Below are 104,710 nucleotides of genomic sequence, written 5' to 3'. Positions count from 1 at the left end.
TCTCGGGCGGGCCGCTGCCGCTGGCGCCCTCCCGCCACGCGTGTTGCCCAGGGCCGACTAGGAAATTCGGACGGGCTCTTTCCCTGGCTGTGGCGACCAGCAACCCTCCCTGCGTTCGGACCCCGGGCCGGCTCAAGCCGCTTCGGCTAGCGAACCCCCAGGACGGCGAGAGTTTTCCAAAGTTTAAGGTCCCACAGCACCTTTTACTGGTGGGACCCGCAGACAAACGTGTGCCACGAGCGCCACCTACTGGGCAGGATAAGAAAAACAGAACCCAGAGATTTCACAGAAAAATATTACAACCTTGCTGGGTCCAACACCAAGAGAAATCTGAATAAATGCCCAGACGCCAGCAGCAGAAGATAACTGTCCACGCTCAAAAGATTGAGAATATGGCTCAGTCAAAGGAACAAACCAATAGCTCAAATGAGACACAAGAGCTGAGACAACTAATCCTGAATATACGAACAGAAATGGAAAACCTCTTCAAAAATGAAATCGATAAATTGAGGGAGGACATGAAGAGGACATGGGCTGAACATAAAGAAGAAATAGAAAAACTGAAAAAACAAATCGCAGAACTTATGGAAGTGAAGGATAAAGTAGCAAACATAGAAAAAATAATGGATAGCTACAATGATAGATTTAAAGAGACAGAAGATAGAATTAGTGATTTGGAGGATGGAACATCTGAATTCCAAAAAGAAACAGAAACTATAGGGAAAAGAATGAAAAATTTTGAACAGGGTATCAGGGAACTCAAGGACAATATGAACCGCACAAATATACGTGTTGTGGGTGTCCCAGAAGGAGAAGAGAAGGGAAAAGGAGGAGAAAAACTAATGGAAGAAATTATCACTGAAAATTTCCCAACTCTTATGAAAGACCTAAAATTACAGATCCAAGAAGTGCAGCGCACCCCAAAGAGATTAGACCCAAATAGGCGTTCTCCAAGACACTTACTAGTTAGAATGTCAGAGGTCAAAGAGAAAGAGAAGATCTTGAAAGCAGCAAGAGAAAAACAATCCATTACATACAAGGGAAACCCAATAAGACTTTGTGTAGATTTCTCAGCAGAAACCATGGAAGCTAGAAGACAGTGGGATGATATATTTAAAATACTAAAAGAGAAAAACTGCCAACCAAGACTCCTATATCCAGCAAAATTATCCTTCAAAAATGAGGGAGAAATTAAAACATTCTCAGACAAAAAGTCACTGAAAGAATTTGTGACCAAGAGACCAGCTCTGCAAGAAATACTAAAGGGAGCACTAGAGTCAGATACAAAAAGACAGAAGAGAGAGATATGGAAAAGAGTGTAGAAAGAAGGAAAATCAGATATGATATATATAATACAAAAGGCAAAATGGTAGAGGAAAATATTATCCAAACAGTAATAACACTAAATGTCAATGGACTGAATTCCCCAATCAAAAGACATAGATTGGCAGAATGGATTAAAAAACAGGATCCTTCTATATGCTGTCTACAGGAAACACATCTTAGACCCAAAGATAAACATAGGTTGAAAGTGAAAGGTTGGGAAAAGATATTTCATGCAAATAACAACCAGAAAAGAGCAGGAGTGGCTATACTAATATCCAACAAATTAGACTTCAAATGTAAAATAGTTAAAAGAGACAAAGAAGGACACTATATACTAATAAAAGGAACAATTAAACAAGAAGACATAACAATCATAAATATTTACGCACCGAATCAGAATGCCCCAAAATACGTGAGGAATATACTGCAAGCACTGAAAAGGGAAATAGACTCATATACCATAATAGTTGGAGACTTCAACTCACCACTCTCATCAAGGGACAGAACATCTAGACAGAGGATCAACAAAGAAATAGAGAATCTGAATATTACTATAAATGAACTAGACTTAATAGACATTTATAGGACATTACATCCCACAACAGCAGGATACACCTTTTTCTCAAGTGCTCATGGATCATTCTCAAAGATAGACCATATGCTGGGTCACAAAGCAAGTCTCAACAAATTTAAAAAGATTGAAATCTTACACAACACTTTCTCGGACCATAAAGGAATGATGTTGGAAATCAATAATAGGCAGAGTGCCAGAAAATTCACAAATACGTGGAGGCTCAACAACACACTCCTAAACAACGACTGGGTCAAAGAAGAAATTGCAAGAGAAATTAGCAAATACCTCGAGGCGAATGAAAATGAAAACACAACATATCAAAACTTATGGGACGCAGCAAAGGCAGTGCTAAGAGGGAAATTTATTGCTCTAAATGCCTATATCAGAAAAGAAGAAAAGGCAAAAATTCAGGAATTAACTATCCATTTGGAAGAACTGGAGAAAGAACAGCAAGCTAACCCCAAAGCAAGCAAAAGGAAAGAAATAACAAAGATTAGAGCACAAATAAATGAAATTGAAAACATGAAAACAATAGAGAAAATCAATAAGGCCAGAAGTTGGTTCTATGAGAAAATCAATAAGATTGATGGGCCCTTAGCAAGATTGACAAAAAGAAGAAGAGAGAGGATGCAAATAAATAAGATCAGAAATGGAAGAGGAGACATAACTACTGACCTCACAGAAATAAAGGAGGTAATAACAGGATACTATGAACAACTTTACGCTAATAAATACAACAATTTAGATGAAATGGACGGGTTCCTGGAAAGACATGAACAACCAACTTTGACTCAAGAAGACATAGATGACCTCAACAAACCAATCACAAGTAAAGAAATTGAATTAGTCATGCAAAAGCTTCCTAAAAAGAAAAGTCCAGGACCAGATGGCTTCACATGTGAATTCTACCAAACGTTCCAGAAAGAATTAGTACCAATTCTCTTCAAACTCTTCAAAAAAATCGAAGTGGAGGGAAAACTACCTAATTCATTCTATGAAGCCAACATCACCCTCATACCAAAACCAGGCAAAGATATTACAAAAAAAAGAAAACTACAGACCAATCTCTCTAATGAATACAGATGCAAAAATCCTCAATAAAATTCTAGCAAATCGTATCCAACAACACATTAAAAGAATTATACATCATGACCAAGTAGGATTCATCCCAGGTATGCAAGGATGGTTCAACATAAGAAAATCAATTAATGTAATACACCATATCAACAAATCAAAGCAGAAAAATCACATGATCATCTCAATTGATGCAGAGAAGGCATTCGACAAGATTCAACATCCTTTCCTGTTGAAAACACTTCAAAAGATAGGAATACAAGGGAACTTCCTTAAAATGATAGAGGGAATATATGAAAAACCCACAGCTAATATCATCCTCAATGGGGAAAAATTGAAAACTTTCCCCCTAAGATCAGGAACAAGACAAGGATGTCCACTATCACCACTATTATTCAACATTGTGTTGGAGGTTCTAGCCAGAGCAATTAGACAAGAAAAAGAAATACAAGGCATCAAAATTGGAAAGGAAGAAGTAAAACTATCACTGTTTGCAGACGATATGATACTATACGTCGAAAACCCGGAAAAATCCACAACAAAACTACTAGAGCTAATAAATGAGTACAGCAAAGTAGCAGGTTACAAGATCAACATTCAAAAATCTGTAGCATTTCTATACACTAGTAATGAACAAGCTGAGGGGGAAATCAAGAAACGAATCCCATTTACAATTGCAACTAAAAGAATAAAATACCTAGGAATAAATTTAACTAAAGAGACAAAAAACCTATATAAAGAAAACTACAAAAAACTGCTAAAAGAAATCACAGAAGACCTAAATAGATGGAAGGGCATACCGTGTTCATGGATTGGAAGACTAAATATAGTTAAGATGTCAATCCTACCTAAATTGATTTACAGATTCAATGCAATACAAATCAAAATCCCAACAACTTATTTTTCAGAAATAGAAAAACCAATAAGCAAATTTATCTGGAAGGGCAGGGTGCCCCGAATTGCTAAAAACATCTTGAGGAAAAAAAACGAAGCTGGAGGTCTCGCGCTGCCTGACTTTAAGGCATATTATGGAGCCACAGTGGTCAAAACAGCATGGTATTGGCATAAAGATAGATATATCGACCAATGGAATCGAATAGAGTGCTCAGATATAGACCCTCTCATCTATGGACATTTGATCTTTGATAAGGCAGTCAAGCCAACTCACCTGGGACAGAGCAGTCTCTTCAATAAATGGTGCCTAGAGAACTGGATATCCATATGCAAAAGAATGAAAGAAGACCCATCTCTCACACCCTATACAAAAGTTAACTCAAAATGGATCAAAGATCTAAACATTAGGTCTAAGACCATAAAAGAGTTAGAGGAAAATGTTGGGAGATATCTTATGGATCTTACAACTGGAGGCGGTTTTATGGACCTTAAACCTAAAGCAAGAGCACTGAAGAAGGAAATAAATAAATGGGAACTCCTCAAAATTAAACACTTTTGTGCATCAAAGAACTTCATCAAGAAAGTAGAAAGACAGCCTTCACAATGGGAGACAATATTTGGAAATGATATATCAGATAAAGGTCTAGTATCCAGAATTTATAAAGAGATTGTTCATCTCAACAACAAAAAGACAGCCAACCCAATTACAAAATGGGAAAAAGACTTGAACAGACACCTCTCAGAAGAGGAAATACGGATGGCCAAGAGGCACATGAAGAGATGCTCAATGTCCCTGGCCATTAGAGAAATGCAAATTAAAACCACAATGAGATATCATCTCACACCCACCAGAATGGCCATTATCAACAAAACAGAAAATGACAAGTGCTGGAGAGGATGCGGAGAAAGAGGCACACTTATCCACTGTTGGTGGGAATGTCAAAGGGTGCAACCACTGTGGAAGGCAGTTTGGCGGTTCCTCAAAAAGCTGAATATAGAATTGCCATACGACCCAGCAATACCATTGCTAGGTATCTACTCAAAGGACTTAAGGGCAAAGACACAAATGGACATTTGCACACCAATGTTTATAGCAGCATTATTTACAATTGCAAAGAGATGGAAACAGCCAAAATCTCCATCAACAGAAGAGTGGCTAAACAAACTGTGGTATATACATACGATGGAATATTATGCAGCTTTAAGACAAGATAAACTTATGAACCATGTAATAACATGGATGGACCTAGAGAATATTATGCTGAGTGAATCCAGCCAAAAACTAAAGGACAAATACTGTATGGTCCCACTGATGTGAACGGACATTCGAGAATAAACTTGAAATATGTCATTGGTAACAGAGTTCAGCAGGAGTTAGAAACAGGGTAAGACAATGGGTAATTGAAGCTGAAGGGATACAGACTGTGCAACAGGACTAGATACAAAAACTCAAAAATGGACAGCACAATAATACCTAATTGTAAAGTAATCATGTTAAAACACTGAATGAAGCTGCATCTGAGCTATAGGTTTTTGTTTTGTTTTGTTTTGTTTTGTTTTGATTTTACTATTATTACTTTTATTTTTTTTTCTATATTAACATTCTATATCTTTTTCGGTTATGTTGCTAGTTCTTCTAAACCAATGCAAATGTACTAAGAAATGATGATCATGCATCTATGTGATGATGTTAAGAATTAATGATTGCATGTGTAGAATGGTATGATCTCTAAATGTTGGGTTAATTTCTTTTATTCCGTTAATTAAAAAAAAAAAAAGAGAGAAGGGATAATTGGAGATGAAGGGATACAGACTGTACAACGGGACTGGATATAAAAACTCAGAAATGGACAGCACAATACTACCCAATTGTAATGCAATTATGTTAAAACACTGAATGAAGCTGCATGTGAGGTATAGGTTTTTTGTTTTTGTTTTTTTTGTTTTTTTTTCTTTCTATTATTGTTTTAATTCTTATTCTGTTGTCTTTTTATTTCTTTTTCTAAATTGATGCAAATGTACTAAGAAATGATGAATATGCAACTATGTGATGTTATTAAGAATTACTGATTGTACATGTAGATTGGAATGATTTCTAATTGTTTTGTTAATTCTTTTTTCAATTAATAAAAAAAAAAAAAAGAAGGTGGTGGACACAACCCATGCATTTATCTTTCTTCTTTAACATATTTCTATTGTACACACAAACAAGCATACGAACATTCTTGACATACAAACATTCTGTACATGGTGTACAATCAGTAGCTTACAATATCATCACAGTTGTATATTCATCACCATAATCATTATTTTGAATGTTAGCATCTCTCCAGCAAAAGAAAGAAAAAAGAAAAAGCTCATACCAACCATATCCCTTACTCCTCACTCTCATTAACCACTGGTATTTCGATCTACTTAATTTATTTTAACCTTTGTTCTCCCTATTATTTATTTTTTATCCATTTTTTTTACTCATCTGTCCATGCTGTAGATAAAAGGTTTTTTAAATCAGACGTAAGGTTTTCACAATCACACAGTCACACTGCGAAAGCTATATCATTATACAATCATCTTCAAGAAACATGGCTGCTGGAACACAGCTCTACAGTTTCAGGTACTTCCCTCTAGCCACTCTAATACACCATAAACTAAAAGGAATATCTATATAATGCGTAAGAACAACCTCCAGGATAACCTCTCGACTCTGTTTGAAATCTCTCAGCCACTGACACTTTGTCTCATTTCTCTCTTCTGCTTTTTGGTCGAGAAGTTTCTCTCAATCCCTTGATGCCGAGTCCCAGCTCATCTCAGTATTTATCTTTCTAAACCCTGAAATCCACAGCAGCACTGGAATTAGGAAAGTAAGCTATTAATGGTCCAGAAACTGAGGAATGTTTCAGTCAGAAAATTCAGACCTAAGACACTGACAATTCAACATAGGTTAAAAAGAGGCTCACTGAAAGGCAAGCAGATATTTTCCCAGCAGAGTCCAGGAAAGGTCAAGCCCAGTCAGAGTGGACAGGAGCCAAACAGCCACAGAGTGCAGCAGGGACCCAGAACTCTATACTGTAAGTGAATTTGCATCTGGGTGGCAATTGGTAGAACAGATCTTTGGGGACACGGACTCTAGGATTGAAGGGAGAAGCAGAGCAGTGGCCAGGAAAATTCAGGTCTCCACGGTGAACATAAAGCGGAAAAAGAAAGGAGAAGCAGCTGGCACCATGATAACCCTATAGACTAATTCCTATCTTTCTCCAATTGAAATAGGTCATCATGATGGTTAAATATTTTTAAAACACCAATTAGAAGTTTCTTTATTTGTAAATTACATTAAAATTACATAAGAAACAAAAGATAGCCTTTCAAAAATTACGGAGATTGACACATTCACTATATATATATCACCAAACATTTTTAAAACTTTTTTTTGAGATGATTGAATGTCCACATGCAATTATAACAGATAATACAGAGAGACCTCATGTTCCCTTTACCCAGTTTCCCGCATCTTGTGAAACTATATCAAAATAAATTGAAACCCTCATATGTCACTGATAGGAATGCAAAATGGCACAGCCACTCCGGAAAACAGCCTGGAATTCTTCAAAATGTTAAATGTAACTACCACACAATCCAACAATTCCACTCCTAGGCATATGATGGTTAATTTTATGTGTCAGTTTGGCTAGATTATGGTGCCCAGTTTTGTCACATTTTGGCCTAGTTGTTACTGTGGAATTAAATTTGTAGAAGGGATTAGCATCTGCAATCAGTTGACCTTAAGTAAAGGAGATTAGCCTCCATAATGTGGCTGGGACTCATCTAATTGGTTGGAGGTCTTAATAGCATGAACTGAAAATTCCAGAGATCAGAAGGAACTCCAGCCACCCACCAGAAGCCAGGAGGGATACATGGAATGGATTCTCCCCTTTAAGAGGAAGCATGGCCCTCTCAACACCTTGATTTTGGTCTTCAAGCCTCCAGAACCATGAGACAATAAATTTCTTCTGTGTAAACCAGCTAGCCTGAAGTGCTTTCTACTAGCAGCTCTGGCAAACTAAGAAAGTTACCCACCTGCTAGCTGGGGCACAGTGAAGGAGAGCTCTGCCCTCAGAACATCCTGGTAAAATCACATTATCCAACCTGCAGGACCCAGTAGCCTCCACTGAGTTTGGACTGCCAGGGAAAACAGAAGAATGAATTACACAATTCTTGAGGAAGCCCACACATACTACCACCACTCGTTAATCTAGGATTTTTTTTAATTTAAACTTATTTTGAAATAATAATAGATTGGCAGGAAGCTGGAGGGTACAGAGAGGCCCTGTGGACCCTTCACCCACTTTCCCTCAACATTTACCTTTTATGTAACTACAGTTCAACATAGAAACCAGGAAACTGACATTGGTGCAATATGCATATACAGTTTTCCATTCTATCATGTGTGTAGATTCCTGTAAACACCACCACAATCAAGACATAAAATCATTTAATCACCACAAAGATCTCCTTCATGCTACCTGTGGTGGTTTGAGATTTTAAACTTATTCCATTCTTGTAAGCATGAACCCATTGTTAGTAGGACATTTTGATGATGTTACCTCAGTTAAGGTGTGACCCACCTCAATTAGAATGGGTCTTAATCCTATTATTGGCATCTTTTATAAGGATGAACTATGAGAATAATTTATAAGAATGACATTCTGACAGAGAAAGCCATAGGAAGCAAGAAGCTACATCAACAGAACCTGGAAGACAAGGGAGAGGCCAGAAAATGCCACTATATGTCTCGCCATGTAACAACCTAAGGACCAAAGATTGCCAGCAGCCAGCACCAAAAAGCACCAAGGCTTTCATGGAGAAAGCATCACCTTGATGATGCCTTGATTTGAACATTTTTCCAGCTTCAAACTATGAGCATATAAATTCCCATTGTTTAACCTGAATCATTTCATGCTATTTGCTTGAGTAGCCCAGGACACTAAAACACTGCCCCTTTAGAGTCACATTCATCCCCTTTCTTCTACTACTCCTGTTCTCTGGCAACCACTAATCTGTACTACAACTCTATAATTTTTTCATTTTGAGAATGTTATATAGATACAATCATGAAGCAAGACCTTTTAAGATTGGCTTTCTTCAGTTCAACGAATAGCCTTGAGATCCACCCAACTTGTTATGTGTAGCGATAGTCTGTTCCTTTTTGTTGCTGAGTAGTATTCCATGGCAAGAATGCACCATAGTTTGTTTAACCATTCACCTATTGTAGCACAATTTGGTTGTTTCCAGTTTTTTTTTTTTTTTTTTTTTTTTTTTTAAGGGAAGGAAAGAAAGACAGAGAAGGAAGGAAGGATGGAAGGAAGGAAGGGAGGAAGAAAGGGAAACATCTTTAAACATTTTCTTGTTTTATTATATTTTGTTTGTTTGTTTGTTTTTTACATGGGCTGGGGCCGGGAATCGAACCGGGGTCCTCCGGCATGGCAGGCAAGCACTCTTGCCCGCTGAGCCACCGCGGCCCGCCCTGTTTCCAGTTTTTGATAATTTCAAATGAAGTTGCTATGACTACTTGTGTACAGATTTTTGCGTGGACATCAATTTTAATTTTCTGGAATAAATGTCCAAGAACTAGATTGCTGGGTCATTGTATTTGTTTAGTTTAGTTTTTTTTTTTTTATTGCCAAAGTATTTTCCAGAGTGACTGTGCTAGTTTACATGCCCACAAATGATTTATGAGTTCCAGCTTTTCTGCATCCTCACCAGCATTTGGAGTTGCCACTATTTTTAAATTTCATTTTAGATATTCTAGTTAGTGTGTAGTGGTATCTCATCATGGTCTTAACTTGCATTTTCCTAGTGGCTAGTTGAACATCTTTTTATTTGCTTATTTGCTATCTATATATCCTCTTTGGTGAAATGTCTATTCATGTCTTTTTTCCATATAGTATTTGGAATAGCTATATATTTTTACTGTTGAGTTTTGAGAATTCGTTATATATTACTGTTGAGTTTTGAGAATTCGTTATATATTCTAAATGAGTCCTTTGTCAGATATGTGATTTACAAATATTTCCCTCAGTCTGTAGCTTGTCCTTTAATCCCCTTAGCAGGATTACTTCTTAAAAGAGTAAAAATTTTCAATTTTGATTAAGTCTGAAGTTTTTTTATGTGCCAGACTCTTTTTTGTTTACATTTTTGCAAATCTCTAATGTCTGGCTTAATAGACAGCTAGATGATTTATGCACTTCTTCATTTAATTTAATCTGTTTTAATATGTTGTTTTGGTTGAAGTATATATCTAGCCTGACACGGATTAATAGTTGGAAAAGGGAGTTGATTTTAATAGCCTTTGCAAATGATTGTGATATTATTCTTTGACCCACAAAACCTCTGACAAGGATGGTTTCTTCAAGGTTAATTACAACGAGGTATTTGAAATCAGTGATCAGTAATCTTTTCATATTGTTACATTCAAATCAATTGGTCAGTCTTGCACTTTGAATGGCTCTAATACCCAGGCATGATCCTGTAACATGGTGCATTGGCCATTTAGAAGATATTGGCTCATTGACATATGTAGACCTTCCAAATGAAGACCTTGCTTCACTTCATTATTCAATACTAGTGTTTGTTAACGTCATCATGTACTTCATCAGAAGAGTCTTCAAATATTGGGAAGCTGTCAGGTTCACAGTGATGGATATCAAATATTCAAAATTCTAATTCTTGCTTAAAATTTCAAATTTTATCATTGGAAAACTATATTGTCACTTGTTTTTCTTGAAGTAATAGGCTGACTTTGCTGACTTTTTAAAAAATTTTGAGATATATTCACACACCATACAAACCATCCAAAGTATACAATCAGTGGCTTAGAATATCATCACATAGTTGTGCAAACATTCCTATGATCAGTTTTAGAACATTTTCGTTGCTCCAGAAAACAAGAACAAAAAATAAAATACAGGCCTTGCACTTGATGTCATGTTTAAGAACCCTTCCATCAGGCCACGGTGTCAAAGACTTTCTGCTTTGTTATCTTCTAAAAAGTCTTATAGTTTTACATTTTGTATTTAAATCTATGATGCATTTTGAGTTAATTTTTGTACGATGTGTGGAGTTTAGATTGAGGTTCACTTTTTTGTCTATCAATATTCAACTGCCCAGCACATTTGTTGGAAAACCTACCCTTCCTCCATCAAGTTGCTTTTGCACTTTTGACAAATGTTAGTTGGCCGTACACGTGTGGGGCTATTTTTGGGTTCTCTATTCTGTTCCATTGATTTATGTGTCTCCAGCAAAACCACACAGTCTTGACCATTGTAGCCATATATATCTTGAAATTAAGTAGGGTGTGTCCTCCAACTTTATTCTTTTTCAAAATTGTTTTAGCTGTGCTAGTTCCTGTGCCTTTTCACACACATTTTAGAATAATGTTATCTTGTGGGAATTTTGATAAGAATAGTATTTAACCTGCATATCAATTTGAGGATGATTAAGATCTTTACTATATCGAGTTTTCCAATCCATGAACACAGTATGGGTTTTGTTTATTTGGCTGGGCGGGCACCAGGAATCGAACCCGGGTCTTGGGAATGGGAGGCGACCACTCTGCCTGCTGAGCCACCATGGCCCGTCCTTAACATGGTATGTTTTTAAACAATGTATGTTTCATTTTTTCACATATTTAGCACTTTGTTCATATTCTTTCTTTCATTTCTACCTTCCATCTGGAATCATTTCTTCCTGTCTGAAGTTAGACCTTACAATTTTCTTTAGTGAATGTCTGTTGGTTTCAAGCTCTCAGCTTTTGTTTTGTTTTGTTTTTTTAAAAAACTTCGTTTTTTATTTTCCTCAATATTGTTAGCTGTTTTTGTTGGGAATGGATTTCTCTGCACATTAAAGATATTAGTCCACAAATTCTGGCTTCCATTTTTACTGGTAAGAAGTTCTTAATTGAATTTCAATTCCATTTATAATAATCTGAATTACCTTGTCTTGGCTGCTTTTAAGACGTCTTCTCTTCACTGCAGTTTTTCTATGACATGTCTAGGTGCACACTTATTTTTATTTTATTGACTGTCTTGAATCTGTCAATTGGTGTCTTTCCTCAATTCTGGAATATTCTTTTTAAATATTTCCTCTGCCCCTTTCTCTCTCTTTCCTATAACTCAAGTGAATATGTGTACATTTTTAAAAACTCTATCCTCCAAGTCCTTAGACTTTCCTTTTTCTTCCTAGTTTTTACCTATTGGTGCCTGTGAAAGCTGGTCTATTTCTTATTTATCCTTAAGCCTGGGATATAGCCCTTTGGAGTCTTACCCAAAGTTTGGAGGGCTAATCAGGGTTTCCATGAACTCAATTTTTTAAAATTAATTTTTTAAAAAAATAAAACACCAAACAAACGCAAACATTCTTAACTTTTGATCATTCCATTCTACATATATAATCAGTAATTCACAATATCATCACATAGTTGTGTATTCATCATCATGATCATTTCTTGGAACATTTAAGTCTATTCAGAAGAAGAAATAAAAAGAAAACTGAAAAAAATTCATACATACCATCCCCCTTACCCCCCCTTCATTGCTCACTGGCATTTCAATCTAAATTTATTTTAACATTTGTTCCCCCTATTATTTATTTTTATTCCATATGTTTTACTCGTCTGTTGATAAGGTAGATAAAACGAGCATCAGACACAAGATTTTCACAATCACAGTCACATTGTGAAAGCTATATCATTATACAATCATCTTCAAGAGACATGGCTACTGGAACACAGCTGTACATTTTCAGGCAGTTCGCTCCAGTCTGTCCATTACATCTTGACTAGCAAGGTGACATCTATTTAATGCATAAGAATAACCACCAGGATAACCTCTCGACTCTGTTTGGAATCTCTCCACCATTGACACTTTATTTTGTCTCATTTCACTCTTCCCCCTTTTGGTCGAGAAGGTTTTCTCAATCCCTCGATGCTGAGCCTCAGTTCATTCTAGGATTTCTGTCCCACGTTGCCAGGAAGGTCCACACCCCTGGGAATCATGTCCCATGTGGACAGGGGAGAGTGGTGAGTTTGCCTGTTGTGTTGGTTGGAGAGAGAGGCCACATCTGAGCAACAAAAGATGTTCTCTTGGGGGTGACTCTTAGCCCTAATTTTAAGTAGTCTTGACCTATCCTTTGTGGGGTTAAGTTTCATACGAACAAACCCCAAGATTGGGGACTCAGCCTATAGCTTTGGTTGTCTGCACTGCTTGTGAGAATATCAAGAATTCAACTTGGGGAAGTTGAATTTTCCCCCTTTCTCACCATTCTCCGAAGGGACCTTTGCAAATACTTTTTTATTCACTGTTCAAATCACTCTGGGATTTATCAGGGCATCGCTCTGGACAAACCAACAAAATCTCATGCCCTACTCAAGGTTCCATGTACTTATGGTGTTCATTGAGCTGTCTACATAAGTTATATTAGGAAATGCAGTAGTCAAAATATAAATTTTGTACCAAATAAGCATTTTTTGCTTTAGTCTCACACATAAGTTAAAATGTTAAAATATTAATTACCATTTATTTTCAGCACCCTGCAGTAATGACATTCCTTTGTCCTTCTTCATGCAAAAACATTAAAAAAATTTGTACATTTAGTCACTATCGTTAAACACTCTAGGCATTCCTAGATTATACCATTTCAGTCTTTATCTTCTATCTTTCTTTCTGATTTCATTTGTGCCCCCAGCCCTCCTCCCTCTATCATTCTCACATTCAGCTTCATTCAGTGTTTTAACATAATTGTATTACAGTTAGGTAGCATTGTGTTATCCATTCCTGAGTTTTTACATTCAGTCCTGTTGCACAATCTGTATCCCTTCAGCTCCATGAACTCAATTTTTGTTCCCCTATTCCCATGCATCAGTGAAAATCTGTTCTACTTCTTAGCCATCTCTTATGGTGTCAACAGATGCCTCTAGATGAAAAACAGTGACACATCATTACCAGAAGGGAAACTCTCTTATCTAGTGATTTCAAAGATGAGTTTCTATTTCTTGGAAATTAAATCCATGAGAAACTGAGACCTGGATAAAGGGTTCCTAAAGCGAGGAATGTGCATTTGCTTCTGCATATTAGCAACTTGGACTACTTTATGCTTTTCTTGAAGTTTCTGGATCATCCAGGATAGAGTTAATTAAACCTGCAAATCCAAGTTAGGGATGGCTTGCAGTCATGAATTTTCAAGGGAGATTTCCTGCTTCCATCCAATGCCAGCAATTTTTCTTGCTAGAACCTTTCATTGAGGTTCTAGCTCTTGGGCTTCGAACTTTTGTTGTGTGTGTTATACGGAGAACCTCTATTAGATTATCACCCATGTTTCCTATACATATTCAGTTAAACTATGAAATTGGAAGCTCAAGTTCACCAAGTTTGGCTCTGGAGAAAACCTGACTTCTGGTGCTCCTCTTACATCTCTGGAATCCCAATTTCACTTAAGTTTTGGTCTCAGCATATTCCTTCTTTCTTGCCAACTCACTAATCCAGGATTTTTGGTTTTTCAATGAGAGGGCTAGTCAACATATTTAATCTCCCAATGGGTCAAAAATACAACTTTGCCTCCACACAAACTTTAATGATCTCTTCTTAGCTTTAGCCTTGGAAGCAAATGCTGACATAACTGAGTATCTTTCCTGGTATTTAATTTCCTGTGTTCATCCCAGACCTCTCATATGGAGTTCCTCCAGGAAGCCATGGACATTAGAATTCTCACAGCAGCAGTTCTTTCATTTGCCATTTTCAAATTACCTTCTCACCTCCCCACCCTCGAACAGTGCTTTATTTCAAGGGGTATGTGTGTGATGATACATTTCCCACTTTATACTTTATCACAGTCTATAACTTTACCCCTAATTGCAGCAGTTGTTTGCAGGTTCTGCCTGGACGGAGAAGGATGGGTTAAGGGCGGGACTGCCCACATCATGGAGTAACACGCAAGATTTAGAAAATAATTACCCTATTGTTAGGAGACTGCACACCTACATTCACTTAATACTGCAGCACTTGAAATGTGCCTAGTTCAAAGTGAGCTATATTATGAGTGTATATTACACAGTGAACTTTTGAGAATTAGCATAAAAAATAAAAAATACCTCACTAATTTTTGAATATTGATTACATTTTGAAATATTTTGGATAGATTGGGGTAAGTAAATATATTATTAAAATTAATTTCACCTGTTCCTTTTATTTTCAAATGTGGCTACTACAAAATTTAAAATTACATGATATTTGCATTATATTTCTATTGGTTAGCAATGTTATAGATTTGAAGAAATATGATGAGTGTTTCAGTTTGCAGGACTGCCATAAAAAATACCACAGACTGGCTGGATTACATAACAGGAATTTTTTTCTCATGATTTTGGAGGCTAGAAGTCCAAAGTCAAGGGGCTGGCAGGCCACACTTTTTCTGAAATCTGTGGCATTCTGTTGATAGCTTGCTGGCAACTCATAATTCAATCTGCCTGTCACATGGCTGTCTCCTTCTGTCTCCTCCTACCCTGTCCAAATTTCCTCTGCTTATAAGGACCCCAGTCATACTGGATTAGGGACCACACTGATTCAGTTGGGCCTCACCTTAACAAGTAAGATCTTCAAAAATCCTCTTTATGAATGGATTCACACCAACACCCTTAAATGTGAACTGCAGCATGATTTGCAAATGTTTGTGTGGAAGACATGGTCCAATCATAATAGTGAGGAAGTTATGCTACTGGTTTTATACTTGGGTAATGTATATTCTGAATCCAAGTATACCCACAAATGCCCACAAGTGCCTTTTTCCTACCTTTATCCAGGACAATTATATATATAGAACACTTGAGTATAATCTTTTCCCCTTTGAATATAGATATTACCCCTCCAACCATCATCCACTAAATGTTGCAAAAATGAAATATAAAGCAGGCAATCATTCCTGCCCACGCCAATGTCCTTAAAAATGTTTATATATGAAAGTTGAAAACACATTTGATTGTTTAGGTATGGTTCTTGTTCATTCAATTTTTCCATTACATCATGTGTATAGTGGGAATAATACATTATCCTTTCCTCAGTTTGAAGAAAATCTAAATGTCTTATTTCATTAATTTTATTTTCTTCAATGATCCACCTATACGTTCCCACTGGGGTTTTAAATTTGAATAACACGTTCGTATTTCTTCCCTCAGTTTATATTTGTTCCTTTTCGTGCTTGCTTATTTTGGTTCTATAAATACAGCATCCTCTTGAAATTAGAGAACCCAAGTAAAACTTTTAGAAATTTTCATTAGGTAAAACTCTGTGGGAGGCAGTTTCTTTGATATCAGGGTTGGTGATGCTATATTAGGGTAAATAATACTAGTTTGTAACAAGTCAACTCCACCCCGCAATCCAGGCTAACACTAACAGTACTTTATTTCTTGTTCACTTCAATTGGGAGTTGTGCTGGTTTGAAACTATTATGTACCCCAGAAAAGCCATGTTTTGATCCTGATCCAATCTTGTGGGGACAGATGTTTCTTTTAATCCTGACTCAATATTGTGGTGTGGAAACTTCTGATTAGATTATCCCCACAGAGATGTGATGTGCTCAATTATGGGTGTAGCCTTCTGATGTGACACCACCCATTCAATCCTGAAATCAATCTTGAATGGGTGGCGTCACAACAAAAATTGGCCTTGATTAGGTTACAAGAGTCCATTAAAAGGGGAAATATTTTGGAGAAACCTCAGATGCAGACGTGTGGAGAACAGTTACTTCAGAACTGACAGAGACACAGATGTTTGCAGATACTTGCAGTGCCGATAGAGAAGATACCTAGACACAGGCAGAGCCCAGCAGACATTGCCATGTGCCTTCCCATGAGATGCTAAGCAAGCCAGAACCCAGAGTTATGTCCCAGAGGAGCTAAGTGAAGCCCCACAGATGCTTAGAGAGGAAACTACTGGCATCAGAAGATGGAAGCAACGGAACCAGGAATAAGGAGCAGCAGACACCAGTCACGTGCCTCCCCAGCTGACAGAGGTGTTCTGGACAGCATTAGCCTTTCTTGAGTGAAGGTAACCTCTTGGTCGTGCTTTAATTTGGTCATTTTCATAGCCTTAGAATTGTAACCTGCAGCGTATTAAATTTCCATTTGAAAAGCCATTCCATTTGGTATATTGCATTCCAGCAGCTTTAGCAAACCAAAACAGGAGTTCATTGTGTAACCTTCCATTTGGTGATTCAGGGACCCAGACTCTTTTCATCTAGTGATTCTTTTATCTTCTAGGGTAGCTTTTCTCATTTGGGATTCCTCCTCTCAACCAGAAAACATGGAAAATTATTTGAGTGTCTATTTTCTCAATTCTCCCATAGTATACAACTAACATCATTTTGGATGTGTGGGAGAAGTTAATGCTATTATATACATGGATGCCTTAGGGCAGGAGTTGTCAAATATTTTATGCAAAGGGTCAAAATAGTATATATTTTAGGCTATACAGAATCTGACTCTGCTACTCAACTCTGCAGTTGTAGAAGGAAAGCAGCCATAGACAACATACTAAAAATGTCTGTGTCTGTACTCAAAGATATTATTTACAAAAATACAAGGGCATGTCAGATTTGGCCCATAGGCAGTAAGTAATTTGCTAAAATTCCTGCTATAGGGCATTAGGGCTCAATTTTCTCCTGGGAGATTATTATGTGCCATGCTTGCAAAGAGATTTTTATGTGCCATGCTTTCCCACGTTCCAATGGCTAGAACAAATTCACATGGCTACATATAATTGCAAGAGACATTGGGAAAGTAATCTGTGTTCAGGAAGTGAGACTGAGTTTGGTGAACGTCTGGCCATTCTCTGCCACAGTAACATTTTTTGGGGGGGGGGGGGAGGTGCATGGTTCAGGAATCAAACCCAGGTCTCCTGCATGGAAGGCAAGAATTCTACCACTGAACTACCCATGCACCCAACATTTTGAATTCTAGAATCTTCTCCATGGACCTTTTAATTTTTCTTTTTGTTCATCCATATAGAACAGAGAACTAAGGTTACCCACACTGATTTATAACAAATAGGAGTTGAATTCTATAGATATTGGTTTGAATCCTTGTTCAAGTATTTCAAAGGAGTGAGCTAAAAGCAGCTACTGAAATCACAGTTCAGAGATCCAGCAGCCAGGAAAAAAATGAGAAAGGGGTACACTGTCTTGGTGCCTCAGATCTGGTTAAGAAAACTCTGGAGTTTGACTTGGGAGTTTAAATCTTAGCTCCAGGGCTTAATAGCTGTGCAACCTTGGACAGTGTTCTCAATATATCCCCTCTTTAAAATGTGGATAAGATTTAGTACTAAGATTGGTGTGAGGAATAAATAGCATATAGCAAAGCACTCAATAAATGTTACTTATTAATCATACTAAACTTTATTGCACACTTGTGTAGCAGAGGACTTAAAAAGGCACAAGTCTGCTTTTAAGTAGCTTTCAGTCCAGGCAGGGATACAAACAAGTAAGCAATTGGATAGGGCAATGTTAGGGAATGAGCAGGATATTATGGGAGCACATAAGAGGAGTACCTGATCGATTTTGGAGGGGAGGCTTGTCCAGAAATGTTTCCAAGAGGAAGTGATGTCTAAACAAGACCATAAGGATGAATGGAAATTAGGCAGGTGAAATGGGGCAACTGCAAAAGGGAGATGTGGAAGAGAGATGATTGAATGTGCAAAGGGAAAGAGGCAAGAGAGATGACAGGCTATTTAAAGAACTAAATAAGAGTAGTATGGTAGCCACCTAGGGAGCAAGGCATGGAGATATGAAGACAAAGTTAGAATAGACTCATAAGCTACATCAAAAAGTCATCCCAAGGGGTATGGGGAAACTTTTAGGATGAGAGGTAATCCGATTTGAGTTTATACAGAGATCACTTTGGGTAATGTGGAGACTTGAATAGAGGGGAAAACACATAGGAGGTTGACACAATAATCCAGGTTGGAAGTTATGGTGGCCTGTACTACCTGCAGGAGGCAAGGTGGGACATGCCTGAATTTGAGAAATAGTTGGTAAAATTGGAAGAACACGGTGATTTCTCTGGATGCAGAGAATGAGAGAGTGAGAAGATTCAAGAATGACATTCAGATTTCTGGCTTGAGCATCTGAGTATTTGGTAGTGTCAATTTGCTACCCAAACAAATTCTAGGGAAAGAGGTTATGTTCAGGTCCTGATGATGTGAGATGCCATTTTGAACACCTAAGAGGAGATGCCAGTTAGATGTGTATCTGAAGCTCAGAAGGCAGAGAGATCTAGGCTGGAACTAAGGAAAAAGAAATCATCAGAATACAGAAGTAAATTTGAAGCCCTGAGAGAATATGTCCTCCAGTGCAGGTTCAGGTGAGAAGGGAGCCTGGAGACAGCCAGAAAAAGAACCATATAAAGGAGATTAAGAAGTGGCTTGAGAAATAGAAGGAAAATGGGGTCTGATACCAGAGAAGTATAAGAGAAGATTGCTTATAAGGAGAAGAAAGTGGTCAATTTTAAATGCTAAAAGGAATGAAAACCACATCTAACCTATAGGATTTAGCAATGAGGTTTTCGTTGACCCAGGAAGTTTGGGTGGCATTTGAAGAGTAAATGGCTTTTGAAGTGGAGATAGAATTGGGAAAACTTTTTGAGAAGTTTGGCTGACGCAGAGCAAGACATGGCAGTGGATGGAGGAAAATGTGTGACTGAAGGTTCTCTAAAGATTGGATAAACAAGTATACTTAAATATTGGTAGGAATGAATCAGTATAGAGAAAAAAGTACAGATACAGAAGAGAAATGGGCAGTATAGAGAAAAAAAAGTACAGATACAGAAGAGAAATGGGAAAACAAAGGAATAAATTCTTTAGAGGGACGGTCAGCCTTGGTTGGGAAGAGGGCTGCTATTTGCATCTTTTTTTTCTTTCTTCTTTTTTTGCATGGGCAGGCACTTGGGAATCAAGCCCGGTCCCCGGGTCTCCAGCATGGCAGGCGAGAGCTCTAGCCTGCTCAGCCACCACAGCCTGCCCCGCTATTTGCATCTTAACTGAAGAGAAATGGTAAACGCTATGAGCCTACAAAACCTATGGTTTTGTAGGAGGAAATTTAGATCACCTGCTTATGATGGCTATTTTGTCTTGTAAAGTAGAAGGTATGGTAATCACTAAGAATCAGGGAGAAGTGGTGGGGTTAGAAGTTTGGGTGTTTCAGAAATGTTTGATAAAGCATTTATGAAGAATGTGATAGAGTGGACGAGGGAAACCTAAGCCTACTGAGAAGTGTCAACCTAGTTGTGGCTGCATTCCATGAATTTTCTGGGCACCAGTTTGCATAGCTGAGACATTTTCCCTGCAGAGCTGAGACAGCAGGGTGTGGGCATGGCGAAGGTAGACCATTGGATGGATTTAGTATTAGGATTTTGCCAGGTTGGTGGAACAGATGGGAGAACAGGGCAAGGGAAGTGAAAATAATAGCAAAAAGATTATTGCTCTGGACAGGAGGAACTGGGGAAGGGGCCACAGAAAAGGGGAAGGCAGAACAATCAAGAGATTATAAAAGAACAGGTGTAATGACAGTGGTCAGAGCGTGAAGAGTTTGAATTTAAGGTGTCAGAACAATTCCAGATGTCGGCAAGATCCTGAGACCCTTTGAGAACAAGATGAAGCAGAACAGAAGTGAAGGTAACTGAAGTGAAGGAGGTTGGTGAGTTAGAAAGGTCGTCCAGGTGCTGGACATCACTGGATGCTATTGATGTCAAAAATGAGAACGCCAGAAGAGAAAGGTGTCCCATAATGTCCTTATTTCTGCTTTATATGGTTGCTAAAACCATCAACAAACCTTGGTGCCTCTATACAACTAAGCCTAACCTCTGTGGCAATTGCCATTTTTAGAAGCAAAACTTGAGCCTTCTAATGATTCTGACAGTGGTGCCAGCTTGCAGAGAGAAATACTGTGAGTTTTGGAGAGAAAGTGGCTCTCCATCACTTTAAGATGTGGGCTAGCAATTGGGTTCAGCCAGCCCTCCTCCCACCGTACTGGGTACGGTGCTCTCAGGATGTAGATAACCCAGTATCTTCAGCACCGTACCTAGAAGAAAATCCTGTTTTCAATACATGGTTTGAGGTTCCCTCAATCTAAAGGCCATTATAGGGCAATTTGGGTGAGCCAGGATGAAGTTAAAACTTGTGTTCATATTTGCTTGTAAGTTATCTCCCAGACAGTAATCTTTCGATAAAGGCACACAGTATCTAAAGTAGGTATCTTATATATAAGAAGCTACATTAAGCTACATTGCTATATGTGATTCTCCATAGGGAAGCATACCATCTCTCACCTTGGTTAAATTTAGTATTACCTTTGCTAGTCCTACTTCATATAAAATCACCAGCCTTTGATTTAAAAAGGTATCTTACTTCATCATTCACATGGATACATGCTGTTGAGTCAGTAATTTCTCCTTTATTAGCTGTAGTCTGACACTAGTGATTGCTGCTGTTTGAAGGTTTTTGCTCCTTGCATCTCCGTACTGTGGGCCTTGAGAATAATAAAACACCCTCTGGGTGGGGGGGGGGGGGAATTGTATTATGCTTAAAAAGAAAAAGATTATGCTTCTTTTTAAGTAGCAAGTGACGTGGTCCACGTTGCTTGAGATTATAACATATTTCAGGTTGCTTGACTTGCGCCAATGTACCCGTCTTTCTATTCTTTACATGAGTTGATATTTAAAGGAATAAAATTTTTGACATAGTTTCAATGCTAATAGATCAATATTCTAGACCAACAGTGATAGAACTTTCTGCGACGATGGAAATATCCATCATCTGCACTGTCCACACAATAGTTACTAGCAACATGTGGCTACTAAATGTGAGCATTTAAAATATGTCTAGTGTGAATGAAGAAGTGAATTGTCTCTTTCTATTCCTATCTTTTGAAGTGTTTTCATCAAGAAAGTGTGAAATGCCTTTTCTACATCAATCGAGATAATCTCGTGGTTTTCCTGCCTTGATTTATTGATGTGGTATATTACATTAATTGGTTTTCTTGTGTTGGACTAGCCTTTCATACCTGGAATAAATTGCACTTGATTATGGTTTATAATTCTTTTAATGTGTTAGTGGATTTGATTTGCAGGTATTTTAACTTTTTTATTAATTAAAAAAATTAACAAACAAAACATTTAAATATCATTCCATTCTACATATACAATCAGTAATTCTTACCATCACATAGTTGCATATTCATCATTTCTTAGTACATTTGCATCGATTTAGAAAAAGAAATAAAAAGACAACAGAAAAAGAAATAAAATGATAATAGAGAAAAAAAAAACTATACGTACCATACCCCTTACCCCTCGCTTTCATTTACCACTATTTCAAACTGAATTTGTTTTAACATTTGTTCCCCCTATTATTTATTTTTATTCCATATGTTCTACTCTTCTGTTGATATAGTAGCTAAAAGGAGCATCAGACATAAGGTTTTCATATTCACAGAGTCTCATTGTGAAAGCTATATCATTGTTCAGTCATCATCAAGAAACATGGCTACTGGAACACAGCTCCACATTTTCAGGCAATTCCCTCCAGCCTCTCCACTACATCTTGAACAACAAGGTGATAGCTACTTAATGTGTTAGAATAACCTCCAGGATAACCTATCGACTCTGTTTGGAATCTCTCAGTAATTGACACTTTGTCTCATTTTACTCTTCCCCCTTTTGGTTGAGAAGTTAATCTCAATCCCTTGATGTTAATTCTCAGCTCATTCTAGGGTTTTTCTCAGTCCCTTGATCCTGAGTCTCAGTTCATTCCAGGATCTTTGTCCCATGTTGCCAGGAAGGTCCACACCCCTGGGGGTCATGCCCCACGCAGAGAGGGGGAGGGTGGTGAGACTGCTCATCATATTGGCTGGAGAGAGAGGCCACATCTGAGCAACAAAAGAGGCTCTCTTGGGGGTGACTCTTAGGCCTAAATTTTAAGTAGACTTGACCTATCCTTTGTGGGGTTAAGTTTCATGTGAACAAACCCCAAGACTGGGGGCTCAGCCTATAGCTTTGGTTGTCCACACTGCTTGTGAGAATATCAAGAATTCAACTTGGGGAAGTTGAATTTCTCCCCATTCTCACCATTCCCCGAAGGGGGCTTGCAAATACTTTTCCAGTCACTGATCAAATCATTCTGGGATTCATCGGGGGATCACTCTGGACAAACCAATAAAATCTCATGTGCTACCTGAGATTCCAAGTACTTATGACATTCAATCAAACTATCTACATGAGTTATATTGGGAAATGCTCTAGTCAAAATCTAAATTTTGTAACAAATAAACATTTTTTGCTTTAGTCTCACACATAAGGTGACATTTTAAAGTATTAATTATCATCTATTTTCAGCACCCGATTTGCAGGTATTTTGTTGAGAATTTTTGCATCTATATTCATTGAAGACATTGTAATTTTCTTCTCTTGTAATATCTTTGTGTGGCTTTGCTACTAGGGTGATGTTGACTTCATAGAATGATTTAAGTAGCTTTCCTCCTCTTAATTTTTTTGAAGAGTCTGAGCAGGATTGGAACTAAGTTATTCTTGAATACTTGGTGAATTCATATGTGAAGCCATCTGGTTCTGAATTTTTCTTTTTTTGGGAGCTTCTTGATGACTGATTCAATCTCTTTACTTGCAATTGGTTTGCTAAAGCTGCTGGAATGCAATACACTGGAAATGGATTGGCTTTTATAAAGGGGATTTATTTAGTTACAAATTTACAATTCTTCAGGGGGAAGGCAGCTTTCATCTGGGTTCCTTTGTCACATGGAAAGGCACAGGGCAATATCTGCTGGCCTTCTCTTCCGGCTTCCTGTTTCAAACGGCTTTCCCCAGGGCATTTATCTTCTGCATCTCCAAATGTCTGGGTCTCTGTCAGCTCTGAGCTCTGAGCTGTGCTGAGCTGCTTTTCTCTCTTCTGGCTTTTCCTTTTAAGCCTCCAGGTAATTAAATTAAATGCCACTCATTGCAGAAGGCACGCTCCTTAACCAACCACAGATGTAATCAACTATAGATGAAATTCATGTGCTAATGATTTAAGACCATAGCAACAGAACAGCTAGGCACTATTACCTCACCAAGTTGACACCTGTACCTAAATATTATAATGCTTTCCTAGGAAGTTATTCATGTAGGCTGCATTGTCTAGTTTATTAGCATATAGTGCTCACAGTATCCTCTCATTATCTCCTTTATTTCTGTGGAGTCAGTGATTTCCTCTCTCCCATTTTCAATTTTGTTTATTTGCATCCTCTCTCTCTCTTCTTTCTTTTGTCAGCCTGGGGGGGGGGGGCATTGATTTTATTTTTTTCAAAGAACCAGTTTCTGGTTTTGTTAATTCTATTGGTTTCATATTTTCGATTTCATTGACTTCTGCTTTAATCTTTCTCATTTCTTTTCTTCTGTTTGCTTTGGGGTTAGTTTGCTGTTCTTTCTCCAGTTCCTCCAGGTAAGCAGTTAATTCCTCAGCTCTTCTTTTTTAATATAGGCATTTAGGGCAATAAATTTCCCTCAGCACTGCTCTTATTGCATCAGTTAAGTTTTTGTATGTTGTGTTTTCATATTCATTTGACTCAAGATAGTGTTTACTGATTTCTCTCGTAATTTCTTCCTTGACCCATTTGTTATTTAAGAATGTGTTGTTTAGCCTCCATTTATTTGTGTATTTTCTGGCCTTCTTCCTGCTGTTTATTTCCAACTTCATTCCATTATGATCTGAGAAAGAGTTTTGTATAATCTCAATCTTTTTAAATTTGAGAATTGCTTTGTGACCCAACATGTCTATCCTGGACAATGATCCATGAGCACTTGAGAAAAATGTGTATCTTGCTGTTGTGGGATGTAATGTTCTGTGAATGTCTGTTAAGTCTAGTTCATTTATCATACCATTCAAAATCTATGTTGCCTTATTGATCCTCTGTCTAGATGGTCTATCCATTAATGAGAGTGGTGTATTGAAGTTTCCAACTCTTATCGTAGAGGTGTCTACTTCTTCCTTCAGTGTTGTGTTTATCTCCTGTATTTTGGGGCACCCTGGCTCGGTACATAATTGTGATTGTTGTCTTCCTTTTTTATTACATAGTGTCCTTCTTTGTCTCTTTTAACTGTTTTGCATTTGAAGTCTAACTTGTTGGATATTAGTATAGCTACTCCTGCTCTTTTCTGATTGCTGTTTGCATGAAGTATCTTTTCCCAACCTTTCACTTTCAACCTTTTTTTTGTCCTTGGGTCTAAAATGAATCTTTTGTAGATAGCATATCTAAGTCCTGTTTTTTAATCCATTCTGCTGGTCTGTTATCTTTTGATTGGGGAGTTTAATCCATTAACATTTAATGTTATTACTGTAAAGGCAGTACTTTCTTCTACCATTTCGTCTTCTGGATTTTACATGTCTTCCCCCCCCCCCTCTTTTTTACCCTTACTGATAGTCCTCATTTCTACTCTTCTCTAGGCCTCTCTCTCTCTCTCTCATCTTTTCCCATCTGCCTCCCTTTAATAGTTCTTGTAGAGCAGATCTCTTATTCACAAACTCTATGACTATTTGTTTGAAAATATTTTAAATTCTGATTTTTGAAAGACAGTTTTGCCAGTATAGAATTCTTGGTTGGCAGTTTTTTTTTCTTCCAGTATCTTAAATATATCTTCTTGCCTCCATGGTTTCTGCTGAGAAATCCACATATAGTCTTATCAAGCTTTCCTTGTATGTGATGGATCACTTTTCTCTTACTGCTTTCAGAATTCTGTCTTTGACATTTGACAATCTGATTATGTGGTCTGTATTGATCTATTGTTTGGGGTACACTCTGCTTTTTGGATCTGTAATTTTATGTATTTCATAAGAGACAGCAAATTTTCAGTGATTATTTCCTCCATTATCCTTTCTGCCCTTTTCTCTTCTCTTCTTCTGGGACACCCACAACACTTTTATTTGTGCACTTCATTTTGTCATTTAATTTCCTGAGATCCTGCTCATATTTTTCCAGTCTTTCCCTATCTGTTCTTTTGTGTGAAGGATTCCAGATGTTCTGTCCTCTAGCTTACTAATTCTTTTCTTCTGACTCTTCAAATCTGCGATTGTAAGTCTCCATTGTGTTTTTCATCTCTTCTATTGTGCCTTCCATTCCCATAAGTTAAGCCATTTATTTTTTTCAAGCTTTTGAGTTCTTCTTTATGGTTGCCCTATGTCTTTATATCCTTCATATCTTGTGCCATAGCTTCACTCAACTCATTGATTTTTGACTTGATTTAGTATGTTTGAACATTAATTAGTTCTTTCAACTCTTGTATTTCATTCTGAAGTTAGTTTTTTTCATTGACTGGGCCATATCTTTGCTTTTCCTAGTGTGACTTGTAACTTTTTGTTGGTGTCTCAGCATCTGATTTCCTTGATTAGCTTATTCTGGAGGTTGTTTTCACTCTTTTACCTAGGGTTTTCTTGTTGGTTGGCTTTGGTTCCTCTCTGTTCTTTGGCATTCAGTTCAACTTATTCTAGACCTCTAGAATAGCTTCTATTTACCTCTTCAGAATTTTTCAGCTCTTGTTTTTCTGGTTCTTGCCTTGCCTAAATGGGACCTTTTTTTTTTTTCAGGAGGGTCTCCCTAGATATGATGAGGCCCAGGTCTCAGAAGAAGGGTGTAATCAGTATCTAGTTTCCTTGAGAATGAGACCCAGCAGGTTGTCAGAGATTTTCTATGAGGCCTCCAGGCTCTGTCCTTTTCCTAACCTTCTTAGCAGGTGGTGCTTGTCAGCCCACAGTTCCCTACTGGCGTAAGTGGTGTGGTGCCTTTAATTCTAAGTAGACCCTGTACCTGCCAGGGGCATGGTTGAGACAGAGGCTGTGGTAGAAAGTGGGCTTAGGACTTAGCCCCTGGTCTGAATTCTCTGATTGAGACCACCACTTTCATCCCCCTTTTCTTGGGGAAGGTAAGCCCTTTAGGGAACCTTCACTTGACTGGTTATTTTGTCTCTCAGCCCTATCTTAACTCCACCCTTGCCTGGTCAGGGTTGATAACTGAAAATGCCTGTGGCTTTCTCTAATGAGTTACGTAGAAGAATTTTTAAAAAGCAAGGAAAAAAAAAGATGAAGGAAAAAAAATCTGCTTTCAGAGCCAGCTCCCAGCCCTCAAGGTTTGCCTGTCAAAAGCCGGCGTGCTAGCTGGCTCTTTGTGCTCTTTTCCAGTATTCTGAACTTGGCCAACTCCAAAAGTCTCAGTAGCCCACCCCCACCCCCACTGCAACCCCGTCAGCCCCACCTCTTCTCTGCTGGGAGAGACCTCAGGACTCTGTTTCTGCTTGCTCTCGGTTTATCTGTGCTTGAAGAATGTATTCAGCAGTCCAAATTTGTTAATTAAAACTCGAACTGGAGCATGGCTGAGTTGCCCTCCCTTGGTCCCAGCAGAGACCACTTCTTTTTTCCCACAGGGGAGTGTCTCCAACTGAGTCTGCCATGCTAGTAGGGAAGGGGTGCCAGCCTCTGGAGTTTGAGGGCTTTTATTACAGTTCTTTACTGTGATCTCAGCCCTTCTACCTTCTACCTGTTCCAGACTGGTGTACGATGTGTGTCTGGTGAAGGATGGCCCCCAACCGGTTCTATATAGTTCCTGGCTGTTTACTAGCAGCTTTAGAAGAGTAACAAAATTCCACACCTCCCTAAACCACCATCCGACCTCACCGCCCTAAAACCCTTATCAATGAATTGTAAATTTTATTTTAAACAGCCACACTGATTCCTTGTAGCCCTATTTTTGCATTTGATATTGAATATTTGTTTATATATGATAGTTAACTCTACTGAAAGACTTGAAATGTGATAAAATGTAAGCTGCTAAACATTTGGTATAAAAGCAAGTGACTATCACTATTCTTTATTTAATTTGTCCACTTTGCTAAATTTGAAATCAAATCCATTAAAAAAAAAAGGTACATTCATATCCCTCTATAATATTTAGCATGAGTCTACAACATTTTCTGTTAAGAACCTCTTCTTTTTACTGATAGTAAAGCAAAAATAATCATGAATGGAAAAATGTTTTCTAGTCCTCGCAGTAAAAAGAAAAAAAAATTGGCAGAGGCTATAAGGTACAAGCTGGCAAATACAAGAACTTTCATATATGATAATTTATATGATACTTTATCTGACAGTATTTTATACTTTATTGAAAATATTCCTACAGGAAAGAACAAAAAGTATACAAACATATAAAAGGATCTGGTAAGAAAACAAAGATGGGTCCCTGGTCCAGAAAAGTCCTGAAACCTAGAGGTCCTAGCCTCTCCAGAACATCAGATAGTTCCATCTCCCTACCCCTTATTAGTGATTGACCCTCCCGATATGAAAAATTTGGAATGGCCATAGCCCAAACACCCCTAGAGAGAAGGGTAGAAAGATCAAAGGTGATGGTGGAGTTGCACAGTGAAGACAGGATTTAATAAATGAATATGAATGCTGAATATTAAATTGATATCTTTTAGTCTCTAGTATCTTAGAGCAGCTAGAAGTAAAAACCTAAAATTGTGGAACTGTAACCCATGTCAAACTCTGAAATATGTTCTACAACTAATGGTGGTGCTGTACTTTGAAATTTATTGTTTTGTATATATGTTATTTTTCACAAAAAAAGGAAAGAAAAGCCGATTGTGATGATAAAAAAAAAATATTTAAGCCTTCTAGCCTCCTATATTCTGGAGCAGCTAGAAGGAAAAAAAATCAGAGGATTGTATGGTAGCCCATGACAAACTCTGGGATCTGTCCTGTAACTACTTGTTGAAGAGTGCTTTGAAAATTATTGCTTTTTTATTTCTTTGCTTTGTATATATGTTATACTATAAAATAAAAAAGTTTGAAATGTATTTGGTAAGAAAACAAAAGCAGATCATTACTACCAGTAAAGTAGTAATTACTACCATTACTACCTGTAAAGTACTAGCTGACAATTGCCAATTTCTCAAATGAGAACATCTCCTATTTGTGGTTAAAGGAATAATTGTCCTGTCTGTGGATAGGATAAGCAACTTAGCCAGTAAAGAACCAATGGATAGGAATCACAAAAATTCCAATTTGTCTAGTTAATCTACAAAAGTGAAATGAACTAGTTAATTTTACTCTTTAATATATTTAGACTTTGTCTTTACTCCCAAGATTTGTAAACATTTAATTATTCAAGTAATTCAATTAAGTTGGTTTATGTACATTTAATATATAAATAAGGAGTCTCTGATGCTGTGATAAGATAGAAAGAAAATGACAGCACTTCTTGAAAGAGATAGAATTATTGTCAAATATAAAAATAAGAAATGTAGCCTCTTGATACAGCCAAATCATTGTATTAGAAACATATGAACTGTTTTGAACATTTCAACAGTTTCACGCCAAGGAATGGAGGAAGGGGAGGCATTTAAAGGCTCCTTTAAATTAAACCAAGAGAATGAATTTTGAAAGGTAAAAGTAATTTATGAACCCTATGGACATATTAATAGGGGAAAAAAACTATTTCTACATCCCAAGAGTTAAATTTAATTGGGAAAAAAATCTAACTAGAAAGAAGAAAACTCTGGTTTCAATTAAGTGAAACATTTAATGTATTTAGGCCTCTGAGACTTTTTTCTCCATTTTATCTAAGAGCTTATTTATTCTTTTTCCACATGGGTATTTATTTTTTGTACACATACATAAAAATGATTCCCTTTTTTGCCCAACATACTAAAAATATACATTAACCATAAAAAGCATTTAGTCTGATTGGAATGAAAATTAGTATGGCATTTTGAAAATAGCAGTAAACATGACAAATGTACATCTCACTTTTGACAAAAATAAGTTGTTTTTACATTAATGCTTTATTATCAGCTTCTATATTAGATCCTCTGACCTTATTTACATTTACTATGAAATTTCTTATTAGCCTGTGAACTCAAAGGCACTCAATTCAGAGGTTATAAAGACCTGAGCTGAAGTAGGAAATAGGATTCCCAACTAAAATTTGAACATAAATAGAATATGAAAATGTTTAAAGTATAATATCTGGTATGTAAATAATTCACGACCTAATAATGTTGTATAGAATGTCAAAGAAAAGATCATGTAAGGCAGAAGTAGTGCCCCATAAAATCAAACTGATTTTTCCCCATTCAAGTTCATTTGAAGGCCTGAAGCTGATTTTTTTTGTTGTTAAAATCCTAGGAAAGGTAAAGAAAAAGCAAAATAAAATAGTACGAAAATGTTTAAGGTAAAACAAAAGGTCCTCAAATTTAGTTTCCAACACCATGAGAAAGTATTTAACCACTGAAAACAAGTATCAATTGGGAAGATGATGTAAGAATGGGAGGAATCATAATGAGCAACTGAAAGAATTAAAGGACGGTTTTTAAATGCTCCAACTCAAAGAACATTTAGAGGTGGCCGTTCAAATTATTCCATTAGCATTCTTCTTCTCAAATAGTAAGTTTACAAAAGGATAACTGAGGTTCTAACTAACTTTAGATATGGTAAAGGTTTAGGTCAAAAATTAAATTAGTATTTATGTGGTTGCAGAGAAATGTGGAATTTACCTAGAGCAATGTCCTATTGATGCTAAATCAAAAGCATGAGTCAACATCTTTATAACATAAGTGGTTTTACAGATATTTTCTTGGCTTTAAACTTTTTTTCACATATGCATAGAAATATAATGAGGATAATAATAGTCTTCTGCATTAGCTGCTATAGTTCATAAGGCCTTTGTCATTGTTAGTCACCTTAGATGTGGTTATCAGTAGGGCCATTCAGCTGAGGCCCTAAAAGTTTTCAAAGTGCTGTTTCCACCTGATGAGATCCTCAGTGTTCTGGATTTTCTGGGTGATGATTTTCAGTTCTCTTTTCTGATGATATATACAGGAAGTTGCAACAGATATATAAAGGGAAGATTAGAAGCCTGCTGTCCAAGTTCATCACCACTTGCTCCTAAGAAGTAAATTTGTAGCTTTAATACCAAGACAGTGAGACTGTATTATTTTAAAAATAAAACAAAAAGCAAATTGTTGAGTGAACTGAAGGTTATGGTGGTTAAGAGCTTGTATTCTGGAGTCTGAGAGCCAGAGCTAAAATCTCAAAACTCCCACCCACTAGATGTATGGCCTCGGACAAGTCACTGACCTTATAAAATGCAGCTTCCTGACTTTAAAATGGGGATAAAAGAATACCATGTCACAGGATTACATTGAAGATTAAATGAGACAATGTACATAAAAGGGCTTAGCAGGTCCCAGCCATATACTAAGTACTCAATGTTAGGTAATTTCATTATTACAACATTTCTGTCAATCCACACATTTTATGAACAGATAGTTTCATCTGTTCTTTTCACTTGGTTTCAATTTCTGATGGCTTTTAGAGAAATCGTTGGGATTAGGGATTAAAGTGGGGGAATCATTATTATCACCAACAAACGTGGTTCCTACTTATCTAAGATTTCCCACTGTCCCTATGAAACTCTTATTTGTCTCTTGGATTGTAAAACACAATACCATGTAAAAGCAATTTCAGTTTCAGTAATGTCAGTGTACGTGCGAATGCCCGGAACTCACAAGGAGACAGGACTTGACACTCTACCTGAGAGCCACAAATGTCCCCATCACTCCTGCTACCAATCTCTGTTAGGTAACCTCATATATCCTCTACTAGCATTTGGTTTGGATAGAAGAAAGCCTCAGAGTAATAAAAGGACCATTGAAATGAGAATTCCTACTTTTTGAATACTTGGATACATTTTCTGTAAGAATATGCATTAGTTTCATTTTATTTTATGTATTTTGGAGAATATACTATTAATATCTACTAAATCTGGAGTTGAAAAATTTTTTTAACTGAGGTATGAATAAATGTAGTGGGACTAAAACTAGAATATCTGAGTGACTAAGGAAGGCTCAACTAGACACAGCTTCTGTGTTGGGAGTGTAGCAAGATAAATTTGGATAAAGAAGGTAGGGAATACAAATGTGACCTGAACACACATATACATACATACATGAAATCTCTGTACACCCCCAATTAGGGAAAGTAGTGGTTTGTTTTTGATGTCAGTGAATAAGATGGGTAAGATAACTGGCCAGGCCAGGTGATCACCTAGGCTGAGGGTGCTAACAATGTTACCAGAGAGGGAAGATTACACATATAGTGCTCTCTCTCTCTCTGTTTTTATATGCTGTATGTCGGGGTCACATCTCATTCTTTTTTCCATGGAGTATCCTTTACTTCAGCACCATTTGTTGAAATTTTTTTTGTTAGTTTTTGGGAAGTGCATGGGTTGGGAAATGAAGCCAGGTCTCCCGCCTGGCAGGCGAGAATTCTACCACTGGACTACACTTGCACTCCCAGTGCTCTGTCTCTTCAGCTGTGGAATAGTTTTTGTTTTGTTTGTTTTTTAAATTAAGTCTCTGTCGAACCCTTGTGATGACTATATTAAAGACATCTTGTTTATTATAAAAGTGTTATTCTCATAAGAAATAAATCAATAAAACATAACAGAAAGCTCAGAAATGAAACAAAGCATATATATTTATTTAGTATATGGTAAAAATTACATTTCAAAAATAAGTGATAAATTTCAGATTATATTATCAAATCATCAAATGCAAAAACGAAACAAAAATAATAGGAAAAAATACAGAAGAATATATTCTCCTGGTGAGAAGGTGTTTCCAAGCACCACATGAACTATGTTTCATAACTTTTATTTTTTTGATTCATAACTTTTTGAAAATGATATTCAGGATAAATAATGATTTCCCTATTTATCAGCCTTTACTTGCCACTCAAATCAAATAGTGTTTTCTTTGTTCTCCTTTTGTCCTAGTTAGTTTCTAATAGGAAGGTGTAATTTATGCAGAACTGAATTATGGTACTTTAATCTTTACCTTCAATAAGCTTTCAAACCAATCTTTAAATTAAATTAAAATATCATTAATTTTAATTCTAGTTAAGGATTTTAAAGAGGATTCAAAAGATAAACACTATAGTGGAACAATTAACAGAAAAGTAAGCAAACATACCTGATCCTTCTCAAGAGTAAGTATTTGATATCCAGTTGTCCTACTACATATTAGTTTCCCACTACTATCAAAAGAAGCCAAACGCAATCTAGGATTAAAAAAAAAAAAGTCACCCAAATAAAAAAATAAACACGTGATTTTTTAAAACTATACATTTTTTTAAAATAAGCCATCTCTTGCTTTAATATTTACTTTTACTTTCTCTTCCAAATTATCTCTAAGTGTTTTTTGGAAAAAAGACCTTAAAAAGTTTTTTCAAAGTATAAATTTATTCCATTCAAATTTACAAGCCTGAGACATAAAAATTATTTATAAATATATGACTTCTAATTTGTTCATTAAGCTATTCTCCATTTTATCACCTTGTAACGAATTCTCTCCAGAAAAAGACTGCCATCTCAACTATCAGGCAAAATTGGACACATCAAATCCTGTAGAGCTAGGGACATGTTTCCTAGAAAAAAAACTTGGGTTTTTTGACCTTTTATTTGCTAAGAATAGCAGAGAGGTGAAAATGATATTCAGGATAAATAGGTGAAAGCTTTAAGCCCAGTATTAATCCTATAGCATTCATATCCCAGTCTATTCTTTCTGACATACTAGATTTTATGACTTTGATTATTAATAGATTTCATAGAGTAGAATCTATTTCAGAATACTTTCACATATTTTGTTTCTTACCAAAATTTTACAAGTGCTGATGTAAATTGTTAAGTTTTTATTTTACATTTAAAGTTTTTCCTATGCAATGAGAAGGAGAGGAGTAGGGAAATCTCATCCTACCTAAAAGCTATGCTCCTTCGAGGTTGTAAACTGACAGATCCGCTACATGGCTGATTCAGTGTATTGCGTTTGAAAATGATGTATCGATTGGTGTAAGTTACAAGGAGGTCAAAGCCGAAGTTAAAACCTGTCCATCGCCAGCAGTACTGATAAATACAAAAGAGAAAGACTCATTTTCAGTTTACCATATCATATTAGCAAGCTAAAAATAAAAAGTTTGAAATGTCTGCTTTTTCTCTAACTCGTAAGTACTTCTCTGTCATAGGTCCTTACTTTTTGTCAATGCATTTTCCTTTAGGCTTACTACACAGAATTATGTATCAAAGCCAGAAATGCAGACTTTATGATCATTATTTTTTAAGCTACTTTCCCAGTATCATCTCCTCATGATCTATTTCACTGTCTCCCTACACTGTAATTCTATCGTAAATAATATGGCTTTTCACTACAACTCAACATAGGTATAGCTTACAGGACTTAGACATTAGATGGGAGTTAATAAGAATCCATTAAAATCCACCGTGCTTTAAAAATAATCTAAAATATCCAAATAACTAACCAACAGGACACACAACTTGGCCATTTTAATTTTTTTTTTTCATGGGCAGGCACTGGGAAGTGAATCCGGGTCTCCAGCATGGCAGGCAAGAAGAGCTCTCTGCCTTCTGAGCCACCATGGCCCACCCCATTTTAAATTTTCATCAAAAGATTCACAAGATTCTTTATTCTATCACCTAATATTAGGCAAGTTGGTGTAATGAAGTCATGTTAGGGCTTCAAGTGTTTGGTTGATGTTCAAATTACAGTATTAATTCAATATTTAATTGATATTTATTGAATACACCCTGTATACCAGCAGGCCCTAGGCATTAGAGACATCAACAGAAAACAAAAATAAAGTTTCTGCCTTCATAGAGATTATATTCTAGCATGTATATCTGTTCGTGTGATAACAGGAGATGAACAATACACATGGTATGGAACAGAACAGGAAAAAAATACAATGTCAAGAGAGAGTGACAGGACAGAGGTAGGGGCTTACAGTTGGGGAGCCTACTGGTTTAGAGGTGGTCTGGGAAGGGCTCACTAAGGAAACACTGTATGAGAAAAAGTGTCTTAGATTAAACAGGAAATGCAACGATCCCAAAGTAAAAACATGCTTGGAACATATTTAAGGAACAGCAAGAATAGCCACGTGACTGGGGCAGTGACCGAGAGGGATAAACGCTGGAGATGAGTTCTCTCAACTCATTGGCAGTTAGGGGCCACATAATGTAGGTCCTAGAAGTCCATGGTAAGGAAGAGTCTGGATTCCATTCTAACTGTGATGGGAAGCAAAGAGAGGGCTTTAAGGAAGGAAGTGATATGATCTAACTTGTATTTTAAAAAGATCACTTTGGCTGTTGTGTGGGAAACAGAATACAGAGGGGCAAGAATAAAAAATAGGGAGAACGGTCAGGGGGCTACTGTAACAGCCCAGGCAAGAGATAATGGTGGTCTGGACCTGGGTGGTACTGATAGACATGCTAAGAATATATTTCAATAGATTAATAAAGGTAGAGTGTCAAAGAATTCCTTATATTAGGATTGGTATGAAGAAAGAAGAGTCCAAAATGAATCCAAAGTTGGAAGCCTATGCAATGAGTGAACAGAGGGGTCATTTATGGGTTGGTGAATATTTGAGAAGTAGAGGTTTGGGGATAATCATGAAGAGTTCAGTTTGGAATTTTTCTCCTTTTGTGACTCAGAGAGAATGAACTGTGTAGCCTCGTTATCTCACCTCTTTCTCTCTCTTTTTTTTTTCTTGACATTAAAAATATATATATTTTTATTGAGAAGTCTTCACACACATATAGTCCATACATGGTGTACAATCAATGGCTCACAGTATCATCACATAGTTGTGTATTCATTACCATGATCATTTTTATAACATTTGCATCACTCCAGAAAAAGAAATAAAAAGAAAAAAAAACTCATACATCCCACCCCCCTTACCCCTCTCTTTCATGACATTTGTTTTTTGTTCTTAAGCTGGGTTGGCAGAGCCAACTGAGGCTTAATTTTGGAAAAGACAAAATTGGCTTCTACGTGGGGACATGAGCAAGAAGGGTTTCCCTATTCCTCATGCCCCCTGCACACTCATTGTCCCCAGGCTCTACAGCAGCCATAGCAGGGGGATGGCTTGAGAGGGGTGGCAGTGGCAGTTCACTTCAGCAGGACATCACACAACTTGGTCACTAGCTTCCCATTGTGGGTCTCAATCTTCTTCACAACCATGGCCTTGGTGGAGCTGCTGCAGTTCAAGGAGCAGAAGCCCCTACTGGAGCTGAAGCTGGAGTGGAAGGAGCTCAGGCCGTAGTTGTTGTCAAAGCCTGTGAGGCCCCCGAAGGTGAAGCTCGGTGGACCCGAGTAGCCACTGGAGGTCTTTTATGAATACTCAGGATCTGCATCCCAGACTCCAACCAGCTCTCCTTACCCTCTAGCAGCTTGTGGTAGGTGGCGATCTCAATGTTCAGGGCCAGCTTGACAGTCCATCAGCTCCTGGTACTCATGCAGCTGCTGCCGTGCCATGTCCTGCTTGGCCTGGTGTAGTGTGCCCTCCAGCTGGGCCAGCTTTGCACTGGTGTCCATATTGGACAGTTCCCCACTGCTCGGCATCAGCAATGGCAGCCTCTAGGGAAGCCTTCTCTCTCTTCAGGCCCTTGATCTCAGCCTACATCCGGCTGACACTCTGGTTCATCTCAGAGATCTCTGTCTTCTCGCGGCGGATGTCATCCCCGTGCTTCCCGGCCACCATCTGCAGCTCCTTGTACGTGATCTGGTATATGCTCTCGGCCTCAGCCCAGCTGGGGTTGTCAATGTCCTCATACTGGGCCTTGAGTTTGGCAGTGATGCCGTCCAGGTAAAGGGAGTAGTTGTTGTCCATGAAGAGGACCACAGACATGTCCAAGATCTGGGCCTGCAGCTCATGGATCTCCTCTTCATACAGCTGCCTGAGGAAGTTAATCTGGTCAGTCAGCTCTTCCTGGCAGGACTCCAGCTCTACTTTGTTCATGTAAGCTTCATCCACATCCTTCTTCATGAGGAGAAATTCATTCTTCATCTCTGTTCGCTTGTTGATCTCATCCTCGTATTATTCTTATAGTCCTCTACCAGCCACTGCATGTTGCTAAGCAATGCTTCAAACTTTAACTTCACCTGGCCCAGCATCTCCAACTGCCTCTGAAGGTTGTTGATGTAGCTTTCATACATGTTGTCCATGTTGCTCCGAGCCATCTTCTGCTGCTGCTGCTGGGGGTTCCACTTGGTTTCTGGTATCTTGCTCTGCTGCTCCAGGAACCGTACCTTGTCAATGAAGGAAGCAAACTTGTTGCTGAGGATCTTGATCTGCTCCTTCTCCTGCATGTTAGGGTCCACCTCCACAGTGTGGCAGGGAGTTCAGGGATCATCACAGCCATCACGTTGAACCAGAGCCTGCTGAAACCCCATAAGCTGGAGGTGGACCCCAACATCCAGGCCTGCTGATATGGGTGCTGGTTCTGCTTGTGTGAGTGGCTACTGAAGGCCCAGAGGCAGGAGGACTTCTGGGTGACCCTGATGGACAAGGTGGAAGCTGAAGAAGTGGGCAGGCAGGCCAAACTAGAGATTGGAGAAGGAGCCAAGGACTGTTGTTTCATAGTTCGATATTTATTTTTAACACATCAGTTCAGCAAACACTAATTAGGCCAGTGCCAAGCACAGAGCTTTGTATTGGTGGTTCAAAAGTGAATCAGGTAGACATGGCCCCTGTCCTCAGGGTGTACAACCTAGCTCGAAGACAAAGTGAAAGGACAATGATACTTCAGCTTGATTCATGCTGAGATGGAAAGGATACAGGGTACTGTGGGAGGCAGCACAGAAGAAGGATAGTCCTAGAACTTTGAGACCAGGTAATTTCACCAGGCCTCTCATCCTTGTCTTTCTAGGTCTTTCCTTAAATGCAAACTCTTTCAGTCACCTATCCTTGAGGGAAAGCTTTATTCTTCTTCCATACTGGCTTTTCCTACAATTATTGTTCTCCAACCCAAACTGGGTCCTCTGGATTGGACAGGGATCATGAAGAAGGTGAAATATAAGTATGAGTGGAAACTGGAGCCCTGTGCAGGTAATGCTATTGAAACAGAGGAAGTAGCACAGAATCAGTAAAGAGGAGAAACCTTTAAGACAGGCAAGCTCTGTGTACAACATTCTTCCTTCGATCTTAACTTAATTGGTATCTCCTGTATCAGTTTGTCAAGCTTCCGGAATGCAATATAACAGAAATGGAACTTTTAAAAAAAATTTTTTTATTAATAAAACCAATCAACATACAATATGAACATTCTTTTTTTCATCACATAGTTGTATATTCATCATCATGATTTCTTAGAACATTTGTATCGATTCAGAAAAAGAAATAAAGAAAACAGAAAAAAAATTCATACATACCATACCCCTTACCTCCCCCTTTCATTGATCACTAACATTTCAATCTACTAAATTTATTTTAACATTTGTTCCCCCTATTATTTATTTATTTTTAATCAATATGTTTTACTCATCTTTCATACGGTAGATAAAGGAAGTACCAGACACAAGGTTTTCACAATCACACAGTCACAATGTGAAAGCTATATCATCATATAATCATCTTCAAGAAACATGGCTACTGGAACACAGCTCTACATTTTCAGGCAGTTCCCTCCAGCCTCTCCATTACATCTTGACTAACAAGGTGATATCTACTTAATGCGTAAGACTAACCTCCAGGATAACCTCTCAACTCTGTTTGGAATCTCTCAGCCACTGATACTCCATTTTGTCTCACCTTTCTCCTCCCCCTTTCGGTCAAGAAGGTCCTCTCAGTCCCCTGGTGCTGAGTCCCAGCTCACTCCAGGACTTCTATCTCACATAGCCAGGAAGGTTCACACACCTGGGAGTCACGTCTCACATAGAGAGGGGGAGGGCAGTGAGTTTGCTTGTTGTGTTGGCTGAAAGAGAGAGGCCACATCCGAGCAACCAAAGAAGTTCTCCTGGAGGTGAGTCTTAAGCCCAATTTTAAGTAGGCTTAGCCTATCCTCTGCAGGGTTAAGTTTCATATGAACAAACCCCAAGACTGGGGACTCAGCCTATTGCTTTGGTTGTCCCACTGCTTGTCCTTACCTCTCTTATCTCCGTATGTGTAACAGCCTTTAGGCCACGTTGGGATGTTCTGGATTTTGACTGTGTTATAGTGAGCTTTGTTAACGTGGACTTTAGTTCCCTCACTTGTAGTCTCCTCTCGTGTTTCTTTTCTAACCCTCTAAAACCTTTACTTTGCTCTTGAGCCACAGGTGAAATACCTAGCCACGTGTACTGGGAACACCAATCCCTGACTAGTCCCTTTTGATTGTCTTTAATGCCATCAACCTTCATGAAAATGTTCACTGGTAAAAGTGGCAATAATGTTAACTCTATGAATCTGTTGCAATTTCTTTAAATAAAAATAAACTCTTCTGGAATTATGTGGAAAAAAAAGTTCAGCTCAGGACTGCCAAAATTTGAAAGGCTTATTACATATCTAAGTAAAGATGCCAAATGAGCAGCTGGATATATGAATAAATCTATATATATCAAATGCTATATGCTAAATGAGAATGATCCAATAGAAGCAAAAAACTAATGGTATAGGAGAGGGAGGTGATAACTATAGAAAAAGCTTTTGATTATGTAAGAAGGGATAGGATCTAGTACAAGAGAAGGAGGTTGGAACTGCATAGAGGCAGACAGTTCATCAATGCTAATTGGAGGAAAAGAGCAATACACAGATATACACGCAGGTAGATGGGTACAGCTGTTGGTTGGAACATGTACAGATTCTATTCCTATTGTTTTTGTTTTCCTAATGAAGTAAGAAGCAATGTATCATATAAGAACAAGGATGAATGGAGTGGCCTTTTCAGTAGAAAAAGGGTGAGGGTCACCTCAGACAATACGAGGCCAGATTCACTTAGGAAATGCAGGAGGATCACCGTGTAACACTAAAGACTTGCTTGAAGTTTACAGTCACAACATTCAAGTGAAATCCATTGCGGTATGGTGTTTTCCTTTAACCAGACCCACTTGTTCGGATGAAGGCATAGAGTGCATGGAAAGTTGGGATTTAATACGAGCTGGCATTAGTATGTTTGGCAGAGTGAAAGAAGATTAAGAGAAGTTAAATGTATAAGCAAAGAACGAATTTTAAGATGGAACATAGTATCTAAATCAGGTAAATAAAGTAGTAGGGATGTGATGAGAGGGGTGATAGACAAAAAAAAAAGGTAGCAAGAACAATGTTCTATATGTTCCAAGTGGGTTAAGTAACTGCTGGGAGTCTAGTTACTTTAAAGGGAGAGAGGTGGAAAGATAGTGGCAGGTGGAGTCTCAGAATGGGATCCTTTAAATGGAGATTTTGAAGGGGATATAGTGATGAGTAACATAAAAACTTAGGACATGGGTCTGAGGTAGGATAGAAAACAAGATTACTGGAAGCAGCAATGTCAAGGAACTGAGATACTGAAATAACCAAGACTGATAAGCAGGAATAAGTAAAAATAAGAGACCTACTCTGCTTTCATACTCTGAAGATGTATCACAATTATGAATCCAAACATAAAATAATTTTTAAGACTCGAAAATAGGGTGCTGTGACAGTGGCTCAGTGGCAGAGTTCTCGTCTGCCATGCCTGAGTCCTGGGTTCGATTCCCGGTGCCTGTCCATGTTAAAAAAATAAAAATAAAAATAAATAAATAAATAAATACATAAAGGCACAACAAGGGAAAATTTAGAGGAAAATAATCAAATGGCTATCCAAATTAGGTTGAGTTTTTTTTTTTTAAGTGAAAGTTGGGGTTGAATTTTTTAAAATGCAGTTATTCACCACTATTGGGTTGTAAAATCAATTTAAAGGACTGATTGTAAAAATTCAGAAATGGATAGCACAATATCACCTGATTGTAGCACAATAATGTAAGTATACTGAATGAAGCTGAATGTGTGAGAATGATAGAGGGAGGATGGCTGGGGGTACATATGAAACCAGAAGGAAAGATAGTCAATAAAGACTGAGATGGTATAATCTAGGAATGCCTAGAGTGTACAATAATAGTGATGAAATGTACAAATTAAAAAATGTTTTTGCATGAGGAAGAACAAAGGAATGTCAATGTTACAGGGTATTGAAAATTCATATTTTAAAACTTCAACTTCTGTGTGAAACTAAAGCAAAAATGTTTATTTGGTACAAAATATATATTTTGTCTAGTGTACGTTCTAATATAACTTATGTGGACAGGTTAATCAAACACCATAAGTACATGGAACCTTGAATAGGGCATGAGATTTTGTAGGTTTGTCCAATGTGATGTCCCGATAAATCCCAAAGGGATTTGAACAGTGAATAAAGAAGTATTTGCAAAGTCCCTAGGCTGGTTTGAAATGATGTATGTACCCTAGAAAAGCCATGTTTTAATCCTAATCCCATTTTGTAAAGAGAGCTGTTTCTTCTAATTCCTATTCAGTATTGTATGTTTGAAACTGTAATTATATCATCTCCCTGGAGATGTGGTTTAATCAAGAGTGGTTGTTAAACTGGATTAGGTAGAGGCATGTCTCCACCCATGTGGGTGGGTCTTGATTAGTTTCTGAAGTCCTATAAAAGAGGAAACATTCTGGAGAATGGGAGATTCAGAGAGAGCAGAGCAGAATGACATAGCCATGAGAAGCAGAGTCCACCAGCCAGTGACCTTTGGAGATGAAGAAGGAAAATGTCTCCTGGGGAGCTTCATGAAACAGAAAGCCAGGAGAAGAAGCTAGCAGATGATGCCGTGTTTGCCATGTGCCCTTCCAGATGAGAGAGGAACCTTGACTGTGTTCACCATGTGCCTTTCCAGATGAGAGAGAAATTCTGACTGTTTTCATCATGTGTCTTCTCACTTGAGAGAGAAACCCTGAACTTCATCAGCCTTCTTGAACCAAGGTATCTTTCCCTGGATGCCTAAGATTGGACATTTCTATAGACTTGTTTTAATTAGGACATTTTCTCGGCCTTGGAACTGTAAACTAGCATCTGATTAAATTCCCCTTTTTAAAGGCCATTCCGTTTCTGGCATATTGCATTCCAGCAGCTAGCAAACTAGAACAGTCCCCTTGGGGGAATGGCGAGAAAGGGGGAAAATTCAACTTCCCCATATGGAGAATTCCTGATATTCTCACAGGCAGTGGGGATGACCAAATCAATAGGCCAAGTCCTCAATCTTGGGGTTTGTTCATATGAAACTTATCCCTGCAAAGGATAGGCTAAGCCTACTTAAAATTAGGCCTAACAGTTACCCCCAGAGAACCTCTTTTGTTGCTCAGATGTGGCCTCTCTCTCTGTCAGCCAAGAGACTGAGTCTACATGGGACATGACTCCTAGGGGTGTAAACCTCCCCCCTCGCAACGTGGGACGGAAATCCTAGAAAGAGCTGGGACTCAGCATCAAGGAACTGAGAAAACCTTCTTGACCGAAAGGGGGAAAAGAGAAATGAGTCAAAATACAGTGCCCTTGGCTGAGAGATTTTTAGGTTATCCTGGAGGTTATTCTTAGACATCATATAGATATCCCTTTATTTTTTATTTTTTTAAATTTTATTAATTTAAAAAAATTAACAAACAAAAACATTAACATATCATTCCATTCTACATATATAATCAGCAATTCCCAACATCATCACATAGTTGCATATTCATCATTTCTTAGAACACTTGCATCGATTTAGAAAAAGACAACAGAAAAAGAAATAAAACGATAACAGAAATAAAAAAGATTATACATACCATACCCCTTACCCCTCACTTTCATTTACCACTAGCATTTCAAATTAAATTTATTTTAACATTTGTTCCCCCTATTATTTATTTTTATTCCATATGTTCTACACGTCTGTTGATATGGTAGATAAAAGGAGCATCAGACACAGGGTTTTCACAATCACACAGTCACATTGTGACAGCTATATCATTGTTCAATCATCATCAAGAAACATGGCTACTGGAACACAGCTTACATTTTCAGGCAGTTCACTCCAGCCTCTCCACTACATCTTGAACAACAAGGCGATATCTACTTAATGCATAAGAATAACCTCCAGGATAACTTCTCGACTCTGTTTGGAATCTCGCAGCCATTGACACTTAGTCTCATTTCACTCTTCCCCCTTTTGGTCGAAAAGGTTCTCTCAATCCCTTGATGTTAATTCTCAGCTCATTCTAGGGTTTTTCTCAATCCCTTGATGCTAAGTCTCAGATCATTTCAGGATCTCTGTCCCACGTTGCCAGGAAGATCCACACCCCTGGGAGTCATGTCCCACGCAGAGAGGGGGAGGGTGGTGAGACTGCTTGTCGTGTTGGCTGGAGAGAGAGGCCATATCTGAGCAACAAAAGAGGCTCTCTTGGGGGTGACTCTTAGGCCTAAATTTTAAGTAAACTTGACCTATCCTTTGTGGGGTTAAGTTTCATATGAACAAACCCCAAGACTGGGGGCTCAGCCTATAGCTTTGGTTGTCCACACTGGATATCCCTTTTTTAATTTAAGGTGTAATAGAGAGTCTAGAGGGAAGTGCCTAAAACTGTAGAATTGTGTCCCAGTAGCCATGTTTCTTGAAGATGAATATATAAAGATAGAACTTTCACAATGTGACTGTGTGATTATGAAAACCTTGTATCTGATGCTTTTATCTACATTATGGACAGATGAGTAAAAAATATGGATTAAAAATAAATAAATAATAGGGGGAACAAATGTTTAAATACATTATAGATTGAAATACTAGTGATCAATGAAAGGGAGTGGTAAGGGGTGCAGAGAGAAAAACAGGGGGAACAAAGACTAAAATATACTGGGTAGATGGCAATACTAGTGGTCAGTGAGAGAGGGCAGGGTAAGGGGTATGTATGTATGAATTTTTTTCTTTTTATTTATTTCTCTGGACTGATGCAAATATTCTAAAATATGATCATGGTGATGAATATACTACTGTGTGATGATATTGTGAGCCATTGATTATACACCATATATGTAATGTTTGAATGTTAAGAATGTTTGTGTTTGTATGTTGTTTTGTTTTGTCAATTAAAAAAAAACAACCTAAAGGGTTACAACCAGCTTTTAAAAAACTGAATACAAAATCATACCATCAGAGAGAGCAAAGGTAAGTATTGTCTCATAGCACTTTTGTTTCACTTATATAAATTGACACTGGGTGAGGTGATAATAGAACCATAATTCTTACTGTGGGTTGTAATCAAAGGGTGTAAAAGCCTTTAATTTAGTATAGTTTGTAGAATAGAAAGAATCACTTTTAAGACTATGTAACAGTTCCCATATAACTTCTTCAACTTAATTTCTGGATCTCTAAGGGATTCTCTCCTCCTATTTCTTATTTGTTTCCAAATTTTTCAAGAATCTCATGCAAGGCCAAATATCAATCACCGCAGGGCAGAAACTGTGGTGGTTGTTAACTCCTTGCATAAGGGGATCACAGTATAGAAACTGTGTCAACAAGCTCTTCTGAGGTATGATAGGTATCATGATTGTTATTGAATGTATATTATGCACTGATAATACCTTAATTTATATGAGAATATTAAGAGTCACAAGCCATACTTACTTCACCATCTTTGGCAAGCTTTCTACCACACCTCATACTATTTCCTTCGAGTTCTTCTTTATTGATTTCTTGAGGCCTAAAAATATACATAAGACACAAAATCTCATGGGAAACAGGTAATCAGTATTGAAAAAAGAACTATAAATTGAAAATAACAGAAAAGTTGTATCTATACTTAAAAATAAATTTTTGTTGTAGAGATAAAAATAAAAAGGTACTGATTATATCTAGTGAACTGCCTTTGCTAAGTAAAAAATATTTAAATATTCGATGTTTCACTTATTGTGGCAACTTAGGGATAACTTTCAGAAGCCAAACCATAAAAAATAAAAAAAAAATTCATGAGAATAGCCGCTTACCAAAAAATAAGACACTTAAAATCTAAGAGGAATAAATTAAAATTTATTATTTTTATAAGTTATGTCTTAGCATCACTTACCATTTGATATTACTGATTTACATGCAAACCATTTTTCATGTAATATAATTATACAAAATCATTATTTAATAGAAAACAGCTATAGACTTATAAAAACCAATCTTTACTTGGTCCCTTATTTATTTTAACATTTTTTATTGTGAAATATACAAAAACAGCAATAAATTTCAAAGTATATCTTAACAAGTCGTTATAGAACAGATTTCAAAGTCTGGTATGGGTTACAGTTCCACAGTTTCAGGTTTTCCTTCTAGCAGCTCCAAGACACTGGAGACTAAAAAGAAATATCATAGAATGATGCAGTAGTCATACTAATTTGTTAAATCCTAACTTCTCTGTTATAAGTCCTCCTCCCTCCTTTGATCCTTCTCCCAATCTTTATTTGGGTTATGTCCATTCTAACTTTTTTCATGCTGAAAGGGGTGCCAACAATATGGGGTCGGGGGATAGAACTGTTTGATGTTCCTGGAGTGGTTTTAGGTCTCTGGAAAGTAAATGTAGCGTGTGCAACATTTGTAGGACCTCAGCTAGACAGCCCTGGGTATTCGTTAGGAATAACAGGAACAATGTTGGTTGGGGTTTGGAAAACCTCGGCAATCAGCAATATCTAGCTGAAGCTTGCATTAGAGTAGCCTCCAGAATAGCCTCTTGACTCCATTTGAACTCTCTTAGTTACCAATATCTTATTTTGTTACATTTCTTTTCCCCCTTTTGGTCAGGCAGGCATCGTTGAAACTTTTTTCCTTACTTTAAAAACCTCAGTCAACTAAGAGAAACACGGTTATCTCAAGCTGTAATAATGAAATGATATTACTATCAGTTTGGCAATTCCAAATGACAAAAGTAATATAATACACTTATTCAAGTATTTATTCTTTTATATTTATTAAGTGCATACACACAGGGGATATAATATGAAACAAAATAAATAAGTAACTATTAATAAAACCATGTCCTTGATTTCCAGGAGATAAGTCTAATAGGGTATTAGAAATAATTGAAAATTATAACAATGTGCAGAGGGTTGTGACAGTAAGAGCACAATGCAGGCACAGATTTATTGCCTGGAGTTGGGGGGGGGTAATCAATCACAAAGGACATATTTGAGCATGAGTGGGAGTTTGTTGGGTGGAGGTGGAGAGGTGAATTCTAAGCAGGGAGAAGGGTATTATAGGCTTAAGGAATAATAGGTAAAAGCAGCCCCACCCTGAAGAAGACACTGGATTGAGATATCCAGGGCTCTTACCCCCAACAAAAGTTTGAAACATCCATAAAAAATTCTCAAGCTCTGGAAAACAAAGGAGTGCAGTAACAGGGTAAGGACTGAATTAAGCAAAAGACGACTTAAAAATGGAAGGATCTTTTGGTGCCCCTGCTGGCTCCTCCTCTGTGGTCCTTCCTCTATCCCCTTACCAGCTCAGTGTGGAGCTGGCCCATACTCCTATTGCAGGTTTCTGGTCCCAGCTCTGGAGGGAGCAAAGGAATGCTTGTTCACATACTAGGGGCATGTATGTCTGTACCAATCTTCTGGTAGTGGCCTGAAGGACTGAACCTGGACACACATTGTAGGTTCACCATCCCAGAACTTGCTCCGTGTGTAGAGGCAGCTCACAGAGCTCATACAAAATGCTATAGGAAAACAGTCAAACAGCAGCTGCCTGGGGCAAAGGTTTGCTAGCTGTGGGACATACAATGCAGTGCCCAGGACCATGAGGAAATGCTGTTGCCTATGCAAAAGGGGACACTCAAATCTGAATAAATGTGGAAATTCCTAGGATTACATGCATGTGCAGAAAAAACTAGAGCGGCCCCTACACTTTAGCCTCAAGCTAGTCTCTAAACATGTACGGTTAAGCTCTGAAGGAAAACACTTCCACAGGCTAATCTGCAAAGACTGGAAAAGGTGTTTTCTTTTTCTTTTTTCTTTTTTTCAGCCTCTGGCATTCAAGAAATCTCTGTTATAACACTAGCTAGGTACAAGCTTAAGGAATAAATGTCACAGGTTTAAATTCCAGTGATAACACATTAAAATATTAGAATGTCCAGGTTTCAACAAACGATTACAGAACATGCAAAGAAACAGGAAGTGATGGCCCAGGCAAACAAGATTAAAGCACTAGAAATCATCAATAAGGAGGACCAGATCTGGAACATACTAGTCAAAAGACTTTAAAAAGTGGTCCAAAATATGCTTAAAGAGCTAAAGGAAAACATGGACAAGGAACAAAAGGATATTAGGAAAATGACAGATGAACACAAAGAGAATATCAATAAAGAGAAGTATGAAAAGGAACCAAATAGAGATGAAGACCATAGTAACAGAAGTTTAATTCTGGAAGTGTGTAACAGATTGAATCAGTGAACTTGAAGATAAGAAAACGGAAATAATTCCGTCTGAGGAGCTGAGAGGAAAAAGAATAAAGACTTGTGAACAAAGAGGAACCTATGGTACAACACCAAGCACAGCATTATGAGAGTTCCAGACAGAGAAGAAAGGTGCTGAGAGACTATTCGAAGAAATAATGATTAAAAGACATAAATATACACATTTAAGATGTTCAACGAATTTCAAACAGGATAAACCCAAAAAGATCCACACTGTTACTAATTTAGCTTCTGGCATTCAAGAATGCAATTAATCAAATTGTCAAATGCCAAAGATAAAGAGAATGCTGAAAGCCACATGAGAGAAGAACACGTTATATACAAGGGAGCTTCAAAGAGATTAAGTGCTGATTTCTCATCAGAAACTATTGAGGCAAGAAGGAATGGGTGTTTGTGACATATTTTAAGTGCTAAAAGCAGAAAGTTACCAAGAATTCTGTATCTGGCAAAACTGTCTTTCAAAAGTGAGGGAAAGAATCCGGTTTCATTCGGTTCTTTCCCCCCACCAAGGGGCCTGAGCAGTTCAGGTGGCGGCGGGGTGGGGTTGGGGGGGAGAGTGGCAGTAGTAGTCAGCAGCCTCACAAAGGTTCTCAGCATACCGCAGCCAGCAGCATTCAGCACATACCCCTCTCTGCCACCAGGATGCCCAAGAGAAAGGTCAGCTTGGCTGAAGGGGCAGGGAAGGAGGAACCCAAGGGGAGATCAGGAAGGCTGTCAGCGAAACCCACAACCCACAACTGCAAAAGTGGAAACAAAGCCCAAGAAGGCAGCAGGAAAGGATAAATCATCAGACAAAGTGCAACCAAAAGGGAAAAGGGGAGCAAAGGAGAAACAAGCTAGAAGTGGCTAACCAAGAAACTAAAGATTTACCTGTAGAAAATGGAGAAATCAAAAAATGAGGAGTCCAGCCTCTGATGAAGCATGAGAGAAAGAAGCCAAGTCTGATTAATATCATGTATCTATGTCTTTGTAATGGTCCCTGTTTCTCCCCTATACTTGTACAATCCAGAGGAATATTTTTATCAACTATTTCATAAATCTAAGTTTTTTAGTAGCTCTAGAAGAAATATTTTTACAGAAGAAGACTGAAATCCTATTTTATCCCATTTTTTAAGTGTAAATGCTTTAAGAGGGGAAATCATTTGGCGGCTATTTATTTTTTTGGTGTACACAGAAAATAGTGGGATATTGAATTATGGAGGCTTTGACTGTGTTGGATGTCAACTTAACATTCCATAGTGTAGGGGAGATCATTTCTATATCCCATAATACAACACACACTAAATGACAACTTGGAATTACGTCACACATTAATGTGCTGAACATTTTAAATTACTTCTATTCCCATGTTTTTAAATAGGATTGTTGATTAAAACTACTCCCTAATGTTGGCTCTCCCCATCAAAACTGTGTATACTCTGTAACATCTTTAGTTGTAGTTGTTCAGTTTTCCTAAAAACCTTGTTTTATGCTGTGAAAGACTGGAAATGTGGGTACGTAGTGTGTATGATATTAGATTGTGAATTAGTGGGACTAATGATATAACATTAAGATTATCAATATTTGAAGATATTGGTACTTGATAGTCTGTTAAGGAAAACTTGCCCTCAAATTTTAAGCTGGAAGGTCACTGGAATAACTTTAGAAAAGAATTACAGTTATATGGCTTTTACATTTTTCAGTACATACATTAAGAATTGTGTACAAATTGTTCATGTCTATGTGCCGATTTTCAAAACAACCAATAAAATCTCAATTACAAAAGAATAAAAAAAATGAGGGGAAAGAATGAGGTATTTTCAGATAAACAAAAAGCTGAGGGAGTTTATCACCACTAGATGAGCCTTTATAAGCAATGCTAAAGGGAGTTCTTTAAGTTGAAAGGAAAAAGACACTAGATAATAGACTGAAGCTGCATTAAGAAAAATAAAGGTCTCTGGTAAAGGTAATGATATGGATAATATAAATGCCAGTATTATTGCATTTTAGTTTATAATGCCACTTTTTACTTCATATAGGATTTAAAGGCAAAAGCATAAAATGATAAATCAATGGTTTAGGACTCATAATATAAAAACATGTAACTTACGACAAGAACTACATAAAAGTCGGGGAATGGGCGGGTATAAGAACACAATTTCTGTACGCTACTGAAATTAAGTTGGTATCAAACTAAACGAGAATGTTTTAGATTGAAAATGTTAAATTTAAGCTCCATAGTAACCACAAAGAAAATATCACAGAATATGTAAACTCACAGAGACAGAAAGTACAGTATAGATTACGGGCAGAATGGGGAATTAACTCAAAATGGGTACAGGGTTTCTGTTTGGGGAAATGAGAGATCTAGTAATGGATGATGGTAAGGGTACTGCAACACTGTGAACATGATTAATCCCACTGAATGATATGACTGGAAGTAGCTAAAATGGGAAAGTTTCATGTTGTGTGTATATATATATATATTTCCACAATTAAGGAAAAGAAAGAATAAGCAGCTAAAGAGACAATGACAATCAAATGTAATAGTGGTCCTAGACAGGATCTAACAGAGGATGAGAAAGGTTCAAAAGGATATTATTGGGACATATGAAAAAATTGGAATGTAGACTGGAAGCTTTTTATCAATATTTAATTTCTTAAACTTGGTAACTGCACTTATGGTGGCTACATAAGTGAATAACCTTGTTCTTAGGAAATATACATGGACATATTAAGTACACAAGGAGCATAATGTATATAACCTACTCTCAAATGTTCAGAAAAAAGAGATGGATGGATGAAGGGAGAGAGGGAAAAATGAAGGAAGGGATGATACAGCAGATGTGGCAAAAAGTTAAAATTAGTGGATGTAGTATCTGGGGATGGGGGTAAGTTGGGGTTCTCTATATGAGATTTGTATTATTTTTATGACTATTTTATAAGTTTGAAATTATTTCAAAATAAAAAGTTTAACGAAAGAAAGAAACTAAAGCATAAAGAACATCACATGTTCACTGAACATGGCTGGAGCATAGGATGAGCACAACAGGAGATCAATCTACAGGCATTTGGGGATAGACTGCTGAAGGACTCCAAAAGCCATGCTAATAAGAGTCTAGCTTTTCCTGCAGGCATTTGTTCTGCTATTTTGAAATACTTAACAAAAATTTTTGAACATATAAAAAAAGGGAGAATAGTATCATGAGCCAAATTTTCTTACCATCTAGTTTCAAAAATCTTGTTGTAGTTTTACTTCTCCTCATCTTCCTCCCCACCTTGGTTATTTTGAGGCTAATCCCAGACATTAGATCTTTACTATGTATATACATAATTTACTGTGTATTTCTTAAAGGTAAGGGCTTTTTAAAAAATGTTACCACAATATATATCATACCTAAAAATATATATATAAATAATATATTTTATATAATATATTTAAAAAGCAATATTATTTTAGGGGGTATGATATATATTGTGCATATATTATATATATATAATCCTAGTATTCAGGAAACACTGTCTTCCTCACTTTGGTAGCACTGCAGCTGTGAGCAGCTGTTCAATATTTGGGGAACAAAGCATTTCATAAGGGACAATATAATCATATACCTCTGGCCATAAGAAAATCAGATACTTAGTCTAGCTCAAATTGTAAGATGAGATACTGTATTAATTTCAATAAGGATATTAACCTCTATAGGTGAGAAAAATCTTGAAAAATACAAAACAATCAATGTAAAACTGAATATACAGAACAAGTAAATTAATAGGATGATTTAGAAAATATTTAATCTATTACAAAATCCTTTAAATCTGAATTCCATTAATTATCTCCTTATGTCCCAAGTTTTGGTTGTTGCTTTATTATTTCTATTTTAATAATCTTATTATATGTGTGCTAGGTAAGTTTGCTATGAATCCTTTTTTGTAAAAGATGGGATATAAATTACAAATAAAGTAGAAACTAAGCACCTTAGATGATAATTTCATGAATTATATAACACTTTCATAAACTCACTGTCTGGATATAAACTTAAAAACAGGCCATTATTTTAGGAAGTACTTTGATATGTAAAAATGGGTTAAAAGTGATCAGGGAGGGTACATGGTGGTGGTTTAGTAGTAGAAAACTCGCCTTCCATGCGGGAGACCCGGTTTGATTCCTGCACCATTCAACCAAAAAAAAAAAAGTGATGAGGGGCAACAACTAAAGCTTGTTAAGGACTCTTCAACATACTCATAGATGGATCTGTCTCTTTATTTCAAGGAGCTATTGTAAGGAGCAAATAATAAATGTGGGAGTACTTCTGTGAACTGCAAAGCAAAATACATAGAAAATAATGTTCTTTTCCTTATCAATAAGAGAGTACATAAATATTTTGAGGGTAAGTCATATGCCTTTGGAGAAGGCATCTGTAGCTAGATTATTTTAATTCATTTCAGAATCTCACATTATAACAAAAATAAACTAACTTTACTTAAAATATGAAAATTGTGCTTTGCAAATAACATTTCAATGTTGAAAGAAAATCATAATGTAACAATAAATGATAAATAAAGAGTATATGAATTATTCAAATTTACTAATATTTTACTAATATTATCATTTGCAAATGACAATGCAAACATAACATTATATTATCTAACTGACCAGAATAAAAATATTTGTAAGACTGGCATTACAAAAATAAGATGGAAAGTTGATTACATAGTATTTTCTCTATTCCAACAGCTCTTGAGTGTTCAGTATTGTTACTTATCAATATAATGAATGCATTTAGAATTAATAAATTTTTTTCAAAAAAAGAAAACAATATGATGTAATATACTTACCCCACTTCACTGTCTTGTTCTGCCCGAAGCATAGCAAGCCACTGCTGTTTATACACAGATGATAGCCATTCTAAAATTAATAAAATAAATAATAGGAAAGAGCATAAAGGATTTAAGTACTTTAAGAAGTTGATAAAATTATTACCATTTCTAAATACAAATTTAAAATAGCCATAAAAATAAAAGGACAGACAGCTATAACAACATGGTTTAATTTTTAAGTGGTATAAGTGATCTTGCTTTGTCTGAGGCTGGACTTTACTTAAACTACATACATTTAAGTCAGAATTCAAATTCTTAGTTGAAAGTATATTCTCGCATTTCATGGTTTCCTTTTCACAGCTCAGATTAATTTTCATTTGTGAGAACTACACCTAAAGCAATATTTTCAGTTTCTAAAAAAAGTTTTACTAGAAAGCTGAATAAAGGGTCATTCCTTTATTAAATTACCAAAAATAACAATTAGTTTGTGGGACATGAACCATCACTAAATTAGCAGATGAATCATACACACTCAAGAAATAATTTGAGATGTTAGATTTAGACAACTATTATTAAAAAAATAAAATTTTTACGTGGGACAGAAATTCTAGAATGAGCTGAGACTCAGCAGCAAGTGATTGAGAAAAACCCTAGAATAAGCTGAGACCCAGCACCAAGGGATTGAGAAAACCTTCTCGACCAAAAGGGGGAAGAGTGAAATGAGACAAAGTGTTAATGGCTGAGAGATTCCAAACAGAGTCCAGAGGTTATCCTGGAGGTTATTCTTACGCATTAAGTAGATATCACCTTGTTATTCAAGATGTAATGGAGAGGCTGGAGGGAACTGCCTGAAAATATAGAGCTGTGTTCCAGTAGTCATGTTTTTTGAGGATGACTGAATAATGATACAGCTTTCACAACGTGACCGTGTGATTGTGAAAACCTTGTGTCTGATGCTCCTTTTATCTACTTTGTTAACAGATGAGCAGATCATATGGAATAAAAATAAATAATAGGGGGGAAAATTTTTTTATTTAAATTATTCCCAATGGAATAAAAATTATGCAGCTTTGTTTAATACTAAGCACACAAATTTTTCAAAAAAATAAGTTGTGTGCTAGATGAAATTAAAAAACAAAGTAGACTAGGCTATTTCCCCCAATTAGTATATGGCAGTAACTGGTTTAGCACCATATTTATTTTTCTACCCTTGTTTATTCCTATCCAAAAAGGGCAGTTTCTTTTTATTTTTTTAAATTCTTAAGTGATTTCTCAAAGGTTCTTATTAATCTTTCTCCACCTGAAGGAAAGGGAAAAACTGGTACTATTAAAATCTGGATTTTCACTTTGTAAGTCTTTACTTAAAGTATTGCAATGACTTCCACTAATGTACTGATGTCATAACTCTCTATACACTTTTATGTATTTCTATATTTATACCTACACACACACATACAGCGGCAGATATGGGATATGTATATCATAGGAATTTTGTTCACAACAATTTTTTTGGTGGGGAGAGGGCTGGGAATTGAATCCAGGACTCCTGCACGGCAGGTGAGAATTCTACCACCAAAGTACCTGTGCATCCCTATAAATATACTTTTGAATGTTATTTCAGGGTCTTCCAAAATAATATTTTTACTGTTACAAGGAATAAATGCTAAATGTTTAGGTCACAGACAATCTGTCTTCAGTAGGTGAAGACTAGTAGCAAAGTTTATCTAATGACTCAGTGTAAATACACACATATTGTGCATCTTAGTAACAACACATATGGTTTTAAAAATTCTGTTCTACTGTATTTCATTTTTTATAAAAAATCTGATCCTTCTTCAATTTTCAACTCATTAATGAGTTATACCAATGATGTGAAATTCATTGATTTAAAATTAGGATATGGCTTTTCATGATTTATTTATAAAACTGGAATGAAAGGGTTACATGTATATATTCTCAAGTATCATGTAAGATATCCCATGGAAATATTAGTTCCAACAACCTTCGCATGATCTCCTTTACAACAGAAAGTTTTCTAGTAAGTTAGTAAATTAATCCAAAAGAATAAAAAGTTGAACAAGCAATCTTTCTTGTCACTCACTGGTAAGCAGAAAGATTCTAGGACCTATGCCTTAAAAGCAGCATCCCCAAAATAAGTCACTGGAACACTAGCTCAAATGCAACACAGAACAGTTGTTACAAGAGGAAATGAAAGGTTCCCTGGTAAAATAATTTGGAAAACATGGGATGAAAATAAGAGAAACAGGTTCTCTCATACAGAGAATTTTTAGTATTCTTAGGTGCATATCTCCATGAAATGCAGACACATCGAGCAGAGTTTGTCAGAATCCTTTTTAGTATAGAGCTAGTATTTTGTGGAAAGATTCTGAAAAGGTGCCTTCAAGAAATTTCCACTTGGTGAAAATAAGCTAAGACACTTACTTTAAACTTTATCAAAAAAAAGTTCACAATAAAGACTCAAAATGGGTACTTCAAAGTGGTATTTGACAGCTTCATGGATAAGCAGCTGCAGTCCACAAAAGTATTCTCCTGTATAAAATGTTAGAAATTGCTAATTTTTAATGGAATAATTGAGATAAGTCAGAAGAAATTTATGTAGATTATTTCCCGTCTTACATAAAATATATGGGGAAAGGAGTCTCCAAAACCATACCATTTGAAAATCTATTATCTTAGATTTACAAACTTTTAAATACAAACAAAAAATTTTCTAACTTGCCAAGTATTTCATTGTTTAAATAAAGGAAAAGTGTATCCTTAGGTATATACACATCAAAAAATCCATTTACAACCAGTAAGACTTATAATAACTAAACCTACAAGTCGAATTATTAGATGAAAGATGTAAGTCAAATATGGATCATGAAGATGAAGGACAAAAAGTCTACAAAATAAACTATTTCTATATAGATAAATAAAAGTATTTTATACAGAGCATCAAGGTATAAAATATTAATAAAAATTACGGAGAAGGTTGACTCAAGCAAACTAATTATCTAGTTTCAAAAGATGACAATTTTATTATATTGAGTGATTCACAGCTATTTTTTGAGTAAAATAAATTACCTGGATTTATATAATCTTCATTTAAACGGCTTATATCTATAAACTCAAACTTTTAACAATTTTCATCTCACTTTGACTTATTAAAATATTAAGCCAAAGGTTTCCTTTCTATTTCCACAGCAGTAATTCTGATGTAAAAAGTTATAAGAACATCCATTTTCTGGGTTACAATGCAAATAAGGGATAAATGATCTATTTCATTGTCTTGTTATAAAAGCCCCACAAATTAAGCTTATTCAAGAATGGTAATTCAAAGTTATCATTCCAGTTTCTACACTGGATACACAAACTTGAAGAGATTAATAAACAGAATTCTTTTAAGTAATCACTAAGAAGTAATAAAAACAATGTGGCATGTGACAAGAAAGTCTTAGGCTCTCATTTGAGCTCTGCTTCTCATTAGCTGCATATCCAAGAGCAAGTTATAATTAACTTCACCTAAAAAAATGGGACAATTGCTCAGATAAATTCCAAAGATCATGTTACATAATAGATGTTAAGTGCTTAATCTGACATTTTTACCTGGAAAATTGTAAAGAATCTATACATATTTGTTTACTTTCCTGCTTTCCTTTAAAGTTCTTATTTTAGAGGCTAGAACTAAAACTTATCTGATAAAGTAAATGTTATTATTAGGTTGTATGTAGTTAATATGTTTTGGAAAACAATTTCAGTTCAAACAAACATATGATGAGTACCTACTTCTTGTCCAGCTATATGCTACATATGGGAGGCAAGAGAGATGAAAAACATATGGCCCTGGCTTTTCAGGGGCTCACAGTCCACAAGGGACACAGATGCATTCTGCAGCAAAATAATTTAATCAAAGATAACAATGTCTTAAACAAGGATGTGGTAGTAGGCAAAGAAGGAGGTGACTCTGAGGATTATCAATGAAAAGAATCTACAGCTCCTGGTGATTGGATGAGGGGATGAGGGTTTCGGAGGAGTATAGGATGACATATAAGACTCCCTGCTCATGCATAGAAAGGTTAAATACAGTTAAAAGTCAATTCTTCCCAAACTGATCTACAGAGTCAATGCAGTACCAATTAAAATTCAACAACCTACTTTGAAGACTTGGAAAAGCTAGTTACCAAATTCATCTGGAAGGGAAAGAGATCCTGAATAGCTAAAGCTATCTTAAAAAAGAAGAACGAAGTGGGAGAATTAACACTTTCTGATTTAAAAACTTGAAATAAAGCCACAGAGGTCAAAACAGCATGCTAATGGCACAAAAACAGAAGTATTGACCGACGGAACTGAAATGAGAGTGCAGAAATAGACCACCAAATCTATGGTTAACTGATTTTTTTATCTTTTTTTTGCATGGGCAGGCACAAGGAAGTGAAGCCAGGTCTCGGGCATGGCAGCCAAGAACTCTGCCTGCTGAGCCACCGTGGCCCTCCCTGGTTAACTGACTTTTGACAAGGTCCCCAAATCCTCTGAACCGGGACAAAACAGTCCTTTCAATAAATGGGCATGGAAGAACTGGATATCAATAGTTAATAGTATGAAAAAGGACCCTTACCTTATACTCTATATAAAAATGAACTCAAAGTGGGTCAAACACCTAAATGTAAGAACTAGTACCATAAAGCTTCTAGAGAAAATGTAGGGAAACGTCTTCAAGACCTAATAATTTGAGATAGCTTCCTAAACTTTACACCAAAACACAAGCAACAAAAGAAAAAAATAGATAAATGGGAACTCCTCAAAATCAAATGTTCTGCACCTCAAAAGACTTTGCCAAAAAGCTGAAGGGGCAACCAACTCAATAGGGGAAAATATTTGGAAATCACACATCAGACAAAGGTTTGATATTCTGTATACATAAAGAAATCATACAACTCAACAACAAAAGAACAGACAGACCAATTATAAAATAGGCATTTTTCTGAAGAGTAAATACAAATGGCTAAAAAATATATGAAGAGATGCTCATTTTCATTAGCTATAAGGGAAATGCAGATCAAGACTACATAAGATAACACCTCACACCTATAAGAATGGCTGCTATCAGACAAACTGGAAACTACAAATGTTGGAGAGGATGTGGAAAAACTGGGACACTTACGCACTGCTGGTGGGAATGTATAATGGAAGACAGTCTGGTGGTTCCTTATGAAACTAAATATTGTGTTGCCCTATGACCCGGCAATAGCACTACTTGGTGTAGACCCAGAAGAGCTAAAGGCAGTGATGCAAACAGACATTTACACACCAATTGGAACTGTAACACATACTAAGCTCTGAAATCTGTTCTACAATAATTGTTGTGATGTGCCTTGAAATTTATTGCTTTTTTGAATATATGTTATTTAACACACACACACACACACACACACAAAGAATTCTGCTTTGTAAGATGTTGGCTTGAAGACTGATTTCAAGATCTTTTTTGGTAATTTAAACATGTAAAGTATGTAGGAAGTGTTTTTGTTAAGGAAAAAGAGAGTATTTTTTCCCCTAAAGTAAAATAACTGATTGTTGCAGAATGAGTGAGAGAAACAGGAATGTATAGGACAAAATGGATGGTTATTGAAAGTTGTAGAAGTTTTGCTGAAGTGAATTCTCTTGGTTGCGGTTAAGGTTGCTTAGGAGTTTATAATTTTATAAGACTTTTAATAGTTTTCGTATCAGATGTATCTTCATGCGAAACAAGAATTTGGTTTTCACTGTTAAGATGACAATGTTATCTTGGATTATTTGAAGAGGAGGGAAATTCCCCTACTTCATTCTACAAGGTCATCATCATCCTCATACCAAAGCCAGATAAATATACCACAAGAAAAGAAAATTACAGACGAGTATCTCTTATGAATACAGATGCAAAAATCTCAGCAAAATACTAGCAAACTGAATCCAATAGCATATTAAAAAAAAAAATCACATCATCAAGTGGAATTTGTCCCTTATATGCAAGGGTGGCTCAACATAAGAAAATCACTTAATGTAATTCCACAGTAACAGAATGGAGGGGGGAAAACCCATGATCATTTCGATTGATGCAAAAAGGCATGTGACAAATTTCCAGCACCCCTCCTTCATAAAAACACTCAGAAAACTGGGTATAGAAGGAACCTTCTTCAACATGATAAAGAGCATATGTGAAAAAAACTACTGCTGGGTGGGCCACGGTGGCTCAGAAGGCTAGAATGCTTGCCTGCCATGCCAGAGGACCCGGGTTCGTTTCCCAGTGCCTGCCCATGTAAAAAACAAACAAACAAAAAAAACTACTGCTAAGATCATACTTAATGGTGAAAGACTGAAAGCTTCCTCTCTAAAACCAGGAATAAGACAAGGGTGCCTAGTGTCACCACTGTTATTCAACATTGTACTGGAAGTTCCTGACAGAGCAAATAGGCAAGAAAAATAAACAGAAGGCATCAAATTGGAAAGGAAGAAGTAAAACTTTCCCTACTTGCAAATGACATGATTGCATATGAAGAAAACCATGAAAAATCCATAACAAAGCTACTAGAGCTAATAAATGAATTCAGCAAAGTGGCAAGGAACAAGAATTCAGTAAATATAGGCAGATTACTCATATGTAATCTGTGTAATCTGTTTAGAAACACAAAATCAGTAGTGTTTCTAAATATAAGTAATGAACAATCAGAAGAAGAAGTCAAGAAAAAAAATTCATTTATAACAGCAACTAAAAGAACTAAACATTTATGAATAAATCTAATCAAGAATGTAAAGGACCTGTACACAGAAAACTACAAAACATTGCTAAAGGAAATCAAAGAGGACTGAAATAAACGGAAGGACATTCTGTATTTATTGATTGGAAGAGTATCATTAAGATGTCAGTCCTTCCCAGAGTGATTTTTACATTCAACACAATCCCAATCAAAATTTCAATAACCTTCTTTACAGAAATGGAAAAGCCAACCATCAAATATATATGGAAAGGTAAGCGGCCCTTAATAGCTAAAGCCATCTTGAAAAAGAAGGGTGAGGTTGGAAGATTCACACTTCCCAATCTTAAAACTTATCACAAAGCCACAGTAATTAAAAAAGCTTGGCACTGGCACAAGGAAGGTACATAGACCAATGGAATAGAATTGAGAGCTTAGAAATCTACCCTCATTTTATGGCCAACTGATTTTTTATTTTAATGCTGTATGGCAGGGGTCACATTTCATTCTTTTTTCCATGTAAGTATCCTTTTTCCATGTGAGTATCTCCTTATCGCAGCACCATTTGCTGACTTTTTGTTTGTTTGGTTTTTCATTTGTTTGCTTGTTTGTTTGTCTGGGAAGTGCACTGGCTAGGAATTGAACCCGGATCTCCCACATGGCAGGCAAGAATTCTACCACTGAACTACCCTTGCACCCCCAACTGATTTTGACAAAGGGGTAATGACCACTCAATTGGGAAAGAACAGTCTCTTCAACAAATGGTGCTGAGTTAACTGGATCTCCATTTGCAAAAGAAAGGAGGACCCTCATCTTACACATTATACAAAAATCAAATCAAAATGATCAAAGACCTAAACTAAATATGAGAGTCAGAACTATCAAACTCTTAGAAGAAAATGTAGGGAAGTATCTTTAGGACCTGTGCCAGGCAATCGTTTCTTAGACTTTATACCCAAAGCAGAAGCAACAAAAGAAAATAAAGATAAATGGGACCTCATTAAAATTCAATACTTTTGTGCCTCAAAAGAATTTACCATGAAAATCAAACAACTTACATAATGGGAAAAAATATTTGGAAACCACATATCTGATAAGGTTAAACTCAAAATATATTTAAAAAATCCTTCAATTTAACAAAAAGACAACCCGATTTAAAAATGGGGCAAAAGACTTGAACAGACATCTCCTCAAAGAAGATATGCAAATGGCCAGAAGGCACATGTAAAGATGCTCAACATCATTAGCTACCAGGAAAATGCAAATCTATAAATACAGATACAGACAGCTCAAAATGAAGGTGGTCAAAAATAATTACAAATTTTCAGACAAATCTAAAATTCTAATTACTATAATTAGTATACAGGTACAGATAAATCTTTAAACAGAAATACTATTTTCCAGTTTTTAATGCATATATAGTACTAAACTGAATTTTATACAAGCCCTAGCGATTTAATTTAGAAAATTAAATTAGTAATTATTTCAAAAATTTATATTATAATTAGCAAAGGTACTACATTTGTTTTGACATCAAGTTTAAGACTTTAAAACAAATAAGGAAAAAAAACAAATAGGTAAATTTAAGAAGAACTAATAAAAAAGCAGTTTTCACCTTTAAATAATACTTCAAAAGTAATTTTTAAAAGTCTGATCAAAATATTGTATTGGTGAATCAATTAAAAGAGTAACCATGTTTCAGAATATTATCTAGCCATTTAAATAGTCTGGAGAATATTTAATGATATGGGAAAATACCCATAATATATAATGCAAATAGAAAATATTCTTCACAGTATGATTCCATTTTGGTATAAAAATGTATACCTTATTTTACAATTAAGAATAATTTCTATTTTCCTTATTATTTTCTGATATGTATTTACTGTTATAATCAGAAAAACATTACTTAAAATAATAATTTCTTCATATTGTCTTACCTGAAGGTACTAGTGAATCTTGTTCAATAATTCTTGCAGAGGCCAGATCGCTGATAATATATTGTAACCTTAAATGTCTGAATACTGACACAAATGGTTTTCCTTGCTCAGTTTCAAGAAAGGTCATATCTTCAAAATCTATAAAAAATAGTTTAAAAAGCCATTCTTTTCAGTTCTATAACTGATTTTATTCTTAGATGTTTTTATGGACACGAAGCATATGGGCACACATACAGGTCCATTAGAATATAAATAAGCTAGTTTCAAAATATTCAAGGATTTTATAACCCTCAGATGTATGGATAAAAACTGAGAGATTTAGGAAAAAAGCTACATGACATTAATTTTGGTCCCATTATAGTCTTGGACTAAGAATTCAGTTCTACCCTTTTCTGGAGTCTGGTGGTTACAGTGAAGCAAGGTGGTAAAGAAGCCTCGAGAATGGTAGTTAAGGTTAGATGTATCTCTCCACAATTCCCTCTCCCAGGAACTGAACACTTCACTGGAACTTTAACCCAAACGCCTCACAAGGATCTTTCCAAGACAGAGGCTGAACGTCATGGTATTCTTTTAACTTATGCTCCAGTTACATGTGGTGAACACTAGTTAATATATTAATTCTATATTAAAATACAAATAAAGACAAAGTAGCCATGGATTACTAATATCACCCTGGTTATATTAATTTATTATTAAAATAATTAAAATTTATTAAGTATATGAATAATTATTTTTCCTTTAAGGAAAATTTAAGGTTATTCCTAAGAATAATTACTCCCAGTTGTATTACAATGTACTCTGATGAGGGGGAAGGAAAGGACCAGAATTACCAAAAAGGGACTTGTACATAAGCCCTTGCCTGTGTTTTCTATTCCATAACACTTATCCATGGGAGTCTTCTCAGCCCCACTATTATTAAGGAGAAGGAGCACTTTAGGGAATTGCTACTGCAGACTACTATGTCTCAAATTATGCTTCACATGGAACACATATTTTCCATGAGTGAGAAAGGTTTTCCTAACCGAAATACTTTTTCCAATAAATTGTGAAAAGACAGCCAAGTTAAAGAAAAGAATTTTCATAATTTTCCAATTTTATCCATACACTTTTTATGTTTCTTTAACATCTAACTGGTGGCAAACAAGAAAGCAGTAAACAGCTTTAAAAAATTCATGGTTAACTCTGCTTATTTATATAACAGGATTGCGATTAGATTTTTTTACAACGGCAGACACCGGGAAACAAACTTGGGTCTCTGGCATGGCAGGTAAGAACTCTGCCTGCTGAGCCACTGTGGCCCTGTGATTAGAATTTTATCTCTGCTTTTTTGTAATGATAAGATTAGTTCTAGTTCATATGATTGAATTAAATGTGCCAATTTCATGGAGTGCACCAAGAATACCATTATATTCTTATAGGTGCCCAATCACATGAGCAAGTTATAAAAGTCTAATTCTAGGCTGTTTCATAGTAATCTGGTAATTATCCCATGAAGCCTATTATCAAGGCTATAAAAGAGACTGGTTCATTTACTTATGTAAGAATTCAGAATCCAAAACATATGTTTTAGGGTTTCATGCTGTCAAAATGTGACCGTACTATGGGGGAAACAAATGCTAAAAAAAAAAAAAAGTGACTGTACTCATTGTACCAGTCAAATTTAATATCCATACCCAAGTATAAGTATAAAGAAAAATTTCTAGATTTCCATTGTCTCTTGTGGTCCTGACACATATATATTTGAATAGTAAAATAAAGAAAACTTAAGAGAAATATACCAAAATATTGAGGGTGAGGGAACCATGGGATAATTTTTCTTTCCTATTTCTTGAGCGTATATCACTTTTATAATTTTAAAACTGAAATGAACTTATAAAACCCTCACAGAAAAACAACGGCAGTAAGCATGTGTTTTGCCTTATGCAATAAATGTCTCCTAAAAAAATTATTTAAGTTGTATACTTTTACACTGCTGAGGCTGGGATGGAGCACCTAGATGGGAAAACATATTTTAATTTTGCTACTTAGGCAAAAGAATAATTTCTCTTGATGAGCTGCCATGGTTTATCCACCCGGACCTCAAATGAGCATAAACTAGGTCAACATTTACTTAACATCTACAGTTTCTATTAAGTCCCTTTGCCTTTTAATTTCCCTACCCTCATTATCTCTTTCAGCTTCTATTTCTCTTCTGACTCTATTTAAATTCCCCTCTCTGCTTTTGCCCTCCATTAATTTCCCCAATCCTGCTTTAATTGCCATAATCTAACATTAAAGTACAAAGTTTAGTATTTTATTCTTAAAGTAAATCAAGTTTGAGTATAGTGGTATAGACCTTTAGAAGTTTTTGGTTCAGGAGTTTAATAGAAAAATAATTTCTCAGGCTCTGAGCTAGCAAAGCTCAATAGACAAAATAATTTTACATAAATTTAAACAAGATACAAAGAGCACCAAATTTTGAAAATTTAAAATTAAAATATGTTCATTAAATGACACCTTTAAATAAATAAAAAGACAACCTATAAACTGGAAGATCATTGCAACACATACAAATACACAAAGGCTTGGTTATCAAGACTATATAAAGAATGCCTATAAAAATTAAAAAAAAATTACACTGGTAAAAACAGGGTAAAGATCTGCACAGACATTTCACAAAAGAGGAAAACATATGGCCAACAAACATATAAATAGCTGTTCAGTCTCTTTAGATTATCAGGGAAATGGAAATCAAGATGATAACATTCAATAACAACTAAAATAAAAAGATAAATTGCCCAGTGGTTGCTGTAGGTGGTTCAAACTGGCTCATAGGTGTAGAAGTAGAGAAGTATGTTTCTCCTCAATTCCACATTCAGTGATCATGCTAGTAGCTTGAAATCAACCAGGTTAGAGAATTTATACCCTGAAAATTGGAAAATACTATAAATAGGGCCTTGTTTTTTCTTTCTTAGAGAGCTAGCATACCAGCATACCATTGTTATTTATGTTAAGATACACATGCATAATGCAATAAAAATAATCTTTTTTTAAAGCAAGATAATAGTTGGGGAAAGCCAGAGAGACACAATAGGAGATAGCACCACATGAGTAGACTGAAGTTATTAATGTTCTAGCACTTGGAATGAAGATTAGTTTGTGGAGTTTCAATATATTATTAAAAATAAACAAAAAGGTGGCCATGCATGGGCCAAAAATAACAGTGAACTAAGAAAATTATGATCAAAGAATTACGCTTTATATCCAGTTCTCTGCACCTGAGGGAGGGCAGATAAAACTTCTTTCTAGATCTGTTTTAGCAAAATAAAAAATAAATCCATTGAACTTTCCACCTCTGCCCAAATAAGACCTCACAGGAAAGCAGTTGGCCTTAACCAATTTCAGGTCAGTGTGAATCTGATGAAAGATACGGAAACTCTCCCACTGACAAAATGCATGCAACACACAATACGTTTCCGGGGTGTGTCCATGGGCCTCGTGTTACTGGTGCCCGGGGGCATGGTAGTTCAGTGGTAGAATGCTCACTTTCCATGCAGGAGACCAAGGTTCGATTCCTGGATCATGTACCCCCTCCTCACCACCCCCCCCAAAAAAAAGAACTGTTGCCCTTATAGGTGTATAGATTGTTTGGGAAAATTCAGTGTAGGCAAATATCATTGGTGACAAAGTGGGAAAAACAAGTTTGGAGATATAACATGTTGGCAGTTCAAGGAGTAACAATTCAGTTAATTCTATGTAAGGATTGAGTTTTCTCAGTGTTAATGAGAGTTAATAAGGTTTTTCCTGCTCTAAAATCCTCTTAAGTCTATAAAAGTCAGTTTAATAAATTTCATTAAAAAAATTCCTAATAAAAATTTCAGGTGTACTCTCTCTCAAGCCAACACAACAAGCAATCTCACCACCCTCCCCTGTCTACGTGGGACATGACTCCCAGGGGTGTGGACCTTCCTGGCAACATGGGACAGAAATCCTAGAATGAGTGGAGACTCAGCATCAAGGGATTGAGAAAAACCCTGGAATGAGCTGAGATTTAGTATCAAGGGATTAAGAAAACCTTCTTGACCAAAAGGGGGAAGAGTGAAAGGAGACAAAGTGTCAACAGCTGAGAGATTCCAAACATAGTCCAGAGGTTATCCCGGAGGTTATTCTTACACAATAAATAGGTATCACCTTTTTAGTTAAGGTGTAATGGAGAGGCTGGAGGGAAGTGCCTGAAAATGTAGAGCTGAGTTCCAGTAGCCATGTTTCTTGAAGATGATTGTATAATGATAATAGCTTTCGCAATGTGATTGTGTGATTGTGAAAACCTTGTGTCTGATGCTCCTTTTATCTACCTTATTGACAGATGAGTAAAACATATGGATTAAAAATAAATAATAGGGGGAACAAATGCTAAAATAAATTTAGTTTGAAATGCTAGTGATCAATGAAAGCGAGGGATAAGGGTAGGTATAATCTTTTTTTTTCTTTTCTGTTTTATTTTTTTCTATTGTCTTTTTATTTCTTTTTCTGAATTGATACAAATGTTCTAAGAAATGATGAATATGCAACTAAGTGATGATACTGTGTGAATTACTGATTATATATGTTGGTGTTTTATTTGGTTTGTTAAATTTTTTTAATTAATAAATTAAAAAAAAAAATTTCAGGCGTACCTGTTCTCCGCTTAGAAAACCACACATCTGTCTCAGTCAAAAGCTGTTTTAACGATCCATTCCAAGAAGGCACAAGTTGAAGAAACATCCACTAGGTTAAAAGAATTAAATAAGAAAAAAGTTATAACTCTTCATCATTTATGATTTTCTATTTTTAAATTGCTTCCTAACATAAAACATAGCATCTAAAAATATAATTTCCATTATATAAGTAAATGGAAGAAAGTAAAGCTAGTACATGATTACAGGTTTTAAACTGATAATGGCATTCGTTATGGTCTAATGATAAAAACTGTTTTACATAAATCATGTCAGATTATGTGTTAAGGAATAAGCTATTACCTAAAAAGTTTTATCAAAGTTATATCTAACATATTCAAAGATATTACTAAAATAGGTAAAGATTTAAGATAGACATTGCATTAATAATTTTATATTAACTTTATTGCACTCATCAATTAACTCAATTTCACTACATACCATGTGAGATTATAAGTAACATGGGAAAATGGAGTTTCTTTATCTAATTACTATTGAGACAGAATACAAAGTAGTTAAAAATGGACTTTTTTTAGTTTTAAAAACAATTTTATTAATTATCATTGGGTAACATTTAATAGTTATTTTAGAGACTATATAAACAATGACAATATATTAATGAAATGATCATAATTTCTTTTTGACAGAAACAAATCACAAAAATCCACTCAAGAACACTGCCGGGATAATGAGCATATGAATATAGAAATAACTTTTTTATAATTAAGTTAAAATGTGAAAAACAGTACTAATGGTTAACATGCTGCAAAGACCAAACCAGGTAAGTTATTGATATGTATTTCAAGAAAGAAAACTGTTAAAAAAGACATTTCACTCTGTTTATTTGAAAACAATGTACATCTACCTCCAGAATAATTTTTGCAGTCCTGTTCAACCCTATTCCTGAAGGACTTATGGAAAAGTATCATTGCAAGGAAAGAGCACAAAATCATTAGGTATTATGAACTACCCTGTAAAACAGATTGATGTGTGAATCTAATTTGTCTCAATTTGTAGTATCTGGAAACACTGAAAAATTATTTTCACCTGCTTCACCTTTAAATTTAATACAATCTTGTGGTGTGAATATGGTTGCTAACATTTATATTTACAATCATTGAAGAAGGACATTTTATGCATACCGTAGCAAATGTAGGGCTACTACTCTGATTTGTGTTTTTCATTCTATCCTTTTTTTATTTAAAAATTCCAATATTAAGGGGGGCTTTCACCCCTAAATGACATGTTCCACATAGGGGTGAAAGTAATAACTTTCATTGCAAAGTTGGGCTTAGAGAGAAGAGAGGCCACATCTGAGAAACCAAAGATGCTTCATGGAAAAAGCATGGACTTTTAAAATCTGAGCCTGTCACTTAATAGCTGGGCAAATTTACCTCTCTGCACCTTATTTTCCTCATTTGTAAAATGGGCATGATAATATGTCTACCTCATAGGACATTAATTAACAGTGTAACATGCTTAGGATGGTGTCTGGCACAAAGTAAGGATAATATAAATATCAGTATTTATCATTACTGGTATAGAAGCAGTTAAAGCAGGAAGGAATGAAAGTTTCCATTCTCAGAAATGGGCTCTGTAGCTTTCTTTTAATGATTAGATAACCCAGATATTAAACTTCCTTGCAGAAAAACAACTGGAATTTCATCTTTACCATACAAACAAACAATTTTAATGATACAACCTAAAAGGCATAACTATCTTACTCTCAGTTTCACAACTATGTTAAATGTACAGTCCATATTGGAGACAAAAGGCTAAAAGCAAAACTATGTGATGGGTAGAACCATGGAATAGGACCCATAAGACTTGGGTTCAACCTCAAGTCTGCCATGTACTAACGATGACAATTTTGAGGTCTCATCATCTACCGAACAGGAATAAGAGACAACTTAACTCTAAGAGAGTTGTGAAATTAAAACTGGATTTTGAAAAGTTTAAGTTTCAGAAGGATGAAGTGAAACACACGCCTGAAGTGCAAAGAAGGCCTTTTAAAGAAAAATGTCAATATTTTCTAGAAAAAGTATGTGTGAAAATGTCATCATAAAATCATGAATTCTAATAAAGCTTAACTTTGAAAACATCTCTGAAAATCAAATAAAACATTTAAACTGTTTAAGACAATACTTCTTACTCAAACATGCCTGATTGTGTAAAAATGTAAAAAACATAACAATGACATGTTTTTGGTAAAAAAAAAAAAAATCTTGGAAAAAAGAGGAAAGTATTCCTAGGATAAAAAAAAACATGAAGAACAAATTTAAAATCACTTATTATACCAAATCCTGAAAATAATTTTTTAAATTTATTATAAAAATATATATATTATATAAAAATAAATTTTTTACATTTGGGCATTTTCCTTGTACTGTTCTTAAATTTACAACCGTTCCTTTGTCACTGGACACTAGCTGTTCTCAGTTTTTCACTATTACAAGCAATTCTGAGATATCTTTGCATACATCATATTATGTCGATACCTTTTTAAGAGCTGTGTATACATCCATTTCCACTTGCATCACAAATAAATTAGATGAACTGATGAGCTGTTTCATGACACTTATACTGAAAAAGATAAAATAGCATAAAAACATGGTAAAAATGAAAAGAGTTGTAAAACAATATAATTAAAAAGAGGAATGAAAGTAATTTTACTCTGAATTACTGGTTATTTCTATTTGTTATTTCAACAGTAGATATTTTAAAAAGGAACATTAAAAAATTTTATATATATAATTTGATCTTTTACTCTTTTTCTTCTATTACAGAGCCAAAATTGCCCTATGTTGCTATATAATCTTATCAAAATCATCCATTCTCCTTTTGTCAGACATTTGACTGTTAGTAAACAGTATAGCAATATAAAAATACTGAGAGTATATTTTCTCATCTTGAAATGAAATTCTATTCCTAGGATTAAGATTACTGGATAACACACATAGTCACCTGAAAGACCGTCGCACTACAATTCAACAGGAAAGGACAATTTTTTTTTCAATAAAGAGTGCTTGATTAATTGGGATATTGATGTGGGGAAAAGTACCACAAAAACAAATTTGAGATGGAAATGCAAAGGTAAATACAAAAGCTTCTAGAAAAAACATGGGAGCATCAGCATGACCTTGGAGGTGGGAAAAATTTTCTTAAAAGGAATTCCTACAAAGAGCACTTCCCATAAAAGAAATCAAATGATAAATTGAGAATTCATTAAAATTCTGTTTATCAAAATGAACCTTTAAGAGGGAAAGGCAAGCTTCAAATTCTAAGACACTGGTACTATACATATCTGATAAAAGTCTCTGTTCCACATATTAAGAAAAAGAAAAATGATCTAATAAAAGGTAGGTAAAAATTTTTGAAAAGGCACTTTACAAAAGGGGATATCCAAATGGCCAAATGCAAATGAAAAGGTACTGAACATGAATAATTTTTAGGAAAACGTAAATTAAAGTCACAATGAGATTCCACTAACTGCTATAATTAAAGACTGAGAGAGTTGGTGAGGATGTGGAAAGATTGGAACTCGTACACATTTCTAAGGGAGCATAAACTGGTACAACTACTTTGAAATCTGACAGTTTCTAGTAAAGCTAAGCATATGTCTACTCTAAGACCCATTAATTCCACCCCTAATGAAATGAGTGCATATGACCACCAAAAGATGTCTAAGAAATTTTCATAGTACCTTTATTTACAATGTCCATCAACAGTAATAACTATGTAGCAATAAAAAAGAACTACTGCTATATGCAACGACCTGGATGAATCATGCAAACATAACGCTGATTAAAAGTCAGACATAAAAGAATACATACTAAATGATTCCATTCATAAAAGATTCAAGATCAGGCACAATTTTCCCTAGGGCGACAAGAGTCAAAATGGTGGTTACCTCTGGGAAGTGGGCTTTACAGACTGGGTGGGGACACTAGGTAGCCTTCTGGGATATTCTGTCTTGATCAGGTGGTAGTTATACATACTCTCTATATATGGAAAAATTAATTGAATTGTGCATTTAAGATTTGTGCCCTTTAAGGAAAAAAAATACTTAAAAAGAAAAAAAGGCAAATCTCTGAGGGTAGATTTTTGGTAGAGCTGACAGTGAGACATAAAAAAATTTGGGGGGTATGAGAATTTAGAGAGAAAAGTGCGTGAAGATGTGCTATTTATTTTGAATCAGATCCACTTCAGTGCTTTCTAAGAGTGTAAGATTGGAGTATTTATAAACAAGCACCACAGTGTAAAAGGACAAGGGCACAGCCTTTGACACACACTGCAAAACTGAGTCACAAAAGATTCAATCATGATATAATCAATAAAACAGCAATGGACCAATTTCTTCTGAGTATCAACTAAATTAATTTTATCTTTTTAATTTATGCTAATTAATTAATATAAAATTGAATTCTTATATTGATAAAACGTTTAAGGGTGAATATTTTTCCATGTATTTGCACATTTTATTTCTTTAAGACCATAGAAATAACATTCAGCTGTAAAAAAAAAATACAACTATATATAGGGCAAAAAATGAAAGCCCCTCTGCATTTTATTCCATCCTCCATATTTATTTGCCTACCACAAAAATTACTATAAATAATTTGATATATATTCTTTCAAATAGTTTTCTAGGTACTTATTTATGCGCATTGACTTTTTAAAACAAAAAATATGATCATATAATATATAATATTCTTAGGCTTGCTTTTTTACTCAAAATATTATCTTGGAGGGGGTGCAAGGGTAGTTCAGTGGTAGAATTCTCGCCTGCCATGCGGGAGACCCAGGTTCGAGTCCTGGCCTACGTACTTCCCAAAACAAACAAATAACAACAACAAAAAACAAAAATACAACAAATGGTGCTGCAATGACAGGATACATTCACATGGAAAAATAATGAAATGTGACCCAACCATACAGCATACAACAACAAAAAAGTTATCTTGGCGACCTTTCCTTGAGAGCACACAAAAGGAATATTTCATTCTTTTCAATGGGTACACAGCAGTCTTCAACAAGGGTTATACATTATTTAACATTTCTCTGTCCATAAAAAATTAGATTGTTTCCAATTTTAGTATTATAAATAATAGAAAGAAAAAACTTATACATTTTCATGGGCAGATAGGCCAGTATTTCTGTAGGATAAACTTCTAAAAGGGCAAATAGTGGGTTAAAAAAATATTTTTATAAATATTCACCTTCAAAGGGACATTAAACAATTTATTCTTTCACCAACAATATAACAATGACCACTTTCCCTCACCCACATTTCATATTAAATAGTTTGTTAAAATATGATGTGTGAGAAATTGTGTGCTATTTAAGTTGCATTTTCCTGAAAAGAGCTTGAATATCTTAACTGGCCAATTTTTCTTTTGGGAAGTTTATATTCTTTGCCTATTTTTCTTTTGTTTTTAAATTGATTTAGAGAGGCTCTTATTTTTATTACCAATCCTTAATACTGACACAATCTGTTTAATGAATGTAATCCTTAGCCAACCATTTATGTTTACTTTTAGTTTTGACTTTTTTCTTTTTTTTTAACAAAAATACATTACTAAATTTATTGTTTGAATAGTATGATTCAAAATTCAAAATAAATATTTTCAAGTGAAAAGTCAGCATCCATCTATTAATGTGCCCAGAGATTCTCTTTTCCAGACAGAATCCTTGCTATCAGTTTGTATTCTTCCAAAGACATATTTTATCTATGCATATCTGCAAGTGTATATATTTGTATTTTAAATGCAAATGAAGGATACTTAATAATTTCCTATCCCCAGCCTGATAATTTTACTTTGTGCATACTGAAAACAGTGTCCTATAAGTATATAGAGTTCAATATATTTTTATCATTAAATATAGCACATATATGAGTATAAAATAAATATACATATTAAAAAATAATAAACATCACTGCTGTACCTTTAGCTACATTAAGAAACAACATTAATTTCTTAGAAGCCTACTATGTAATCCTAGCCAGCACCATGCTCCCTTCCCCCCCTTTTTGTTTTTTAATGAAGACGGTTATTTTTTTTAATATTTTTATTGTGAAATATAAAATGCAGAAAAGCGATAAACTTCCAAGTACAGTTTAACAAATAGTTATAGAGAAAATTTCAGAGTAGGGTATGGGTAACAGTTACACAGCTTCAAGTGTTTCCTTCTAGCTGTTTCAATACATTAAGACTTAAAAGAAATACTATATAATGATTAAGTAGTAATAATTAATTGTTAAATCCTATCGCCTCTGTTACAACTCTTCCCTCTCATTTGAGCATTCTCTCAATCTTCAGGAATATTTGGGCAATGACCATTCTAACTTCTTCACATTGAAAAAGGGTGTCGACATTATGAGATAGGTTGATGCTCTTGAAGAGACTGGCATCTCTGGGTTTTAGAGTTTATCTGGCCTAGGAACCATCTGGACTTTTTAAAAAATAAACTTAGTGAGTGAAAGTTTTATCGAGTATCAGATGGAGCCCTGGGTGTTCTTTAGGGTTTATAAGAAAACTTTGGTTGGGGCTTGGCATACTGGGGCAATTTTTACTACCTAGCTGAAGGTTGCAAGAACAGCCTCTTAACTACATTTGAAATCTCTTAGCCACTGAAACCATATTTTGTTACATTTCTTTTCACCCCTTTGGTCAAGAAGACATTGTCAACCCATGATATCAGGGGCAGGCTCATCCCTGGGAGTCATGTCCCACATTACCAGGGAGATTTACAATCCTGGAAGTCATGTTCCCACATACAGCAGAGGGTAACAAATTTATTTGCAGAGTTGGCATAGAGAAAGAGAGGCCACATTTGAGCAACAAAAGAGGTTCTCTGAAAGGGACTCAAGCATACTTACACATAAGCTTAGCTTCCCTTTACAGAAGTAAGTTTCAAAAGTTCAGGTCTCAAGACTGATGGCTTGGCTTGTTAAATTTGGGTCCCTAATGCTTGAGGGAATTTCCCAGGTGTCTCCCTCCTTTTTAACATTTCACTCAGTCACAATACTGAATTTTGTTTGTAGATTCTTTGCTTTTTTTTATAGTTGTATAATCTGCAGATAATTTTATAAAGAATATTTTGTTTTTGAACTTTCTATAAGTAATAATTTATGTACTCTTCAATTATTTGCTCCTTTTAATTAATAATTTTCTCTTATCCTTGACTCGTATAGCTATAGTATAAAGACTTAAAAAATTATTTTCAATATGGTCAAAGAGATCAAGGAAGACAGAGAAAAAGAACTAAAGGATATCAGTATAACAGTGAATGAACAATATGGGACTTTTTTTTTTTGCTTTCTGTCCTTGTGACCTTGAGCTCTGCCGTTCCAGAGGTTTTATTTTTTTTAAACATAACATACAAACACGAACATTCTTACCATATGATCATTCCATTCTTGGTATATAATCAATAACTCACAAAATCATCACATAGTTGTATATTCATCTCCATGATCATTTCTTAGAACATTTGCATCAATTCAGAGAAAGAAATGAAAAAAGAAAAGAATGCATACAAACCATACTCCTAACCCCTCCCTCTCACTGACTGCTAGTATTTCCATCTACCCAATATATTTTAGCCTTTGTTTCCCCTATTTTTTTCTATACCCTTACAACTCCCTTTCATTGATCACTAGCATTTCAATCTACTAAATTTATTTTAACATTTGTTTCCCCATTATTTATTTTTAATCTATATGTTTTACTCATCTATCCATACTGTAGATAAAAGGAGCACCAGACACGAGGTTTTCACAATCACACAGTCACAATGCAAAAGCTATATCACTATATAATCATCTTCAAGAAACATGGCTACTGGAACATAGCTTTACATTTTCAGGCATTTCCCTCCAGCCTCTACATTATACCTTAAATAAAAAGGTGATATCTATATAAGGCATAAGAATAACCATTAGGATAACCTCTCGATTCTGTTTGAAATCTCTTAGCCATTGACACTTTCTTTTGTCTTATTTCTCTCTTCTCCCTTTGGGTCGAGAAGGTTTTCTGAATCCCTTGATGCTGAGTCCCAGCTCACCCTAGGATTTCTGTCTCACGTTGCTAGAAGGTTTACACCCTTGGTGTTGGTCCGAGGGTTGTGGGTTACTGTTAAACTGTTTAGCACACTATGGATTTTTGAGTGTTGATCTTGTAATCTGCCACTTTGCTGTACTCATTTATTAGCTTTAGTACTGCTGTGGTTTTTTTTGGGATTTTTGACATATAGTATCATATCATCTACAAACAGTGAGAGTTTTACTTCTTCCTTTAAAATTTTGATGCTTTTTATTTCTTTCTTGTCAAACTGCTCTGGCTAAAACTTCCAACACAATGTTGAATAACAATGGTGACAATGGACATCCTTATCTTGTCCTGATCTTAGGGGGAAAGTTTACAGCTTTACCCCATTGAGGATAATGTTAGCTGTGGGTTTTTTATATATTCCCTTTATAATGTTGAGGAAATTCCCTTCTATTTCTATCCTTTGAAGTGTTTTCAACAAGAAAGGATGTTGAATTTTGTCAAATGCCTTTTCTGCATCAATTGAGATGATCATGTGGTTTTTCTGCTTTGATTTGTTATGCAGTATTACATTAATTGACTTTCTTATGTTGCACTATCCTTGCATACCTGGGATGAATCCTACTTGGTCATGGGGTTTAATTCTTTTAATGTGCTGTTGGATTCAATATGCAAGAATTTTGTTGAGGATTTTTGCATCTATATTGATTAGAGAGATTCATCTGTAATTTTCTTTTTTTGTAATATCTTTATCTGGTTTTTAATATCATAGCCAACTATGATGGTGATGTTGGCTTCATAGAATGAGTTAGGTAGGCTTCCCTTCTCTTCAATTTTTTTGAAGACTTTGAGCAGGATTGGTACTAATTCTTTCTTGAATGTTTGGCAGAATTCATATGTGAAGTCATCTGGTCCTGGACTTTTTTTGGGGGGGGGTGGTTGTTGAGCATCTTAATGACATTAAATTTCTTTACTTGTGATTGGTTTGTTGGCCATCTCTTTCTTCTCGAGTCAATGCTGGTTGTTCATGCCTTTCTAGGAAGTTGTCCATTTCATCTACGTTGTATAGTTTATTAGCATAAAATTGTTCATAGTATCCTCTCATTACTTCCTTTATTTCTGTGGGGTCAAGTGGTTATGTCTCCTCTTCCATTTCTGATTTTATTTATTTGCATACTCTCTCTTCTTTTTGTTAACCTCACTAAGGGTCCATCAATCATATTGATTTTTCCATAGAACCAACTTCTGGTTTTGTTGATTTTCTCAATTGCTTTTATGTCCTCAATTTCATTTATTTCTGCTCTAATCTTCATTATTTCTTTCTTTTTGCTTGCTTTGGGGTTAGTTTGCTATTCTTTCTCTAGTTCTTCCAAGTGGACAGTTAATTCCTCAATTTTTGCCCTTTCTTCTTTTTTGATACAGGCATTTAGGGCAATAATTTCCCTCTTGGCACTGCCTTTGCTGCATGCCATAAATTTTGATAATGTTGTGTTTTCATTTTCACTTGCCTCGAGATATTTACTGATTTCTAATTTCTTCCTTGACCCACTGGTTGTTTTAGACTGTGGTGTTGAGTCTCCACATATTTGTGAATTTTCTGGCACTCTGCCTATTCTTGATTTCCAGCTTCATTCTGTTATGATCTGAGAAAGTGTTTTGTATGATTTCAATCTTTTCATATTTATTAAGACTTGCTCTGTGACCCAGCATATGGTTAATTCTTGAAAATGATCCATGAGCACTTGAGAAAAAGGTGGATCCTGTTGTTGTGGGGTGTAATGTTCTATAAACGTCTGTTAAGTCTAGCTCATTTACTGTATTATTCAAATTATCTGTTTCTTTATTGATCTTCTGTCTAGATGTTCTATCCATTGATGACAGCAGGGAATTGAAGTCTCCAACTATTATGGTAGATGTGTTTTCAGTTCTTGCCTCATGTATTTTGAAGCACTCTGGCTCGGTGCAGAAATATTTATGGTTGCTATGTCTTCTTGTTCAATCATTCATTTTATTAATACACAGTGTCCTTGTCTCTTTTAACTGTTTTACATTTGAAGTCTAATTTGCTGGATATTAGTATAGCTATTCCTGCCTTTTTCTGATTGTTATTTGTATGAAATATCTTTTCCCAACCTTTCATTTTAAATCTGTATTTATGCTTGGGTCTAAATGCATCTCCTCCAGACAGCATATAGATGGGTCCTGTTTTTTTAATTCATTCTACTGGCCTGTCTTTTGATTGGGAAGTTTAATCCATTAGCATTTAGTGTTATTACAATAAGGGCAGTACTTTCTTCTACCATTTTGCCTTTTAGGTTTTTTATGTCATATTTAATTTTTCTTCTTTTTACTCTTACTGATAGTCTTCATTTCTACGCTCTTCTTCACGCCTCTCTCTCCTGTCTTTTCCTGTCTGTCTCTAGTGCTCCCTTTAGTATTTCTTGCAGAGTCGGTCTCTTGGTCACAAATTCTCTCAGTGATTTTTTGTCTGAAAATGTTTTAATTTCCCCCTCATTTTTGAAGGACAATTTTGCTGCATATAGAATTCTTGGTTGGCAGTTTTCCTCTTTTAGTATCTTAAATATATCATCCCACTGTCTTCTTGCCTCCATGGTCTCTGCTGAGATATCTACACATAGTGTTATTGGGCTTCCCTTGTATGTAATGAATTGCATTTCTCTTGATCCTTCCAAGATTCTCACTTTTCTTTGACAACTGACATTCTGATTAGTAAGTGTCTTGAAGTATGTCTATTTGGATCTATTCTGTTGGTGGTATGCTGCACTTCCTGGATCTATAATTTTAAGTCTTTCATAAGAGTTGGGAAATTTTCAGTGATATTTCCTCCATTAGTTTTTCTCCTCCTTTTCCCTTCTCTTCTCCTTCTGGGACACACATAACAGATATATTCGTGCACTTCATGTTGTCAATCAATTCCCTGAGTCCCTGCTCATATTTTTCCATTATTTCCCTATATTTTCTTTTGCTTATAGGGTTTCAGATGTCCTGTCCTCCAGTTCACTAATCCTATCTTCTGCCTCTTGAAATCTAAATTGTAGGTTACTGTTGTTTATTTTCATCTTTTCTATACTTTTCATTCCCATAAGTTCTGTGATTTGTTTTTTCAAACTTTCAATTTCTTCTTTTGTTTGTTCCTTGCCTTCTTTATATCCTCCCTCAATTCACTGATTAGACTTTTGATGAGGTTTTCCACATCTATTCAAACATTCTGAATTAATTGCTTCAACTCCTGCATCTCATTTGAATTGTTGGTTTGTTCCTTTAACTGGGCCATATCTTCAATTTTCCTAGTGTGATTCGTTATTTTTTGCTGCTGTCTAGGCATTTAATTTCCTTAATTAGTTTATTCTGGAGATTGCTTTCACCTTTTTTTTTTTTTTTTTTTACCAAGGATTTACTTACTGGATGACTTTGTTGTCTATCTGTTCTTTGACATTCAGTTCTGCTATTCTAGACCTCTAGCTTAGGTTTTGTTTAACAGATCAGAATTTTTCAGTTCTTGTTTCCTTGTTTCTTGCTCTGTCTGTATAATACCTTCTTTTTTTCCCCCTTAAGAGGGTCTACTTAGGTTTTGTAGATCCCAACCAGATTTTCCCAGACCAAACTGGCGTCCTCTCAGGAAGAAAGAGTCACCTGTGTCAGTTTCCCTGAGGGTGAGACCCAGCAGGTTGAAACCTGTTTCTATGAAACCTCTGGACTCTGTGGTTATCCTATCCTGTCGGTATGCGGCATTTCTCTGCCTGTGGGTCCCACCAGCATAAGGTGATGGGTAGCTTTAACTTCAGCAGACTCTCCCTGCTGGGGGCGTGGTGGAGACAGAGGAGAGGTTGTAGGCTGGCTTTAATTATTTCAATTTTCCAGACCCTGGGGTCTGAATTCCTTGAGGGAGGGATTCCACCTGAGCTGGGACCCACCCCTCTCCTGGGGAAGGCACAACCTCCAGGAAAACTCTCAGACAAGCTTAATTCTGCCCTTGCCTGGGACAGTTGGAGCCTGAGAAGCCCTGCAGCTATATCCAAAGAGCAGTCAAGTCATAGAAACACAGCCACAAAAAAGAAAAAAAAAATATCCTTTTCAGAGCAGGACCCCCATTGCTCTGGTTTGTCATTCAAGAGCTTAAGTTGGTAAGTTGCTTGCCCCCTCTAAGCCAGGGCAAAAAACAGCAACTTCAGCTTCTACTGGAGGTTCAGCTGAGCTAGGGCCTATTTTTAGTAGTCAGAATTTGTTAACTAATTCCACAATTGGAGCTTGGCTGTGCTCAGCCCCTGCTGCTAGTAAAGTCTCTTTCCTATTCCCTCTGGGAAGCAGCCTGTGGAGGAGGGGCGCCAGCTGCCACGCTTGGGGAACTCACAGTTCTGCGTGGGCTTGCAGCCATGAGTGTACCCGGCTAGGGTACACTGTGTGTCCAGTCACTGACATGGCCCCAGCAATTGTTCCGTACTGTTCCAGGCTATTTACTAATAGGACGGACTAAATCCTACACCTTGCTGAGCCGCCATCTTGGTCCCAAGTCTCACAATATGAAAGTCTTGATAAAGAGATAGAAATTTTAAAAAGAAACCAAACAAATACTGGAGTTGAAGACCACAATAATGGAAATGAAAAATTCCATACTGGGTTTAAACAGAAGATTACAGCTGGCAGAATCAGAGAACTCAAAGATAAGACAAGTGAAATGACTCACACTAAGGAATGGAAAGAAAAAGAATAAAAAGTAGTGAACAGATCCTAAGAGACCTATAGGACACCATCATGTGTACCGATGTACATATATGGGAGCCCCAGAAGTAGGAGAAAGAGGCAGAAGAAATATTAAAGATATTATGGCAACGACAGATTCAGTTTCTGATCTGAGAGTCTGAGTTGGGAGAGTGGAATGTGGCTTTATGGTATATATTGCTAGTTGTCTCTAGTAGCTTTCCCCCATTTTTCTGCAGTAAATTTGACTGTTTTCCCTTTGATTTTTTTGTCTCTTTAGTTAAATTTATTCCTAAATATTTTATTCCTTTGGTTGCAATTGTAAATGGAATTTGTTTCTTGATTTCCCCCTCAGATTGTTCATTACTAGTGTATAGAGACACTACAGATTTTTGAGTGTTGATCTTGTAACCTGCCACTTTGCTGTACTCATTTATTAGCTCTAGTAGTTTTGCTGTGGAGTTTTCAGGGTTTTCGACATATAGTATCATATCATTTGCAAACAGTAAGAGTTTTACTTCTTCCTTTCCAATTTTGATGCCTTGTATTTCTTTTTCTTGTCTAATTGCTCTGGCTAGAACTTCCAACACAATGTTGAATAAAAGTGGTGATAGTGGACATCCTTGTCTTGTTCCTGATCTTAGGGGGAAAAGTTTTCAGTTTTCCCCCACTGAGGATGATATTAGCTGTGGGTTTTTCATATATTTCCTTTATCATTTTAAGGAAGTTCCCTTGTATTCCTATCCTTTGAAGTGTTTTCAACAGGAAAGGATGTTGAATTTTGTCAAATGCCTTCTCTGCATCAATCGAGATGATCATGTGGTTTTTCTGCTTTGATCTGTTGATATGGTGTATTACATTAATTGATTTTCTTATGTTGAACCATCCTTGCATACCTGGGATGAATCCTACTTGGTCATGATGTATAATTCTTTTAATGTATTGCTAGATTCAATTTGCTAGATTCAATCAGCAAGGTGTAGGATCAACACTCAAAAATCTGTAGTGTCTCTATACACTAGTAATGAACAATCTGAGGGGGAAATCAAGAAACAAATTCCATTTACAATTGCAACCAAAGGAATAAAATATTTAGGAATAAATTTAACTAAAGAGACAAAAAAATCAAAGGGAAAACAGTCAAATTTACTGCAGAAAAATGGGGGAACCCTTGCATACCTGGGATGAATCCTACTTGGTCATGATGTATAATTCTTTTAATGTATTGCTAGATTCAATTTGCTAGAATTTTGTTGAGGATTTTTGTATCTATATTCATTAGAGAGATTGGTCTGTAGTTTTCTTTTTTTTGTAATATCTTTGTCTGGCTTTGGTATGAGGGTGATGTTGGCTTCGTAGAATGAGTTAGGTAGCTTTCCCTCCTCTTCAATTTTTTTGAAGAATTTGAGCAGGATTGTGATAATATCCCTTTGATTTTTGAACCCTTGTCTTTTTGCTTGGGCATATGCTACCTAGTATAAAATTCATATATTCAGACTTCCTTGCAAGTATGTGTGGCCGTATAACTGAGTTCTAGCCTACAGGATGTGAACAGAAGTGAAACATTCCACTTACAGGAGTGTTTTCAAATAAAGAGGTTTTTGTTTGTTGAAAAAAAAAGATATAATGGCATAAAACCTCCCAAACATAACAAAAGATATGAATAAACATATTGAAGCCCAGCAAACACTAAACACTATAAACTAGGGAAGAACCACACCCAGTCACTACAGTAATCAAACTATCTAATGCCAAGGATAAGAAGAGAGTTCTGAAAGCTGCAAGAGAAAAGCAATGTGTTCTGTACAAGGGAGTTCCAATAAGATTAAGTTCCAATTTTGCATCAGAAAACATTGAGGCAAGAAGGCAGTTGGCTGAAATATTCAAGGCAATGAAAGAAAACAACTGCCAACCAAGAATTTTGTATCCAAGATTGCCTTTCAAAAATGAGAGTGATTAAGATACTTCCCGATAAGCAAAAGCTGAGGGAGTTCATAACAACTAGATCTGCCCTATAAGAAATGCTGAAGTGGTTTTTCAGAATGAAACTAAGGACACTAGAAGTGGAGTGAAGCGGCATAAAGAAATAAAGACCTTCGGTAAATGTAACCAACTGCACTGTATTCTTTGAAATGTAATACTATTTTTTACTTCCCAAAGGTTCTCAAATCTATGAGAAGTATCACTACTTTTTAGTAGTAATAAATCTATGGTTTTAGACATACAATGCATAAAGATATAATTTGTAACATAAAAGGTGGGGGGATAGAGGCATATAGAAACTGTATGTGTACACTAATTGAAGTTAATTGGTATAAGTTAAATATGATTGATTGTTAATAGATTTAGAATGCTAAATTTTAGCCCCAAGGTAGCAAAAAAAATTTTTGAAAAATTTTGAAATTTTGATTTCCTTTTGAAAAAGGAATCCAATGGTACAGTACAAAAACATCATATAACTATGAAAGTAGGCATCAAAAGAAAACCTGAAGAACAAAAAAAAAGGTAAACTTACAAAAACCAAACAGCAAAATGACAGAAGAAAGAACCACATTATCAGTAGTTACTTTAAATGTAAAAGGATTAAATTCTCCAATCAAAATGCAGAGAATGGCAGAATGGATAAAAAAGAATGACCAAACTATATACAGACTCTATACACATAAATTTTTTAAAAATTCAAAGCACAAGTAGGTTAAAAGTACAAGGATGGAATTAGGCAATGGTTTCTTAGACTTTACACCCAAAACACAAATGAAAAGATAAATAGGGCCTCATCAAGATTAAAAATTTTTGCATCTCAAAAGACTTCACCATGAAAATAAAACTACCACCTACACAATGGGGGAAATATTTAGAAACCACACATCTGATAAAGGTTTAAAGTCTAGAATATATTAAGAAAATCCTTCAACTTAACAAAAGACAAATAACCCAATTAAAAAAAAATGGGCAAAAGATTTAAGACACTCTCCAAAGAAGATACACAAATGGCCAGAAAGCAAATGAAAAGATGTTCAACAACATTAGTCATCAAAACCATAAGAAGACACCATTTCACACTCATAAGAATGGCTATTAAAACAAGTGCTGGAGAGGATGTAGAGCAACAGGAGCACTTGTTCACTGCTGGTGGCAATGTAAAATGGTGTAGCCACTGTGGAAGACAGTTTGGAATTTCCTCAGAAAGCTAAATAAATAATTATCATATGACCTAGCAATCAGCCTTCTAGATATATACCCCAAAGAACTGAAAGCAGGGACCTGAACAGATTTTTGCACACAGATGTTCCTAGGGACACTGACAGAACAACCCAAAGATGGAAGCAACCCAAGTTTCCATCAACAGATGAATGGATAAACAAATGTGGTATATACATGCAATGGAATATTCTTCGGCCATAAAAAGCCATGAAGTTCTCTAGAGGCTACTGTGGAGGTTGCTCTTATGCAAGCTTCAGTTAGACCTTGCTACCTATCATAACCTGCCAACCTCCAACCAGGACCATTCCAGCCAAACCTAAGAATACCTAGGGCAATATATAAGAGTCCACAAAAGGTTCCATGCACAAGAGTAACTTTCCAGAAACCTACAACCTCCAGATGGGTCCCTAGTCCAGATAAGCCCTGAAACCTATCTGAACCTCTCCACAACATCAGATAGTTTCATATCCCTACCCCTTATTAGTGACAGACCTTTCCAATATGAAAATTGTAGAATGGCCATAGCCCAAACACCCCTAAACAGAGAGAGAGAATGATCAAAGGTGATGGCGGAGTTATACAGAGAAGATAGGATTTAACAAATGAATATGAATGCTGAATCATTATATTGATATCTCTTTTAGTCTCCAATATTTTAGAGCAGCTAGAAATAAAAACCTAAAATTGTAGAATTGTAACCCATGCCAAAGTCTGAAATATGTTCTATATCTAATTGTGGTGCTGTGCTTTGAAATTTGTTGCTTTTTGGTATATAAGTTATTTTTCATAAAAAAAAGGAAAGAAAAAAAGTCGATTTTGATGATAAAAAAATAAGCCCACTAGCCTCCTATATTCTGAAGCAGCTAGAAGGAAAAATCTGAGAGGATCATATGGTCGCCCACGACAAACTCTGGGATCTGTCCTATAACTACTTGTTGAAGAATGCTTTGAAAACTATTGCTTTTTTATTTTTTTTGCTTTGTTTATATGTTATACTATACAATAAAAAAGTTAAAAATTAAAAAAAAACAATGAAGTTTTGATACAGGCTACTACATGGATGAACCTTTAAGACATCATGCTGAGTGGAATAAGCCAGATGCAAAAAGGCAAATATTGTCTGATTTCACTGATATAAAATAATTAAAATAAATAAAATCATAGAGTCAGACACCATAACAAAGTTTAGTGCAGGGGGCAGGGAAGTTATACAGAATTTCTGCTTGGGATGATAGAAAAGATTTCATAAAGGATGGTAGCACAACATTGTACCTATAATTAATACCAGTGCATGCGGTCAAAAGTGGAAATTTTAGTTTGTATAAATATACCAGAACTTTAAAAATACCACCACTATAGAACTTAAACAGTGACTTCTAATATAAACTATGTCCTATAATAGTACAATTATAATGCTATCCTTTAATTAACTGTAAAAAGTACCACGTTAATGCAAAGTGCTAATAACGAGTGTATTATTAGAGTGAGTGTATGGTAACTCTGTATTTTCTGCATGATTTCTGTGTAAACCTACAACTTCCCTAACAGAAACAAAAACAAAACAAAAACCCTACATTAATCTTTTTGCCCAAAACAAAGGACTCTTAGGAAATAATTTGGACTTGAAGGATACTTATAATTCAGACAATGTTCGATGAAAGGCCTTTCTTTGTGCTATAAGGAAATAAAGAACTTTGACCTGCTGATTAATCAAGTTAAAGCAAAAGTACAGCAAGATAACCCTTTTTTTTTTTACATGGACAGGCACCGGGAACTGAACTGGGTTCTCTGGCATGGCAGGCGAGCATTCTTGCCTGCTGAGCCACTGTGGCCCACCAGCAAGATAACTTTTAATATGCTCTGATGAAGTGGCAGCCTTCCTCTTTTGCCTGTTTTATTCCATTCAATGTAAAAAAAAAAAGAAAATTCACTAAAAATGCTGTTTTTAATATACTCTTTAATCTCTAAGCCTAAGAATATCAATTAACTTTAAAATATATTTTTATTATTAAAGAGGGCAAGATCAGAAAATGTTATTTTAAATTTAGAGTAGAAATATCACCAGTACCCCCACCCCCTGCCTTTTCTGTTCTTCATTTAAGCCAGAAAAACCCAGGAGACTTGGGTTTTTAACATGACCATCATGATGTATTTATCTTTTGAAAAAGTTCAATGAAAAATTATAAATGAGAAAGAAATTAAAGTTTTTCTAATGGTTTCCAAACTGGGCCAGTTTGAAAGTTTTATGTACCCTAGAAAAAGCAAGCTTTAATCTTGAACCAATCTTGTGGGAACAACCATTTCTTTTAATCCTGATTCAAGACTGTATGTAGAAACTATTTTTTATTTTTATTTTTTTATTATGATCATTCATAATTCATACTGATATATAATCAGTAATTTATAATATAATCACATAGTTGCATATCCATCATCATGATCATTTCTTAGAAAATTTGCATCAATTCAGAAAAATAAAAAGACAACAGAAAAAAATTCATACATACCATATCCCTTACCCCTCCCTTTCATTCATCACTAGCATTTCAGTCTAAATTTATTTTAACATTTGTTCTCCCTATTATTTACTTTTATTCCATTTGTTTTACTCGTCTGTTGATAAGGTAAATAAAAGAAGCATCAGACACAAGGTTTTCACAATCACACAGTCACACTGTGTGTGAAAGCAGTATCATTACACAATCATCTTCAAGAAACATGGCTACTGGAACACAGCTCTACATTTTCAGGCAGTTCCCTCCAGCCTCTCCATTACATCTTGACTAACAAATGCATGAGAATAACTTCCAGGATAACCTCTTGACTTTGTTTGGAATCTCTCAGCCATTGACACTTTATTTTGTCTCATTTCACTCTTCCCCCTTCTGGTCGAGGTTTTCTCAATCCCTTGATGCTGAGTCTCAGCTCATGCCAGGATTACTGTCCCACGTTGCCAGGAAGGTCCACAGTCCTGGGAGTCGTGTTCCACATAGAGAGGGGGAGGGCAGTGAGTTTGCTTGTCGTGTTGGCTGAGAGTGAGAGGCCACATCTGAGCCATAAAAGAGGTTCTCTTGTGGGTGACTCTTAGGCCTAATTTTAAGTAGGCTTGACCTATGCTTTGTGGGGTTGAGTTTCACATGAACAAACCCCAAGATTTTTTGGGGGGCTCAGCCTATAGCTTTGTCTCTACTGCTTGGGAGAATATCAAGAATTCAACTTGGGGAAGTCGAATTCTCCCCTTTTCTCACCATTCCCCGAAGGAGATTTTTATGCTGAAACTTCTGATTAGATTATCTCCATGGAGATGTGACTCGCCCAATTGTGGGTGTGAGCTTTGATTAGATGAAGATGTGACTCCATCCATTCCAGGTGGGTCTTGATTAGTTTGTTGGAATCCTTTAAAAGAGGAAATATTTTGGAGAGAGTCAGAAATGATGGAAGCCTCAGAGCCAACAGAAACTTTACAACAGAGCTGACACAGATGCAGACAGGTGGAGAACAGAGACAGATGTTTGGAGATCAGCAGACATTGCCATGAGATGTTAAGCAGGATACAACCTTGAGAGAGCCAAGGGAAGCCAAGAGATGAACCCAGGAGAAGCAAAGTGAGGAACCCCAAAAGGAACAGAGGGTGCAGGCAGGAGCAAGGGACCAACAGATGCTTGCTGACAGAGGTACTCCTGAACCATCAGCCTTTCTTGAGTGAAGGTAACTTCTTGTTGGTGCCTTAATTTGGACACTTCTGCTTTCTTAGAACTGTAAACTTGTAACTTATTAAATTCCCCTTTTTAAAAGCTGTTCCAGTTCTGGTGTATCACCTTCCACAGCTAGCAAACTAACACACAAACCAAACAAACTGCAGAGTTTTGTTTATGCCTTGATATTGCTAGCTAGAGAATAATGCTTCTCAAACTTTTCTACCAAAGAACCCCTAATGACCGATGAAAGAACACAAAGATTCAGAGGTAGTCTAGCCATAGTATAACTTTTCTAAATGTTCTTGTGTTTCATCTTAAGAATTCAAAGACATTTGAATGCCCTCTATCCCAAAATATATTAAAACATAAAAATGTTTCTCTTCCACTTCATCCCTACAACAAAGAAGAAAAAAAATCAGGAAGCTATGCAATGTTAATTCTTTGGTTTCGCAGATTTCCAGCACAAGGCCACATACCCCTTGAGACATTTGTATCCTTGTCTGAGAAGCACTGCTGTTAAGAAAAAACCTGAAAATGACTGCAAAGCCTAATGGCATTTAGAGTTCACTCCTACTGTAAATTTCTCAGACTTGTCACAGTTATATTAGAACCATTAATACAAATAAGTTCCTTGAAAACAAAGATCATGAGATAACCTTCTCTGCATCCTTCAAAACCCCTAACAAAGTAAACATTCAGTAAGTATTTGTTGGAAGGATGGAATGAATGAATATAAGTGTGGCTAATTTAAAAAGTCAATTGTGGTGAGACTAAAGCAAAGCAAAAAATGTTTATTTGGTACAAAATTTATATTTTGACTAGTGCATTTCCTAATATAACTTATGTAGACAGCTTAATTGAACACCACAGGTACACGGAACCTTGAGGGAACCCTGAGTAGGGCATGAGATTTTGTAGGTTTGTCCAGAGTGATGCCTCGCTAAATCCCAGAAAGATTTGAACAGTGAATAAAAAAGTATTTGCAAAGTCCCCTTGGGGGAATGGTGAGAAGGGAAAAACTCAATTTCCCCAAGGGGAGAACTCTTGATATTCTCACAAGGAGTGGGGACAACAAAGCAATAGGCTGAGCCCCTAATCTTGGGATTTGTTCATATGAAACTTAACCCCACAAAGGATAGGCTAAGCCTACTTAAAATTAGGCCTAAGAGTCACCCCCAAGAGAACCTCTTTTATGGCTCAGATGTGGCCTCTCACTCTCAGCCAACACGACAAGCAAACTCACTGCCCTTCCCCTCTCTATGTGGGACATGACTCCAGGGCAGTGGACCTTCCTGGCAACGTGGGACAGAAATCCTAGAATGAGCTGGGACTTAGCACCAAGGGATTGAGAAAACTTCTCGACCGAAAGGGGGAAGGGAGGAGAAATGAGAGAAAATAAAGTGTTAATGGCTGAGAAATTCCAAACAGAGTCAAGAGATTATCCTGGAGGTTATTCTTATGCATTAAACAGATATCACCTTTTTAATTAAGGTATAACAGAAAGGCTGGAGGGAACTGCTTGAAAATACAGAGCTGTGTTCCAGTAACCATGTTTCTTGAAGATGATTGTATAAGACATAGCTCTCGCAATGTGACCATGTGATTGTGAAAATCTTGTGTCTGATGCTTCTTTTACCTACCTTATGGACAGATGAGTAAAAGATAAGGATTAAAAATAAATAAATAACAGGAAGAACAAATGTTAAAATAAATTTAGTAAATTGAAAAAAAAGCCAATTGTGAATTTAATTTCATTAGGCTTACAAAAAAGCTTTTTCAAACTTAATTTTTCAATGGTAAAGGAAGCTTTTAAAATATAATTTTTAGATTCTCAAAGAGCCCAGCAGTAGTGAGGCAACACTAGAGTAGTCTTAAAGTAGTAGTACATTTTCCTAATAAATTGGTTAAACAGTAGTCATAATATAAATTAGATGTTACAACAAACATTTAATGGAGCATTTCTTCAGTTTATGGATGTAGTCAAGGGATCTGTCATTAAAACTGCTCACTTTTCTTAAGTAATACATTTTTCGGTTATATAAAATCGTCTTGCAAACTTAAGACAATTTAACAAATAAAAACAATATTTTAGAATGATTAATTATAAAAAGTTATTTAAACTTCAAATACCTGAGTTCTTTAAAAAGCTCAACATTCTGGTGAGTCATCAAATTGTTTAGAAGCCATTCAAGGCATCTGAAAGTAAAATATATAATTATTAAATTATATATCATATTCCTATGATTTATTAAATAATACTTAAAGTTAAAATAAAAGCAGAAAATTAATCTTGCTAAAACATGCTTGAAAGTTTTAGTTTGACAACTGGAAATTTAGTATTCTTTTTGTCAGCGGTTATTAAGCAAATATTCCTTTAATATTAATAACAGCTTTTGTAATTAAGGAAATCTCATTTCAAGCTTATGTTAAATGGTTTATGAAGGAGCTTACATACTTCTATCACCCTCTTTAAAATCTGAAAATAGGTACTGCAATTCTCAAGAGTTGAAAAAAGCAAAGACTGCCAATAATTGCACTGAAAGAATGCATATTATGCCTGCTCAATAAAGCATTTTAAATAGGAAATGTACTGTAAAGAGTGCCCACACTTTTTATAAATATGTATAATCCACCCATGGTCACATATCAAAGACAACACTTTTATGGGAGTTACAAATTAGCCCAATACTCAAAGGGGCTATTTATATAACAACATTATATAATCAGATCTTTTTTGTTTTTTAATTCTCTCTTTCTTATAATTATACATTCCTTTAAGAAATCAAAGCAGTCAATGTCCCAAAAGTGGGATGGGAAGAAAAATAAGAAAGGTAACTCACTTTTTCTTTACAGAATCTAATCCATAGGTCCCTGCTGAGGTATAATAGCCACATACAGTTTTCACATTAATTGTTTCCTTCATTGTCTCACCACACTGCTGTATTAAACCATCCTGTAAATATAAATAAGCACTGCAAAGGCCCATTTCATGTGGGAAAAATAAGCTTTGAATATGTGCTTTTACAAATTTAAAAAGTAAAAACAAAAAAAAAAAAAGAAAAAGAAAGGAAAGAAAGAAAAGAAAGAAAACTCATTAAGTGACAGCAAGCCTAAGTTTATTGTAAGTCCAGTAAAAATGACTGGAAAAAAATCCAGCAAGTATTCAATTAAATACTTGGAAATGGAAAATGGGAGGGGGCCTAGCAATAAGGTAGAGATGAACACTGCTACTCTCACTTAATTCTTCCCTCTGTGGGACCTGTGCAAATTTCTTTAGCAGCGTTCTGTCTGTCTGGCCCATTCTTTTAAAATGAAGAACTGTTTACCTAGTCAGTTGACCAAGTGATAAACTAGCAAGTTAATTATATGACTCATCATAAAATGTTTATTAAAGTTTAAAACACCTACCAAAATCTAAGAGATGCACTTAAAATACATTATTCTTTTAAACAACTTAAATTAAAATTTTAATCCAATGTTTACATAAAAAGTTTCAAATGAACTAATTTCAATATATGGAAATAGTGTCTCTTTGCACACAAACCTCTGAAATATATTCATCATGCAAGTATATTATTAAGTTAAATAGTTAGTAAAGTTATAAAATTATGCAGAAAGCAGATTTAGAAGAAAACCAAAGGACTAAAGTTAGAAAGTAAGGTTACTTATTGGAAAATATGTTGAAAGAATCAAAACATTTAAAAAATCAAATTATCTCAGTCAAGTATATATAGCTATTAATTAATACTTTAAAGGAATATACAAATGCCACAAAAAAGGAAACTTACCAATTAAAAAAAATCTAAAAGATCAAAATAAAACACTGACTCCTCTAAGATTTTAAACTTACCTGAAAATAATTATAGACCCCTCCCCCTTTCCTCTTAATACCTTGTCTGTCACCAAATCTGGTGGATAATACTTCGGGTTTCCTTTTTTTCCTCTGAATACTTTTAGCTACTACCCTAATTTAGATCCTCACCTACTGCAACAGATTTTTGTCTCTAGTGTTGCACTCATCTTTCCTTCTATCCATTTTTCACATTGTTCCTGGATTATTCTTTCTAAAACATAACTTCGTCTCTCACCTGATTCAAATCTTCCAAAGGTACTTTAAAGTAAAGCTAAACTTCTCAGTGAGTTACAAAGGGACTTTCATGATTTAGCCTCCTAGTCTCCAACCCTTTTGATACTCTATGCTATAGCTGTTTCAGTTAAATTTTCTAATCCTCCACTGTTTCAGTGTTGTCTTGTCTGAAATTCTCCTTTCCCCTCTCTTGTTGCAAGAAAAATGTATTTTCATCTTTCAAAACCCAACCTCAAACATGACCTCCTTTTTTGACACTATCACGTTGAACTGAACAACCCCTTCTTATGTGTCCACTAAATCTTATTATTGTACCTGTAACACTGGACGGTGCTTTCTTTAACTTTGGGTCTATCATTCCTCCCTCCCTGCTACTACACACATCATAATATGAGATCCTGAAGATGCAAACTGTATCTTAATTTGTCATTGTATCTCTATGTCCAGTATGCCACACTGCTTGATAAACTTCTGCTAAGTGAATAAATCCATCACTTTACTAGTAGATTAAAATACATATTGTGATTTACACATAATTATTTAATAATTAAGAAAGTTTACATAGTAGGCACTCAATGTTTTCTGAATGAATGAATTAAGTAAATTAGTAATCTTAAGTTATATGCTTAATAATACTCAAGGTAAGCCATTAATTAATAGAAATCTGCAAAGGAATTTAGACAAAATTTTTCCATATTATATCTACCCAGAAATAGCTTACATTCATGCTAAAAGACATCATGACCACCTCAGTAGTAATATATTGCTTTTTCATTTTTTGCAGTTCATTAAAAATGAATTTAAAATGAATTGCAAAAAACGATGTATTTATATATTTCATTTTTATTTTAAAAATTGTAAAAATTTTATTTAAAAAATTATTTGTTTTAGAATAGATACTTTAAAACAAAGATGCAACTGTGATCATTCCTTATGAATAATGCACAGACTTACCAACTGCAGCATACAAGCTGCTGCCAAAATGGCAACAACTCGACTGGGCTTTATTAAGACATCATCTCTATATAGTGAACCAAATGCAACCTGCAATGCTAAAGACAAATAACAAAAAGAATGAAATAATTACATCTACAAGAGTATTACAAAATTAATAACAATGGCTATCTTCATATACAAAGACATTTGTCTAAATCTAGTTTGTACACAAAAGCTTAAGAAAACTATCACTAACTAAAATGCTAGCAATGGTGACTGTTGATGGTGCTAATATAATAACAATGCTGTAAGTTTCCGCATATTCTACAGAATCTAGCTGAATTCTTCCAGCATCTAGTCTTTTTTTTTTAAATGAAAAAAGTTATAGGTTTACAGAAAAATCAAGCATAAACTACAGAGTTCCCATATATCACCCTATTCTTGCATCTAATCTTGACATTAGTTTATGGTTAGAACTGAGACATCCTTGGAAAAAGTTTTATAAAGATACCCTTGAGTAGACCCATCATTACATACAGAGACCCAAAGTGACAACCTCAACCCTGTGTGTTTAGTACGTTGCGAGTAGAGGGTGTGACATAGCTCCTGGTCCTGCCCATGCCACACTCCCCGCAATGCTAACTCAATGAATACACAGCTCATGTACATTCTCTTTAAAAACCGTATTATCTCTAACACAACAATCCAGGCAACCACCACCAGATCAGAGTTGGCCAATGACCTGAAACACTTACCATTTCAAATCTAATGTATTAAATCCAAACTCTTGGTGGCATCTCTTTAACTTCTTTCTGACCTAATCCTCATCATCTATTTGACATTAGTGTTCACTTCCACCTAACTCTTAAGAACCTGCTGTGACAGCTAATATCACTCACCTACCCCAAAGTACCCACCAAGTCATTCTAGTTGTATGTGACTAGACTAGTTGTGTGTGACTAAACTAGGTGAACTCTCCACCTAGAACAACCTCAGACATTCATGTCCAGCCCCTACAGAGCCATCCAAGTCTGTCCATCCTTCTCTCCACTGCTACTCTCATACATGCCTCACATGGCATGTTTTGTACATATCCTTAAATTTTCTCTATGCCTAGGTACTGGGAACTTCTGCCTGAGCTACCAACAAGGGGAGCAAAAGGAACACTAGAATAGTAGTTATATGAGCAATAGAATGATACAGGTTCACTAATTGCTCTGAAATCCATAAAAAAGCCCTTAAGTACTCTGGGTCTTAGCTTCCTCATCTAAGGACCCTAAGCTCTAAAACAAGATTCTGTGATTCATGCCCTTATTGTTTTCAAAAATGATCTTCAAACATAGGGAACAATCAATGAATATTATTTACCAGCTTTTCTATATAGTTAAAAAAAATACTTTTCTTCCTTCACCTTATATCCTCCATATTTTAGGTGAATATATTAATAAAGATAAGTAAACAAACAGATAAAGACCATGTGACCAAACAGATTACAGAGAGGTAGGATAGAACTAATAAACTATGGAGTAAATTAATATAAAGTTATTTCCTTAGGATGCTTAAACAGAACTTTTTTTTTCTTTTTCTATACAAGATTGGAAGAAAATATTTTTTATTTTATTTTGTACCAAAAAAATAAAAGGTTACACTTTAATGATTTCTGCATAATAATAATTACAGTAGTGATTACCTTCTATATCAATATTCTGATCAGGAATCTCCAGTTCAATTATATTCATGCTGGATTCTTTCCAAGAACCACTGAACATACTAGAAAAGTAGCCAGACTTAAAAAAAAAAAAAAAGTCAATGATTATCTAGTACTTTTTGTGCCCTCTAAATTATTTTCCCTATTTCTAACTTCAGGCAATGGTTCTTTCAAAATTGACCCACTATATTATTTCAAGATAAAGAGAATTGCCAAATATGAATTTAGGAGAAAAGAAATGAAAATAAGGACACTACTAGATATATCAAAATATACCTAATGCTTTCTGTTAGAAACAGTATAATTTTATAAAGACTAAATTCTTATAGTACTACCTGAACTGAATTCCTATATTACTATTTGGACCTCATAAGCTTTTCAGTTAGTTGATACATGAAGGGTAATTAAGCTTGGTCATTGCTTCCTTTAACAAAGCAATTTCTGTGTATACTATACATATATGTTTTCCTTCTCAATGAGAATCTAAACTCAAGTTTAGAATCTGTCATATATTTATATACCTCTCATAAACACGATAACACAAAGTGGATACATAATAATATGCTGAAAAGAGGAGACTAAAAGTCCTCAAACAGTTGAATCCTTATGTATCTCACTGCTTATAAAGGGTCAAATCAGTCCCCTATCAGTCCTAATTAGAAGAACCGCAAAGAAACCCCACAGAAAATCCAAAATTCATTTTATCTAATCAGAAAAGTACAAAATGGACCTGAAATGTTAGAGTGGATGAAGTCTTTAGTTACCATCTAGATAACATATCTAATAATCAGAATTACTTTGGACTGGATCAAATATTAACTAATATACTTTTTAAAATACACTGAATACTCATAATATACAAAGTACTGTGAGTATTGCAGTAAACAAAACAGACATTGTTTCTGTTCTCAGAGGGCTTACATTTTAGCATGTGGTTTGCACTATAATCCATCTACTCTCTCTTGGGAGGGAAATAAGAGGGATTCTCACCCTCAAATAAACAAGACTACTTTCAGAGACAGAAAATGAATAAGATAAGGACCACATCCTCAAGTAGAGATCAATATTCTGATATATTCTCTGGGTTATATACTTCAAGTCAAAGCAAACATGCTTAAAATAATTTAAAAAAAAAAACACTCAAAATGTTAGAGAATCAAAAAAAATGTTCCTACTGAAAAATCTCATTCTATATCATTCCAATAATTATTCTTGAACAATGAAGAAAGGCTTCATAGGATAAGAATTGTTCTGTTCACTGCTCTATCCTCAGTGCCTGGACCAACTAGCATATAGTAAACCTGGTAAAAGAATAAATGAAATATTTGAGCCATTAGAGCAACATTTCCTTCTATTTTGAAATTTTTGAATCTTTAGGATGGGGTACTGACAGGAATGTTGTCGGCACAGAAATCAAACAGGAATACCAGCTAAATGATTTAGTCTATATATCTTTTTTGGTCTTGCCTTTAATCGGATGTTTGAGGGGAGAATGAAGAGTTAAGTATCAAGAACTTTCCACTCACATTCAATCTTAACTATAAGACAACAATTCAGATGAATTTATCCAATTAAATAATCATATACCAAATAAATTCAGTAATCCTGATTATTAAATATATTTTCCCTTTTATCAATAGGTACCAAAATAAGCATATTACAAAGTAATGACAACGAGGTAAGAAAACAACTACGAAAATTCAAAATTTCTTTTCTAGGTGAAACAAATTTTTCCCTAACAATATTCACCAATAAAAAAAGTAAAATATACTAAAAAAAAATCAGATCAGAGGACTTAAACAACATACTGTATTGTCTAGGTAAAAGATGCCATGAAGCTTCCAGGTCAAGATGGCGGCTTAACAACGTGCACATTTTAATTCGTGCCCCAGAACAACTACTAAATAACCAGAAACAGTACAGAACAGCTTCTGGGGCCACGTCAGTGATGAGACACACAGCGTACCCCAGTCTGGACCAGCTGGAACAGCTGTGAGCAACCCCCCGAACCGTGCGCCGCTGCGCCCCTCCCCCACCGGCCGCTTCCCAGAGGGGAAAGGAAAGGACTTTACCAGCATCAGGGACTGGGCACAATCAAACGCCAATTGTGGAACTAATTAACAAATTCTGACTACTAAAAATAGGCCCCCAGCTTAGGTGAACCTGATCAAAGCGGAGGTTGCTCATTTTTGCCCCTGCACCAAGGGGGCAGGACTGACAGAAAAAGGGGAAAAATAAAAAAGAAGGAAACAGAGGTTTTTGTGGCTGTGTATCTACAAAGGCTTGACTGCCTCTGGATACAACGGCAGGACTTTTCAGGCTGCAACTGCCCCAGGCATAGGCAGAAGTGAGCTCTTTTGGGGGCTTGTCTGGAGCCTGTGCCTTCCCCAGGGGAGGGGTGAAGCCCAACTCAGGTGGAATCCCTCCATCAAGGAATTCAGACACCAGGCCTTGGTAATTTGAAGCCATTAAAACCAGCCTACAACCTCTCCTCTGTCTCTACTACGCCCCCAGCAGGGAGAGTCTGCCAAAGTTAAAGGTACCACATCATCTTATGCTGGTGGGACCTGCAGTCAGACAAGCGCCACACACAGGGCAGGATAAGAAAAGCAGAGTCCAGAGACTTCACAGGAAAGTCTTTCAACCTGCTGGGTCTCACCTTCAGGGAAAACCGACGCAGGTGACTCTTTCCTCCTGATAGGAGGCCAGTTTGGTCTGGGAAAATCTGGCTGGGGTCTATAATATCTAAGTAGACCCTCCTAACTGTGTGTGGGGGAAAGGTACCACACAAGCAGGGCAAGAAACTAGAAAACAAGAACTGAAAAATTCTCCTCTGTTAAACAAAACTTAAGCTAAAGGTCCAGATAAAGCTGAACGGAATGTCAAAGAACAGACAGAAAACAAATTCATCCAGCAAGAAAACCCTAAATAAAAGAAGTGAAAGCAATCTCCAGAATAAACTAATTAAGGTAATTAAATGCCTAGACGCCAGCAAAAAAATAACAAATCACACTAGGAAAATTGAAGATATGGCTCAGTCAAAGGAACAAACCAACAATTCAAATGACATACAGGAGCTGAAACAATTAATTCAGAATGTACGAACAGACATGGAAAACCTCATCAAAAACCAAATCAATGAATTGAGGGAGGATATAAAGAAGGCAAGGAAAGAACAAAAAGAAGAAACTGAAAGTCTGAAAAAACAAATCACAGAACTTATGGGAATGAAAGACACAGTAGAAGAGATAAAAAAAACAACAGAAACCTACAATGGTAGATTTCAAGAGACAGAACATAGGACTTCAAAACTGGAGGACGGAACATCTGAAATCCGACAAGAAACAGAAACTATAGGAAAAAAATGGAAAAATATGAGCAGGGACTCAGGGAATTGAAAGACAATATGAAGCACACGAATATACGTGTTGTGGGTGTCCCAGAAGGAGAAGAGAAGGGAAAAGGAGGAGAAAAACTAATGGAGGAAATTATCACTGAAATTTCCCAACTCTTATGAAAGACTTAAAATTACAGATTCAAGAAGTGCAGCGCACCCCAAAGAGATTAGATCCAAATAGACATACTCCAAGACATTTAATAATCAGAATGTCAGAGGTCAAAGAGAAAGAGAGGATCTTGAAAGCAGCAAGAGAAAAGCAATCCATCACATACACGGGAAGCCCAATAAGACTATGCACAGATCTCTCAGCAGAAACCATGGAGGTGAGAAGACAGTGGGATAATATATTTAAATTATTAAAAAAGAAAAACTGCCAACCAAGAATTCTATATCCAGCAAAACTGTCCTTCAAAAATAAGGGAGAAATTAAAACATTTTCAGACAGAAAAATCACTGAGAGAATTTCTGACCAAGAGACCAGCTCTGCAAGAAATACTAAAGGGAACACTAGAGACAGATATGAAGACAGAAGAGAGAGGTATGGAGAAGAGTGTAGAAAGAAAGACTATGAGTAAAGGTAAAAAGAAGGAAAATTAGATATGACATATAAAATCCAGAAAGTAAAATAGTAGAAGAAAGTACTACCCATGCAGTAATAATACTGAATGTTAATGGATTAAGCTCTCCACTCAAAAGACATAGTCTGGCAGAATGGATTAAAAAACAGGACCCATCTATATGCTGTCTCTACTCAAAGGACACGAGGCCAAGGACACAAATGGACATTTACACACCAATGTTTATAGCAGCATTATTAACAATTACCAAGAGATGGAAACAGCCAAAATGTCCATCAACAGACAGTTGACTAAACAAACTGTGACATCTACATAAGATGGAATATTATGCAGCTGTAAGACAGAATAAAGTTATGAAGTATGTAACAACATGAATGGACCTTAAGGACATCATGCTGAGTGTGATTAGCCAGAAACAAAAGGACAAATACTGTATGGTCTCACTGATATGAACTGACATTAGTGAATAAACTTGGAATATTTCCTTCGTAACAGAGACCATCAGAAGATAGAAATAGGGTGAGATATTGGGGAATTGGAGCTGAGGGGATACAGATTATGCAACAGGACTGAATATAAAAACTCAGAAATGGACAGCACAATACTACCTAACTGTAATGTAATTATGTTAAAACACTGAATGAAGCTGCATGTGAGAATGATAGAGGGAGGAGGGCTGGGGACATAAATGAAATCAGAAAGAAAGATAGATGGTAAAGATTGAGATGGTATAATCTAGGAATGCCTAGAGTGTATAATAATAGTGAAATGTACAATGTACAAATTTTAAAAATGTTTTTGCATGAGGAAGAACAAAGGAATGTCATTATTGCAGGGTGCTGAAAATAGATAATTAATACTTTAAAATGTCACCTTATGTGTGAGACTAAAGCAAAAAAATGTTTATTTGTTACAAAATTTATATTTTGACTAGAGCATTTCCTAATATAACTCATGTAGATAGTTGATTGAATATCATAAGTACTTGGAATCTCAGGTAGGACATGAGATTTTGTTGGTTTGCCCAGAGTGATGCCCCGATGAATCCCAGAGTGATTTGATCAGTGACTGGAAAAGTATTTGCAAGCCCCCTTCGGGAAATGGTGAGAGTGGGGAGAAATTCAACTTTCCCAAGTTGAATTCTTGATATTCTCACAAGCAGTGTGGACAACCAAAGCTATAAGCTGAGCCCCCAGGCTTGGGGTTTGTTCACATGAAACTTAACCCCACAAAGGATAGGTCAAGTCTACTTAAAATTTAGGCCTAAGAGTCACCCCCAAGAGAGCCTCTTTTGTTGCTCAGATGTGGCCTCTCTCTCCAGCCAACATGACAAGCAGTCTCACCACCCTCCCCTTCTCTGCGTGGGACATGACTCCCAGGGGTGTGGACCTTCCGGGCAATGTGGGACAGAGATCCTGGAATGAGCTGAAACTCAGCATCAAGGGACTGAGAAAAACCCTAGAATGAGCTGAGAATTAACATCAAGGGATTGAGAGAACCTTCTGGACCAAAGGCAGAAGAGTGAAATGAGACTAAGTGTCAATGGCTGAGAGATTCCAAACAGAGTTGAGAGGTTATCCTGGAGGTTATTCTTATGCATTAAGTAGATATCACCTTGTTGTTCAAGATGTAGCGGAGAGGCTGGAGGGAACTGCCTGAAAATGTAGAGCTGTGTTCCAGTAGCCATGTTTCTTGATGATGATTGAACAATGATATAGCTTTCACAATGAGACTCTGTGAATGTGAAAACCTTGTGTCTGATGCTCCTTTTAGCTACTATATCAACAGAAAAGTAGAACATATGGAATAAAAATAAATAATAGGGGGAATAAATGTTAAAATAAATTTAGTTTGAAATGCTAGTGGTAAATGAAAAGCGAGGGGTAAGGGGTATGGTATGTATAATCTTTTTTTTCCTCTGTTATCGTTTTATTTCTTTTTCTGTTGTCTTTTTATTTCTTTTTCTAAATCGATGCAAATGTTCTAAGAAATGATGAATATGCAACTATGTGATAATATTAAGAATTACTGATTATATATGTAGAATGGAAAGATATCTTAATGTTTTGTTTGTTAATTTTTTTTAATTAATAAAAAAAGTTAAAAAAAAAAAAGATCGCCATGAAATGTAATAAGAATATAACTTCAACAAGTATAAGAGTCTTTTAAGTGGCTACCTCTGGTTACTCAAATGGAAAGATAAAACACTTACTTGACATAAATATATTTTGTGTAAGCTCCACTGTTCTCCTAGAGCACAAATCTTAATGTCGCTATTTTCACCATTCAAAAACAATGTTTGATAAATATATTTGGATGTACTCTTCAATTTTTTCCTGTTAAAAGAAAAGCACGTTACATATTTATAAAATGGAATATTTTATTGATCTTTGCATATAACTCAAAATACTTTTGTTCAATTGCTATTAAATAGAGTCAGCATGGTTTTGTGTAAAAGGATGGGGGGATGTTATATATTCACATTTGTACATATATGGAAGAGTATATAAACGAAAAATAACTGTTATCTCTGGGATACTCTTATTCACAAAAGGTATATTCATTGTACATCTTTTTATAACTTTTGATGTTTGAACTAAGTAAATTACCTACTCAGAAAATTTTTTTAAAAGTCCATATTGTGGTTTTTACTTATTTTCTTATTTAGGAACCAGCACTATGAAGGACCTCAATGTAACTGTGATAATACTGCTTTGCAACAACAATTGGAGAACTAAAAATCTCACCTACACAAGTAATTTATATTTAATCTTAAATTATTCTTACAATACTTAAAACATGATTTTCATTCCAGAAGTTATTTGCATCCTTACATCAGAAGTTTTCAAAACTATGTTCCAGGAAGAAGTGTCTCAGAGGCTACCAAGGGGAACTGAGGGGATGGGTCTCTGGGCACCCCACCCATCTTCACCCAGAGCAGCGTTGCATATTATATCTGTAAACATACTGAATTTCTGCCTAAGAATTAATGTAAAGAAAAAAACTGTACGATCTAGTAAATAAAAAAAGACCTTAGGCAGAGGCCAATCAGCATCTTTAAAATTCTTGGCCAATTCTGACTGCCTTCCTAGTAGTTACATTTAAAAAAATGCTTTAAAAAAATCGAAGTTATTGTTTCAGATTGAACACCTCTTCCTAAGAGACAATAAAAACAGCAGATGCTTTTGTGGCAGAGACTTCGGTTTGAATCTCATCTACACCACAGCTCAGTTCCCCATCTGTAAAAAGAGAATATTAATAGTTTCTACTTCTTTGGGTTATTAATGAGAAATAAATAAGACAACGTAGCTTCCAATTCACGATAGCAGAAGGAGCAAATGTTGCATTAAAAAATTAAAAGTTCAAAAAGGAATAGACCCACAACAGCACAAAAGGGTTTATCACCTGATGAGAAAATTCTACAGATCTGAAGTTAGAAAATAAAGTTAGAATACGTTATGAAGGGCTGGGATGGAAATTGGAGTCTTTCTGCTCTTCACAACCTGGGAGGGCAGGGGGATGGGGAGGTGGCCATTCAGAGAAACAACAGGCAGAAGTAAGAAGTGATATGGAAAATGGGAAACTTGTTCCCCTAATGGCTCTCCCTACTCTCTATGAACCTAATACAGATAACCCTGACAAAAAAGAGTCGGAGGCTTTCCATAGGAAGAAACAAAACAAACCTACTAAGAAGATCTAAGGTTTTTGTATAAGGGTTGGCATCCACGATAAAGCATCCCTCATTCTAAGGACTCTATAGCTCCCAGCCCATTCACCCTAAGTCACGGCCCTCAACCTGTGTGCCAAGGCACCTGGGAGCACCACAGCAAACTCAGAGAGGCATGTGGAATGCTTTAAATTTGAGGGGAACACAGGAACATCTTTCAGATGTCATGCATTCTACTACTATTAAATAGTTTGGCCCTAACTATGATATATTTCTTTTGGACCAGGGCTGTTATAAAAAAATTATTAAGCCATCAGGGGTGCTGTATACCAAGAAAGTTCAGATATCTACTCTAAAGCAAAATATTCAACCAGCTAGTAGTCAGTCTTCCTAATCTAAGAAGAAGCTTGATATTCATTCAAAGAAGAGGCAACAGAAATTGATCTAGTTTCTTAAAACAAACCAGCTACCTATCCTTAAATATAAGTGGACACCCAGAGATCACCCAACATAAAGAAAATTAGCAGCAATAAAGACCATAGCAAAAAAGAAAAATTGGCCCCTGAGAAAACACAAATAAAAAAAAGTAGTACACCCAGAAATGACTACATTCATAAAATAAGAACATGATACTATGATTAAAAAATAACTCAGAACAAGAAAGAAAGAGTTCTTAGAGACTAAATATATGGTTTCTTGCTTTTTAAATTTTTTTTTATTGTATAACACAACATATATACAATGCAAAGAATGAAAAAAGCAATAGTTTTCAAAGCAGTCTTCAACAAATAATTTCAGGACAGATCCCAGAGTTTGTCATGGGCTACCATAACATCATCTCAAATTTTTCCTTCTAGTTGCTCCAGAATATTAGAGGTTGGAAGGAATAAATATTTTTTTTATTGTCACAATTGACTTTTTTTTTCTTTTTTGTGAAAAACGACATATAAACAGAAAAGCAATAAATTTCAAAGCACAGTGCAACAATTTAGTTGTAGAACACATTTTAGAGTTTAATATGGGTTACAATTTCACAATTTTAGGTTTTTACTGCTATCTGCTCTAAGATACTGGAGACTAAACGAAATATCAATATAATGATTCAGCAAAATCATACTTGTTTGTTAAACCCTACGTTCTCTGTGTAACTCCACCATCACCTTTGATCTTTCTATTCCACTCTTCAGGGGTATTTGGGCTATGCCCATTCTAACTTTTTCATGTTGGAAGGGGCTGTCAATAATATGGGGTAGGGAGATGGAACTAGTTGATGTTCTGGAGGGGCTGGGCCCTCTAGGTTTTAGGACTTATCTGGTCCAGGGACCCATCTGGAGGGTGGAGATTTCTGGAAAGTAATCCTAGTGCATGGAACCTTTGTAGAATCTTATATAATGCCCTAAGCATTTAAAAAAATGGTTTCTGAACATTAAAGGCCATAAGAGGGGTTGAATGAGAAAATTAAGGAAATTTCCCACAACATAAAGCAACAAAGACCTAGAAGAAAGAAAAGAGACAGAGGTGTAACCCAAGACATATAAATTCTAATTAAGAGAAGTTTCAGAAACAGAAAACCTAGAAAAGAGATAAAGGAAATTACGGAAGAAATTAGTAGAAGAAAATTTCCCCAAACTAAAGTAGTACATGAGTCTTTACATTGTAGGGATCTACCATGTACCAAGGCCATTAAAACACCCTCACTTAAGCACATTCTAATTAAACTTTAAAACCAAGGGGAAAAAAAATCCCAAAACTCCCAGAGACAAAAGTCACCTAAAAACAACAGAGAATTAGATCAGCATCAAATTTCCCATCAACACTGTGGGCTAAAAGACAATGAAATAATATCATCAAAAATAAAGAGAAAAGTTATTTTACATCAGATTTCCACACTCAAGGGAAAGTGTGGAAATCCGACACATTAAATTCATAATTCAAAAGTGACACATTAAATTCATATTTAGATATGCTCAAATTACCCCCTTTTAAATCCTTTCTTAGGAAAATATTTGAGGATGTAGTTCACTAAAATGAGTAAGAAAGAAAACATAGGCTGCAGAAAACAGTGGATCCAATCCTACAGAGTACTATTAATTCAGCCTCAGGAAAAGAGTAGACCCAGAAAGCAATGGATCCAGATTGGAATAGGGCAATGGAGAAACATTAGGAGGGCAGTCTGGGATTTAAAAGAGAAGGACTCCACATGAATGTGTTTGAAAGAACAAAAAAGTCTGAAGATATGATGAAAGAATATTATTCTTTTGTCAGCAAGGGGAAAAAAACAACAAAAGAAAACAGAAACCCTAGGAAAATGAAAAAAGCATTAAAAAAAAGCACTGTTGAAACAAGGAATTAAACAAAAACAGCCTAATTTTAAACACTTGCTTGTATATAAGAAAAATAATCCATTTAATCGTGAGGTTAGAAAATTCCCTCTAGAAGTAGCCAATGGGTTGTGACACTGGATGCACGAAGTATGACTTGTAATCCTAGCATACTACTTGACTCTGTAGTGAAAAAAATTTTCATAGTTAAAATGACAAATATAGTTTACTGGATTTTAATTTTTAGAGACAATCTACGAACAAAACACTCAAGATGTGGTTACAGAACAGTATGAATTTTAAGTCTTGCTAACGTAAAAGTAAAAAATGCAGCTGACAAAAGTCCAGACAGTAAATAGTTTGAGGTTCGTGGCCCTTATGGCCTTCAAGTAAGCTGTGAGCACTCCAATGGGTAGTTCCCTGCTTGCCAGCATCAACTTACCACACCTCCCAAACTTCCCCACTATGTGTGGGCTACAGTCACACACCCTTCAACACTCTTTTCAATCTCAGCTTGGGGAGGGGATCTTATTCCAGGTTTGTTTCTTCATTGAGTATTTTGCCTCAGCCTTAGAAGTAGTGACTGTTCCCTATACTTGCTATCACTTTTTCTTAGAGGTCTCTTTATTTATTAGCAGTTAATTTCTTGATACTTATTAATAACGTTTAAACTAAATTTTCTCTGTTCAAATTACTGTATAGTTTCTATTTTTCAACTAGATCCTGACTGCTTTATTTAGTTCAAATATTACATTAAATATAAATGGTCTAAACATGAACCAAAATGACAGAGATTGCCCTATTAGATCAAAAAAAAAAGGAATACTCAAGTATATGTTGTCTACAAGATATTTACTTTAAATATAAAGATGTAGATAGGTAAAAACAGAAAGGACGGAAAAGATTTATCAAACACTTTTCAAAAGGAAGTGGCTATATTGCCAAGGATAAAGAAAGACATTTCATAATGATAAATAATTATCATTAACAATATTTACAGAGTGCTTGCATGTGATGCACTGAGCACTGTATGCAATTTCATTTATTTGTCAGAATCTATAAGGCAGATAATAGAATTTCCATTTTACATATGAGGAAATATAATATCTTTATTCTATTTAAAAAGAATTCAGAATTTGAGCTCATAAAACTATACAGCACTGGCTTCCCTAAAAGGTTACTGTATTCACAGTAAGGTTCTATTTTTATAAATAAAACCCAGTGAAAGGTTTTATAAATCAAACTATGGAAATTAGTTCTCTGTGAGTGAATTATGACGGTTTTTTTTGTTAACCTTTATTTCCACAATAAATATGTAACACGTGTTGCAAAGATGCTTTTAAATTAAATCTTCTCTTTTTTTTGGCATGGGCAGACTCCAGGAATCGAACCCGGGTCACTGGCATGGCAGATGAGAATTCCGCCACAGAGCCAATGTTGCACCACTCTAAATTATTTCATTTTCAAAACTTTCATTTTAAATTTACAATTATGGGACCCCACGGATAAATATATATATTTTTAACAGAGAAACCAGGCTGTTAAAAATATACTCTACTTAAAAACTACATTCTAGTACACAAGTAAATATTCCACTTGTCAACTCTTCAAAGAAAGGTTTAACAAGCTGCAGCACAGCCTTAGACTACCCACAGGCAATTACTTCAAGTACCAGAAGTACTTCTGAAAGAAGGGAACCCTGGTCAGGAACACAAATACACTATTAAACTTCCCAGGTAAGGAGAACTCCTGCGTGCCATCATTTCCCCTTCACCGAGTGGGAAACAAAAGGGGCGCCCATCGCGGACTAAATTAACATCTCTGAACTATTTAAGGCAATCGGATGCAAAACAACTCATTGTGCTGACACCCACTCAGAGACGACAGCATTAAGGAAGGCCAGGCAGTCAGTCGTCTCTAAGGTTTACTGGCTTGGCGTTCCTCAAGCTCCTCCTGGGGCGACCCCACCGGCCTCAAGGCGTCTGCGGTTTGTGAGACAAACCCTAGGCGTCTCCCAAGACGCTCCCGATGCGCCTCGGATCTGCCGGCGTCTCCAGCTCGCTCCCGCCGGCTCCCACATCTCCCCTGCGGAGGGCACGTCAGCTCCTCCCACGCCGGGCGGCGCACGGGCGCCAACAGGTGCGAGCGCGGCCCCCCAGGTACCTTCGCGGGGTGTTGAGGAGCCGCTGCTGCTCGTCCCCTTCCTCTTCATCCTCCTCCGTCTCGGAATCGGGATGGCAGTAGCAGAAGGTCCCGCTGCTTCGCTTGCGCTTGCGGTTGCCGGGGCAGTAACAGAAGCCGTGGCCGGCCGCGTCGCCGCCAGCCCCCGGCCGCCGGGCCGAGCCCCCTGCCCCGGAACCCGGTTCCTCCGGGGCTCGGGCTCCCCCGCGGCGGCGCAGCACTCGGCTGCTCAGCGAGCCCATGGGCGACGGCTCCCCGGGACTTCACGGAGCGCACCTCAGCGAGCCGAATGGAGAGGGTGTCCCGCCATGGCCGGGCCGCCGGCGACCTCCACCCAGCCCCGGTGCCTACACGGCCACCTTCTCACGCGCAGCCCCAACCGTTGCCGCGGACGATACCGCCTCCATCCTCCGCCCCGCCCATGGCGTCTGCCGCGCCGCGAGCCTGGACAGCAGAACCTCGCCCCCTCGCTTTCGCAACAAAGCGCGGGCCGGAGGGCGCATGCGCGCGGCGAGCCTCCGGAAGAGGCGGGGAGGGCGGGTGTAGCAGGTGGAGCCTGCGCAGTGCGGACGAGGGTGGGAGGTGGGACACGTGTACCTTGAAGGGTGGTTTTCGGACTGCGTACTACCTGGTTTCTCATCCCACTCGGAACTTTGGGGCAGGACTAGTTTTTAACCTAGTGTTGGCAAGACCGGGGTTCCACGTCATTCTTTCTGCAAAGTTTCCT

At 36.1% G+C, this 104,710-nt stretch overlaps 1 protein-coding gene and 1 pseudogene across 2 annotated transcripts; both read right to left on the bottom strand.

The window, feature by feature from the left end:
* Window positions 1–30,525: 30,525 nt before the first annotated feature.
* On the bottom strand, window positions 30,526–104,446 carry GMCL1 (germ cell-less 1, spermatogenesis associated). Of its 2 annotated transcripts, XM_077134464.1 has the most exons (14): window positions 103,966–104,445; window positions 98,027–98,150; window positions 91,819–91,915; window positions 90,147–90,244; window positions 87,946–88,058; window positions 87,236–87,301; window positions 67,932–68,016; window positions 65,395–65,485; window positions 60,740–60,877; window positions 52,084–52,153; window positions 44,445–44,520; window positions 33,753–33,898; window positions 32,970–33,057; window positions 30,526–30,882 (listed from the first exon to the last, which is right to left on the bottom strand). In XM_077134464.1, the coding sequence occupies exons 1-14, from the start codon at window positions 104,223–104,225 to the stop codon at window positions 30,757–30,759; spliced, it is 1,578 nt and encodes a 525-aa protein (XP_076990579.1). In that variant the 5' UTR covers window positions 104,226–104,445; the 3' UTR covers window positions 30,526–30,756. The 2 variants fall into 2 exon arrangements, with proteins under 2 accessions (XP_076990579.1, XP_076990580.1); XM_077134465.1 differs by lacking the exon at window positions 60,740–60,877 and having other exon boundaries at window positions 103,966–104,446.
* Window positions 33,927–42,178, bottom strand: LOC143660959 (keratin, type II cytoskeletal 8 pseudogene; annotated as a pseudogene).
* Window positions 104,447–104,710: the final 264 nt, after the last annotated feature.

The sequence above is a fragment of the Tamandua tetradactyla genome, chromosome 17, assembly GCF_023851605.1.
Source record: "Tamandua tetradactyla isolate mTamTet1 chromosome 17, mTamTet1.pri, whole genome shotgun sequence".
Classification (NCBI taxonomy): Eukaryota; Metazoa; Chordata; class Mammalia; order Pilosa; family Myrmecophagidae; genus Tamandua; species Tamandua tetradactyla.
The sequence above is the reverse complement of the archived record's forward strand: the minus strand, read 5'-3'. Positions and strand labels throughout refer to the sequence as shown.

What these genes read in the sequence shown, in the direction of transcription:
- GMCL1 (XM_077134464.1), bottom strand. Translation starts at nt 104,225, where the DNA reads ATGGGCTCGCTGAGCAGCCGAGTGCTGCGCCGCCGCGGGGGAGCCCGA. An exon ending in GTTTTCTAAGCGGAGAACAG is followed by an intron (nt 60,878 to 65,394) that starts GTACGCCTGAAA and finishes TATTTTTTATAG; the next exon opens with ATTTTGAAGATATGACCTTT. An exon ending in TTACTCTTGAGAAGGATCAG is followed by an intron (nt 30,883 to 32,969) that starts GTATGTTTGCTT and finishes TTTACTTCTTAG; the next exon opens with GAGCAAGTGGTGATGAACTT.